This window comes from Toxotes jaculatrix, chromosome 24 (genome assembly GCF_017976425.1).
Source record: "Toxotes jaculatrix isolate fToxJac2 chromosome 24, fToxJac2.pri, whole genome shotgun sequence".
Taxonomy (NCBI): Eukaryota; Metazoa; Chordata; class Actinopteri; family Toxotidae; genus Toxotes; species Toxotes jaculatrix.
Window position 1 is genome coordinate 783,029 of NC_054417.1, and position 140,894 is coordinate 923,922.

Consider the following 140,894-nt stretch of genomic DNA (forward strand, 5'->3'; position numbering starts at 1 on the left):
GCCTCCTCTGCTTCTGCCTTGCCTCCTCTTCTTCTGCCTTGCGTCCTCTTCTTCTGCTTTGCCTCCTCTGCTTTTGCCTTGCCTCCTCTGCTTCTGCCTTGCCTCCTCTTCTTCTGCCTTGCCTCCTCTGCCTTGCGTCCTCTTCTTCTGCCTTGCGTCCTCTTCTTCTGCCTTGCCTCCTCTGCTTCTGCTTTGCCTCCTCTTCTTCTGCCTTGCGTCCTCTTCTTCTGCTTTGCCTCCTCTTCTTCTGCCTTGCCTCCTCTTCTTCTGCCTTGCCTCCTCTGCTTCTGCCTTGCCTCCTCTGCTTCTGCCTTGCCTCCTCTTCTTCTGCCTTGACTCCTCTGCCTTGCCTCCTCTTCTTCTGCCTTGCCTCCTCTTCTTCTGCCTTGACTCCTCTGCCTTGCCTCCTCTTCTTCTGCTTTGCCTCCTCTGCTTCTGCCTTGCCTCCTCTGTTTCTGCCTTGCCTCCTCTTCTTCTGACTTGACTCCTCTTCTTCTGCCTTGCCTCCTCTGCTTCTGCCTTGCCTCCTCTTCTTCTGCCTTGCCTCCTCTTCTTCTGCCTTGCCTCCTCTTCTTCTGCCTTGAATCTTCTGCCTTGCTTCCTCTGCTTCTGCCTTGCCTCAAGCGTTGACGCATTAAACATAATAAGAGCCAGGACCGCGGACAGAGAACATGCAGCTCCGGAGCCAGAGACACCTGCAGAAGGTACAGAGAAAGAGAGACCAGAGAGAGACAAGCACCGGACTACGGGAGAGAGAGGACACAGAGTTAATGGCATGTAATAAAGGTTAATAAATATGAGAGTGGGTCTGAGGAGAGAAAGAGAGAAGAGATAGCAGGATAACTAGTAGAGTCTGAGGTAGCTTTAAACAGACAGCAAGAGGATTATTAAGAGACTTTGCTGTTCTGTATCTCTCTCTGTTTTATATTTTCTTACTTTAAAGTTAAGCATGTGTGTTGAATGTACTGTGTGTGTGTGTGTTACAGGTCATTGTATCCTAAAGGTTGATTGAAGGCAACTGGACTTCTTCCTTGAAGCTTGAAGATGTTTCACCTCTCATCTGAGAAACGTCTTCAGTTCTGGAGACTGGTTAGAGTCCAAACTTTTAAACTCCTCCCTATCTCACCTAGTGGGTGCTACCTCTGGGAGCAATAGAAAGCACTGAGTGGAACGTTCACACCTTGAGTGGCTCCTGCTGGGCTGCCTCAAGTGGAGTCGTTAGCGCCTGAGGATACTCAGGTGAGCGTAGAAACTAAGCATCACGTGAGTCGTTACAGTCACGTGAGCCCAGATGTGAATGTGTTAGTCGCTTGGGGAGGGATCTCAAAACTGCGTCATAGATAGGTGACAGCTGGTGCCGTAGACCACCCCCTGTATTCAGTGACGGATGTTCTATTTTGACACGGATGGCCTCCTTAACTCTTCTCTCAAACCATCTATGTTCCCGGTCCAAAATGCAGACATCACTGTCCTCAAAGGAGTGTCCTTTCTCCTTGAGATGCAAGTGAGCGGCTGAGTTCTGACCGGAGGAGTGAGCTCGTCTATGCTGAGCCATGCGTTTGTGGAGCGGCTGCTTAGTCTCCCCTATATATAGATGGGAGCACTGCAGGCTGACTTTGACCGCACAGACTTTCTCTGACACTCCCTCAACGACCGTACCAGTCTCACACCGGACCAGATCTGCACTCTTTTAGACCTCTGCCTCACCACGACCTACTTCAACAACAACGACGGCTTTTACAGACAGAAACCGCAAACCGACACACACTAACCAGAAACCACAAACACAAACCAGAACCCTACACCACCAACGGGGAGGACACCACAAACCACAACTTGTTGGAGTGTCAGAGAAACTGAGGAGGATTTTCTCCAAACACAACATTCCAGTTCATTTCAGACCCTGTAACACTCTGAGACAGAAACAGCTACACCTCAAAGACAAAACTCCCAAAAACCAACTAAGCCATGTCGTCTGTGCGGTCTAAGTCAGCGAGCGGCGCTCCCACCTGTACACAGGGGAGACTAAACAGCCGCTCCACAAACGCATGACCCAGCACAGACGAGCTCACTCCTCCGGTCAAAACCCGGCCCTTCACCTGCATTTCAAGGAGAGAGGACACTCCTCTGAAGAGAGCGATGTCCCCATTCTGGACCGGGAACATAGATGGTTTGAGAGAAGAGTTAAGGAGGCCATCCATGTCAAACTAGAACATCCATCACTGAATACAGGGGGCGGTCTAAGACACCAGCTGCCACCTATCTATGACGCAGTTTTTGAGATCCCTCCCCAAACGACTAACACATTCACATCTGGGCTCACGTGACTCTAGCGACTCACATGATGCTTAGTTTCTGCGCTCACCTAAGTATCCTCAGGTGCTAACGACTCCACTTGAGGCAGCCCAGCGGGAGCCACTCAAGGTGTGAACGTTCCACTCAGTGCTATCTATTGCTCCCAGAGGTAGCACCCACTAGGTGAGATAGGGAGGAGTTTAAAAGCCTGGACTGTCTAACCAGTCTCCGGAACTAAAGACGTTTCTCAGATGAGAGGTGAAACATCTTCAAGCTTCAAGCAAATAGTCCAGTTGCCTTCAAACAGCCATTAGAATAGGATAAGACATGTTTTACATGCATATTATTAAATATATAAAATGAGATATAATACAGATACATCTTGTATTTGAATAGAAAAGACAATTGTGTTTTGTTTGGCAGAACATTGGGACGGACATCGTGATGGATGTCGGAAGAAGTATGAATTGCTCTATGGACACTGGATGTCAGACATAAAATAAGACACCATAAAAAACACATATTAAGTGATTACTTATTGAATCCACAAACCTACTGGCCATTTGCTTCTGCCTTACCTCCTCTGCCGCTCACCATCCCTCTGATTGCTGGTCCCTGGAAATCTGCATCTGTGTCTGTGTCCGTATCTGAGTCTGCATCTTTGTCTTTACCTGTGTATTGTTCTGCCTTGCCTCCTCTGCTTTGCCTCCTTTTCTTCTGCCTTGCCTCCTTTTCTTCTGCTTTGCCTCCTCAAGTGTTGTTCCTGCTCCACGTGTCCAGTCTCCTGTCTCGCTCACCAGCCCTCTGATTGTTGGTCCCTGGAAACAAGAAAAAAAAAAAACAGCATAAAAACAGATAAAGACATATTAACTGATTATTTGATGAATCCACAAACATACTGGCCATTTGCTTCTGCCTTACTCCTCTTCTTCTGACTTGACTCCTCTTCTTCTGCCTTGCCTCCTCTGCTTCTGCCTTGCCTCCTCTGCTTCTGCCTTGCCTCCTCTTCTTTTGCCTTGCCTCCTCTGCTTCTGCCTTGCCTCCTCTTCTTCTGCCTTGCCTCCTCTTCTTCTGCCTTGACTCCTCTTCTTCTGCCTTGCCTCCTCTGCTTCTGACTTGCCTCCTCTGCTTCTGACTTGACTCCTCTGTCTTGCCTCCTCTTCTTCTGCCTTGCCTCCTCTGCTTCTGCCTTGCTTCCTCTTCTTCTGCTTTGACTCCTCTGTCTTGTCTCCTCTTCCTCTGCCTTGACTCCTCTGTCTTGCCTCCTCTTCTTCTGCCTTGCCTCCTCTGCTTCTGCCTTGCTTCCTCTGCTTCTGCCTTGCGTCCTCTTCTTCTGCCTTGCTTCCTCTGCTTCTGCCTTGCTTCCTCTGCTTCTGCCTTGCCTCCTCTTCTCCTGACTTGACTCCTCTGTCTTGCCTCCTCTTCTTCTGCCTTGCCTCCTCTGCTTCTGCCTTGCTTCCTCTTCTTCTGCTTTGACTCCTCTGTCTTGTCTCCTCTTCCTCTGCCTTGACTCCTCTGTCTTGCCTCCTCTTCTTCTGCCTTGCCTCCTCTGCTTCTGCCTTGCTTCCTCTGCTTCTGCCTTGCGTCCTCTTCTTCTGTCTTGCCTCCTCTTCTTCTGCCTTGCCTCCTCTTCTTCTGCCTTGACTCCTCTGTCTTGCCTCCTCTTCTTCTGCCTTGCCTCCTCTGCTTCTGCCTTGCTTCCTCTGCTTCTGCTTTGCCTCCTCTTCTTTTGCCTTGCCTCCTCTGCTTCTGCCTTGCCTCCTCTTCTTCTGCCTTGCCTCCTCTTCTTCTGCCTTGCCTCCTCTTCTTCTGCCTTGCCTCCTCTTCTTCTGCCTTGACTCCTCTGTCTTGCCTCCTCTTCTTCTGTCTTGCCTCCTCTGCTTCTGCCTTGCCTCCTCTGCTTCTGGCTTGCTTCCTCTTCTTCTGCCTTGCCTCCTCTTCTTCTGCCTTGCGTCCTCTTCTTCTGCCTTGCCTCCTCTTCTTCTGCCTTGCCTCCTCTTCTTCTGCCTTGACTCCTCTGTCTTGCCTCCTCTTCTTCTGTCTTGCCTCCTCTGCTTCTGCCTTGCTTCCTCTGCTTCTGGCTTGCTTCCTCTTCTTCTGCCTTGCCTCCTCTTCTTCTGCCTTGCGTCCTCTTCTTCTGCCTTGCCTCGTCTTCTTCTGCCTTGACTCCTCTGCCTTGCGTCCTCTGCTTCTGCCTTGCGTCCTCTTCTTCTGCCTTGCCTCCTCTTCTTCTGCTTTGCCTCCTCTGCCTTGCCTCCTCTTCTTCTGCTTTGCCTCCTCTTCTTCTGCCTTGCCTCCTCTGCCTTGCCTCCTCTGCTTCTGACTTGCCTCCTCTGTCTTGCCTCCTCTTCTTCTGCTTTGCCTCCTCTTCTTCTGCCTTGCCTCCTCTGTCTTGCCTCCTCTTCTTCTGCCTTGCCTCCTCTGCTTCTGCCTTGCTTCCTCTGCTTCTGCCTTGCCTCCTCTTCTTCTGCCTTGCCTCCTCTGTCTTGCCTCTTCTTCTTCTGCTTTGCCTCCTCTTCTTCTGCCTTGCCTCCTCTGTCTTGCCTCCTCTTCTTCTGACTTGCCTCCTCTTCTTCTGACTTGCCTCCTCTTCTTCTGCCTTGCCTCCTCTTCTTCTGCCTTGAATCTTCTGCCTTGCGTCCTCTTCTTCTGCTTTGCCTCAAGCGTTGACGCATTAAACATAATAAGAGCCAGGACCGCGGACAGAGAACATGCAGCTCCGGAGCCAGAGACACCTGCAGACGGTACAGAGAAAGAGAGACCAGAGAGAGACAAGCACAGGACTACGGGAGAGAGAGGACACAGAGTTAATGGCATGTAATAAAGGTTAATAAATATGAGAGTGGGTCTGAGGAGAGAAAGAGAGAAGAGATAGCAGGATAACTAGTAGAGTCTGAGGTAGCTTTAAACAGACAGCAAGAGGATTATTAAGAGACTTTGCTGTTCTGTATTTCTCTCTGTTTGTTTTATATTTTCTTACTTTAAAGTTAAGCATGTGTGTTGAATGTACTGTGTGTGTGTGTGTTACAGGTCATTGTATCCTAAAGGTTGATTGAAGGCAACTGGACTTCTTGCTTGAAGCTTGAAGACGTTTGACCTCTCATCTGAGAAACGTCTTCAGTTCTGGAGACTGGTTAGAGTCCAAACTTTTAAACTCCTCCCTATCTCACCTAGTGGGTGCTACCTCTGGGAGCAATAGAAAGCACTGAGTGGAACGTTCACACCTTGAGTGGCTCCTGCTGGGCTGCCTCAAGTGGAGTCGTTAGCGCCTGAGGATACTCAGGTGAGCGCAGAAACTAAGCATCATGTGAGTCGTTACAGTCACGTGAGCCCAGATGTGAATGTGTTAGTCGCTTGGGGAGGGATCTCAAAACTGCGTCATAGATAGGTGACAGCTGGTGCCGTAGACCACCCCCTGTATTCAGTGACGGATGTTCTATTTTGACACGGATGGCCTCCTTAACTCTTCTCTCAAACCATCTATGTTCCCGGTCCAGAATGCAGACATCACTGTCCTCAAAGGAGTGTCCTTTCTCCTTGAGATGCAAGTGAGCGGCTGAGTTCTGACCGGAGGAGTGAGCTCGTCTATGCTGAGCCATGCGTTTGTGGAGCGGCTGCTTAGTCTCCCCTATATATAGATGGGAGCACTGCAGGCTGACTTTGACCGCACAGACTTTTTTCTGACACTCCCTCAACGACCGTACCAGTCTCACACCGGACCAGATCTGCACTCTTTTAGACCTCTGCCTCACCACGACCTACTTCAACAACAACGACGGCTTTTACAGACAGAAACCGCAAACCGACACACACTAACCAGAAACCACAAACACAAACCAGAACCCTACACCACCAACGGGGAGGACACCACAAACCACAACTTGTTGGAGTGTCAGAGAAACTGAGGAGGATTTTCTCCAAACACAACATTCCAGTTCATTTCAGACCCTGTAACACTCTGAGACAGAAACAGCTACACCTCAAAGACAAAACTCCCAAAAACCAACTAAGCCATGTCGTCTGTGCGGTCTAAGTCAGCGAGCGGCGCTCCCACCTGTACACAGGGGAGACTAAACAGCCGCTCCACAAACGCATGACTCAGCACAGACGAGCTCACTCCTCCGGTCAAACCCCGGCCCTTCACCTGCATTTCAAGGAGAGAGGACACTCCTCTGAAGAGAGCGATGTCCCCATTCTGGACCGGGAACATAGATGGTTTGAGAGAAGAGTTAAGGAGGCCATCCATGTCAAACTAGAACATCCATCACTGAATACAGGGGGCGGTCTAAGACACCAGCTGCCACCTATCTATGACGCAGTTTTTGAGATCCCTCCCCAAACGACTAACACATTCACATCTGGGCTCACGTGACTCTAGCGACTCACATGATGCTTAGTTTCTACGCTCACCTAAGTATCCTCAGGCGCTAACGACTCCACTTGAGACAGCCCAGCGGGAGCCACTCAAGCCGTTAACGTTCCACTCAGTGGTATCTATTGCTCCCAGAGGTAGCACCCACTAGGTGAGATAGGGAGGAGTTTAAAAGCCTGGACTGTCTAACCAGTCTCCAGAACTGAAGATGTTTCTCAGATGAGAGGTGAAACATCTTCAAGCTTCAAGCAAGAAGTCCAGTTGCCTTCAAACAGCCATTAGAATAGGATAAGACATGTTTTACATGCATATTATTAAATATATAAAATGAGACATAATACAGATACATCTTGTATTTGAATAGCAAAGAGAATTGTGTTTTGTTTTGCAGAACATTGGGACGGACATCGTGATGGTTGTCAGGAGAAGTATCAATTGTGCCTTGGACACTGGATGTCAGACATTTAAAATAAGACACCATAAAAAACACATATTAAGTGATTACTTGTTGAATCCAAAAACCTACTGGCCATTTGCTTCTGCCTTACCTCCTCTGCCGCTCACCAGCCCTCTGATAGCAAAGCGAATCCTGTTTTGTTTTGCAGAACATTAGCACCGACACCGTGATGGATGTCTGCTTTGGACATTGGACAGGTACATGTACAACACCATCAACTCACATTTTTGGTCTAACAGTTTCAGGAGCTTTTGAGTTAAATGTAATTTCTTAACTACTTCGTCAACTACTAATGACATTTCATTTCTGTATAAATCAATGTCAGACATAAAATAACACATCATAAAAAACATAAAAAGACATATTAACTGATTACTTGATTACTGAAATCCTGAATTTGGCTTTCTTTCTCCTTTCCTCTGCCTGGCAAACATCTGATCAGCAGCCTTTCCTGTCGCTCTTGCAGGCTTCATCTCCGACGGATGGGACTGCGACCCCGTGGTGCATCCATGTGTGATCATCTTCAGTCCACAAGAAGACAAATCAGTGTTATTTTTCCAGTTTTTATTATGGCTTATGTCTCTACTGTGACACTTAAAGTCTTTGTACTAAAGATAAAATCACTTGTTATAGAATGTCATTTCTTAATTTCATCTGATTTTTTTTATGTATTCAGTATTCGTCCAATTATTCATTCTGTTGTTGAAAATGATCCTGTAAGACAAATGCATAAGCAAAAACTTTCAAATGTGCTGTAAAATAATGTATTTATTTCACATTTACATGGTACAGAATGAGAACAGATGCTCAATACGGTGTCAGTAAAACGCTTGATTTGTTTGTTAAATTGTTCATAAAGGATTAGAATCTATTTCCTTTTTATTCACGAGTAAATGTGTAATAGAAATGACAATAAACCCCTTGAATCCTTGAATGGTTGAGTAAAATAATAAGTATAATAATAAGTGCACTCCTTTAAACATGTTAAAGAAGGGGGGGGGGGGGGGGGAAGAAAAGGTGTACATGTGTACAAGATGACCTCTGACCTTTGAAGAGTAGATAGCGTACGTAGAGTGTAGAGACCCAAACCCTGCATGAACGCTCCTTCAATCTGAGATGGAAAAAAGGAGGAAACAGAAAGACAGGAAGAAAATCAAGAGGAAATGCATGAAAAGGATTAATACAAAATGTAAGATCTGACTGAAATTCATTTAGAAGCATGTAAGTATTTGTTGCATGTAAATTATTGTTGTTACTTACTGCTTAAATTAATTAACTAAAATTAAAACTACTACTAACCTTTGGAGTAAGAATACAACATAAATATAATCCACCACTGCATGGAAACTATCACTTAAAAAATGTGTAACTATCATTAGTATGTAAGTATCAAGAAAGTACTTGATAGATACAAGTTAATATTATATATTATTACATTAACTAATGAGTATTTTCATTACCGATAATTTCTTTATTGAGTAATTGTTTACTGTGTAAAAAGAAAAAAAAAACGTTCACCTTTAAATTGCTTCTTTTGTCTAACCAATATGCCAAACTACAAAATTATTCAGTGTACTGTAATTAATTTATAAAGAAAGAAAATAAAAGTAGTTGAAAAATTGTGGCAGAGAAAAAAAAGCCTTCTAATATGACTTTAATAAATTCCACTGCTGGCAGATTTTACAAAATGGCCGCTGTCTTCGACTAATAGGACCGATACACTTATTAAAATGATTAAATAAAAGTAATGACTTTACTTGAAGAATGAGCATACAACGTTTTTTGTTTTTTTTTTTTAAATATGTTCTCCAAATCTGCTTCTGCCTTGCCTCCTCTTCTTCTGCCTTGCCTCCTCTTCTTCTGCCTTGCCTCCTCTGCTTCTGCTTTGCGTCAAGTGTTGATGCATTAAACATAATAATGTGTTCAAAATGGATAGCTGTAGACAATAAATGGCGGCAGGTCGGTGGAGCCAGGACCGCGGACAGAGAACATGCAGCTCCGGAGCCAGAGACACCTGCAGACGGTACAGAGAAAGAGAGACCAGAGAGAGACAAGCACAGGACTACGGGAGAGAGAGGACACAGAGTTAATGGCATGTAATAAAGGTTAATAAAGGTTAATAAATATGAGAGTGGGTCTGAGGAGAGAAAGAGAGAAGAGATAGCAGGATAACTAGTAGAGTCTGAGGTAGCTTTAAACAGACAGCAAGAGGGTGATGAAGAGACTTTGCTGTTCTGTATCTCTCTCTGTTTGTTTTATATTTTCTTACTATAAAGTTAAGCATGTGTGTTGAATGTACTGTGTGTGTGTGTGTTACAGGTCATTGTATCCTAAAGGTTGATTGAAGGCAACTGGACTTCTTGCTTGAAGCTTGAAGACGTTTGACCTCTCATCCGAGAAGCTTCTTCAGTTCTGGAGACTGGTTAGAGTCCAAACTTTTAAACTCCTCCCTATCTCACCTAGTGGGTGCTACCTCTGGGAGCAATAGAAAGCACTGAGTGGAACGTTCACACCTTGAGTGGCTCCTGCTGGGCTGCCTCAAGTGGAGTCGTTAGCGCCTGAGGATACTCAGGTGAGCGCAGAAACTAAGCATCATGTGAGTCGTTACAGTCACGTGAGCCCAGATGTGAATGTGTTAGTCGCTTGGGGAGGGATCTCAAAACTGCGTCATAGATAGGTGGCAGCTGGTGCCGTAGACCGCCCCCTGTATTCAGTGACGGATGTTCTATTTTGACACGGATGGCCTCCTTAACTGTTCTCTCAAACCATCTATGTTCCCGGTCCAAAATGCAGACATCACTGTCCTCAAAGGAGTGTCCTTTCTCCTTGAGATGCAAGTGAGCGGCTGAGTTCTGACCGGAGGAGTGAGCTCGTCTGTGCTGAGCCATGCGTTTGTGGAGCGGCTGCTTAGTCTCCCCTATATATAGATGGGAGCACTGCAGGCTGACTTTGACCGCACAGACTTTCTCTGACACTCCCTCAACGACCGTACCAGTCTCACACCGGACCAGATCTGCACTCTTTTAGACCTCTGCCTCACCACGACCTACTTCAACAACAACGACGGCTTTTACAGACAGAAACCGCAAACCGACACACACTAACCAGAAACCACAAACACAAACCAGAACCCTACACCACCAACGGGGAGGACACCACAAACCACAACTTGTTGGAGTGTCAGAGAAACTGAGGAGGATTTTCTCCAAACACAACATTCCAGTTCATTTCAGACCCTGTAACACTCTGAGACAGAAACAGCTACACCTCAAAGACAAAACTCCCAAAAACCAACTAAGCCATGTCGTCTGTGCGGTCTAAGTCAGCGAGCGGCGCTCCCACCTGTACACAGGGGAGACTAAACAGCCGCTCCACAAACGCATGACCCAGCACAGACGAGCTCACTCCTCCGGTCAGAACTCAGCCGTTCACCTGCATTTCAAGGAGAGAGGACACTCCTCTGAAGAGAGCGATGTCCCCATTCTGGACCGGGAACATAGATGGTTTGAGAGAAGAGTTAAGGAGGCCATCCATGTCAAACTAGAACATCCATCACTGAATACAGGGGGCGGTCTAAGACACCAGCTGCCACCTATCTATGACGCAGTTTTTGAGATCCCTCCCCAAACGACTAACACATTCACATCTGGGCTCACGTGACTGTAACGACTCACGTGATGCTTAGTTTCTGCGCTCACCTGAGTATCCTCAGGTGCTAACGACTCCACTTGAGACAGCCCAGCAGGAGCCACTCAAGCCGTGAACGTTCCACTCAGTGGTATCTATTGCTCCCAGAGGTAGCACCCACTAGGTGAGATAGGGAGGAGTTTAAAAGCCTGGACTGTCTAACCAGTCTCCAGAACTGAAGATGTTTCTCAGATGAGAGGTGAAACATCTTCAAGCTTCAAGCAAGAAGTCCAGTTGCCTTCAAACAGCCATTAGAATAGGATAAGACATGTTTTACATGCATATTATTAAATATATAAAATGAGATATAATACAGATACATCTTGTATTTGAATAGAAAAGAGAAAAGAGAATTGTGTTTTGTTTTGCAGAACATTGGGACGGACATCGTGATGGATGTCAGGAGAAGTATCAATTGTGCCTTGGACACTGGATGTCAGACATTTAAAATAAGACACCATAAAAAACACATATTAACTGATTACTTGATTACTGAAATCCTGAATTTGGCTTTCTTTCTCCCATCCTCTGCCTGGCAAACATCTGATCAGCAGCCTTTCCTGTCGCTCTTGCAGGCTTCATCTCCGACGGATGGGACTGCGACCCCGTGGTGCATCCATGTGTGATCATCTTCAGTCCACAAGAAGACAAATCAGTGTTATTTTTCCAGTTTTTATTATGGCTTATGTCTGTACTGTGACACTTAAAGTCTTTGTACTAAAGATAAAATCACTTGTTATAGAATGTCATTTCTTAATTTCATTTGATTTTTTTTATTTATTCAGTTTTTGTCCAATTATTCATTCTGTTGTTGAAAATGATCCTGTAAGACAAATGCATAAGCAAAAACTTTCAAATGTGCTGTAAAATAATGTATTTATTTCACATTTACATGGTACAGAATGAGAACAGATGCTCAATATGGTGTCAGTAAAACGCTTGATTTGTTTGTTAAATTGTTCATAAAGGATTAGAATCTATTTCCTTTTTATTCACGAGTAAATGTGTAATAGAAATGACAATAAACCCCTTGAATCCTTGAATGGTTGAGTAAAATAATAAGTATAATAATAAGTGCACTCCTTTAAACATGTTAAAGAAGGGGGGGGGGGGGGGGGGAAGAAAAGGTGTACATGTGTACAAGATGACCTCTGACCTTTGAAGAGTAGATAGCGTACGTAGAGTGTAGAGACCCAAACCCTGCATGAACGCTCCTTCAATCTGAGATGGAAAAAAGGAGGAAACAGAAAGACAGGAAGAAAATCAAGAAAAGGATTAATACAAAATGTAAGATCTGACTGAAATTCATTTAGAAGCATGTAAGTATTTGTTGCATGTAAATTATTGTTGTTACTTACTGCTTAAATTAATTAACTAAAATTAAAACTACTACTAACCTTTGGAGTAAGAATACAACATAAATATAATCCACCACTGCATGGAAACTATCACTTAAAAAATGTGTAACTATCATTAGTATGTAAGTATCAAGAAAGTACTTGATAGATACAAGTTAATATTATATATTATTACATTAACTAATGAGTATTTTCATTACCGATAATTTCTTTATTGAGTAATTGTTTACTGTGTAAAAAGAAAAAAAAAACGTTCACCTTTAAATTGCTTCTTTTGTCTAACCAATATGCCAAACTGCAAAATTATTCAGTGTACTGTAATTAATTTATAAAGAAAGAAAATAAAAGTAGTTGAAAAATTGTGGCAGAGAAAAAAAAGCCTTCTAATATGACTTTAATAAATTCCACTGCTGCCATATTTTACAAAATGGCCGCTGTCTTCGACTAATAGGACCGATACACTTATTAAAATGATTAAATAAAAGTAATGACTTTACTCGAAGAATGTACATAGAACGTTTTTTTTTTTTTTTTAAATATGTTCTCCAAATCAACAAATTCAGTGGCCTGACTATAAACTGCTGAAAAACTATGGAAAAGAGAAAGAAAAAATCATTCTAATATGTTTTTAATAAATTCCCGCCGCTGCGGCCAGATTCTACAAAATGGCCGCTGTCTTCGACTAATAGGACCGACACACTTATTAAAATGATTAAATAAAATTAATGACTTTACTTGAAGAATGTACATAGAACCCTTTTTTTTAAAAGATATGTTCTCCAAATCAACAAATTCAGTGGCCTGACCATAAACTTTTTAAAAGTTGACCAAACACTGTTTTTTGTTTTTTTTTTTTAAGCTAGCAAAAACGGCGAATTATCATTTTTACAGTTGTGGTCGATGGTGCTTTTGTTTGGTTAGCCCGGCGGCCCTTTCCTTGAAATAAAGTGACAAGTCACAGACTTTAAGTTTATTTTAAACATTTTTATTTATTTTTTTAACCACTTTTTGTTTAACTGACTTAACTGTTTAAACTGTCAACGTCTCTGACACCGTTTTGTTAGCTTAGGGAGAATTTGGTGACAGGCAATTTTTTTTTTTAATCTCGAAAACGTTTGACATTATACATTTGTGACATACATAGGCTTAAACGAACTAATTACTCACAAAAAACAGCTACATGACCACAAATTGTTAAATAATAAGTCACAAAAGCTGAACATACCTTTTTTTCCGTTGATAAAGAAGATTTGATAAAGAAGCATAAAGCGTCTCCTTGCCGGCAGACATCTTTGAAGTGCCGCAACCGGGTTCAACAACACCTGCAACACTTCCGACTCCAGACCCTTTCAAAATAAAAGACGCTGTTGCATTTAAGTCGAGCTCTCAAATACTGCTCTGATACTTTGAAAATAAAACAGATGAAAAGCTAATATAATATCTTTGTTGTTCAAACGACCCAACAATATAACACAGTGGTTCCCGTTGACCTTTTTGGCTTGGGAATTGTTTCATTTGAATACTCTAAAAGTCTTTACAAGATTAAAACACTCAGTACTTCATTCAAAAAAGCCAAAAAATGGATGGTATTGTGTAAAATATGTCTGTTTTTCTTCTTCCAAGACGTATTTGTGTTAAGGATTTCATTTGTCCTTTTCTAAAAAAAAATATGTTTAAAAAAACAGTTTTCAGATGTGTAGACACAGTTCAGTTTGGGTGACTTTTTATGCAGAAAATGATTACAATTATGTGCATGTTTTATCATCTGGGATAACATTGGTTTTTTTTATTTGTACGTGTAACATCGCTCTGTTTCCTGTTCCCTCTGATGTGATCCATCCAGTTTTGTTGTGCAGGACTAGATATGCCCACCTCCAACCTTATGTGACCTGTGAAACGTGAAAAAACGCAACTCACATTTTAAAGAAAGCTTCAGGGACAAAATCATAACTGAACAATCTGATTGCCAGGGGTAGACGCAGCTCATCACATTAACATTATCTCTATGTGTCTTGTTTTATATGTTTTGCTGTGACAGTTACATCAAAGTCTGCAGCTGCTCTGCTTTCCTTTAGCAGCATGTTACACAACAAGTCCGATTTTTTATTAATTAACCTGAAATCTGCTCGTTTGGTGAAGACCAAAGTGAATCTGAGTGAAAGAGCTGAGTCTTTTTTTTACCGTTACAAAATGAAATATTTTCTCCTGTCTTCCTTCTTTGTTCATCTCCAGCTATATTATAGACACGTAGGCAGACAAACACATCACACATAGCAGAAAAAGAACATATAATCTATAGATTTCATGCAGTTTATCATAAAACATGAAAATACAATTTAACTGCTGCAAAAATAAAAAGTGTGGGTTCACACTCCATCTCTCACATTAACCTTCACTTCATCAGCCTGATCGTGGTTTGTACTGTAAATGCGATGCCCTGAAATATGATGCTTGTCTCTCAGAAAAAGCTAATGTGAAAGAGAAAAGAGAGAGAGAGTGGAAGTGGCGAGTAGTGCCACAAGAGGGAGCTAAAAGCTGAAAAAGACTATCCTTTGCTCTGTCTACCTACATCCCATCAAAAGCCTATATTTTTCTATTCTATTGTCATGAAAATCTCTTCTATTAAAAGATAGACAGATTATTACATTTGAAAAATAGTGTCATTACAGCTATTGGTTCTGCTGCAGCATAAATGCACAAGTCTCAGTCGGTCAGCATCTCAGTTGGATTCCTGAGTGTGAGAAAGTCCTTAAAAAACAGCAGTGTGAGCGCTTGGCCACCCCCGTCCCTGTTTGATGTCCTCCCAGATTATTTATTCAGCTTTTGTTCCAGGTTTCAACTTGACCTTTTCCCAGAGGTTTGAGTTTCTTCGACTCATTTCACCAGGTATGATTCCTGATGACAAACAAAAGTTTACAGCTCAGCCTGTATTTTTCCCTCTGTGCTCATTAAAGATCATTTTTGGAAAATTTGGTGTTTCATTTTGGTAATGTTTGAGTTTCCGGTTGTTCACTGCTTTTTCCTCTCATACCAGGTGTCTTGACTTCCCTCTCCTGACAGGGTATATATTTCTACTTTTCTAGTTTCTCCACTTCACTCTGACTTCATGAGCTCCTGTTTCAGTCTGTGTTAGTCTTAGTTTTTCCGGCCTTATCTGCTTTGGAATTGGATTTTCTGAGCTCTGGCCTTAGTCTGTCTAGGTTTAGGTCTCAGTCCTTGTAAGCTCTGGTCCAGTATCTGTTCAAAATGGATAAATAGCACTTTGGAAATGAACTCCTCCTATTCCTATTAAATAAAGCCAATTATTGCATATGTAGCACACACATACACACACACACACAGAAAAATTGGAGGATTCACAATAAGGATATTTAAATGCAGATGCTGAGGGAAATCGGATTGTGACAGACATGATGAATTGTTCTTCAAAATGACGTTTTAAGGAGAAAATTACATTTTCAGTCAGTGAGATTTTCTTCTGGGTCAGCTGTAACACCACATCTCCAGCTTTTCTGTGCTGCTTTCATGTGTTTCTGTCAGGTTCCGCCTTTATTTGGAAAATTTGGTGTTTCCTGTTTTGGTAATGTTTGAGTTTCCGATTGTTCACTGCTTTTGCCTCTCATTCCAGGTGTCTTTACTTCCCTCTCCTGACAGGTTAGGGTATAAACCAAGCTTGAAAAAAAGAGAAGAAGAAAGAATTAAAATAATAAAACGAACATTATATAATATGCCCAATAGAACATGAACAGACAGAGAGAGGGAGAAAAAGTGAACACTGAAGAGTTGATTTAGATGCAGAGCGACATGGCATCAGATTTATAACTTGTGTTTCCTGTTTTATTTTGGTAATGTTTGAGTTTCCGGTTGTTCACTGCTTTGTCCTCTCATTCCAGGTGTCTTTACTTCCCTCCCTCTCTCTCTCCTACCTAATACATGAATCTAAGGGATTCTGTCAAATGTCGCCGTCTGGCGGACATCAATGCTTACTACATGCAGAAACCGCTAGACCCTGACGTCATCACGCTGCGCTTCAGCAGACGCTCCAAATGACATATTGTTTACGTGGAGTTCTCTGCTCCGTTGTCCCATCAAACGTGTGTTTTTTCGCCACCAATTCCACATGGATCGCTTTGAAAATGAGCAGGACAAAGACACGTCTTATTGAAAATTAGATGGCTCCAGTCCTTTTTGAAAAATGATAATGGGATATGGTTTTCACTACCTGCTTTTATTTTTAATAAGGTTGGAGGTATTCAATTTCTGCTCGTATGTGATTTTGAAATCTCCAAGCTTCCCATAAAACTGTCGAAATTTCACCAACAGGTTCTATTACATTGGAAGATGATATTCAAGCATAATTTCAGCCCCCATAATGTACCTTTATGGAATAACAGGGTGATATTGAATCGAAGGAAATCTATGTTTATAGAAGAGTGGTTAACAAAGAAAATTTGGTCTATTTTACATATAATGGATGAAAATGGAAATATACTTGAATTTAATGATTTTAATGCCAAATATAACATGTCCTGTTCATATAACGTATACAAGACAGTTGTACAAAATATTCCAAATGCATTTATCCAATCAATAAGAAATAATATATTGTGCATATCCTGCCCAAATTTACATAAAGTGAAATTAGATGAGTTGGACCTAGTAAATGAAAAATGTAATAATAAATTTATTAGGAAGTATTTAGTAAATATTTTATTTTCAGGTATAACGAAAAGTTCATTGTCTCTCAGAGATTACAATAAATCTGAAATTTCATCAATTCGAACAAAATATTTAAAATTTCCAATTTCTCCAAAATGCAAAGAAGTCCAGTTTAAAACTATAAACAGTATTTATCCTTCGAATGAATTCATGAAAAAAAGATTCAAATTTGAAGTAGAAAATTGCTATATCTGTAAAACAATCCCTGAAACAACAGAACACTTATTCTATGAATGTGAGTCAGTCCAGAATTTATGGAAATCTCTTCATGATTTAATATCTTCCAATTATAGAAATTACAACATTGAATTCTGGTCCTTTCAAAATATTCGAAACGGAGTTGTGCTTAAAGATAAAAGAATTGAATTTTTGATAAATAATTTTATCATTACTACAAAATACTTTATACACAAATGTAGATATGCCAAGTCCACCCCCTCATGGCCTGCTCTTAAAAATGAATTTTCCCTCCTCCAAAAGTGTCTGAGACGCTTAGATATGCCCAATGCAAATAAATTATGCACAATTATAGATGAGCTTCATTTATTCTAGCCCCTTAAAACCCCTTATTTATTTTATTTTTATTATTTTTTATTGGTATTTATTTAATTCCTTTTCCCTTAATTTATTTTTTTTGAAACAAAGAAGGTGTTTTCAAATTTGTACTGTATTTGGATGTTATTTTGAGATTGTCATGTTCAATTGTATGTTCATATTTGTCTGATGTTCAATAAAGTTGGAAAAAAAAAAAAAAAAAAAAAAAAAAAAAAAAAGACACGTCTTATTTCCTCTGTCCCCGAGGACATGGATTCGTCGCAATTGACGTAAGTTCGCTGCCAGCTTACGGCTAACGGCTAGCTTTCAGGCTCTCGCTCGGAGCCACTTATCCCCAAATTCGCCCCCAAATCCCGCTCACTTTAACCTCCTTCCTCCTCGCTCATTAAATTATGCGTGACAGGAAAACGTTTCGCTGCTTTTGCTAAAGATCAAAGCCTTGTAGTGAATTCGGTCCGTGTTTGGCGACTCCTAATCTTAAACGATCCCTCATTTTAGCGTTGTGAATAGAAACTCGGTGTGCTCGTTCTCCAGGATGACTGCTCACTCAACGCCTTTAAAGAGAAGAAATGTAGATCGAGGATTCGGCCTGGAGCTGATCCAAATCAGCGGAGACAACAAGAAGAGCTGCAGACAGCAATGCACGTTACCTATTTCTTTCATAGGTGTACAAAACGTTACTTTCACTGATTTTGTGCCATTGTAAATCATTTTCATCTTTCTTGCCCATTTTGTTTTATTGTGTGGGAGGGTTTTTTTCTACTTTGTATGTTTTCATGAATAAATTTACGCAGTTTCTTGTTGGATTCAGTAGAATGTATTTTTTGAAATTATTTGATTTCGGTGCTTTACTTGAGAGTCGATCGATTATTGTTTTTTTCTTGAATATTCTTTGACATTTTAATACATGAATCTAACGGATTCTGCCAAATGTCGCCGTCTGGCGGACATCAATGTTTACTACATGCAATATGTCTGTGAATGTTCTCATTCATCCAGGTCATAGTTCTCTCTTTGGAAATTGAATCGAGTCTGACTAGTGCGGACTAGATAGACCGATGCATACGAACTGATGAAGCCCCTTGGATAAGAGGCGAAACGTTCTCCCAGACAAACATAAGTCCAGTTGCCTTCGATTCAGTTTCCAAAGAGTTTACTACATGCAGAAACCGCTAGACCCTGACGTCATCACGCTGCGCTTGTGTTGTTCTGTAGTGCCTGAGAGCAAAGGGAAACTGAAGTCAGATTCCTTGCTGCCTAACAAGTGAATTTCCCTGCTGTGGGATCAATAAAGTGCTATCTTATCTTATCTTATCTTATCTTATCTTATCTTATCTTATGTCAGTTACATTCTGTTGGGAAGGTTCACTTTCTGTGTCCGTGGCTTGTTGGCCCTTCTTGTCACCTATGTTTGATGTCTTTTAATGAGCTTTTATTTGTTTTGAACTCTTTATTCTGTGTGTAAAAGTCCAAATAAACTCTGTTGTGTTGCCTCTTTTGATATTTCTTTACTGGGAAGGCCACAGGTGACACACACCTTTGAAAGAAATTCACTGTGGCCCGTTTGAAGCAGGGAACTTTTGGTAAACTTCATATTGTAACATGGTTATAATGACCATGTTGGAAGACAATTGACAGCAGATTCACTGGTTGACTTTCTTTGCTTTTGAACACACCTTATATGACATATATAGTTTGCATGATCCAGATTCAGACTGACCCATTGCACTATTGGTATTTATGGAAACAATAGTTGTTCTGTTGGTTGTGTTGTTGTTCTGTAGTGCCTGAGAGCAAAGGGAAACCGAAGTCAGATTCCTTGTGTGTCTGCATAAATCTGGTCAATAAAACTGATTCTGATTGAAGTCTTTAATGCATAAAACCATGGAGTCAGACTGAAAGTGAACCTCTGGCAATTTGTGATCATTTCAAACACCTGTTCTGTGTTGGACGTTACTGCTGCTTTATGAGGGCAGTCACCGCAGGTCCCTCCTACCATTTAACCCAATAGTCCCGTCCAATCAGAGTCCAGTTTGAGCCGCGCCAAAAATCAGTCGCACCTGTTGCCCATGCGCTAATCAAACCCATGTGACCGGGGAGGAGAGGGCTCAGCCAATAGCAGGGCAGAATTTGATTTTTCGCAGGTGCGGGGAGACGCTGGTTTTCGTCTTCTGTGGAATACGGGATGCCTCTGTAACGTTGTGCTTTGTCTGGTAAGTGGATCGAACTGAACTCGTTACCTGTGGACAGAGGAAGCCTGTGTGTTCATGTTTAACGGGTTATTTGTGATTGTACTCTCTGGTTTACAGTGAGAGCTGTGGCTGAGAGCAGAGAGACGATTCAGGCCGAGTGGAGCTGGAACTTCGGCGTGAGGCCGAGACAGGTGTGTCCGGAGTAATCCAGAGGAAAATGGCCGACGTGGAGGCCAGGTAAGGCCCACACGGAACGTTTAAAATGCAGAGCTTGAGTTGATCTGTGACCACAGGCTAACATGTTTGATTATGTGTCGGGTTTCTGCAGGACGGACGAAGGATCCAGCGGAGCAGCCGAGACCATTTGGGAGAAAGCACCGCGCTTGGCTTCGCTCATCGGCTCTACGTGTGTGTGTGTGTGTGTGATCTGAGTGTTGGAGGTGCAGGCTTGTGTCTTTAGCTCGGTTGAGATGGACTTTGTAACCAGTGTAGCCGCTTTGGAGTTTGGGACTGGCCAAGTGTTGGCAAGGCTTAGTTGTGGATGGATTCAGTGAGTAGAAGGCACTCGGGCCTGCTTAGATTTGGAGCGCGCGTTTGCTATTGCTGGGCCGTTGCGTCGGTGTTGTCGGTCTGTGGAAGCATATATGCAGTTGTGATCCGGACACAGCTGTGCATGTATGTGGAAGCCTGTGGGCAGATGGTGTTGGCAGCATGGGTTGAGTTGCGTGTCGTGTTGTCAGGGTTAGTTGATTGTGGGTAGTTGTCTGTGTGGATGACCCCGGGGTCGGTTTAGGGTGTGTGTTCAGCAGTGTGGATGAGGCCATGGCCAGTGAGGGCCCTGAGCTGCACCTTGAAGTGTTGCTGAATGTGTAAAATTCCAGGTTTAATATCCAAAGCCTGTGTGTGTGTGTGTGTGTGTGTGTGTGTGTGTGTGTCTTCTCTGCAGGAAGGATGAGCTGCTCCAGAGGATCATCAGAGGGTAAGAGAAAGCATGTAAGTCAACATTGCTCAGTGTTTCTACATTTAAACATGTGTTTGTCTGTGTGTGTTTAGCAGGTAGCTGCATCTGGCTGAGTGGGACTCCAGCTTGGATGAGGCCATGGCCAGTGTGGAGCTCAGGTACGCCCCCTGCTGCATGTGGAAGTGTTGGAAGATGTTTTAACTTCCAGTGTTTGACTTGCCTAGCACCTGTGGCTAATGTTGAGTGTGTTTCTTTGTGTGTTGTGCAGGATGGAGGAGCTGCTGATCCAGAGAACCATGAGGATGCATGTTGGCCAATACTGCTCAGTGTTTCTACACTGAAGGATTCAGAGTGGAAGACCTGGGGAGAAGAACCTCAAGCACTCATCAATCACAGTGGCCATGTGACTGTAGACCTGCTGAAGCAGGGATGGAACCACTGTCTCAACGCTTCAGCTTCAAAAGATGGACACTGCGTCCAGCATAACATCAGTAGCCGTGCAGGATGGAGGAGCTGATCAAGAGGACCATGAGAAGATGCATCTTAACCAATAATGCTCAATGTTTCTGCATTGAAGGACTCAGTTGTATCTTGTTGTTGTTTGCTGTGTTTTGTTTTGTTGTTTTTTTGTGTTCCTTTGTGTTCAGCAGGTGCCTGCATCTGGCTGAGTGGGTCTCCAGCTTGGATGAGGCTGTGGCCAATGTGGAGCTCAGGTAGCCCTGTTGCACAATCTTAAAAAAAAAGTTGTTTTTTTTTAATAAATTAGTATCCAAAGTTGTTGAGTTTTTTTTTCCTTAATTCGCTGCAGGAGGATGGAGCTGAGTGAGAGGATCCTTTGAGACCAGGTGAGCAAGAGCCACATTGTAGTCTTTCTACACTTATACATGCACTAATTTTATACTGTGTGTGTGTGTGTGTGTGTGTGTGTGTGTGTGTGTGTGTGTGTGTGTGTATGTATGTGTATGTATGTGTGAGTGTGAGAGAGAGTCAGAGTCAGAGAGTCTTGTAGGTGTATGTGGGGTGGAGCCAGTGAAGATGCTGATGGTGAGGATAGAGCGCCATCCTGTGGGAGTGAGGGACACACTGCAACTGTTGGTGTGTTGTCAGAGCTCTTTGTGGTAAGTGGATTAAAAAAAATATCAAGGGCTGTTTCAAAGGTGCTTTGTGTGTTGATGCTTCCTGTTTGTGTTTCTCTTGCAGGATGGCAGAGCTTATTTGGAGAGACCATGAGAGACCAGGTGAGACGTTGCCTGTTGGTTAACATTTAGTGTTTCTACACATATGCATGCATTCATTTGTGTGTGTGTGCGTGTGCTTTCTCTGCAGGAAGGATGAGCTGCTCCAGAGGATCATCAGTGTGTGTACTGCATCAGAGTGGAAGACCTGGGGAGAAGAACCTTGAGGACTCATCAATCACAGTGGTCACTTGACTGTAGGCCTGCTGAAGCAGGGATGGAACCACTGTCTCAACGCTTCAGCTTCAAAAGATGGACACTGCGTCCAGCATAACATCAGTAGCCGTGCAGGATGGAGGAGCTGATCAAGAGGACCATGAGAAGATGCATCTTAACCAATAATGCTCAATGTTTCTGCATTGAAGGACTCAGTTGTATCTTGCTGTTGTTTGCTGTGTTTTTTTTTTTTTTTTTTGTGTTCCTTTGTGTTCAGCAGGTGCCTGCATCTGGCTGAGTGGGTCTCCAGCTTGGATGAGGCTGTGGCCAATGTGGAGCTCAGGTAGCCCTGTTGCACAATCTTAAAAAACAAAAAGTTTTTTTAAATAAATTAGTATCCAAAGTTGTTGTTTTTTTCCCCTTTAATTAGCTGCAGGAGGATGGAGCTGATCCAGAGGATCCTTTGAGACCAGGTGTGTGAATACCACATTGTGCAGTGTTTCTACCCATATGCATGCATCCATGTCTGAGTGTGAGAATGTGTCTATTAAAATCAGAAGGCAGTGCCTGCTTTTGTCTTTAATACACTTTAGATGGGGCTTAGTTCAGTTCTGGGGGGTGGGGGGGCTCAGGTTAGGCCCCTGCTGCAGCTGGAAGTGAAGCAAAATATTACAAGTTCAAGGACTGAATTGATTAGTATCCAAAACCAATGTGTTTGTTTTTCAGCAGGAGGGAGGAGCTGAGTGAGAGGACGGTTTGAGACCAGGTGAGCAAGAGCCACATTGTAGTCTTTCTACACTTATACATGCACTAATTGTATACTGTGTGTGTGTGTGTGTGTGTGTGTGTGTGTGTGTGTGTGTGTGTGTGTGTGAGAGTGTGTGAGAGTGTGTGAGAGTGTGAGAGAGAGAGAGTCAGAGAGTGTTGTAGGTATATGTGGGGTGGAGCCAGTGAAGATGCTGATGGTGAGGATAGAGCGCCATCCTGTGGGAGTGAGGGACACACTGCAACTGTTGGTGTGTTGTCAGAGCTCTTTGTGGTAAGTGGATTTAAAAAAAATATCAAGGGCTGTTTCAAAGGTGCTTTGTGTGCTGATGCTTCCTGTTTGTGTTTCTCTTGCAGGATGGCAGAGCTTATTTGGAGAGACCGTGAGAGACCAGGTGAGACGTTGCCTGTTGGTTAACATTTAGTGTTTCTACACATATGCATGCATTCATTTGTGCGTGTGCATGTGCTTTCTCTGCAGGAAGGATGAGCTGCTCCAGAGGATCATCAGTGTGTGTACTGCATCAGAGTGGAAGACCTGGGGAGAAGAACCTCAAGCACTCATCAATCACAGTGGTCACGTGACTGTAGGCCTGCTGAAGCAGGGATGGAACCACTGTCTCAACGCTTCAGCTTCAAAAGATGGACGCTGCGTCCAGCATAACATCAGTAGCCGTGCAGGATGGAGGAGCTGATCAAGAGGACCATGAGAAGATGCATCTTAACCAATAATTCTCAATGTTTCTGCATTGAAGGACTCAGTTGTATCTTGTTGTTGTTTGCTGTGTTTGTTGTTTTTTTTGTTTTTTTTTGTGTTCCTTTGTGTTCAGCAGGTGCCTGCATCTGGCTGAGTGGGTCTCCAGCTTGGATGAGGCTGTGGCCAATGTGGAGCTCAGGTAGCCCTGTTGCACAATCTTAAAAAACAAAAAGTTTTTTTAAATAAATTAGTATCCAAAGTTGTTGAGTTTTTCCCCTTTAATTCGCTGCAGGAGGATGGAGCTGATCCAGAGGATCCTTTGAGACCAGGTGTGTGAATACCACATTGTGCAGTGTTTCTACCCATATGCATGCATCCATGTCTGAGTGTGAGAATGTGTCTATTAAAATCAGAAGACAGTGCCTGCTTTTGTCTTTAATACACTTTAGATGGGGCTTAGTTCAGTTCTGGGGGGTGGGGGGGCTCAGGTTAGGCCCCTGCTGCAGCTGGAAGTGAAGCAAAATATTACAAGTTCAAGGACTGAATTGATTAGTATCCAAAACCAATGTGTTTGTTTTTCAGCAGGAGGGAGGAGCTGAGTGAGAGGACGGTTTGAGACCAGGTGAGCAAGAGCCACATTGTAGTCTTTCTACACTTATCCATGCACTAATTTTATACTGTGTGTGTGTGTGTGTGTGTGTGTGTGTGTGTATGTGTGAGTGTGAGAGAGAGAGTCAGTGTGTGTTGTAGGTGTATGTGGGGTGGAGCCAGTGAAGATGCTGATGGTGAGGATAGAGCGCCATCCTGTGGGAGTGAGGGACACACTGCAACTGTTGGTGTGTTGTCAGAGATCTTTGTGGTAAGTGGATTAAAAAAAATATCAAGGGCTGTTTCAAAGGTGCTTTGTGTGTTGATGCTTCCTGTTTGTGTTTCTCTTGCAGGATGGCAGAGCTTATTTGGAGAGACCATGAGAGACCAGGTGACCAGGTTGCCTGTTGGTTAACATTTAGTGTTTCTACACATATGCATGCATTCATTTCTTTCTGTGTGTGTGTGTGTGTCTGTGTCTGTGTGTGTCTGAGTGTGTCTGAGTGTGTCTGTGTCTGTGTCTGTGTCTGTGTCTGAGTGTCTGAGTGTTGGTACTGCAGGCTCATCTACAGCTCAGTTTAAATGGGCTTTGTTCTGTATCCAGGTGCATTGGAGTTTGGGTCTGGCTGAGTATGGTCAGGGTTTAGTTGTGGATGGATTCAGTGTGTGTGAAAAGCATTGAGGTCGGTGTAGGTTTACAGTGTTTGTGTCAGTGTCGTCTGTAGGTGGAAGCATATATGCAGTTGTGATCCGGACACAACTGTGTATATGTGGAAGCCTATGGGCAGATAGTGTTGGAAGTGTGTAGCTGAGTGTTGTCAGGCTTAGTTGTGGTTATTTGTCAGTGTAGGTTTAGTGTGTGTGTTAGATGTAGTTGGCTCTTGATGTAGAGGCTGTCAGTAGTTGTGTATTGTTGATGGAGCTGTGTGGCTCGGTGGTTAGGTGCTGTACTTGGGCCTGTAGGTGTTGTACTTGGGCCTGTAGGTGTGAGTCTGTGTGTGGCTGTGTTTAACAGGTTGATGAAGATTGGCATGAAGGTGGTGGAGGAGGTCACAGTCAAAGTGGAGCTCAGGTACGCCCCCTGCTGTATGTGTTTAAAAATTCAAGGTCAGACTTTCTTTCTTCCTGTGGCTCATGTTTAGTTTCTTTGTGCATTGTGCAGGATGGAGCAGCTGATCCAGAGGACTGTGAGAGACAAGGTGAGAGCAAACATGTTGGTCAACATCGCTCAGTCTTTTGTTTTGTTTTTAAACATTTCAGGGTTCATGTGTGTCTCACTGTCTCCATTTCTGTGTTCAATTCAGGAAGTGTTGGATCAGAGGCAGTTGGTGTGTGTCCTGGGCCATGAAGAGGAAGAATTGTAAAGAGCTTTGTCTCCTGTTGGGGTTGTGGAGGGTGTGTTTGCAAATAAATGCTTGATTTATACCCAGTGGCACATGTCTGTTTGTTGTCTGTGCTTATTTTGTGATGTACAAACTAATTTCAAGGCTGCATGGAGTTTGGAGAATGTTCCATGTTTAAACTTAGTGACTGGCTCCACACTTTAACATTTCAACCTTAGGTTTAGGACTTTTAGTTAATTCTTTAAGTGGTTAGAGTCATCTGTGAGGACTGTCAGAGTGTAAATGTAGTTGAAAATGTTTAAACAACTAGTTAATATGTAATTGAAACAGCACAGGCTGTGCTCTGTGGATGACAGAGTCTTAGGCTTTAAACTGGGAGGTGTTAGATGCACCACTTAGACTTGATAGTTTTAAAAACACTGTTCTTTTTCTATTGGTTTAAACAGACCAAACCTATGTTAGAGAGCTGAATGCTTTGGCTGCTGACCTGTGGTGTCTGGGTGCCATAGTGTAAGAGTTTAAACTGTGAGCTGTTGGATGCAATAGTAAGATTTCTGGGTAACTGTTCGGCTGTACCTCTCTGACTTTAGACATGAATCAGTAGATGTGTGTGTAATAGTTGGCTTTATATGTCAGACTTGTTTGGTATGAGCACATGTATGATAGAGTTTGGCACTGTGACTTTTAGACTGTGGTGTGTGGACGCCAGGCTGAGTTTAAACCCAGATGTGACAAATGTTCAGTGTTTTGACACATATGCATTAATGTCTCTTTCTTTCCAGCTGCATGTGGATGAGGCCATATCCAGGGTGGAGCTCAGGTACGCCCCCTGCTGTATGTGGAAGTGTAGCAGAATGTTTAAAATAGGTCTGACTGTTTGTACCTGTATCTGATGTAGAGTGTGTTTGTCCTGTACAGGATGGAGGAGCTGATCCAGAGGACCACAAGAAATAAGGTGAGAGCAAACATGTTGGTTAGTGTTTCTACACATATGCATGAATTCATTTCTTTCTCTGTGTGTGTGTGTGTGTGTGTGTGTGTGTGTGTGTGTCTGAGTGTGTGTGTCTGAGTGTGCGTGTGTGTGTGTCTGAGTGTGAGAGTGTTGGTACTGCAGGCTCATCTTCAGCTCAGTTTAAATGGGCTTTGTTCTGTATCCAGGTGCATTGGAGTTTGGGTCTGGCTGAGTATGGTCAGGGTTTAGTTGTGGATGGATTCAGTGTGTGTGAAAAGCATTGAGGTCGGTGTAGGTTTACAGTGTTTGTGTCAGTGTCGTCTGTAGGTGGAAGCATATATGCAGTTGTGATCCGGACACAACTGTGTATATGTGGAAGCCTATGGGCAGATAGTGTTGGAAGTGTGTAGCTGAGTGTTGTCAGGCTTAGTTGTGGTTATTTGTCAGTGTAGGTTTAGTGTGTGTGTTAGATGTAGTTGGCTCTTGATGTAGAGGCTGTCAGTAGTTGTGTATTGTTGATGGAGCTGTGTGGCTCGGTGGTTAGGTGCTGTACTTGGGCCTGTAGGTGTGAGTCTGTGTGTGGCTGTGTTTAACAGGTTGATGAAGATTGGCATGAAGGTCGTGGAGGAGGTCACAGTCAAAGTGGAGCTCAGGTACGCCCCCTGCTGTATGTGTTTAAAAATGCAAGGTTAAACTTTCTTTCTTCCTGTGGCTCATGTTTAGTTTCTTTGTGCATTGTGCAGGATGGAGCAGCTGATCCAGAGGACTGTGAGAGACAAGGTGAGAGCAAACATGTTGGTCAACATCACTCAGTCTTGTGGGGTTTTTTTTTTTGTTTGTTTTTAAACATTTCAGGGTTCATTTGTGTCTCACTGTCTCTGTTTCTGTGTTCAATTCAGGAAGCGTTGGGTCAGAGGCAGTTGGTGTGTTTCCTGGGCCATGAAGAGGAAGAGTTGCATCCTGGGTTGTGGAGGGTGTTTGCAAATTAAAAGCTTGACTTGTACCCAGTGGCATCTGTCTGATTTCAAGGCTGCATGTAATGTCAATTTATCATATAACCATATATTCTTTTATCAAGCATATTATATTCTCATGAACTCGTATATTCAATTCTGGGTGAAGTACATATAACATGACCTGTAGTGGCCTAATGTACTTTGTTTACTGAACTTTGTGAAGACACCTATTATGTCTCCGGTGCCTCCGAGCACAACTTATCTCTATTTTTTGACCTTCAGATTATTTTGTCTCCCTGCCCTCCTTGCCATCCTGGTATGTGAGAAACAGGCATAAGTACTCTTGTAACTTGTAACCTGGGGTCAGACCTCTGTAGCATGACATGCTGCGTGAGCTCTGTCCTTTCTGCAGAAATTGATTACTCTGTCTAAAGAATTCTATTTCACTTCTCATCAGGAGGAAAGTATTTTTCCACCACAAACTTGGCGACGAGGATGGGATTGGACGTGTGATCTGGACTCCGTTGGAAAGACAGAAAGCCGGCTGCAAAGAAAGATTCCTCCCTGTGGGTGAGAAGCTGTCCTCAGACGGAGCCCGGTCATCGCTCCAATCCCGAAGGATTTAAAGGGAAAGAATCACACACGGTGACAAGTGTTGATGTTGCTTGTGAGAGTTTGCAGAGTTAATCAGGGAATTAAACCGGTATATCTCGCATAAGCACTTGCAGACAGACGTGTCTTGGTTATTATTGTAGTGTTTGAGGATTTCTGGTGTATCTGCTTGAAAAAGTGGACCAGTTTATTCTGTAAATACAAGAGACAAAATAATCAGAGATAAAGGATGGGTAAAAGTCAGAGTAAGGAGAAGTTCAAAGTGGAGCCAACTCCCAAAATCCTCCCACCAATAATAAAACTGATGAAGGAGAAAAATCCTGGAAGCATGAATCAGTTCAAACAGTGGGTTGATTTGGGGTTTCCAGAAAATGGCAGCTTTAGTCTGAGACAATTGGATCAACTGAAGACATGTTTAGAGGCAAAAGAAAAAAAAAGTGCAGAGCGGCATGCAGCGTTGTCCAAACGTAAACGAGAGAAGCATGAACAGTTTGGAAGGCATATAGCATGTGGAGAAAAGAGGCAGAGAAGAGGGAAAGAAGGAGAAGATTAGGAGCACAGACACAAAAAGAGGACAAAAAACCTGAACACACTAACACATTGTATCCTTCTTTGTCCGAGGTACGAAAATCACAAAACCCATTCCGGCTGGATCCCGACCTGGACTCCACCCCCCCTCCTTACGCCCCTGTCCCAGGAGACGGCATCGGAGAGGCAGCTGGGGAAGATGGTCCCGACAGCGGCCCCACGGCACCAGAGCCTGAATCAACCTTCAAAAAGGAGGATTCAGTTAAACCAAAGACATCGATTCCATCTCTGCCTTCACCCATACGACAATCAGACAGGCTGAAGGGAAAAGCATTGAAGGCCCAACAAGGAGGAGTGGGGGCTTTTCCAATGCTGGAGGCAGCTGGAGCCTCAGGTCCAATACTGGTATTCAGACCCTGGACTGATGAAGACATTGCAGAAGCCATGGCCCATGTCTGCAGCCCAGTTGACAATTTGACTCAGTTCGAGAGACAGTTGTTGCAGTTTGTTAAAGAATACAGACCCACAATGACAGAACTGAGACGGCTGATGAGCAAAATGTTGAAACATGACTTTCATAAGATCTCCGACTTCTTCACAGATGCCAGAATGGCTCTACGACTGACCGAACCTGACTGGCAAGCTGAGAGCAATGTGCACTTCAAAACGGCAGTGACTGAGCTGATCAATGCATGTAAAACAGCTTTTCCTATGAGAATGAATCTGTCAAACATCACCTCCCTGTCACAGGGATCCACTGAGTCATGCAGCGCTTTCCTGGCACGTCTCACTGCTGCTTTCGACATACACAGTGGGCTGACGAGGGGGGAGATGGGAGTAAACCCGCTTCAACCTTATGAGGTCCACCTGAAAGAACATTTTCTGGGACGTATGAAACCAGAAATAGCAGCTGGAGTAAAGAAGACCTGCATCTCGTGGAAAACAGCATGTCTACAGGACATACTGCAATATGCTGAACATGCAGAAGATCAACTACATGAAAAAGAGCAGAAGAACAAAGGAGCTCGTCAGAAGAAACTGGAAGAAGCTCAGCTGACTATGTATCAAGCCATGACAGGGCTGACTGACAGAGGCAGGAGCAGAGGACATGGCAGAAGACGTGGACGAGGACGAGGCAGAGGTGCTCCAGGCAGCCAAAGACAACCATATGATCCAGATGTTTGTTATTTGTGTGGCCAGCAAGGACACTGGCGTAAAGACTGTCCCAAAGCCCAAAAGGGGAACGACATGCCGTCTTTTCCTCCATCAGACTGAGGGCGGGAGGCGGGGGGGCGGACGCCAGTGACGGACCAGTCAACACACACACAACACAACACAAAATGGGGTGAGTCTCAATTTTTAAATGATCATGAAAAAGTACTATTTGCTATCCAGTACATTGAAGCTAAGGTTAATGCATGCAAAGCTGACTGTCTCTCTTTTACTATGTATTGTGAGAATAAACCAGGATACAAAAAGTTACCTCAATTAACACTGATAATAGCTGGACAATCAGTTACATTCCTGGTGGATTCAGGTGCAACGTTGTCTGTTTTGAAATCAACAGCGTTACTAAAATCTCCAAAGAAAAGTGGTAGAATGTGCATGACTGTGGGAGCAGGGGGAATTCCCATGATGGAGCCCTACACCAAGCCATTATCATGTACGTTAGATGATTCCACTGTTAAACATTCATTTTTGCTGTCAGATCACTGTCCAGTTAATTTAATGGGCAGGGATCTTATGTGTCATTTTGGCATAATCCTAACTTCAAATCCCGATGGCATAAAGGTCACAAAAGCGCCTCAAATTACACAAATGGTTAAATACAGCCCAGACTCTCTGCTGTATGTTTATGAGTGGTTTCTGCTGTCGGGTGTAGGTTCAGTCTCATCACAACTCACTTCATTTGCACACACACATTGCACAGACGCAACTGATTACATGTCACCTGATTCACTACACTGCACAGCACATGTTTCAGAAGGGTCAGATGAAAGGTTTGAGAAAGTTTGGAACAGAAAGCCACTTGAAGTGGAGAAATTGAATATGACATGTATTTATTGGACAAAGAAGGCTGCTGCTGTCTCTGTATCTCTCTCTCATTCACAAGATGAACTGTTTGATGGTGTGTCTCCACACGTGTCACTGGCAAAACCTGCCCACTGGACATGGCAGGAAATGGGACCATGGCTTCACAGACAACAGACCCTCTCTGATTTCAGGCCCACGAAAGGGGATCCCAGAACACTGTACAGCGAAAGGGGTGATGTATATAAAACAAAACTTACATCTACTGCCTTTGTCGACAGAACGATTTGCTTGATTCCTAATACACACACCACACCTTGCATGCTTTTACACGACACATCAGTTGAGATGGCTGAGCTATCTGAGGTGCCACCCTGTTTGCGGGCGCGTCACAAATATGACGTGGGGCTTATTGAGGGAGCCACACCTCTTGTAGTTCACCCAAAATCAGATTACAGACCATGCATGAGACAATATCCATTGAAACCAGAAGCGCTAAATGGTATCAGGCCTGTTTTTGATTCACTTTTGAAGGCTGGAGTTATAGTTCCATGCGATGACTCCCCTGTCAGAACACCAATTTTTTCGGTTAAGAAAATCAGAGACGCAGATCAACCCACTGAGTGGCGATTTGTACAAGATTTGCAAGCAGTAAATGCTGCAATACATCCGCGGGCGCCCCAAGTTTCAAATCCACATACAATTTTGTCATTAATTCCACCTAATGCCACTCATTTTTCTGTCATTGATCTTACAAATGCTTTTTCTCTGTTCCTGTTCATCCAGACAGTCAATTCTGGTTTGCGTTTTCTTTTGATGGTAAGGGCTACACTTGGACTCGCTGTCCACAGGGATATTCAGAAAGTCCTGGAGTATTCCACAGTGCACTGCGTGACAACTTACAGAGCCTCCATTTGCCTCTAGGTTCTGTCTTGTTACAGTATGTTGATGATTTGATGATTTGTAGTCCATCACAGGAAGCATGTAAAACAGATACAATAGCATTGCTAAAACATCTAGCAAACAATGGCCATAAAGCTAGCTTGTCAAAACTGCAGTTTGTTCAGACTTGTGTTACATATTTGGGACATGTGATCACAGCAGAGGGCAAATCTCTCTCTCCCAAACGTATTGAAGCAGTTCAATCTGTACCAAAACCAATCACCAAAAAGCAAATGATGAGTTTCTTAGGCATGACGTCATATTGCAGACAGTGGATACCAAATTATTCAGAGAGAGAGGCACCTCTCTTCCATGATTCATGGTAACAATCTTTGTGCACATGACAAACTGACTTGGACTGACCAAACTGACAAAGCCTTCACTGACTTAAAGGCTTCTTTGCAGGCTGCTCCCACACTGGGACTGCCAAACCCTGACCTTCCTTTTACTCAGTTTGTTGACCAGAAGGACGGATACATGACCTCTGTTTTGACACAGGAACATGGGGGTAGACTGAGACCTGTAGCTTATTTTTCCACCAAGCTTGATGCTGTTGCTGCTGGTCTCCCTCTTTGTCTGCGTGCTGTAGCTGCAGCAGAGAAGGCTGTGGTTGCATCACGTGATATTGTAGGCTATGGAGGTTTGACACTCATGGTTCCTCATGCTGTTGCTCACATTCTGCACACACAGAAGACCTCTCATCTCTCTGCACAGCGCTGGTTAAGATATCACACTACTTTGCTTGATATGCCTAACATTACTGTTAAAAGATGCAGTGTACTTAATCCAGCAACTCTTCTCCCAACTGCAGCAGATGGAGAAGCACAGGACTGTCTTCAGATTCTTGATGAAGTTTGCACACCCAGACCAGATCTTTCCACTCAGCCCATACCAAATGCAGACATGGAGCTGTTTGTGGATGGTTCGGCGTCCCGCAACGTGGACACAGGTGCGGCTCGAGTGGGTTTTGCAATAGTGACACCACATGACATTTTGCTCAGTGGCAAACTGCCATCACACTTTTCAGCACAAGCTGCAGAACTTGTAGCTCTGACTGAAGCCTGTAAACTGGCTTCAGGTAAAACTGTGAATATTTACACAGACTCGCGTTATGCGTTTGGAGTGGTGCATGATTTTGGGGCCCTCTGGCGACACAGAGGATTTCTTACATCTTCTGGCAAGCCCATCTCACACCATAAACTTGTGTCTGCATTGCTAGATGCAATCCTCCTTCCAGCATCCATCTCTGTGATCAAATGTGAAGCTCACACTAACAGTTCTGACTCTATTTCTACAGGAAATGCTGCAGCAGACGCAGCGGCTAAAGCGGCTGCATTGTCTGGTTCACCTTTCACGGTTAACTGTTTGATGTTGTCTAACACTCCTGACACTTGTTCACCTGCTGATGTTTCTGTTCTGCAGTCTCTTTCCACTCCTCAAGAGCGCACCATGTGGTCAAAATCAGGTGCCTCATTTAAAGACTCAGTGTGGATGGGTCCAGATAACAAACCTTGTTTGCCACGTGCTCTTTTCCACTGTTATGCAAAACTGTCCCATGGGAGAGACCACGTGGGCAAAGGGGGAATGTGTGCTGCTGTTAATTCATCATGGTACACACGTGGTTTTTCAACTTTTGCACAGGACTTTTGCAGGAAATGCATAATTTGTGCAGCCAACAATGCATCAGGGGCTATTCATATGCCACCTGCTGGTCATCCACCTCCTGACAAACCTTTCGAACATTTAATGATGGATTTCATTGAACTAACACCAAGTGAAGGGAAAAGATACTGTCTTGTAATTGTTGACATGTTCAGCAAATGGGTTGAAGTTTTCCCCTCTTCCAAACAGGATGCTGGAGCTGTGGCTAAAGCACTGCTAACTGAAATCATTCCTAGGTGGGGAATTCCTTCAGTCATCAGCAGTGACAATGGACCAGGTTTTGTCAACCAAGCCCTGAAAGAAGTGTCAGACTATCTTGGGTTTGACATACGTCATCATTGTTCATATCATCCACAGAGTGCAGGTGCTGTTGAAAGAGAAAATGGCACCATTAAAGCAAAACTTGCTAAATGTTGTGATGAAACTGGTCTTTCGTGGGTTAAAGCCCTTCCACTGGTGCTTTTCCACATGCGCACGCAAATAAGAAACAAATATGGCTTGAGTCCATTTGAAATCTTGTTTGGTAGACCCCCTCAGACAGGTGTAGGTCCAGTTAGGCATCCTCCCCTTACCACAGGTGCATGTGATGATGCTATGTTGAGATACTGTGCCAATTTGTCTACAACTTTATCAGCATTACATTCAAAGGTGAAATGTGCCCTGCCATCTGCAGCCACAGCAGTCCTCCACAACTTACAGCCTGGAGATTGGGTTCTCATCAAAGATCACAGTCGCCGTCACTGGAAACAAAGGCGATTCCAGGGCCCGTTCCAGGTTCTGCTGACCACGGAAACAGCTGTAAAGGTTGCGGAGAAGGCCACATGGGTACATGCCAGCCACTGCAAACGGGTTCCTGAACCAAAGGCCGACAACCAGCCACCAGAGAATCAAAGCAAAGGAGACGACATAAATTTTCTAGACCCAGAATAATGGTCTAGGGAAAAAAAGATTCATCTAGACGTTGAGGAAGACAACTGGGGTGCACGCTGTGCGCTGCCCCTAACCTTCAGCTGCGTTGGAACCGTCTGCAATATAAGAGTGAGGGGTGAAAGAGCGCCCTCCTCCAACAGTAGCGTGCCAAGCTCCAACCAAGTGACTACAGAGTAAAGCTCTGTGTCACCAACAAGAGCAACAGTGTAAGGTCTATTGATAGGTCAGTCACACACCAGATGGCCTCTGAGACTCATGATGATGATGATGATGATGATGATGATGATGATGATGATGATGATGATGATGATGATGATGATGATGATGGTGATGATGATGATGATGATGATGATGATGATGATGATGATGATGATATTGATATTGATGTTGATGTTTTGAGTGTTTGTACTTTTTTCCTAGCTTGCTATCAACCTAAGGACATCTGTGTCCTACAAAAACAGCTAAATGCATATTTTAACATTTATCAGCTAATCATGTGTCTACTTAAACCTAAAGGAATGTAGTCACTGATGATATGATAAATTTGTATATACTTTAGTGTGGCCATTTTATGGCCAAAGGGGGAATTGTAATGTCAATTTATCATATAACCATATATTCTTTTATCAAGCATATTATATTCTCATGAACTCGTATATTCAATTCTGGGTGAAGTACATATAACATGACCTGTAGTGGCCTAATGTACTTTGTTTACTGTACTTTGTGAAGACACCTATTATGTCTCCGGTGCCTCCGAGCACAACTTATCTCTATTTTTTGACCTTCAGATTATTTTGTCTCCCTGCCCTCCTTGCCATCCTGGTATGTGAGAAACAGGCATAAGTACTCTTGTAACTTGTAACCTGGGGTCAGACCTCTGTAGCATGACATGCTGCGTGAGCTCTGTCCTTTTTGCAGAAATTGATTACTCTGTCTAAAGAATTCTATTTCACTTCTCATCAGGAGGAAAGTATTTTTCCACCACACTGCACAGAGACTGTGCCGCGTTTAATCTTGGTGACTGGCTCCACACTTTAGGTTAACATTTCAACCTTAGGTATAGGACTTTCCTTTGTTTACAGCCATCTGTGAGGACTGCCAGAGAGTAAATGTAGTTGTAATGGTTTGAGTTTTGGCTCAATTTTGAGACAAATAGTTTTAAACTGGGAGGTGTTTGATGCACCACTTAGACTTGATAGAATTATAGGAACTCTGTTTTTTTTTTGTTGTTGTTGATTTAAACAGACCAAACCTATGTTAGAGAGTTTTATTCTTCCTGTCGACTTGATAGTCAAAGTGCGATGATTTTTGTTGTTGTTGCTGCAATAAAGTGGATTTGTGTCTGTTGTCTTTTTTGTCTTAAGTTTGACATGTAGCAAATAGGGGAAATAGAAAAAAAAATGACTTGGGTAGCCATGATACAGGTCTACATGTTCAAAGTGTGTCACACTTTACAGGTTTTTGTTGTTGTTGCAATAAAGTGGATTTGTGTCTGTTGTCTTTTTTGTCTTAAGCTTAACATGTAGCAAATAGGGGAAACAGGTCTACATGTGCAAAGTGTGTCACACTTTACAACTCAAACTCTTACAAAGTGCCACTCTGCGTAACACTCATTTGGTATTGTGTGGCACTGAGTGGGCCCATGTATGCAACTGCACATCAACAGTGTAGTGGACTTTCATGATGGAAGCTTTCCTCTGTTTGAATGAGTCATATGGTGTTTTGAATTGATTCATCTTGTTGCAGAGCCTGTGGTTAAAACATTCTGCCAAACTCACAGATGCAGGGAAGCGCCTACCGTGCTCCACTTTGACCGTGACCACCTCCATGACTCAGTTCTACCGGCCCGTTATCAATGAATGAATGAGAAGAACAAAGTCATTGATTATTGAAGTAATCACATACCTAAAGAATTGAGTAAACAAACCAATCAAGTAGTAAAATATCTGAATACTATGGTAATGGAGTAGTTAAGCCAAATGCGATCAAAGAACAAGTAATGGGCTAATTGAAGTGTTTGAGTGAGTAAAGTAATGGAGAAGTAAAAAAAAAATATATTAAGTATTGAAGCAGTCATGAGGTGAAATAAATGATTTAAGTAATGCAATGGAGAAGTAAAAAATATATATATTAAGTATTGAAGCAGTCATGAGGTGAAATAAATGATTATTTAAGTAATGCAATGGAGAAGTAAAAAAATATATATTAAGTATTGAAGCAGTCATGAGGTTAAATATGATTAAGTAATGCAATGGAGAAGTAAAAATATATATTAAGTATTAAAGCAGTCATGAGGTTAAATAAATGAATAAGTAATGCAATGGAGAAGTAAAAAAATATATATTAAGTATTGAAGCAGTCATGAGGTTAAATAAATGAATATGTAAGTAATGCAATGGAGAAGTAAAAAAAAATATATTAAGTATTGAAGCAGTCAGGAAATTAAATAAAGTAAACGATTAGTAAAGTAATGGAGAAGTAAATTAAATATATTAAGTATTGAAGCAGTCATGAGGTTAAGTAAACAATTAATTAATGGAGAAGAAAATTAAATATAAGTATTGAAGCAGTCATGAGATTTAATAAAGTAAACGATTAGTAATGTAGAAGTAAATCAAATATATTAAGTATTGAAGCAGTCATGAGGTTAAATAAACGATTAGTTAAGTATTATAATCGACTAAATATGCAAAATATAATTTTAAAGAAAACTTTTTTGGCGTTATTTGTAACTCGCGTTCGACCACTGGAAATCCCCCCCACAGACACACACACACACACACGTATTACATACATTGGACAAGCATTACATACATTTGACAAGCATTACATTTTATACACGTTTCATGTTGGGATCGAACTCCCGACCTTGTGGTTGGGAAACAACGCGCTCTACCAACTGAGCTATCCAACCACGCTTCCGTCTTCGCGCTGAACGTTATATGAGCGACAGTTAAAAACTGAACAGAGTAATCTGTTACATAAGTAACTGACTAAATTCGCAAAATGGCGTCGAAAAAAGTAGTTTTTGGGAAAAAAAACACTTTTTTTTTATTTTTTTTTTTTTCCCCGCTCCTTTTTCTTCTGTATACCCCCCCCACAGACACGCACACACACACACACACAATTCACAGGCATTCACAGACATACAAATCACATACATTTAGCAAGCATTACATACATTTGACAAGCATTGCATTTCATACACGTTTCACATGGGGATCGAACCCCCGACCCTGTGATTGGGAGACAAGGCGCTCTACCAGCTGAGCTAGCCAACCACGATTTCGGCCCCGCTCTCACCGTCTTATGAGTCTCTCCTGAGTGAATCTAACAACGTAGTAATCGTGTTTTGGTACGCTAACGTTAAAAGCTCGTAAACGACGGGCAGCGGCGTGAGCTCGGATAGCTCAGGCGTTAAGGCTGCGGGTTGGAGACCATGAGTCTGCGGGTTCGATTCTTGCTGGAAACCACCTCTATTTTTAAAACCACACGTCCAGGTTGCAGATTGAAGAAGGTTCCGAATGCAGCGGCCAGTGCGACGGCCAGCGGTGGCGTACGTGGATCGCTCGCGGTTTGAAAGCCGCACCACCCCTGTGGAAGCGGGTTCGAGACCAGGTCGTCCACTGTGTATAAACTCTTTAACAACCAAACATTTCTATTTACTAAAAGCAAGCGTAATCAAAGCATATATTTTGGTAAAATTTTTTTTGCTTTTTTAATCACAATATAAAAGAAAAAAAAAAATTTTTTTTTAAATTTAAAAAAATAAAATAAAATAAAATAAATAAATAAAAAAAAGGAGAAAAAAAAGAGAAAAAAAAATAAAATAAAAATAAAATTTAAAAAAAAGAGAAAAAAAAATAAAAATAAAAAAAGAGAAAAAAAATAAAAATAAAAATAAAAATAAAAAAAAGAGAAAAAAAAATTAAAAAAAGGGAAAAAAAGAAGAAAAAAAGAATAAAAAAAGAATAAAAAACAGAAGAAAGAAAGAAAGAAAGAAAGAAAGAAAGAAAAAGAAAAGATAAAAAGAAAGAAGAAAAGGAACAAAAGACAAAAAAACAAAAAAAAGAAGAAAAAAAAGATTTCTTTCTGCATAGTAATATAGATGCATAGCTACAGCGTTGCGAGCTCCAATCGACCCAGGGAGCCAAAAATACCGAGCAGTGGTCCGAGCGAAGCTCGGACCAGTGCGAGGTATTTTGGCTCCCTGGGTCGATTGGAGCGAGCTGCGTATAGTTTTGCGTACATTCTTAATGACTCCGTAAAAAAAAAAAAACTCCAAAAAAAAAAAAGAAAAAAGAAAAAAAAAACGTTGACTTTTTCGTTTTGCATGACAATATAGCGAAAGACGGCATCGCTTGCGATGCCGTCTTTTGCTATATTGTCATTATCTTTAAAAAAGTCATTAAAAAAGTCATTAAAAAAGCAAAAAAAAATTGCCAAAATATTTGCTTCGTTTGCACTTGCTTTTAGTAAATATTAAAGTTTGATTGTTAAAGAGTTTATACGCAGTGGACGACCTGGTCTCGAACCCGCTTCCACAGGGGCGGTGCGGCTTTCAAACCGCGAGCGATCCACGTACGCCACCGCTGGCCGTCGCACTGGCCGCTGCATTCGGAACCTTCTTCAATCTGCAACCTGGATGTGTGGTTTTAAAAATAGAGGTGGTTTCCAGCAAGAATCGAACCCGCAGACTCATGGTCTCCAACCCGCAGCCTTAACGCCTGAGCTATCCGAGCTCACGCCGCTGCCCGTCGTTTATGAGCTTTTCACGTTAGCGTACCAAAACACGATTAATACGTTGTTAGATTCACTCATGAGAGACTCATAAGACGGTGAGAGCGGGGCCGAAATCGTGGTTGGCTAGCTCAGCTGGTAGAGCGCCTTGTCTCCCAATCACAGGGTCGGGGGTTCGATCCCCATATGAAATGTGTATGAAATGTAATGCTTGTAAATGTATGTAATGCTTGTTAAATGTATGTGATGTCTGTGATGTCTATGACGTGTGTGTGTGTGTGTGTGTGGTGAGGGTGGTGAGGGTTATAGAGAAGGAGAGGGGAAAAAAAAAAATAATAAAAAAAAATAAAATAAATAAGAAGTTTTTAAAAAAATTACTTTTTTTCGATGCCATTTTGCAAATTTAGTCAATTACTTATGTAACAGATTACTCGATTATTAACTGTCGCAAAAATACATGGCAAAATGAAGCAATTAAGAACAAAAACTGTAAAACTAATTTAACCATAGACGAAACGGTCTCAAACCAGCCACAGCCCGACATGCGTGGCTTTAAAGCCGTGATCCAGCAACCCTGAGCCGATCCCCACATGAAATGTATGCTGTATGTAATGCTTGTACGATGTATGTAATGCATGTTAAATGTATGCAATACCTGTGTGTGTGTGGGCCGCAGTGGGTGAATGCGACAGCAGTAACAAACACCAGCAAAAAAAAAATTCTTTAAAATTATATTTTGCATATCTACTCCATTACATTACTTTACTAATCGTTTGTTTAACCTCATAACTAATTAAATACTCTAAGCAGTATTTAAGTATATATGATTACTCATCACATTTGGCTTAACTACTCCATTAACTCAGTATTCAGATATTTTACTACTTAATTGGTTTGTTTACTCAATTCTTTAAGTATGTGATTTTGTTTGCTTTTTAATTTTAAGTGCTGCATTTTCCATCTTTAGCAGAAAAGCAGCAGTTCCATTTGCAGAGAAAGCAGCACACAAGATTATTTGATTTCTTCTCTATTGTCCCTGCATAAGTTCCTACATATCTTCATTGCTTATAAATAGAAAATGAAAATAGTTCATTGATAACGGGCCGGTAGGACTGAGTCATGGAGGAGGTCACGGTCAAAGTGGAGCACGGTAGGCGCTTCCCTGGATCTGTGAGTTTGGCAGAATGTTTTAACCACAGGCTCTGCTACAAGATGAATTCATTCAAAACAGCTTATCACTCATTCAAACAGAGGAAAGCTTCCATCATGAAAGTCCACTACACTGTTGATGTGCAGTTGCATACATGGGCCCACTCAGTGCCACACAATACCAAATGAGTGTTACGTAGAGTGGCACTTTGTAAGAGTTTGAGTTGTAAAGTGTGACACACTTTGCACATGTAGACCTGTTTCCCCTATTTGCTACATGTCAAGTTTAAGACAAAAAAGACAACGCAGACACAAATCCACTTTATTGCAACAACAAATAAAACTTGTAAAGTGTGACACACTTTGTACATGTAGACCTGTATCATGGTTACCCAAGTCATTTTTTTTTCTATTTCACCTATTTGCTACATGTCAAACTTAAGACAAAAAAAAAGACAACGCAGACACAAATCCACTTTATTGCAACAACAACAAAAACCTGTAAAGTGTGACACACTTTGTACATGTAGACCTGTATCATGGCTACCCAAGTCATCTTTTTTCCATTTCCCACATGTCAAAAAAGACAACACAGACACAAATCCACTTTATTGCAGCAACAACAACAAAAATCATCGCACTTTGACTATCAAGTCGACAGGAAGAATAAAACTCTCTAACATAGGTTTGTTAGGATCTGTTGAAAAAAAAAAACCAAAAAAAAAAAACAGAGTTCTTAAAATTCTATCAAGTCTAAGTGGTGCATCAAACACCTCCCAGTTTAAAACTATTTGTCTCAAAATTGAGCCAAAACTCAAACCATTACAACTACATTTACTCTCTGGCAGTCCTCACAGATGGCTGTAAACAAAGGAAAGTCCTATACCTAAGGTTGAAATGTTAACCTAAAGTGTGGGGCCAGTCACCAAGATTAAACGCGGCACAGTCTCTGTGCAGCCTTGAAATCAGTTGGTGCATTGCAAAATAAGCACAGCCAACAAGCAGACAGCTGCCACTAGGTACAAACCAAGCCTTTAATTTGCAAACACCCTTCTGCTTCAACTCTTCCTCTTCATGGCCCAGGACACACACCAACTGCCTCTGACCCAACGCTTCCTGAATTGAACACAGAAATGGAGACAGGGAGACACAAATGAACCCTGAAATGTTAAATAAAAAAAAGAAAAAAAAAAGAAAAAAAAAAAGAAGAACAAAACAACAAAAGACTGAGCCATGTTGACCAACATGTTTGCTCTCACCTTATTTCTTGTGGTCCTCTGGATCAGCTCCTCCATCCTGTACAGGACAAACACACTCTACATCAGATACAGGTACAAACAGTCAGACCTATTTTAAACATTCTGCTACACTTCCACATACAGCAGGGGGCGTACCTGAGCTCCACCCTGGATATGGCCTCATCCACATGCAGCTGGAAAGAAAGAGACATTAATGCATATGTGTCAAAACACTGAACATTTGTCACATCTGGGTTTAAACTCAGCCTGGCGTCCACACACCACAGTCTAAAAGTCACAGTGCCAAACTCTATCATACATGTGCTCATACCAAACAAGTCTGACATATAAAGCCAACTATTACACACACATCTACTGATTCATGTCTAAAGTCAGAGAGGTACAGCCGAACAGTTACCCAGAAATCTTACTATTGCATCCAACAGCTCACAGTTTAAACTCTTACACTATGGCACCCAGACACCACAGGTCAGCAGCCAAAGCATTCAGCTCTCTAACATAGGTTTGGTCTGTTTAAACCAATAGAAAAAGAACAGTGTTTTTAAAACTATCAAGTCTAAGTGGTGCATCTAACACCTCCCAGTTTAAAGCCTAAGACTCTGTCATCCACAGAGCACAGCCTGTGCTGTTTCAATTACATATTAACTAGTTGTCTAAAAATTTTCAACTACATTTACACTCTGACAGTCCTCACAGATGACTCTAACCACTTAAAGAATTAACTAAAAGTCCTAAACCTAAGGTTGAAATGTTAAAGTGTGGAGCCAGTCACTAAGTTTAAACATGGAACATTCTCCAAACTCCATGCAGCCTAGAAATCAGTTTGTACAGCACAAAATAAGCACAGACAACAAACAGACATGTGCCACTGGGTATAAATCAAGCATTTATTTGCAAACACACCCTCCACAACCCCAACAGGAGACAAAGCTCTTTACAATTCTTCCTCTTCATGGCCCAGGACACACACCAACTGCCTCTGATCCAACACTTCCTGAATTGAACACAGAAACAGAGACAGTGAGACAAAAATGAACCCTGAAATGTTTAAAAACAAACAAAAAAAAAAAACCCCACAAGACTGAGTGATGTTGACCAACATGTTTGCTCTCACCTTGTCTCTCACAGTCCTCTGGATCAGCTGCTCCATCCTGCACAATGCACAAAAAAACTAAACATGAGCCACAGGAAGAAAGAAAGTTTAACCTTGAATTTTTAAACACATGCAGCAGGGGGCGTACCTGAGCTCCACTTTGACTGTGACCTCCTCCACGACCTTCATGCCAATCTTCATCAACCTGTTAAACACAGCCACACACAGACTCACACCCACAGGCCCAAGTACAGCACCTAACCACCGAGCCACACAGCTCCATCAACAATACACAACTACTGACAGCCTCTACATCAAGAGCCAACTACATCTAACACACACACTAAACCTACACTGACAAATAACCACAACTAAGCCTGACAACACTCAGCTACACACTTCCAACACTATCTGCCCATAGGCTTCCACATATACACAGTTGTGTCCGGATCACAACTGCATATATGCTTCCACCTACAGACGACACTGACACAAACACTGTAAACCTACACCGACCTCAATGCTCTTCACACACACTGAATCCATCCACAACTAAACCCTGACCATACTCAGCCAGACCCAAACTCCAATGCACCTGGATACAGAACAAAGCCCATTTAAACTGAGCTGTAGATGAGCCTGCAGTACCAACACTCAGACACTCAGACACAGACACAGACACAGACACACTCAGACACACTCAGACACACACAGACACAGACACACACACACACACAGAAAGAAATGAATGCATGCATATGTGTAGAAACACTAAATGTTAACCAACAGGCAACCTGGTCACCTGGTCTCTCATGGTCTCTCCAAATAAGCTCTGCCATCCTGCAAGAGAAACACAAACAGGAAGCATCAACACACAAAGCACCTTTGAAACAGCCCTTGATATTTTTTTTAATCCACTTACCACAAAGATCTCTGACAACACACCAACAGTTGCAGTGTGTCCCTCACTCCCACAGGATGGCGCTCTATCCTCACCATCAGCATCTTCACTGGCTCCACCCCACATACACCTAAAACTCTCTCTCTCTCTCTCTCTCTCTCTCTCTCTCTCTCTCTCTCTCTCTCTCTCTCTCTCTCTCTCTCTCTCTCTCACACACACACACACAGTATAAAATTAGTGCATGTATAAGTGTAGAAAGACTACAATGTGGCTCTTGCTCACCTGGTCTCAAACCGTCCTCTCACTCAGCTCCTCCCTCCTGCTGAAAAACAAACACATTGGTTTTGGATACTAATCAATTCAGTCCTTGAACTTGTAATATTTTGCTTCACTTCCAGCTGCAGCAGGGGCCTAACCTGAGCCCCCCCACCCCCCAGAACTGAACTAAGCCCCATCTAAAGTGCATTAAAGACAAAAGCAGACACTGCCTTCTGATTTTAATAGACACATTCTCACACTCAGACATGGATGCATGCATATGGGTAGAAACACTGCACAATGTGGTATTCACACACCTGGTCTCAAAGGATCCTCTGGATCAGCTCCACCCTCCTGCAGCTAATTAAAGGGGAAAAAAACAAAACAACTTTGGATACTAATTTATTTTAAAAAACTTTTTGTTTTTTAAGATTGTACAACAGGGCTACCTGAGCTCCACATTAGCCACAGCCTCATCCAAGCTGGAGACCCACTCAGCCAGATGCAGGCACCTGCTGAACACAAAGGAACACACAAAAAAAACAAAAAAAAAACAAACACAGCAAACAACAGCAAGATACAACTGAGTCCTTCAATGCAGAAACATTGAGCATTATTGGTTAAGATGCATCTTCTCATGGTCCTCTTGATCAGCTCCTCCATCCTGCACGGCTACTGATGTTATGCTGGACGCAGTGTCCATCTTTTGAAGCTGAAGCGTTGAGACAGTGGTTCCATCCCTGCTTCAGCAGGCCTACAGTCACGTGACCACTGTGATTAATGAGTGCTTGAGGTTCTTCTCCCCAGGTCTTCCACTCTGAATCCTTCAGTGTAGAAACACTGAGCAGTATTGGCCAACATGCATCCTCATGGTTCTCTGGATCAGCAGCTCCTCCATCCTGCACAACACACAAAGAAACACACTCAACATTAGCCATAGGTGCTAGGCAAGTCAAACACTGGAAGTTAAAACATCTTCCAACACTTCCACATGCAGCAGGGGGCGTACCTGAGCTCCACACTGGCCATGGCCTCATCCAAGCTGGAGTCCCACTCAGCCAGATGCAGCTACCTGCTAAACACACACAGACAAACACATGTTTAAATGTAGAAACACTGAGCAATGTTGACTTACATGCTTTCTCTTACCCTCTGATGTTTCTCTGGAGCAGCTCATCCTTCCTGCAGAGAAGACACACACACACACACACAGGCTTTGGATATTAAACCTGGAATTTTACACATTCAGCAACACTTCAAGGTGCAGCTCAGGGTCCTCACTGGCCATGGCCTCATCCACACTGCTGAACACACACCCTAAACCGACCCCGGGGTCATCCACACCGACAACTACCCACAATCAAGCCTGACAACACGACACGCAACTCAACCCATGCTGCCAACACCATCTGCCCACAGGCTTCCACATACATGCACAGCTGTGTCCGGATCACAACTGCATATATGCTTCCACAGACCGACAACACCGACGCAACGGCCCAGCAATAGCAAACGCGCGCTCCAAATCTAAGCAGGCCCGAGTGCCTTCTACTCACTGAATCCATCCACAACTAAGCCCTGCCAACACTTGGCCAGTCCCAAACTCCAAAGCGGCTACACTGGTTACAAAGTCCATCTCAACCGAGCTAAAGACACAAGCCTGCACCTCCAACACTCAGATCTCACACACACACACACACACACGTAGAGCCGATGAGCGAAGCCAAGCGCGGTGCTTTCTCCCAAATGGTCTCGGCTGCTCCGCTGGATCCTTCGTCCGTCCTGCAGAAACCCGACACATAATCAAACATGTTAGCCTGTGGTCACAGATCAACTCAAGCTCTGCATTTTAAACGTTCCGCGTGGGCCTTACCTGGCCTCCACGTCGGCCATTTTCCTCTGGATTACTCCGGACACACCTGTCTCGGCCTCACGCCGAAGTTCCAGCTCCACTCGGCCTGAATCGTCTCTCTGCTCTCAGCCACAGCTCTCACTGTAAACCAGAGAGTACAATCACAAATAACCCGTTAAACATGAACACACAGGCTTCCTCTGTCCACAGGTAACGAGTTCAGTTCGATCCACTTACCAGACAAAGCACAACGTTACAGAGGCATCCCGTATTCCACAGAAGACTAAAACCAGCGTCTCCCCGCACCTGCGAAAAATCAAATTCTGCCCTGCTATTGGCTGAGCCCTCTCCTCCCCGGTCACATGGGTTTGATTAGCGCATGGGCAACAGGTGCGACTGATTTTTGGCGCGGCTCAAACTGGACTCTGATTGGACGGGACTAGTGGGTTAAATGGTAGGAGGGACCTGCGGTGACTGCCCTCATAAAGCAGCAGTAACGTCCAACACAGAACAGGTGTTTGAAATGATCACAAATTGCCAGAGGTTCACTTTCAGTCTGACTCCATGGTTTTATGCATTAAAGACTTCAATCAGAATCAGTTTTACTGACCAGATTTATGCAGACACACAAGGAGTCTGACTTCGGTTTCCCTTTGCTCTCAGGCACTACAGAACAACAACACAACCAACAGAACAACTATTGTTTCCATAAATACCAATAGTGCAATGGGTCAGTCTGAATCTGGATCATGCAAACTATATATGTCATATAAGGTGTGTTCAAAAGCAAAGAAAGTCAACCAGTGAATCTGCTGTCAATTGTCTTCCAACATGGTCATTATAACCATGTTACAATATGAAGTTTACCAAAAGTTCCCTGCTTCAAACGGGCCACAGTGAATTTCTTTCAAAGGTGTGTGTCACCTGTGGCCTTCCCAGTAAAGAAATATCAAAAGAGGCAACACAACAGAGTTTATTTGGACTTTTACACACAGAATAAAGAGTTCAAAACAAATAAAAGCTCATTAAAAGACATCAAACATAGGTGACAAGAAGGGCCAACAAGCCACGGACACAGAAAGTGAACCTTCCCAACAGAATGTAACTGACATAAGATAAGATAAGATAAGATAAGATAAGATAGCACTTTATTGATCCCACAGCAGGGAAATTCACTTGTTAGGCAGCAAGGAATCTGACTTCAGTTTCCCTTTGCTCTCAGGCACTACAGAACAACACAAGCGCAGCGTGATGACGTCAGGGTCTAGCGGTTTCTGCATGTAGTAAACTCTTTGGAAACTGAATCGAAGGCAACTGGACTTATGTTTGTCTGGGAGAACGTTTCGCCTCTTATCCAAGGGGCTTCATCAGTTCGTATGCATCGGTCTATCTAGTCCGCACTAGTCAGACTCGTTTCAATTTCCAAAGAGAGAACTATGACCTGGATGAATGAGAACATTCACAGACATATTGCATGTAGTAAACATTGATGTCCGCCAGACGGCGACATTTGGCAGAATCCGTTAGATTCATGTATTAAAATGTCAAAGAATATTCAAGAAAAAAACAATAATCGATCGACTCTCAAGTAAAGCACCGAAATCAAATAATTTCAAAAAATACATTCTACTGAATCCAACAAGAAACTGCGTAAATTTATTCATGAAAACATACAAAGTAGAAAAAAACCCTCCCACACAATAAAACAAAATGGGCAAGAAAGATGAAAATGATTTACAATGGCACAAAATCAGTGAAAGTAACGTTTTGTACACCTATGAAAGAAATAGGTAACGTGCATTGCTGTCTGCAGCTCTTCTTGTTGTCTCCGCTGATTTGGATCAGCTCCAGGCCGAATCCTCGATCTACATTTCTTCTCTTTAAAGGCGTTGAGTGAGCAGTCATCCTGGAGAACGAGCACACCGAGTTTCTATTCACAACGCTAAAATGAGGGATCGTTTAAGATTAGGAGTCGCCAAACACGGACCGAATTCACTACAAGGCTTTGATCTTTAGCAAAAGCAGCGAAACGTTTTCCTGTCACGCATAATTTAATGAGCGAGGAGGAAAGAGGTTAAAGTGAGCGGGATTTGGGGGCGAATTTGGGGATAAGTGGCTCCGAGCGAGAGCCTGAAAGCTAGCCGTTAGCCGTAAGCTGGCAGCGAACTTACGTCAATTGCGACGAATCCATGTCCTCGGGGACAGAGGAAATAAGACGTGTCTTTGTCCTGCTCATTTTCAAAGCGATCCATGTGGAATTGGTGGCGAAAAAACACACGTTTGATGGGACAACGGAGCAGAGAACTCCACGTAAACAATATGTCATTTGGAGCGTGTGCTGAAGCGCAGCGTGATGACGTCAGGGTCTAGCGGTTTCTGCATGTAGTAAGCATTGATGTCCGCCAGACGGCGACATTTGACAGAATCCCTTAGATTCATGTATTAGGAGAGAGAGGGAAGTAAAGACACCTGGAATGAGAGGACAAAGCAGTGAACAACCGGAAACTCAAACATTACCAAAATAAAACAGTAAACACAAGTTATAACTCTGATGCCATGTCGCTCTGCATCTAAATCAACTCTTCAGTGTTCACTTTTTCTCTCTCTCTCTGTCTGTTCATGTTCTGTTGGGCATATTATATAATGTTCGTTTTATAATTTTAATTCTTTTTCTTAAAGCTTAGTTTATACCCTAACCTGTCCATCCTGTAAAGCAGTGCCAGAGTCGATATATCCGTAAAAATAAACCCAAACTGTCAGGAGGTGGTAGTGTAGTGGGCACAGGAGCAGAGTCAGAGTTAGAGGTGGCAAAAATACAGTTTAATCAGTCCAAGTTCGGTACAGCTAGCTAGAAGAGAAAAATCCGTATATTTGACTGCGTTTCGGTAAATGTATTCATGAAAACATACAAAGTAGAAAAAAACCCTCCCACACAATAAAACAAAATGGGCAAGAAAGATGAAAATGATTTACAATGGCACAAAATCAGTGAAAGTAACGTTTTGTACACCTATGAAAGAAATAGGTAACGTGCATTGCTGTCTGCAGTTCTTCTTGTTGTCTCCGCTGGTTTGGATCAGCTCCAGGCCGAATCCTCGATCTACATTTCTTCTCTTTAAAGGCGTTGAGTGAGCAGTCATCCTGGAGAACGAGCACACCGAGTTTCTATTCACAACGCTAAACTGAGGGATCGTTTAAGATTAGGAGTCGCCAAACACGGACCGAATTCACTACAAGGCTTTGATCTTTAGCAAAAGCAGCGAAACGTTTTCCTGTCACGCATAATTTAATGAGCGAGGAGGAAGGAGGTTAAAGTGAGCGGGATTTGGGGGCGAATTTGGGGATAAGTGGCTCCGAGCGAGAGCCTGAAAGCTAGCCGTTAGCCGTAAGCTGGCAGCGAACTTACGTCAATTGCGACGAATCCATGTCCTCGGGGACAGAGGAAATAAGACGTGTCTTTGTCCTGCTCATTTTCAAAGCGATCCATGTGGAATTGGTGGCGAAAAAACACACGTTTGATGGGACAACGGAGCAGAGAACTCAACGTAAACAATATGTCATTTGGAGCGTGTGCTGAAGCGCAGCGTGATGACGTCAGGGTCTAGCGGTTTCTGCATGTAGTAAGCATTGATGTCCGCCAGACGGCGACATTTGACAGTATCCGTTAGATTCATGTATTAGGTAGGAGAGAGAGGGAAGTAAAGACACCTGGAATGAGAGGACAAAGCAGTGAACAACCGGAAACTCAAACATTACCAAAAATAAAACAGGAAACACAAGTTATAAATCTGATTCCATATCTGCCAACAATAATCGATCGACTCTCAAGAAAATAATTTCAAAAAATACATTCTAGTGAATCCAACAAGAAAAATCCGTATATTTGACTGCGTTTCGGTAAATTTATTCATGAAAACATACAAAGTAGAAAAAAACCCTCCCACACAATAAAACAAAATGGGCAAGAAAGATGAAAATGATTTACAATGGCACAAAATCAGTGAAAGTAACGTTTTGTACACCTATGAAAGAAATAGGTAACGTGCATTGCTGTCTGCAGCTCTTCTTGTTGTCTCCGCTGGTTTGGATCAGCTCCAGGCCGAATCCTCGATCTACATTTCTTCTCTTTAAAGGCGTTGAGTGAGCAGTCATCCTGGGGAACGAGCACACCGAGTTTCTATTCACAACGCTAAAATGAGGGATCGTTTAAGATTAGGAGTCGCCAAACACGGACCGAATTCACTACAAGGCTTTGATCTTTAGCAAAAGCAGCGAGACGTTTTCCTGTTACGCATAATTTAATGAGCGAGGAGGAAAGAGGTTAAAGTGAGCGGGATTTGGGGGCGAATTTGGGGATAAGTGGCTCCGAGCGAGAGCCTGAAAGCTAGCCGTTAGCCGTAAGCTGGCAGCGAACTTACGTCAATTGCGACGAATCCATGTCCTCGGGGACAGAGGAAATAAGACGTGTCTTTGTCCTGCTCATTTTCAAAGCGATCCATGTGGAATTGGTAGCGAAAAAACACACGTTTGATGGGACAACGGAGCAGAGAAATCAACGTAAACAATATGTCATTTGGAGCGTGTGCTGAAGCGCAGCGTGATGACGTCAGGGTCTAGCGGTTTCTGCATGTAGTAAGCATTGATGTCCGCCAGACGGCGACATTTGACAGAATCCCTTAGATTCATGTATTAGGTAGGAGAGAGAGAGGGAAGTAAAGACACCTGGAATGAGAGGACAAAGCAGTGAACAACCGGAAACTCAAACATTACCAAAATAAAACAGGAAACACAAGTTATAACTCTGATTCCATATCTGCCAACAATAATCGATCGACTCTCAAGTAAATAATTTCAAAAAATACATTCTAGTGAATCCAACAAGAAAAATCCGTATATTTGACTGCGTTTCGGTAAATTTATTCATGACAACATACAAAGAAAAAAAAACCCTCCCACACAATAAAACAAAATGGGCAAGAAAGATGAAAATGATTTACAATGGCACAAAATCAGTGAAAGTAACGTTTTGTACACCTATGAAAGAAATAGGTAACGTGCATTGCTGTCTGCAGTTCTTCTTGTTGTCTCCGCTGATTTGGATCAGCTCCAGGCCGAATCCTCGATCTACATTTCTTCTCTTTAAAGGCGTTGAGTGAGCAGTCATCCTGGAGAACGAGCACACCGAGTTTCTATTCACAACGCTAAAATGAGGGATCGTTTAAGATTAGGAGTCGCCAAACACGGACCGAATTCACTACAAGGCTTTGATCTTTAGCAAAAGCAGCGAAACGTTTTCCTGTCACGCATAATTTAATGAGCGAGGAGGAAGGAGGTTAAAGTGAGCGGGATTTGGGGGCGAATTTGGGGATAAGTGGCTCCGAGCGAGAGCCTGAAAGCTAGCCGTTAGCCGTAAGCTGGCAGCGAACCTACGTCAATTGCGACGAATCCATGTCCTCGGGGACAGAGGAAATAAGACGTGTCTTTGTCCTGCTCATTTTCAAAGCGATCCATGTGGAATTGGTGGCGAAAAAACACACGTTTGATGGGACAACGGAGCAGAGAAATCAACGTAAACAATATGTCATTTGGAGCGTGTGCTGAAGCGCAGCGTGATGACGTCAGGGTCTAGCGGTTTCTGCATGTAGTAAGCATTGATGTCCGCCAGACGGCGACATTTGACAGAATCCCTTAGATTCATGTATTAGGAGAGAGAGGGAAGTAAAGACACCTGGAATGAGAGGACAAAGCAGTGAACAACCGGAAACTCAAACATTACCAAAATAAAACAGGAAACACAAGTTATAACTCTGATGCCATGTCGCTCTGCATCTAAATCAACTCTTCAGTGTTCACTTTGTCTCCCTCTCTCTGTCTGTTCATGTTCTGTTGGGCATATTATATAATGTTCGTTTTATAATTTTAATTCTTTCTTCTTCTTTTTTTTCAAGCTTGGTTTATACCCTAACCTGTCAGGAGAGGGAAGTAAAGACACCTGGAATGAGAGGCAAAAGCAGTGAACAATCGGAAACTCAAACATTACCAAAACAGGAAACACCAAATTTTCCAAATAAAGGCGGAACCTGACAGAAACACATGAAAGCAGCACAGAAAAGCTGGAGATGTGGTGTTACAGCTGACCCAGAAAAAAATCTCACTGAATAAAAATGTAATTTTCTCCTTAAAACGTCATTTTGAAGAACAATTCATCATGTCTGTCACAATCCGATTTCCTTCAGCATCTGCATTTAAATATCCTTATTGTGAATCCTCCAATTTTTCTGTGTGTGTGTATGTGTGTGCTACATATGCAATAATTGGCTTTATTTAATAGGAATAGGAGGAGTTCATTTCCAAAGTGCTATTTATCCATTTTGAACAGATACTGGACCAGAGCTTACAAGGACTGAGACCTAAACCTAGACAGACTAAGGCCAGAGCTCAGAAAATCCAATTCCAAAGCAGATAAGGCCGGAAAAACTAAGACTAACACAGACTGAAACAGGAGCTCATGAAGTCAGAGTGAAGTGGAGAAACTAGAAAAGTAGAAATACGTAATCAGGGCGACTTTTTTGACTCAACAGCTTTTCTTCTGATCCTCATCAGTCAGAGTGGTTTTAAATCTTAAAGCCTCTATTGAGTCATCACAAGCTGACCTTACCAACGATTACCAACGACACGACGGCGACTCTCCTCTTCTGATTCTGTGCTGCAGACATGAGTTATACAAACCACAATAATAAGACAGGTAAGCTGTAAACAACGACTGCACGGAGGTAAATTTGGCACCAGAAAGAAAGTGAATAAACAACAAGGAGGAAAATATGTACTTTGCATGTGCTTGGGTCTCTAGAAATAGTTTTTTGGCCTCCTAAAATTTATAGCACTACTACGACTACAGTCTCATTTTCCTTCCATAAGTTTAAATCTGAAAAGTGGTCAGATGATGGAGGAAGTGAATACAACAAATTTGTATTGTTTTAAACATAAAGATATTGGCTTTATTTTAAAGAGAGAGAAGTTTCCTTAAGTCAGCCAACAAGTCAAAGTTGCACCAAGTTTCAGCAGATTGATTATCCTGGACTTAAATGACTTATAGTTCTTTATATTCTGAAAGACAAAGTACATCATCTTAATAGTAACTTACAACAAGATTTGCTGTGCAACAGGCAATAATATAAGAGAACTGCTGGGAAATTAAAATACAAACCAGAAAACAAACAAGTTCAATGACAAAGAGTTTAATCCCAAAAATACAGAGTACATTAGGCCACGACAGGTCATGTTGTATGTACTTCACCCAGAACTGAATATACGAGTTTATGACAATATAGGAATGCTTGATAAAAGAGTATAGGGTTATATGATAAATTGACATTACAATTAAAATATAATAAATAAACAATATCAAAATAAATAAAAATAAAAAATAAATAAAAATATACAATATAGATATTGATCGTATCACCAGTGACTACATTCCTTTGGGTTTAAGTAGACACATGATTAGCTGATAAATGTTAAAATATGCATTTAGCTGTTTTTGTAGGACACAGACGTCCTTAGGTTGATAGCAAGCTAGGGAAAAATACAAAAACTCAAAACGCCAACATCAATATCATCATCATCATCATCATCATCACGAGCCTCAGCCAGAGAGGCCATCTGGTGTGTGACTGACCTATCAATAGACCTTACACTGTTGCTCTTGTTGGTGACACAGAGCTTTACTCTGTAGTCACTTGGTTGGAGCTTGGCACGCTACTGGTGGAGGAGGGCGCTCTTTCACCCCTCACTCTTAAATTGCAGAGGGTTCCAACGCAGCTGAAGGTTAGGGGCAGCGCACGGCGTGCACCCCAGTTGTCTTCCTCAACGTCTGGATGAGTCAGTTTTCCCGAGACCATTATTCTGGGTCTAGAGAATTGATGTGACCTCCTTTGCTTTGATTCTCTGGTGGCTGGTTGTCGGCCTTCGGTTCAGGAACCCGTTTGCAGTGGCTGGCGTGTACCCATGTGGCCTTTTCTGACAATAAATGGCGGCAGGTCGGTGGAGCCAGGACCACGGACAGACAACATGCAGCTCTGGAGCCAGAGACACCTGCAGAAGGCGCAGAGAAAAAGAGACCAGAGAGAGACAAGCACAGGACTACAGGAGAAAGAGGACAATAACAGCATAACTAGTAGAGACTGAGGTAGTTTTAAACAGACAGCAAGAGGATTATTAAGAGACTTTGCTGTTCTGTATCTCTCTCTGTTTGTTTTATATTTTCTTACTTTAAAGTTAAGCATGTGTGTTGAATGTACTGTGTGTGTGTGTGTTACAGGTCATTGTATCCTAAAGGTTGATTGAAGGCAACTGGACTTCTTGCTTGAAGCTTGAAGACGTTTGACCTCTCATCTGAGAAGCTTCTTCAGTTCTGGAGACTGGTTAGAGTCCAAACTTTTAAACTCCTCCCTATCTCACCTAGTGGGTGCTACCTCTGGGAGCAATAGAAAGCACTGAGTGGAACGTTCACACCTTGAGTGGCTCCTGCTGGGCTGCCTCAAGTGGAGTCGTTAGCGCCTGAGGATACTCAGGTGAGCGCAGAAACTAAGCATCACGTGAGTCGTTACAGTCACGTGAGCCCAGATGTGAATGTGTTAGTCGCTTGGGGAGGGATCTCAAAACTGCGTCATAGATAGGTGACAGCTGGTGCCGTAGACCGACCCCTGTATTCAGTGACGGATGTTCTATTTTGACACGGATGGCCTCCTTAACTCTTCTCTCAAACCATCTATGTTCCCGGTCCAAAATGCAGACATCACTGTCCTCAAAGGAGTGTCCTTTCTCCTTGAGATGCAAGTGAGCGGCTGAGTTCTGACCGGAGGAGTGAGCTCGTCTATGCTGAGCCATGCGTTTGTGGAGCGGCTGCTTAGTCTCCCCTATATATAGATGGGAGCACTGCAGGCTGACTTTAACCGCACAGACTTTCTCTGACACTCCCTCAACGACCGTACCAGTCTCACACCGGACCAGATCTGCACTCTTTTAGACCTCTGCCTCACCACGACCTACTTCAACAACAACGACGGCTTTTACAGACAGAAACCGCAAACCGACACACACTAACCAGAAACCACAAACACAAACCAGAACCCTACACCACCAACGGGGAGGACACCACAAACCACAACTTGTTGGAGTGTCAGAGAAACTGAGGAGGATTTTCTCCAAACACAACATTCCAGTTCATTTCAGACCCTGTAACACTCTGAGACAGAAACAGCTACACCTCAAAGACAAAACTCCCAAAAACCAACTAAGCCATGTCGTCTGTGCGGTCTAAGTCAGCGAGCGGCGCTCCCACCTGTACACAGGGGAGACTAAACAGCCGCTCCACAAATGCATGACCCAGCACAGACGAGCTCACTCCTCCGGTCAAAACCCGGCCCTTCACCTGCATTTCAAGGAGAGAGGACACTCCTCTGAAGAGAGCGATGTCCCCATTCTGGACTGGGAACATAGATGGTTTGAGAGAAGAGTTAAGGAGGCCATCCATGTCAAACTAGAACATCCATCACTGAATACAGGGGGCGGTCTAAGACACCAGCTGCCACCTATCTATGACGCAGTTTTTGAGATCCCTCCCCAAACGACTAACACATTCACATCTGGGCTCACGTGACTCTAGCGACTCACATGATGCTTAGTTTCTACGCTCACCTAAGTATCCTCAGGTGCTAACGACTCCACTTGAGACAGCCCAGCGGGAGCCACTCAAGCCGTTAACGTTCCACTCAGTGGTATCTATTGCTCCCAGAGGTAGCACCCACTAGGTGAGATAGGGAGGAGTTTAAAAACCTGGACTGTCTAACCAGTCTCCAGAACTGAAGACGTTTCTCAGATGAGAGGTGAAACATCTTCAAGCTTCAAGCAAGAAGTCCAGTTGCCTTCAAACAGCCATTAGAATAGGATAAGACATGTTTTACATGCATATTATTAAATATATAAAATGAGACATAATACAGATGTATCTTGTATTTGAATAGCAAAGAGAATTGTGTTTTGTTTTGCAGAACATTGGGACGGACATCGTGATGGATGTCGGAAGAAGTATGAATTGATCTATGGACACTGGATGTCAGACATAAAATAAGACACCATAAAAAACACATATTAAGTGATTACTTATTGAATCCACAAACCTACTGGCCATTTGCTTCTGCCTTACCTCCTCTGCCGCTCACCATCCCTCTGATTGCTGGTCCCTGGAAATCTGCATCTGTGTCTGTGTCCGTATCTGAGTCTGCATCTTTGTCTTTACCTGTGTATTGTTCTGCCTTGCCTCCTCTGCTTTGCCTCCTTTTCTTCTGCCTTGCCTCCTTTTCTTCTGCTTTGCCTCCTCAAGTGTTGTTCCTGCTCCACGTGTCCAGTCTCCTGTCTCGCTCACCAGCCCTCTGATTGTTGGTCCCTGGAAACAAGAAAAAAAAAACAGCATAAAAACAGATAAAGACATATTAACTGATTATTTGATGAATCCAAAAACATACTGGCCATTTGCTTCTGCCTTACTCCTCTTCTTCTGCCTTGCTTCCTCTGCTTCTGCCTTGCTTCCTCTGCTTCTGCCTTGCCTCCTCTTCTTTTGCCTTGCCTCCTCTGCTTCTGCCTTGCCACCTCTGCTTCTGCCTTGCCTCCTCTTCTTTTGCCTTGCCTCCTCTGCTTCTGCCTTGCCTCCTCTTCTTCTGCCTTGACTCCTCTGTCTTGCCTCCTCTTCTTCTGCATTGACTCCTCTGCCTTGCCTCCTCTTCTTCTGCCTTGACTCCTCTGCCTTGCCTCCTCTTCTTCTGCCTTGCCTCTTCTTCTTCTGCCTTGCCTCCTCTTCTTTTGTGTTGCCTCCTCTGCTTCTGACTTGCCTCCTCTTCTTCTGCCTTGCCTCCTCTTCTTCTGCCTTGACTCCTGTCTTGCCTCCTCTTCTTCTGCCTTGACTCCTCTGCCTTGCCTCCTCTTCTTCTGCCTTGCCTCCTCTGCTTCTGCCTTGCCTCCTCTTCTTCTGCCTTGACTCCTCTGTCTTGCCTCCTCTTCTTCTGCCTTGCCTCCTCTGCTTCTGCCTTGCTTCCTCTGCTTCTGCTTTGACTCCTCTGTCTTGTCTCCTCTTCTTCTGCCTTGACTCCTCTGTCTTGCCTCCTCTTCTTCTGCCTTGCCTCCTCTGCTTCTGCCTTGCTTCCTCTGCTTCTGCCTTGCCTCCTCTTCTTTTGCCTTGCCTCCTCTGCTTCTGCCTTGCCTCCTCTGCCTTGCCTCCTCTGTCTTGCGTCCTCTTCTTCTGCCTTGCCTCCTCTTCTTCTGCCTTGACTCCTCTGTCTTGCCTCCTCTTCTTCTGCCTTGCCTCCTCTTCTTCTGCCTTAACTCCTCTGTCTTGCCTCCTCTTCTTCTGTCTTGCCTCCTCTGCTTCTGCCTTGCTTCCTCTGCTTCTGCCTTGCTTCCTCTGCTTCTGCCTTGCTTCCTCTTCTTCTGCCTTGCCTCCTCTTCTTTTGTGTTGCCTCCTCTGCTTCTGACTTGCCTCCTCTTCTTCTGCCTTGCCTCCTCTTCTTCTGCCTTGACTCCTCTGCCTTGCGTCCTCTTCTTCTGCCTTGACTCCTCTGCCTTGCCTCCTCTTCTTCTGCTTTGCCTCCTCTGCTTTGCCTCCTCTTCTTCTGCTTTGCCTCCTCTTCTTCTGCCTTGACTCCTCTGTCTTGCCTCCTCTTCTTCTGCCTTGCCTCCTCTTCTTCTGCCTTGACTCCTCTGTCTTGCCTCCTCTTCTTTTGCCTTGCCTCCTCTGCTTCTGCCTTGACTCCTCTGTCTTGCCTCCTCTTCTTCTGCCTTGCCTCCTCTTCTTCTACCTTGACTCCTCTGTCTTGCCTCCTCTTCTTCTGTCTTGCCTCCTCTGCTTCTGCCTTGCTTCCTCTGCTTCTGCCTTGCTTCCTCTTCTTCTGCCTTGCCTCCTCTTCTTATGCCTTGCGTCCTCTTCTTCTGCCTTGCCTCGTCTTCTTCTGCCTTGACTCCTCTGCCTTGCGTCCTCTTCTTCTGCCTTGACTCCTCTGCCTTGCCTCCTCTTCTTCTGCTTTGCCTCCTCTGCCTTGCCTCCTCTTCTTCTGCTTTGCCTCCTCTTCTTCTGCCTTGCCTCCTCTGCTTCTGCCTTGCTTCCTCTGCTTCTGCTTTGACTCCTCTGTCTTGTCTCCTCTTCTTCTGCCTTGACTCCTCTGTCTTGCCTCCTCTTCTTCTGCCTTGCCTCCTCTGCTTCTGCCTTGCTTCCTCTGCTTCTGCCTTGCCTCCTCTTCTTTTGCCTTGCCTCCTCTGCTTCTGCCTTGCCTCCTCTGCCTTGCCTCCTCTGTCTTGCGTCCTCTTCTTCTGCCTTGCCTCGTGTTCTTCTGCCTTGACTCCTCTGCCTTGCCTCCTCTTCTTCTGCCTTGACTCCTCTGTCTTGCCTCCTCTTCTTCTGCTTTGCCTCCTCTGCCTTGCCTCCTCTTCTTCTGCTTTGCCTCCTCTTCTTCTGCCTTGCCTCCTCTGCCTTGCCTCCTCTGTTTCTGACTTGCTTCCTCTGCTTCTGCCTTGCCTCCTCTTCTTCTGCCTTGACTCCTCTGTCTTGCCTCCTCTTCTTCTGCCTTGCCTCCTCTTCTTCTGCCTTGACTCCTCTGTCTTGCCTCCTCTTCTTCTGCCTTGCCTCCTCTGCTTCTGCCTTGCTTCCTCTGCTTCTGCCTTGCCTCCTCTTCTTCTGCCTTGACTCCTCTGTCTTGCCTCCTCTTCTTCTGCCTTGCCTCCTCTTCTTCTGCCTTGACTCCTCTGTCTTGCCTCCTCTTCTTCTGCCTTGCCTCCTCTGCTTCTGCCTTGCCTCCTCTGCTTCTGCCTTGCTTCCTCTGCTTCTGCCTTGATTCCTCTGTCTTACCTCCTCTTCTTCTGCCTTGCCTCCTCTTCTTCTGCCTTGACTCCTCTGTCTTGCCTCCTCTTCTTCTGCCTTGACTCCTCTTCTTCTGCCTTGCCTCCTCTTCTTCTGCCTTGCCTCCTCTTCTTCTGCCTTGCTTCCTCTGCTTCTGCCTTGCTTCCTCTGCTTCTGCCTTGCCTCCTCTTCTTCTGCCTTGACTCCTCTTCTTCTGCCTTGACTCCTCTGCCTTGCCTCCTCTTCTTCTGCCTTGCCTCCTCTTCTTCTGCCTTGACTCCTCTGCCTTGCCTCCTCTTCTTCTGCTTTGCCTCCTCTGCTTCTGCCTTGCCTCCTCTGTTTCTGCCTTGCCTCCTCTTCTTCTGACTTGCCTCCTCTTCTTCTGCCTTGCGTCCTCTGCTTCTGCCTTGCCTCCTCTGCTTCTGCCTTGCCTCCTCTTCTTCTGCCTTGACTCCTCTTCTTCTGCCTTGACTCCTCTGCCTTGCCTCCTCTTCTTCTGCTTTGCCTCCTCTGTTTCTGCCTTGCCTCCTCTTCTTCTGACTTGCCTCCTCTGCTTCTGCCTTGCCTCCTCTGCTTCTGCCTTGCCTCCTCTTCTTCTGACTTGCCTCCTCTTCTTCTGCCTTGCCTCCTCTGCTTCTGCCTTGCCTCCTCTTCTTCTGCTTTGCCTCCTCTTCTTCTGCCTTGAATCTTCTGCCTTGCGTCCTCTTCTTCTGCCTTGCGTCCTCTGCTTCTGCTTTGCGTCAAGCGTTGACGCATTAAACATAATAAGAGCCAGGACCGCGGACAGAGAACATGCAGCTCCGGAGCCAGAGACACCTAAAGAAGGTACAGAGAAAGAGAGACCAGAGAGAGACAAGCACAGGACTACGGGAGAGAGAGGACACAGAGTTAATGGCATGTAATAAAGGTTAATAAATATGAGAGTGGGTCTGAGGAGAGAAAGAGAGAAGAGATAGCAGGATAACTAGTAGAGACTGAGGTAGCTTTAAACAGACAGCAAGAGGATTATTAAGAGACTTTGCTGTTCTGTATCTCTCTCTGTTTGTTTTATATTTTCTTACTTTAAAGTTAAGCATGTGTGTTGAATGTACTGTGTGTGTGTGTGTTACAGGTCATTGTATCCTAAAGGTTGATTGAAGGCAACTGGACTTCTTGCTTGAAGCTTGAAGATGTTTCACCTCTCATCTGAGAAACGTCTTCAGTTCTGGAGACTGGTTAGAGTCCAAACTTTTAAACTCCTCCCTATCTCACCTAGTGGGTGCTACCTCTGGGAGCAATAGAAAGCACTGAGTGGAACGTTCACACCTTGAGTGGCTCCTGCTGGGCTGCCTCAAGTGGAGTCGTTAGCGCCTGAGGATACTCAGGTGAGCGCAGAAACTAAGCATCATGTGAGTCGTTACAGTCACGTGAGCCCAGATGTGAATGTGTTAGTCGCTTGGGGAGGGATCTCAAAACTGCGTCATAGATAGGTGACAGCTGGTGCCGTAGACCGCCCCCTGTATTCAGTGACGGATGTTCTATTTTGACACGGATGGCCTCCTTAACTCTTCTCTCAAACCATCTATGTTCCCGGTCCAAAATGCAGACATCACTGTCCTCAAAGGAATGTCCTTTCTCCTTGAGATGCAAGTGAGCGGCTGAGTTCTGACCGGAGGAGTGAGCTCGTCTATGCTGAGCCATGCGTTTGTGGAGCGGCTGCTTAGTCTCCCCTATATATAGATGGGAGCACTGCAGGCTGACTTTGACCGCACAGACTTTCTCTGACACTCCCTCAACGACCGTACCAGTCTCACACCGGACCAGATCTGCACTCTTTTAGACCTCTGCCTCACCACGACCTACTTCAACAACAACGACGGCTTTTACAGACAGAGACCGCAAACCGACACACACTAACCAGAAACCACAAACACAAACCAGAACCCTACACCACCAACGGGGAGGACACCACAAACCACAACTTGTTGGAGTGTCAGAGAAACTGAGGAGGATTTTCTCCAAACACAACATTCCAGTTCATTTCAGACCCTGTAACACTCTGAGACAGAAACAGCTACACCTCAAAGACAAAACTCCCAAAAACCAACTAAGCCATGTCGTCTGTGCGGTCTAAGTCAGCGAGCGGCGCTCCCACCTGTACACAGGGGAGACTAAACAGCCGCTCCACAAACGCATGACCCAGCACAGACGAGCTCACTCCTCTGGTCAGAACCCGGCCCTTCACCTGCATTTCAAGGAGAGAGGACACTCCTCTGAAGAGAGCGATGTCCCCATTCTGGACCGGGAACATAGATGGTTTGAGAGAAGAGTTAAGGAGGCCATCCATGTCAAACTAGAACATCCATCACTGAATACAGGGGGCGGTCTAAGACACCAGCTGCCACCTATCTATGACGCAGTTTTGAGATCCCTCCCCAAACGACTAACACATTCACATCTGGGCTCACGTGACTCTAGCGACTCACATGATGCTTAGTTTCTACGCTCACCTGAGTATCCTCAGGTGCTAACGACTCCACTTGAGACAGCCCAGCGGGAGCCACTCAAGCCGTGAACGTTCCACTCAGTGGTATCTATTGCTCCCAGAGGTAGCACCCACTAGGTGAGATAGGGAGGAGTTTAAAAACCTGGACTGTCTAACCAGTCTCCAGAACTGAAGACGTTTCTCAGATGAGAGGTGAAACATCTTCAAGCTTCAAGCAAGAAGTCCAGTTGCCTTCAAACAGCCATTAGAATAGGATAAGACATGTTTTACATGCATATTATTAAATATATAAAATGAGACATAATACAGATACATCTTGTATTTGAATAGCAAAGAGAATTGTGTTTTGTTTGGCAGAACATTGGGACGGACATCGTGATGGATGTCAGGAGAAGTATGAGTTGTGCTTTGGACACTGGATGTCAGACATAAAATAAGACACCATAAAAAACACATATTAAGTGATTACTTGTTGAATCCACAAACCTACTGGCCATTTGCTTCTGCCTTACCTCCTCTGCCGCTCACCATCCCTCTGATAGCAAAGCGAATCCTGTTTTGTTTTGCAGAACATTAGCACCGACACCGTGATGGATGTCTGCTTTGGACATTGGACAGGTACATGTACAACACCATCAACTCACATTTTTGGTCTAACAGTTTCAGGAGCTTTTGAGTTAAATGTAATTTCTTAACTACTTCGTCAACTACTAATGACATTTCATTTCTGTATAAATCAATGTCAGACATAAAATAACACATCATAAAAAAACATAAAAAGACATATTAACTGATTACTTGATTACTGAAATCCTGAATTTGGCTTTCTTTCTCCTATCCTCTGCCTGGCAAACATCTGATCAGCAGCCTTTCCTGTCGCTCTTGCAGGCTTCATCTCCGACGGATGGGACTGCGACCCCGTGGTGCATCCATGTGTGATCATCTTCAGTCCACAAGAAGACAAATCAGTTATTTTTCCAGTTTTTATTATGGCTTATGTCTCTACTGTGACACTTAAAGTCTTTGTACTAAAGATAAAATCACTTGTTATAGAATGTCATTTCTTAATTTCATCTGATTTTTTTTATGTATTCAGTATTCGTCCAATTATTCATTCTGTTGTTGAAAATGATCCTGTAAGACAAATGCATAAGCAAAAACTTTCAAATGTGCTGTAAAATAATGTATTTATTTCACATTTACATGGTACAGAATGAGAACAGATGCTCAATATGGTGTCAGTAAAACGCTTGATTTGTTTGTTAAATTGTTCATAAAGGATTAGAATCTATTTCCTTTTTATTCACGAGTAAATGTGTAATAGAAATGACAATAAACCCCTTGAATCCTTGAATGGTTGAGTAAAATAATACGTATAATAATAAGTGCACTCCTTTAAACATGTTAAAGAAGGGGGGAAAAAAAGAAAAGGTGTACATGTGTACAAGATGACCTCTGACCTTTGAAGAGTAGATAGCGTACCTAGAGTGTAGAGACCCAAACCCTGCATGAACGCTCCTTCAATCTGAGATGGAAAAAAGGAGGAAACAGAAAGACAGGAAGAAAATCAAGAGGAAATGCATGAAAAGGATTAATACAAAATGTAAGATCTGACTGAAATTCATTTAGAAGCATGTAAGTATTTGTTGCATGTAAATTATTGTTGTTACTTACTGCTTAAATTAATTAACTAAAATTAAAACTACTACTAACCTTTGGAGTAAGAATACAACATAAATATAATCCACCACTGCATGGAAACTATCACTTAAAAAATGTGTAACCATCATTAGTATGTAAGTATCAAGAAAGTACTTGATAGATACAAGTTAATATTATATATTATTACATTAACTAATGAGTATTTTCATTACCGATAATTTCTTTATTGAGTAATTGTTTACTGTGTAAAAAGAAAAACGTTCACCTTTAAATTGCTTCTTTTGTCTAACCAATATGCCAAACTACAAAATTATTCAGTGTACTGTAATTAATTTATAAAGAAAGAAAATAAAAGTAGTTGAAAAATTGTGGCAGAGAAAAAAAAGCCTTCTAATATGACTTTAATAAATTCCACTGCTGCCATATTTTACAAAATGGCCGCTGTCTTCGACTAATAGGACCGATACACTTATTAAAATGATTAAATAAAAGTAATGACTTTACTTGAAGAATGAGCATACAACGTTTTTTTTTTTTTTTTTTTTTTTAAATATGTTCTCCAAATCTGCTTCTGCCTTGCCTCCTCTTCTTCTGCCTTGCCTCCTCTGCTTCTGCTTTGCGTCAAGTGTTGATGCATTAAACATAATAATGTGTTCAAAATGGATAGCTGTAGACAATAAATGGCGGCAGGTCGGTGGAGCCAGGACCGCGGACAGAGAACATGCAGCTCCGGAGCCAGAGACACCTGCAGACGGTACAGAGAAAGAGAGACCAGAGAGAGACAAGCACAGGACTACGGGAGAGAGAGGACACAGAGTTAATGGCATGTAATAAAGGTTAATAAATATGAGAGTGGGTCTGAGGAGAGAAAGAGAGAAGAGATAGCAGGATAACTAGTAGAGTCTGAGGTAGCTTTAAACAGACAGCAAGAGGGTGATGAAGAGACTTTGCTGTTCTGTATCTCTCTCTGTTTGTTTTATATTTTCTTACTATAAAGTTAAGCGTGTGTGTTGAATGTACTGTGTGTGTGTGTGTTACAGGTCATTGTATCCTAAAGGTTGATTGAAGGCAACTGGACTTCTTGCTTGAAGCTTGAAGACGTTTGACCTCTCATCCGAGAAGCTTCTTCAGTTCTGGAGACTGGTTAGAGTCCAAACTTTTAAACTCCTCCCTATCTCACCTAGTGGGTGCTACCTCTGGGAGCAATAGAAAGCACTGAGTGGAACGTTCACACCTTGAGTGGCTCCTGCTGGGCTGCCTCAAGTGGAGTCGTTAGCACCTGAGGATACTCAGGTGAGCGCAGAAACTAAGCATCATGTGAGTCGTTACAGTCACGTGAGCCCAGATGTGAATGTGTTAGTCGCTTGGGGAGGGATCTCAAAACTGCGTCATAGATAGGTGACAGCTGGTGCCGTAGACCACCCCCTGTATTCAGTGACGGATGTTCTATTTTGACACGGATGGCCTCCTTAACTCTTCTCTCAAACCATCTATGTTCCCGGTCCAAAATGCAGACATCACTGTCCTCAAAGGAGTGTCCTTTCTCCTTGAGATGCAAGTGAGCGGCTGAGTTCTAACCGGAGGAGTGAGCTCGTCTATGCTGAGCCATGCGTTTGTGGAGCGGCTGCTTAGTCTCCCCTATATATAGATGGGAGCACTGCAGGCTGACTTTGACCGCACAGACTTTCTCTGACACTCCCTCAACGACCGTACCAGTCTCACACCGGACCAGATCTGCACTCTTTTAGACCTCTGCCTCACCACGACCTACTTCAACAACAACGACGGCTTTTACAGACAGAAACCGCAAACCGACACACACTAACCAGAAACCACAAACACAAACCAGAACCCTACACCACCAACGGGGAGGACACCACAAACCACAACTTGTTGGAGTGTCAGAGAAACTGAGGAGGATTTTCTCCAAACACAACATTCCAGTTCATTTCAGACCCTGTAACACTCTGAGACAGAAACAGCTACACCTCAAAGACAAAACTCCCAAAAACCAACTAAGCCATGTCGTCTGTGCGGTCTAAGTCAGCGAGCGGCGCTCCCACCTGTACACAGGGGAGACTAAACAGCCGCTCCACAAACGCATGACCCAGCACAGACGAGCTCACTCCTCCGGTCAAACCCCGGCCCTTCACCTGCATTTCAAGGAGAGAGGACACTCCTCTGAAGAGAGCGATGTCCCCATTCTGGACCGGGAACATAGATGGTTTGAGAGAAGAGTTAAGGAGGCCATCCATGTCAAACTAGAACATCCATCACTGGATAGAGGGGGCGGTCTAAGACACCAGCTGCCACCTATCTATGACGCAATTTTTGAGATCCCTCCCCAAACGACTAACACATTCACATCTGGGCTCACGTGACTCTAGCGACTCACGTGATGCTTAGTTTCTGCGCTCACCTAAGTATCCTCAGGTGCTAACGACTCCACTTGAGACAGCCCAGCGGGAGCCACTCAAGCCGTGAACGTTCCACTCAGTGGTATCTATTGCTCCCAGAGGTAGCACCCACTAGGTGAGATAGGGAGGAGTTTAAAAGCCTGGACTGTCTAACCAGTCTCCAGAACTGAAGATGTTTCTCAGATGAGAGGTGAAACATCTTCAAGCTTCAAGCAAGAAGTCCAGTTGCCTTCAAACAGCCATTAGAATAGGATAAGACATGTTTTACATGCATATTATTAAATATATAAAATGAGATATAATACAGATACATCTTGTATTTGAATAGAAAAGACAATTGTGTTTTGTTTGGCAGAACATTGGGACGGACATCGTGATGGATGTCGGAAGAAGTATGAATTGCTCTATGGACACTGGATGTCAGACATAAAATAAGACACCATAAAAAACACATATTAAGTGATTACTTGTTGAATCCACAAACCTACTGGCCATTTGCTTCTGCCTTACCTCCTCTGCCGCTCACCAGCCCTCTGATAGCAAAGCGAATCCTGTTTTGTTTTGCAGAACATTAGCACCGACACCGTGATGGATGTCTGCTTTGGACATTGGACAGGTACATGTACAACACCACCATCAACTCACATTTTTGGTCTAACAGTTTCAGGAGCTTTTGAGTTAAATGTAATTTCTTAACTACTTCGTCAACTACTAATGACATTTCATTTCTGTATAAATCAATGTCAGACATAAAATAACACATCATAAAAAAACATAAAAAGACATATTAACTGATTACTTGATTACTGAAATCCTGAATTTGGCTTTCTTTCTCCTATCCTCTGCCTGGCAAACATCTGATCAGCAGCCTTTCCTGTCGCTCTTGCAGGCTTCATCTCCGACGGATGGGACTGCGACCCCGTGGTGCATCCATGTGTGATCATCTTCAGTCCACAAGAAGACAAATCAGTGTTATTTTTCCAGTTTTTATTATGGCTTATGTCTCTACTGTGACACTTAAAGTCTTTGTACTAAAGATAAAATCACTTGTTATAGAATGTCATTTCTTAATTTCATCTGATTTTTTTTATGTATTCAGTATTCGTCCAATTATTCATTCTGTTGTTGAAAATGATCCTGTAAGACAAATGCATAAGCAAAAACTTTCAAATGTGCTGTAAAATAATGTATTTATTTCACATTTACATGGTACAGAATGAGAACAGATGTTCAATATGGTGTCAGTAAAATGTTTTATTTAAATTAACCTTTAAAAATAGTTCATAAAGGATTAGTATCTATTTCCTTTTTATTCACATGTAAATGTGTAATAGAAATGACAATAAACCCCTTGAATCCTTGAATGGTTGAGTAAAATAACTGTATTAGTTAATTATTGTTAGTTCAAATTAGTTCACAGTCAGATTAGATTTAATTTGAACACTGAAGAAAGGAAAACACACAGAATTTCAATTTGTACACAGTTTAAAAGATCCTGGTTTGCTGCCTGGAATCTGGAAATAAAACAAACATCAACCTACATATTAACAGCAAAGGCACGCTGGTCATTTTTAGAACTTCCTATCAGTAGTGGAGAGTGTTTTCTAAAGGTCTAGATGCTGCCTCAGGAGTTTTCTTCCACGTGATTTTTCTGTTAACAAAAATGTCAACTACTGGCAAAATCCACGTTGGGCAAATCATAGCATGGTGCTGATAAAACACAAACACTTGTACAATATTTACCACCGAACTTACTGAGTCAGAACATCAGCCACAGCATCTTTGATGGCGAAGAACACTGAACTGCCCAGGAAGAGGACGGGTTCTCCAATACCCTGCAGAGCCAAAGGATTATGGGGAATGTCACCTGTGGAGTTTGATGCAATCGCAGCAGGAATCTACTGTTCAATTCTATGCCACATGTTATGTCTGTTTTTAAATATCTTGGGAATAAGTGCACTCCTTTAAACATGTTAAAGAAGGGGGGAAAAAAAGAAAAGGTGTACATGTGTACAAGATGACCTCTGACCTTTGAAGAGTAGACAGCATGGGGGTTGTGGAAATCTGACAGCAGATAGACGATGAATCCGAGTGGCACGTCGCACACCGCAGGGATCTTATACTGAGATGGACCTCGAGTGTACAAGAGCCCCGAGGGGGAAAACTTCAACTCTTCCACAGTGTAGAGACCCAAACCCTGCATGAACGCTCCTTCAATCTGAGATGGAAAAAAGGAGGAAACAGAAAGACAGGAAGAAAATCAAGAGGAAATGCATGAAAAGGATTAATACAAAATGTAAGATCTGACTGAAATTCATTTAGAAGCATGTAAGTATTTGTTGCATGTAAATTATTGTTGTTACTTACTGCTTAAATTAATTAACTGAAATCAAACTACTAACCTCTGGAGTAAGAAATTAAAATTGCTTCTTTTGTCTAACCAATATGCCAAACTGCAAAATTATTCAGTGTACTGTAATTAATTTATAAAGAAAGAAAATAAAAGTTGTTGAAAAATTGTGGCAGAGAGAAAAAAGCCTTCTAATATGACTTCAATAAATTCCACTGCTGCCATATTTTACAAAATGGCCGCTGTCTTCGACTAATAGGACCGATACACTTATTAAAATGATTAAATAAAATGACTTTACTTGAAGAATGAACATACAACGTTTTTTTAAACAAAATATGTTATGCAAATCAACAAATTCAGCGGCCTGACTATAAACTGCTGAAAAACTATGGCAAAGAGAAAGAAAAAATCATTCTAATATGTTTTTAATAAATTCCCGCTGCTGCGGCCAGATTCTACAAAATGGCCGCTGTCTTCGACTAATAGGACCTACACACTCATTAAAATGATTAAATAAAATGACTTTACTTGAAGAATGAACATACAACGTTTTTTTAAACAAAATATGTTCTCCAAATCAACAAATTCAGTGGCCTGACTATAAACTGCTGAAAAACTATGGAAAAGAGAAAGAAAAAATCATTCTAATATGCTTTTAATAAATTCCCGCCGCTGCGGCCAGATTCTACAAAATGGCCGCTGTCTTCGACTAATAGGACCGACACACTTATTAAAATTATTAAATAAAATTAATGACTTTACTTGAAGAATGTACAACCTTTTTTTTAAAGATATGTTCTCCAAATTAACCAATTCAGTGGCCTGACCATAAACTTTTTAAAAGTTGACCACATACTGTTTTTGAGGGGGGGGGGGTTTAAGCTAGCAAAAACGGCGAATTATCATTTTTACAATTGTGTTCGATGGTGCTTTTGTTTGGTTAGCCCGGCGGCCCTTTCCTTCAAACAAACTGACAAGTCACAGACTTTCAGTTTATTTTAAACATTTTTTTTACCAGTTTTTGTTTAATTGACTTTACTGTTTAAACTGTCAAAGTCTCTGATACCGTTTTGTTAGCTTAGGGAGAATTTGGTGACAGGGAAATTTTTGTTTTAATCTCGAAAACGTTTGACATTATACATTTGTGGCATACATAGGCTTAAACGAACTAATTACTCACAAAAAACAGCTACATGACCACAAATTGTTAAATAATAAGTCACAAAAGCTGAACATACCTTTTTTTCCGTTGATAAAGAAGATTTGATAAAGAAGCATAAAGCGTCTCCTTGCCGGCAGACATCTTTGAAGTGCCGCAACCGGGTTCAACAACACCTGCAACACTTCCGACTCCAGACCCTTTCAAAATAAAAGACGCTGTTGCATTTAAGTCGAGCTCTCAAATACTGCTCTGATACTTTGAAAATAAAACAGATGAAAAGCTAATATAATATCTTTGTTGTTCAAACGACCCAACAATATAACACAGTGGTTCACGTTGACCTTTTTGGCTTGGGAATTGTTTCATTTGAATACTCTAAAAGTCTTTACAAGATTAAAACACCCAGTACTTCATTCAAAAAAGCCAAAAAATGGATGGTATTGTGTAAAATATGTCTGTTTTTCTTCTTCCAAGACGTATTTGTGTTAAGGATTTCATTTGTCCTTTTCTAAAAAAAAATATGTTTAAAAAAACAGTTTTCAGATGTGTATACACAGTTCAGGCATTTGGGTGACTTTTTATGCAGAAAATGATTACAATTATGTGCATGTTTTATCATCTGGGATAACATTGGTTTTTTTTATTTGTACGTGTAACATCGCTCTGTTTCCTGTTCCCTCTGATGTGATCCATCCAGTTTTGTTGTGCAGGACTAGATATGCCCACCTCCAACCTTATGTGACCTGTGAAACGTGAAAAAACACAACTCACATTTTAAAGAAAGCTTCAGGGACAAAATCATAACTGAACAATCTGATTGCCAGGGGTAGACGCAGCTCATCACATTAACATTATCTCTGTGTGTTTTGTTTTATATGTTTTGCTGTGACAGTTACATCTAAAGTCTGCAGCTGCTCTGCTTTCCTTTAGCAGCATGTTACACAACAAGTCCGATTTTTTATTAATTAACCTGAAATCTGCTCGTTTGGTGAAGACCAAAGTGAATCTGGGTGAAAGAGCTGAGTCTTTTTTTTATCATTACAAAATGAAATATTTTCTCCTGTCTTCCTTCTTTGTTCATCTCCAGCTATATTATAGACACGTAGGCAGACAAACACATCACACATAGCAGAAAAAGAACATATAATCTATAGGTTTCATGCAGTTTATCATAAAACATGAAAATACAATTTAATTGCTGCAAAAATAAAAAGTGTGGGTTCACACTCACATTAATCTTCACTTCATCAGCCTGATCTTGGTTTGTACTGTAGATGCGATGCCATGAAATATGATGCTTGTCTCTCAGAAAAAGCTAATGTGAAAGAGAAAAGAGAGAGAGAGTGGAAGTGGAGAGTAGTGCCACAAGAGGGATCTACAGGCAAATAATATATAGAAAATATCCAATTAAATCTGAAACAACCAGGTTAAAAATTGCTGAAAAAAACTGTCCTTTGCTCTGTCTACCTACATCCCATCAAAAGCCTATATTTTTCTATTCTATTGTCATGAAAATCTCTTCTATTAAAAGATAGACAGATTATTACATTTGAAAAATTGTGTCATTACAACTATTGGTTCTGCTGCAGCATAAATGCACAAGTCTCAGCCGGTCAGCATCTCAGTTGGATTCCTGAGCGTGAGAAAGTCCTTGCTGCAGGTTGTTGTTGTTGTTGTTAGCAGCAGCAGCCGTTAGCCTGCTCCGTCCGGCAGCTTCTGAACGTCAGTTTTGTAAAAACAGAGTAAAATGTGTGCGTCTGAGTCTCCGGGTTCTGGTGTCGGATACTTACTGGAACAGGTCCCTGAAGCTCAGGTAGGACAGAACGTGCAGCAGCGGGTCTGAAGGCAGGTGATCCACCCGTTACTCTGAGATAGCTGCCATCGTTAGCGACTCTTCTTCTTCGTCTCTGAGGTTTAAGCGCAGCTCATCGCCTCAGCGCCGCGTTACCGCCACCTACAGGAAGGTCACCGAAGTTCTGCGCTGAGATATTAACAAGTGAGAGAAGATGCAGGAGACGGCAAAGACTCTGCATCCTTAGCTAGCATGTTGAAGCATGTACAGAAAAGTCCTCATCTTCCTACTGACGTCATCAATACTGATTGGTACGTATTGATCCTAATAATCAGAGTCCTTCACAGTTCATGCAGAATTTAGTTCCCTTAGAGCTCAAATGATTCAACTGATCATGTTTCAACACTTCAGTATGTGAACTTCAGCCTGACTGAAACACACACACTCATTCACTCACTCACACACACACACACACACACACACACACACACACACACACACACACACACACACACACACACACACACACACACACACACACACTCACTCACTCACTCACATACACACCTCTCTCTGCACATTTCCTTGGAGTTTAGTTTCACATTGACCAAACTGTGGCGCAGAGCATTTTCTCTCTGAAGGTAAATGTCTTTTAATGTTTTACTAGTTAACACTCTCTGTTGTTACCTGAGGTTTCGGAAGTTATATAGAGTTACTGTGGTGTTGTTGTATTGTTTTATGGTGTTTCAGTTAAAGTGTACACACACACACACACACACACACACACACACACACACACACACAATGAGCTCCTTTCCTGCACTGACAGGAGAGAGCTGAAGAGGGATGAAGCTCATGGGAAAAGTTGAATAAGTGGAGCTTCTGATTGGTTTGATTTGTCTTCTTTGTGGAAAACGTTGACAGCGACAACTCTAGTTACTCCAGTGATTTTAGCTGGAGAAACTGGTTCATCACGAGTGTTCTACAGCATATTTCACATACTTCTGTTTTTTTCTGTGTGTGTGTGAGCAGGAAAAGAAAAAAAAAGGGAAATGAAATCCAACATTTAGTATAAAAAACACCCGGGGTCAAACAGCATTACCCAATTTACAAAAATATATAAAACACTAATTTACCAAAACTAAACATGCTACAGAAGCAAATAATAAAACTAAACAAATGACAAACAAGATAAAATATTATAAAAATCTGGTCTAAATAAAACATATCTAAAGTAATCCAAACTCAGAACATCAACATTTCAGAGAACAGAGTTTTCTGCTTTGCTCAGCAGTCTGCTGCTGAGCTTCTCATTTTCCTTCTCATCCTAAACAGCGGCAGCTTCACAGTTGACTGTGTGACTACAGTCAGCTGACATGAAAGAGGAACCGATCGGTGGAGGAGCAGCTGATATTTCTACACAACACATGATGGAGAGGATGGTTTCATTTGATATGCAGAAGAACGATCTGTTTCCTCTCCAGGTGAAGTGTGTGTGAGCTGATGTGGATGTGAGTTCAGCAGCATGGATCAGTGTGAGGACAGAGACAAGGGAGTCCGTCCCCGTAAAACCAGTCAGTGGTGGGACCATGAGACCCAGACCGAAGCTCAGAGGTGAGATGAGGATCTCTAACTGTCCGTGACTCTTCTCCATGTCAGAGCTCAGCACTCACATCACTGCACCATCATTATTCACACTCACAGACCAGACTCTGCTGGACCTGGACCTGGACCCCGCTGTGTGTCCTTGAAGAGTGAGAGGTCATTGTCTCATCCTCCTGATTTCAGCCAATCTGATGATGGAAGGTGAGAGTTTCAACGGACAGAAGAAATACTGTATAGAAATAATTTGACATATTGTTTTAAAGTCTTCTGTGTCAGTGAGATGTTTGAACTGTGTTAAATCTCTCTCCTGGTTTGAGTGTGGAGCAGATTATTCTGAACATGAAAAGGTTTGTTGAACATTTCACACTTTAGTTCATTAAATCTGATCAAATCTTTTCATATAGAACTAATTTGCGTTGCATCAGGAAACATAAGTATTTAATATTCAGACAAAGACACTGACCTGAGGTACGTGACAGGACTCGTTTACTTGTTCAGTCTTTAACTCAAACCACCCTCTTTCCTGAACCTGAACCTAACAACACAGGACACACAGGATGTGAACTTGCCTTCAGTTTCTGTGCAATATAGCAGTAAAACTTTGATGGTGAATGGAACCTGGGCAGTAACCAGGTCTGTCAGATCTGTTAGGTGCTAATACTGATTGTCTTTGGGTTTCCAGGATCCACCAGAGACCAGATGCTCCTGAACCTGAACCCAGCGCTGTGTCTATGAAGAGTGACTGGTCCCTAAGTCGCATCATTAATTTTAGAGGACAACCTCACTCTGCGGCAAAGAAGTGAGCTGCCACTGATTTCATGTTTTCATCATTACCATGGAAACACTGTGTGAATAATAGATTTGTTTGATGGAAAGTAAAAAGTCTTACTACTGCTACAAGGAGACTGAGCTGTTGATTCTCAGTGGGATCAGCAGTACTAGTAAACCTTTACTGGTAAAGGAAGTCGTCTGATTCGCTGTTCACATCCACATATGACTTCATGGACCTCGACCTTGTGAGTGTCTCAGTGTGGACAGACATAATGTGAGCTAATTCTTCCTGATTCCTCCACAGAGTGGACAAGGAGAGCTCAGAGGTTCCCAGTGCTCAGTCTGTCCAGCAGCATCCAACACAGCTGGACTCCATATTTATGGTCTGTACATGGACAAGAACCACTTTGACATCTGTTGTGTTCACAATAATGTCCATGCTGCACTTTTTAGACCAGTGGATTGTCAGAGTGTCCAACATGGATGTGATGTTTGGCTCCATGGTTTTACTTTGGTTGTGTCATTCATATCGTTTTGTGTTCCAGCTGCTGGAGAAGAACATTGTGACTTTTGTGAAGAAGGAGCTGAAGGAGATCCAGAAGGTTCTGGGTCCAGATGAGAGTCAGAGGGAGGATGAGGAGGTGTTGGACGGTGAGGATGAAGAGCAGAGGTGGAGCAGCAGAGAGGCTTTGGTGAAGATCACAGTGAACTTCCTGAGGAGAATGAAGCAGGAGGAGCTGGCTGACTGTCTGCACAGCAGTAAGAGGATTTCTCTAAAGATTCAACATGATGGACAAATGGGACATTTACTAACGTCTCAACACATGGAGGGACATATGTTCATGTGTGTCCTTTAGGGGGATGAACATGTCATGTTTTCTTTATGAATCAGTCATTGATGTTGTTTCTTGTTTGTTCACTCAGGACACGTTGCTCCAATTTGTCAACATAAACTCAAATCTACTCTGAAGAAGAAGTTCCAGTGTGTGTTTGAGGGGATCTCTAAAGCAGGACAGCCAACCCTCCTGAATCAGATCTACACAGAGCTCTACATCACAGAGGGAGGGACTGGAGAGGTCAACGATCAACATGAGGTCAGACAGATTCAAACAGCATCCAGGAAACCAGCCAGACCAGAAACTACCATCAGACAAGAAGACATCTTTAAAGCCTCACCTGGACGAGACGGACCAGTCAGAAGAGTGATGACAAAGGGAGTGGCTGGCATTGGGAAAACAGTCTTAACACAGAAGTTGACTCTGGACTGGGCTGAAGACAAAGCCAACCAGGACATACACTTCACATTTCCATTCACGTTCAGAGAGCTGAATGTGCTGAAAGAGAAAAAGTTCAGCTTGGTGGAACTTGTTCATCACTTCTTTCCTGAAACCAAAGAAGCAGGGCTCTGCAGGTTTGAAGACGTCCAGGTTCTGTTCATCTTTGACGGTCTGGATGAGTGTCGACCTCCTCTGGACTTCCACAACACTGAGGTCCTGACTGATGCTACAGAGTCCACCTCAGTGGATGTGCTGCTGACAAACCTCATCAGAGGGAAACTGCTTCCCTCCGCTCGCCTCTGGATAACCACACGACCTACAGCAGCCAATCAGATCCCTCCGGAGTGTGTTGACATGGTGACAGAGGTCAGAGGGTTCACTGACCCACAGAAGGAGGACTACTTCAGGAAGAGGTTCAGAGATGAGGAGCAGGCCAGAAGGATCATCTCCCACATCAAGACTTCACAAAGCCTCCACATCATGTGCCACATCCCGGTCTTCTGCTGGATCACTGCTACAGTTCTGGAGGATGTGTTGGAAAGCAGAGAGGTAGGAGGGCTGCCCCAGACCCTGACTGAGATGTACATCCACTTCCTGGTAGTTCAGTCCAAACTGAAGACAGTCAAGTATGATGGAGGAGCTGAGACAGATCCACACTGGAGTCCAGAGACCAGGAAGATGATGGAGTCTCTGGGAAAACTGGCTTTTGAGCAGCTGCAGAAAGGAAACCTGATCTTCTATGAATCAGACCTGACAGAGTGTGGCATCGATATCAGAGCAGCCTCAGTTTACTCAGGAGTGTTCACACAGGTCTTTAAGGAGGAGAGAGGACTGTACCAGGACAGGGTGTTCTGCTTCGTCCATCTGAGTGTTCAGGAGTTTCTGGCTGCTCTTCATGTCCATCTGACCTTCATCAGCTCTGGAGTCAATCTGCTGTCAAAAAAGAAAACAACCTCCCAAAGATTCGCAATGATAACAGGTAAATCTGCAGCCTTCTACCAGAGGGCTGTGGACAAGGCCTTACAGAGTCCAAATGGACACCTGGACCTGTTCCTCCGCTTCCTCCTGGGTCTTTCACTGCAGACCAATCAGAGTCTCCTACGAGGTCTGCTGACACAGACAGGAAGTGTCTCACAGTCCAATCAGGAAACAGTCCAGTACATCAAGAAGAAGATTGAAGAGACTCCCTCTGCAGAGCAAAGCATCAACCTGTTCCACTGTCTGAATGAACTGAATGATCGTTCTCTGGTGGAGCAGATCCAACAGTCCCTGAGTTCAGGACGTCTGTCCACAGATGAACTGTCTCCTGCTCAGTGGTCCGCTCTGGTCTTCATCTTACTGTCATCAGAAAAAGATCTGGACGTGTTTGAGCTGAAGAAATACTCTGCTTCAGAGGAGGCTCTTCTGAGGCTGCTGCCAGTGGTCAAAGCCTCTAACAAAGCTCTGTAAGTGTGTCCATAGTTGGATTTATTCATCACTGTATAAAGACTCTGCTGTTTTTCAACAGGAGGGAAAATAAATTCCTCTCTCCTTTAATTCCTTCTCATCATCTCTTCAGACTGAGCAGCTGTAACCTCTCAGAGAGAAGCTGTGAGGCTCTGTCCTCAGTTCTCAGCTCCCAGTCCTGTAGTCTGAGACACCTGGACCTGAGTGACAACGACCTGCAGGATTCAGGGGTGAAGCTTCTGTCTGCTGGACTGAAGAGTCCACACTGTACCCTGGAGACTCTCAGGTCAGGATTTAGCACACTTATGGTAACACTTCAACACAAAATGTTTTTGGTTTACTCTGCTTTATGAATGTCAAACAGACAAACTGTCCCCTGTGTAATTTAATCAGTCACTGAATTGTATTCGATCTATTATTCAGCCCTCTAATCTCAGTCCAGGATATGAGGATCAGTCTCATGTGTGTCTGCAGGCTGTCAGGCTGTCTGATCACAGAGGAAGGCTGTGCTTCTCTGGGCTCAGCTCTGAGCTCCAACCCCTCCCATCTGAGAGAGCTGGACCTGAGCTACAATCATCCAGGAGACTCAGGAGGGAAGCTACTGGCTGCTGGACTGGAGGATCCACACTGGAGCCTGGACACCCTCAGGTATGGAGAGGCCTGCTGCGGCCACAGACAGTGTGTGATAGAGGAGGAAGAGCTGGAGACATTTTGTCCTCCAGGTCCTTTGTGTCGTTGCTGAATGAGCAGAATAATCAAAGTGTGTGTGAGAGAGCCATGTAATGTCCATGTTTGCTGAGAGGGAGCGTGCTGGTCTGACCCCCCTCCTCCTTTCAGGGTGGAGCCTGGTGGAGTCCGATGGTTGAGACCAGGTCTGAGGAAGTGTAAGTGTGGTTTTCATTTGACTCCTGAAAACAAAGCAGCTCACATCCAACCATCTTCACAGTGTCGATCAATGATCAGGTGATAGATCAATAACTGCAGCTGTGTTGTGTCTTCTTCTCTCCATCAGATTTCTGTGAACTCACCATCGACAAAAACACTGTAAACACAAAGATCAAACTGTCTGACAACAACAGGAAGGCGACACACGTGGAGGAGGATCAGTCATATCCTGATCATGCAGATCAATTTGACCACTGGCCTCAGCTGCTGTGTAGTAATGGTCTGACTGGTCGCTGTTACTGGGAGGTCGAGTGGAGAGGAGAGGTTTATTTATCAGTGAGTTACAGAGGAATCAGTAGAAAAGGAAACACAAACGACTTTTTGTTTGGAAGGAACGATCAGTCCTGGAGTCTGTTCTGCTCTGATGTTTATGGTTACTCTGTTTGGCACAATAACAGAGTGACATCTGTGTCCTCGTCGTCCTCTGTCTCTCACAGAGTATCAGTGTATGTGGACTGTCCTGCTGGCTCTCTGTCTTTCTACAGAGTCTCCTCTGACTCACTGATCCACCTCTACACCTTCAGCACCACTTTCACTGAACCTCTGTATCCTGGGTTTGGGTTTAGTTTCTGGTCGTCTGGTTCCTCAGTGTCTCTGTGTTGAGAGTAGCAGAGATAAGTGGAGCACATCAGTAAGAAAGAAGCGTTTCACACATCAACTACTGAGAAACAAGACTTTTCTCTCACAGGCCCAAACTGAGATAAATTGTGCTATAATCCTGATGTACATCTGTTATCTAAGTACATTGCACATGACTGAGAGGACGAATAAGACTTCAATGTTCAGGGCTTATCAAGGAGGTGGAGTGAGTGAATGAAGCTGTGTTCTGTTATCAGAGACTCACAGAAAAACTATTTTATTATTATTTATTATTATTTTATTAATAGTTATTGTTTCAAGAGAAAGACACAGATGAAAGACCATATGCTGACACTGGTAATGACAAGAATTTCGATGTGTATAAAAACCTGTCTAATATAGAATATCATAAAATTCCCAAATCCTTGCCCAGATGGCAAGGAATGTGGCTTTTCCATACCACTCAATTGATCAGACTCTGCTCTTACTAGCCTATACGAGACATTTAGCACCTGCAGTCACAGCATGAATTCGTATTTTAACAGAAGCTAAATGTCACAGTTGCTACCAACTAGACCAGGGGTTTTTCACACAAGGAAAAAATAACCTTTAAAAGTTTAGGAAATGTATTTTATTTTTTACAAACCAGATGCCACAAAATAATGAACATAAGTGAACGCTACTTTTGTTTTTTTATTCCAAATCTAATATTCCTCCCCCTCTTCCTCTCCTTCGTCCCCGATGCTGTCGGTTCCCACCTCTTCATAATCCTTCTCCAGAGCGGCCATGTCCTCTCTGGCCTCTGAGAACTCTCCCTCCTCCATTCCCTCTCCGACGTACCAGTGGACGAAGGCCCTCTTGGCGTACATGAGGTCAAACTTGTGGTCCAGTCGAGCCCAGGCCTCGGCGATGGCGGTGGTGTTGCTCAGCATGCACACGGCCCTCTGCACCTTGGCCAGGTCTCCTCCAGGAACCACAGTGGGAGGCTGGTAGTTGATGCCCACCTTGAAGCCTGTGGGACACCAGTCCACAAACTGGATGGTGCGCTTTGTCTTGATGGTGGCGATGGCAGAGTTGACATCTTTGGGAACCACGTCTCCACGGTACAGGAGGCAGCAGGCCATGTACTTGCCGTGACGAGGGTCGCACTTCACCATCTGATTGGCTGGCTCGAAGCAGGCGTTGGTGATCTCTGCTACTGATAACTGCTCATGATAGGCTTTCTCTGCTGAGATCACCGGGGCGTAGGTGGCCAGAGGGAAGTGGATACGAGGGTAGGGCACCAGGTTGGTCTGGAACTCCGTCAGGTCCACGTTCAAAGCACCATCGAAGCGCAGGGAGGCGGTGATGGAGGAGACGATCTGTCCGATCAGCCTGTTGAGGTTGGTGTAGGTGGGACGCTCGATGTCCAGGTTCCTGCGGCAGATGTCATAGATGGCCTCGTTGTCCACCATGAAGGCGCAGTCAGAGTGCTCCAGGGTGGTGTGGGTGGTCAGGATGGAGTTGTAGGGCTCCACCACGGCTGTGGACACCTGGGGGGCTGGATAGATGGCAAACTCCAGCTTGGACTTTTTGCCGTAGTCCACAGAGAGACGCTCCATCAGCAGAGAGGTGAAGCCAGAGCCGGTTCCTCCTCCAAAGGAGTGGAAGATGAGGAAGCCTTGGAGCCCGGTGCACTGGTCAGCCTGCAGGAAAACAAAACATCAGAATTCCTCCCATACCTGATTTCACTCTCAACTCTAATCTGAAAGTTTTGCAGCAAACTCACCAGTTTTCGAATCCTGTCCAGAACCAGGTCGATGATCTCCTTGCCGATGGTGTAGTGACCACGAGCATAGTTGTTTGCTGCATCTTCCTTTCCAGTGATCAGCTGCTCGGGATGGAAGAGCTGGCGGTAGGTGCCTGTACGGACCTCATCTGTAAATGGAAAGGACACAATAAACTTCCAAAATCCATTTCAACCTACAGAACAAACTGCCATTAAAAAAATAATAATCTCACCTATGACTGTCGGCTCCAAGTCCACAAACACAGCTCTGGGAACATGTTTGCCAGCTCCAGTCTCACTGAAGAAGGTGTTGAAGGAGTCATCTCCTCCTCCGATGGTCTTGTCGCTGGGCATCTGACCGTCCGGCTGGATGCCGTGCTCCAGACAGTACAGCTCCCAGCATGCATTGCCTATCTGTGCTCCAGCTTGGCCAACATGGACAGAGATACACTCACGCTGCAAGAGCCAGTGGTTCAGATGTCAACAACTACATGTAAACCTTTTTTTTAAATAAAAAATTATCCCAGTCCACTCCACAAAGTTTACAGATTTTTTTATATTTATATATTTTTATCATGTGTTAAACCTTGTGTTAGGATGTATTTCCCTAAGAGAGGACTGTTACTTGATGACATGTGACTGAGCCAAACTAGAGTGATCCCACAATTTGGAGTACAGTATGTTCACTTTTGGTTGCATGAACATTTTAAAAAGACATCAAAGAGTTTGTCTCACTTTAGGTAATTAGAAGAAACATTTAAAATCCCTCACCATCCACTTATGCCATGGAGGGACCTTACTGTATTACAGAAGGCCATGGTGAGATCATGTTTGCAGCTTTAAAATCAAACGTGTCCAACTAGCTTCTTACAGCAAACAGAAAGAGCAGTGCTGTCGCAAAATCCCAAACATTAATATTCACTGCAGGTGTTTTATTTTCTCTGTCACACACTGTCTCTTTAGCTATAATGACTGAACACAATTTATTGATAAACGAGGCTGCGGTGTCTATCTCTCTGAGGTGTTTTGTCCCATAATTCATATACTGTAACTCGTGTGTGTAACTAAAACATAAAATTAAAGAAGTCCTCACCATGTTTTCGTCTCTTGAAGCAGTCCCGTGTTCACCTGAGATGAGTGGCTGGGGATGTTGTGTCAGGTATGAGTGCAAGAAGCTGCTTTATAGAGCAGCATCACTAGGCAACAGCCTGGCATGTTGTGGTAACTGGAGGAGCTGGAGAAGCAAACACCATCTCCTTCGATGAAAGATGAGGAGTTAGAGCACAAAAAAGAAAAGCTACTGCTATGCTCCCCTGCACAGATCTGAGGAACAACAGCTGTTGTTACACAGATGAGTAACTACCAACAAAATCTGACCCATAACTGTTTGCCCTCTCCTCAAATTTCACATTTCAGATTTAAGACTTGTTAGTCGTTACAGGGCACTGAACAGGCAGGGGCTCAAACTTGCTAAAGGATATTTAAACAAGCTGTTTGAAACTCATGACTCTTCAGTTACCAGGCAAAAAAACTTGTGTATCTGAAAAAAAAAATGTCTCTAATGGAGAAATCTTCAAGTTAAAACTCAGTCCTGTAACTACAACACATTTGTAGCTGCTGTGTTCTAATCTCACTGAGGAGGGAAAACAAATACCTCCCCACAGGGACCAGAACAGGCTTTTGTTACAGATCACTGTTGCGTCACCACTTTGTTTGAGATTCATTTGCAATGCAAAGGCGGCTGTCTACCTGGGGAAAACACTGGAGCACGCTTCTCTCAGGCAGGTGACATTTGAGATTACTGTGTTTTACAGCAGGTTGCAGAGCATTGATGAACATGATAAATATTTCCACTGAGTTTTATTACACCAAAGAAAGATAACAGGTGCATGGTGGTATTATTAAGTTGGCTGGATGCATGCAACATTTAAAGCCAGTGGTTTATGATTTCTCCAGAGGCATTTCATGTTGCTGTTGGCAGATCCTCCCCAGCTGCTGAAAGGGTATGAGTTGATTAAAGTGATTTAGAAAGCTACTAGCCCTGAAAGAACTCCACTGTATAAGAATAAGAATAAACATCATTTTAAGGTAAAGACCTGGTCACAGTACACTTTACTTCCTAACAAGAGTGAGAACCTTTCAGGAAATTCTGGTCTGTGGCAAAAATGACAGCGCTTCTATCAGTGCACTCTACTGTATGAGCTGAAACAGGCTCCTACATGTTACCTCTGCATCTGAAGGTAACCTTAGGGACATAATGACAAACTGCTTGCATCTGCCAAGAAAGGAGTGTTGCCAGAACATGCTCCTATTTAGTTTCCCCAGTTACTCCTTTCTCAGGTCTTCTTTGTTCTCAGATGTCAGCTGATCCTAACAGGCGAGGCAGTGGTTCAAAGCATACAGTCTCATTGCTGGAGTACGCACAGAGCTCGAGGGAGGAACACACAATAGGGAGGAGGAGGTTGCTGTGTTCCTGCGAGGCCTCTCATTGTTGCAGAATTTATTATATTTTCTATCAACTAACAAATAAAACAAAGTTTTGCTTTAAATTCACTTTAGTGTTCATGGTTTGAAGTGTTAAGTCAATGTGATATTTTTGCAATTCTGTGACAACTGAAACATAATTGTGGCTTAAACGCATGAATACACTGAACACTTTGTGTTAAGCTCTTAATATTCCTCCCCCTCTTCCTCTCCTTCGTCCCCGATGCTGTCGGTTCCCACCTCTTCATAATCCTTCTCCAGAGCGGCCATGTCCTCTCTGGCCTCTGAGAACTCTCCCTCCTCCATTCCCTCTCCGACGTACCAGTGGACAAAGGCCCTCTTGGCGTACATGAGGTCGAACTTGTGGTCCAGTCGAGCCCAGGCCTCGGCGATGGCGGTGGTGTTGCTCAGCATGCACACGGCCCTCTGCACCTTGGCCAGGTCTCCTCCAGGAACCACAGTGGGAGGCTGGTAGTTGATGCCAACCTTGAAGCCTGTGGGACACCAGTCCACAAACTGGATGGTGCGCTTTGTCTTGATGGTGGCGATGGCAGCGTTCACTTCTTTGGGAACCACGTCTCCACGGTACAGGAGGCAGCAGGCCATGTACTTGCCGTGACGAGGGTCGCATTTCACCATCTGATTGGCTGGCTCGAAGCAGGCGTTGGTGATCTCTGCTACTGATAACTGCTCATGATAGGCTTTCTCTGCTGAGATCACCGGGGCGTAGGTGGCCAGAGGGAAGTGGATACGAGGGTAGGGCACCAGGTTGGTCTGGAACTCCGTCAGGTCCACGTTCAAAGCACCGTCGAAGCGCAGGGAGGCGGTGATGGAGGAGACGATCTGTCCGATCAGCCTGTTGAGGTTGGTGTAGGTGGGACGCTCGATGTCCAGGTTCCTGCGGCAGATGTCATAGATGGCCTCGTTGTCCACCATGAAGGCGCAGTCAGAGTGCTCCAGGGTGGTGTGGGTGGTCAGGATGGAGTTGTAGGGCTCCACCACGGCTGTGGACACCTGGGGGGCTGGATAGATGGCAAACTCCAGCTTGGACTTTTTGCCGTAGTCCACAGAGAGACGCTCCATCAGCAGAGAGGTGAAGCCAGAGCCGGTTCCTCCTCCAAAGGAGTGGAAGATGAGGAAACCTTGGAGCCCGGTGCACTGGTCAGCCTGCAGGAAAACAAAACATCAGAATTCCTCCCATACCTGATTTCACTCTCAGCTCTAATCTGAAAGTTTTGCAGCAAACTCACCAGTTTTCGAATCCTGTCCAGAACCAGGTTGATGATCTCCTTGCCGATGGTGTAGTGACCACGAGCATAGTTGTTTGCTGCATCTTCCTTTCCAGTGATTAGCTGCTCGGGATGGAAGAGCTGGCGGTAGGTGCCTGTACGGACCTCATCTGTAAATAGAAAGGACAGAATAAACTTCCAAAATCCATTTCAACCTACAGAACAAACTGCCATTAAAAAAATAATCTCACCTATGACTGTCGGCTCCAAGTCCACAAACACAGCTCTGGGAACATGTTTGCCAGCTCCAGTCTCACTGAAGAAGGTGTCGAAGGAGTCGTCTCCTCCTCCGATGGTCTTGTCGCTGGGCATCTGACCGTCCGGCTGGATGCCGTGCTCCAGACAGTACAGCTCCCAGCATGCATTGCCCATTTGGACACCGGCCTGACCAACATGGACAGAGAGGCATTCCCGCTGGAGGGGCAAAGAAAATAGGTAAAGTTAGTGGTAGCCATTTCAGCAACACATCTTTAAAATTGCACATTGCAGTTTGTGAATGTTCTTTACAGGTAATAAAGCAAAAAGCCTTACCATGGTTTTAAACTCCGGCTGCTGATGTTGAGGATCTGTAGGGGAAATCTGCTGTCGGTGTGTCTGCTAAGATTTGTCTAGCACTTATAGTTCCTCCAAACTCTATGGTAACGAACTTTGTTGTCGATAAATGGGGGGTTAACTGGGTTTAGCAGAGGGGAAAAGCCAATAGTTCAGCTGTGGAACACAATGTGCAAACCACATTAGTCCTGCACCAAGATAATGTATAACCCTGACCCCCACGTATGTCAGGCACACTGAACTCACTGAAGCCACAGGCAACAAAGCAAACAGTGCATTGTTTCAGTGTTTGTGGAGTGCACCAGGATTAATGAACCCAAGGCTCTGTGGGGGCCTGAGATCTCGATGGAGATCTTCATGGGGTCAGTCAAGGATACTCAGTAATATCCCCACATATTTACATCCAGAAAAACCTGGATTTCTTCTCATAGTGTATGAACAGAGTAATAATAATCCTATTCAGAATGAAACTCTTAAAGCCAGGTGCAAACTCCAAGCATCTCTCAAACCCCAAAGGAAATCACCAAAGGAGACAGAACACAAATACAAAAAAATACAAATTGATCTGATGTCCTATTCCCTCCCTCGTTTGATCCATTGTTGCAGTAGAGGAAGCCCCCCTCCTCCACCACCAAGAGGCCTGGCTGGGCTGCTCTGTTGTGTTTTCCACATGACTGCGTGTCCTGTTGTTACAGAAGCATGGAAGGTCACACTGCTGTTGCCGGTGTGAAGCTCAAATGTCAGCAACAGTGTAGAGTTATAGAACAACACAGCCATGGCCTGATATGCAGTATAGATAACAGATACTAAAACAGAAACAGATACTAAATATTGTACATAAATACACAAACCAAGTTCAGAATAAGTAGCTTACATAATATGAAGCCTTTTAAAATTTGATTATACTAAAATGTTTTCTTTGCAGATTTCTAAGCATCACTTGTATTTAAAACCAAAAACTCTGAGAGAAAAGGTTTTGTTCTCATGTTACTTGTGTTTTCAGAAAAAGAGCTCACACAAAAAGTGGCTGTTGTTGATGAATGGACTGAACTGAATGCTGACCACAGCACCACCTGCTGTTGTAGAAAGGAAAAACAGTTTTTCAGCAGAGAACCCAGAACGAGCTCAGCTGAAAAAAAACTTCACAAGAAAACAAGGTCTCATCCTACAGAATCAGAATCAAGTGAAAGTGAAACTCAGTGGTAACATGTTCTTTCATTCATCTTTAATGACTGATTTGATCCAACAGATGATGCATTAGTTACCACGTTCATTAATTCCACACAGTATAAAAATACCTTTTGCATGGGTTCGACTTTGCTCTTTGCAGGATGTTTGGTCAGAACTACTTTGGATGACAGGCTCCTCATTTTGAACCAAACAAAGGTTCGTGTTTTAATGTTTTAACCTCATTTAGCTGTTGCACTGGAGCACTGGAGCAATGGACTCAAAGTATGCAGTATATATGTCTTCCAATACTGGGAAACAAGGTTTGCATCTAAACTGGTGGTAAATAGTCATCAACACTGGTAACTAAAGAAAATGAAGGACAAAATCAGCAGCTGAGTTTGATGATGAGGTTTTGCATTTCAAGCACCTCATGCTTCAATGAAAATATCATTGAAAAGTCAAAATAAAACCATATGCGCATTAGAAAATTTAAGCCACACGTCAAATCATGTCCTCAAAATGTCCAGTAAAATAAATGAAAAGCTGCTGTTCCCTCTGAAAATCCTACAAGCCCAAAAAACTGTAATAGATTTTACTAATGCAAGGCAAAGCCCTGCAAACGTACTGTTTATATCTGCAGTGTTTTCCAGGGCTCTAGTCTAGGACACCTGCACAGCCATATTTCATAGAGCAATCTTACCTGGTGTCACAGTGTTTGTGTTACAAAATAAATGACATAAATAAATGACAATCAAATGCTTCATGCAAAGGAACTGTCAGAGCGTACACGTTTCAAAAACTGCTGACAGTGAACAACATAAATACGTTGACATTCATACAGTACATCCATGACTTATTTCTCCTTTTAAAATATTCATAACACGCTGTTTTGTGTTTCACTTGAGTTCAGCAAAATATTAATAATTTAGGATTAGGAAAATGTTATTTTTGTTTTTAATTTGAGATCTAAAGATTTGAGATATTTGTGCATCCTTTAGGCTCCCACTTTATCATCGTTTAACTTTGACATTTGTTTAATTTGTTTTGTATAAATCAGTGATGAGTACAAACTGACACGTTCGGTGTCATAGCCACTGAGATGTTCTCGTATTTTGATGCACATTTCTAATTCAGATGCAACAGTTTATTTTGATGTGTGGACATTTAATGACATTTTGACTTTGTCTGTCTCAGGTAACACGTGAGGAGTTGGGGACAGAATCTTTAGGTGGCATAAGTTTCAAACTTTCTGGGTAAAGTTTTCAGGGAAAACACCTTTGGCTGAAATATCTTTGTTCTGCACCCAGTGAGACTCCTTCAGGCCCATGAGCCAGCCATCGTCCTGCAGAACGACAGAACACAAACCACTGCAAAAATATCTAATGACAAATGAGTAACTAACAAGTGTACAAGGCTGGCTTACATTCTCAAAGTGGTGGCCAGGATAAAATAAAAAAATAAAAGCTTCTAAAGACAGACTACAGAGAGGAGGGGACTTTTCTCATTTGGGACCAGGTCTAACATCAATGTCTTTACAAAATAATTTAAGTTAATGACAAAAGGAAGCAAATATACATGGAGATGTCAGGCAGACTCACTGACCTGCTCCTCTGGGTTGTCAAAGGCCAAAACCAGCACAACATCTCCGGTATTCAGTTCCAGCTCATCGCCGTCGGTGGCGGCGTATTCGTGTATCGCTTTTACCTGGAGCAAAACAAAATCGAGCCAGAGGCCAAAATAAAGGCTTTGATTGAATATGGACCCTGTTTACTGTATGAACCCAATAATAAAGACTCTCATTAGAAAGTGCACAGTAGAATCTCACCTTGTAGAGGAATCCTGGAGGGAGTTCACCATCAGAGCCATTGGTCACCGCGCTCTATACCAAAACACAAGAAGAATCCAGGGAGATTATTATAGGTCAAAGACATAATGAAGAAAATCTGAAGGATTAAAGAAGAGAATTCAATGTGGAAAAAAAGAAGAGAAAACCTCAGAGAGGAGGAGGTTTGTGTGACTTTCACCAGACTGAGTGATCCTGGACTTTCAGGCTTTAGCCTGTGATCGTTTTAAGACCCCACTGAGGCACCACCTGCCTCCCTATACACCCAACTCTACCTGGGCCTCTTCATCATCGCCCCAGTCACCCTGTCCCACATTGGCACCATCATCATCATCATCCCAGCTGGGCTCTGTGTATGACTGGGCAGCATAGCCTCCGTCGTTGCTCCAGCTTTCCTGACCCTGAGCCGTGTCTTCATTGTCCCAACCGGGCTGAGTGTAGCTCTGGGTGGTGCGTTCGTCATAATCCCAGTCACCCTGGGCCTCTTCTGGGTACTGGACTTCCTCATGCTGGGGCTCCTGCTCTGCGGCAGTATGTTCTTGCTGCAGGGTCAGGGGTTGTGGAGCATTGCGGTGGGTTTAGAAGCAAGAGGGAGGGCAGATAGAGGGGTGGGAGGAGGTCGTTTTGTAGAAAGTGGGGTTGGCAAAGGTTGAAGGTGCACAATAAAGGTCACGACCCAGGGAAGTGAAGGGTAGAAGGTTTGATAAAAAAAAAGATGCAGTTGCAGAGTTTATCTCACAGTCCATGAATACGCAAAAATATAGAAAGAAGAGTAGTTGTGGTTTTCTGCTTTATACGATCATCATGAGAAAAGAGAAGAGAAGAAGAAAGAGTCGACTTTGTCTGTTAAACCAGATGAACCCATGCTTACCCATGAGTCCCACGATGGCACCTTCCATGGGGCAGTACAAGAGACAAGACAACTTGTGAGGTGAAAGTGTGAAATTTTGAACTTCAGTATCAGGGATGCTGTAATATCTAATACCAATACTAATAATAATAAGACCATCTGAGGGGGTTCACGCTTCACACCAAAGAAAAAGACTTCAGTTCATGAACTTTTTTGGGCGTCCCTCCTCTGTCCCTTTAAATACAAACCTTATCAATCACTATCATCAATAAATCTGATCAGCTACTGAGCATCAAGCAAAACAAACATGCAAAGTGAGGCTGAATGGGCGTGAACGTGCAAAGCCATGCAGTGGATCTGTTCCAATTAGAATACACACACAACACAACACACACACACACACACACACACACCCACACACACAGCCCCAGACTGTGTTTACATGCAGAATAAAATGAGATTAGTTGATTTTTACAGTGTGAGCGATACTCAGAAACTGTTTCATCATGAATAGTTCAGGTGGCACAGAAAAGATAAGTTTGATAAAGGGAGTAAAACTGGTTTGTAATAAACTGGTTTGTAATAAACTGGTTTATTAACCTGGATGTGAACACAGTCTCTGACTTTGTCCTCGACAGATCACACCCACCTCAGGAGCAGGACATGTGACGGGCTGTAATACCTCCACATCCCAGTCCAGCAGGTTCACCCCTGACCAGGGCTCACACTGCTTCACACACACACACACACACACACACACACACACACACACACACACACACACACACACACACACACACACACACACACACACACACACACACACACACACATATGTACACACACAGGAAGTCAGGAGGATTTACTATGTGGGAAAAGGTTTTCAGATGTGTAAACACTGGACGGAGCTGGGTTCTGCTTTAACTCTCAGACGTTCTTAGATTCTTCATTTTTAAATTCTGCATCACTTTGGAGGAAGTTTATCAACGTCAGGCGAGATGAAAATAACAAAATGGAAATTAACTGTGAGAGTCATTGAAAGACTGAATAGACTAAATCTTTGACTAGAGAAACTCTGTCCCTCTGCAGATGATCACAGTCACGCAGGAAGATCTTTCCATTACAGACTAAGACATGGAGGTGGTCGGTCGGTCTGACCTGCTCTGTCGTTGCGGTAGTGGCGCCTGTGTTTGCGTCATGCTGCTGTCTCTGGTCCGGAGACGCCGTCGGTCTGGGGGGAGGCCGGCTGGGAGGGGGGCCGGGTCTCAGCACCACCAGGAGGATTAAATCAAAACCACACAGCGCACACGTGTGCACATGCAGAGCAGTGAGGGAGACAGACACATTAGTACACACAACATGACAGGCGAGGAGATTTTCAGTGTTGCGTGGCTTTAAAGTTTGGAAAATTTAAGGAAATTAGCAAACCAACTAATTTATATTCACACCTGAAAGTTTAAGAAGCTCTGACAGTTTGTGCTGCTCCTGAAACTTTTCCTGCAAAACTTCCCCTCATCAAAAACTGCCACGTTTTATTAGTATCATCAGCTTTCAGGCAGGTCAGAAGCAGGTGGTCAGTGTGTTATTACTTCTCTTACCTTTGGTGCTGAGCTGGCTGATTCACTGTGGTTTGCTTCATCACTGGCAGACAGAAAAAGGAAAGAGGAAGAAAAACGAGGGCGGACACGAGAAGAGAGAAAGAAAAAAGAGACAAAAGAAAGCGAGTGAGTGGAAAACGAACGGATGACGGTGAAGGAGAGGAACGATCTCAGCTCCACATGAGGGTGACAAAAAACCTGAAACATGTCGAACACGGCATCACCCTCACACACCCAGAGCAAAACATGCAGATGCCAGCATGCACAGAGTGTTACTGTCAGCTGTGATGTTACAGAAATAAGGTTATAGCAACTTATAGCAACAAAGTTTACTCACATAGTGGCTATAACCTTATTTCTGTCATATCACAGCTTTCACAGCATAAAGACAGGATTTTATTCTTGAATGTTTATGACTTTATTCTTGTCCAATTAGATTTTTTCAGTTGAGATAAAAGTGAAGCAAAGTGCTGAGTGAAAAGCAAACATGCTCTGTCAACGTGGACGTTAGGACGATCAGAGTGCAGAACATTTTACCTCTTCCCACCATCTCCTGTCTTGGCTGATGCAGTACCACCTTTTCTGCAGTAGGGGGGGGTGTGAGGGACATTACTCACATTTGCTTTACATGAATCTTTGAAATCTCAAGTGTTTTAACTATGGAAGGATTATTGAACAGGACTGGGACAGACGTGTCTGTGCCTGCTGTCTCAGAGACCGTCCATGGTTTTAACTACAAACTCACTTGAGCTGTCGCTGCTCCTCCAGTTTGGTCATGATGTCGTTCAGGTTTTGGCTGAGCTGAGGAGACACACGGCGCAGATGAATATTACTCACTGATCAAATAATCAATAATCAGCTCTATCAGCTTGACTGATCACAGAGACGCAGAGTTTGACTCACCTTGCTCATTTCTCTGTGGAACTTCTCCTGATGACCTGCCAGGCTCTGGAATGTGTTAACATAGACGCCAACACGACTGCACACACACACGCACACACACACACACGTTTTAAAATTGCAGTAGTACTTCACTTTGAAATGAATGTGGAAGAAGCGTCTCACCTGTCCCACAGTGATGGAAGCTCGTCTTGTAACTCCACGTTCAGCTCCTCGAAAATCTTCTGGGCTCGACCCAGGTCTTCCTCCGCCTGCACACACGCGCACACACACACACGCACGCACACACACGCACACACACACACACACACACACACACAGTGGATATTAAGTTATTCATCTGCCGTGTGTGTGTGATCCAAATGCTTTCAGAGGGGCAGTTTTCCATGAGCACACGTTCATGCAGACAAACACATACAGGGTTTAATAACGACAGACATGTGAATGCTGTGAGGCATTCAAATGACAGCGATGAACAGCAAATAAAGGGTGATTCTGTCAAATACACATGGGTAGCTATGACACAAAAACAATGTAAGCAATAGTTTGGACTGGGGATCAAATTATAGCGAGGCCCTCTACACATGAGCAGCAGCAGCAGAACCGGTTTAGAGCCAGAGAGGAGCGAGTGAATCCCTGAAGTAAATAAGGCTTCACTTGTTACCACCGCTCATAGCGCTGATCATGTGTAGGGAGCCTGTGGGGGACCGGGAGGAGTCAGTGATGAACCAGAGTTTCACCTGGTTGTAGGAGAGGTTAGTCTGAGCCACCTGGTGGGCTGATATCAAACCCTGAGCCCAGCTGGGAGCCGCCATCTCCAACAGGGCTGCTGGCTAACCACACACACCCATGCAAGAGGGAGAGAGAGAGGAAAGAGAGGAGGAAGAGGAGGAGGAGGAGGAAGAAGAGGTGGAGACCAGAAAAAAGTGGGGAAAAAAGGAAGATGTGATAGAACAGAGAAGAGAGAGAGAAAAAAAACAAAGAGCAAACAACAACAATTCAAGACAAACGCAAAAATGTTAATGAGCATTTAGTCAGTGTGAGGAAACACTTTCAGCTACCAGCTTAACCACTACAGACATGAACCAGCAAACAGAACGAAATGTTTAAGGTGGTATGAATTGTTCCTGCACCAATAATAAGCAATACCACCTTAAGTCCAAAAATCTCAGAACTATTCCTTTAAAATTTAGTATCTACAGCACACACACAATTAATTAGAATTACACAAATGGGGACACACACACACACGCTGGTGGTTACCTTGGCGATCTTGGCCTCGTCCTTCTTCTTTCCTTTCTGTAAGGAGGCGAAGTGATGCCTGGCGCTGTCAAAGTCCACCATCTTCCTGTCGCGCTTCGCTATGCGAGCCTGCAGGTGAGCTCAGGTTAGAAGAGCCGCACTCACCTCAAAACAATCCCAAACAATAAAGCTTTATTTAAACTGCTCTGACTGAAGAACTGTGCATAGACTTCACGTTTCATACATTCTAATATTTCAATCCTCCTGAGCTCTGTAAAAAAAACAAAGGTCTGACTAAAGAAGCGCACAGCTGTGGGGTTCACTGGGAAATGTAGTTTTATCATCACTCATAATGCTGTGGCTGCCAGTTTCTGGATTGAGTCTTTACCGAACAGATTTGTCATTTAGAAATTTAGATGATAAACATAAGATTATTTTATAAAACATATCTGTGGATTTTCATACACACAGACAGAAAACAGAAGTGTACACACCTTAATTTCAGGAAAGTGAGTCAGGTACGTGTCCATGCAGTTCAAAGATTTGTCCGTGATGTTCTGGTGGTAGTCTAACCACAGAGTGTCTGTGTCCTGAAAAACACACACATACAAACTCAACAACACAATTTATAAAACCATCGTTTTACCAATAAAATCACACATTTCTTTAAACTGTATTTTCAAAGCATAATGTTTATGTTTATCCACAGATCTGATCAAATTTTTATTTAATGATTTGAAAGCAGCTAACATTATTTTCCCATGATCTCTTACATTTAATATAACATTATAAACCAGTTTTCAAAGATTCATTCATCGAATCTCCTGCTGAAGAGAAACAGCCTGAACCTGTCGCTGCCTGAAGCGTTGCTGGACTCCAGCTCACACTTCTGTTTTCTCTGTAAACAAACTGATGTCCATCAGTGTGAAAACCACCTGATGTCTGTCAGCTGCACCTTTCAACATCTACTACACAGCTCCACAGTGAAGACAAAACGTCTGCTCTAAAACCAGACTAACACGTCTACGTCCTCTACTGCACAGCTGAACCAGTGTTTCCCACATGAGGCCGACATGCAAACAGTAACCAGCAGAAAAACTCTGCTGTCTGTCCATGTGCTTGGTCGCCCCCTCGGCGACAGCTGCACAGTCTGAGTTCAAATCAATGTTCTACATTTCTTTGTGTCTTTAATCAGTGGGATGCACTGGAAGCTTTCTCCATTTTACCTCCAAGTTATTGTCCATCTCCTTCTCTATCATCTCCTTCAGGGCGGAAGGAGAGACGCATGCAGTCAACACAAAGAAAGTGTTAGCAGGTGGAAAAGAAGGAAAAGACACTGGAGAACGAGCCTCTTCACACATTACAGACAGAGTTACAGTGAGCAGCTTCATGTTCAGAGGAAAGAAGAAAAAGCAAACGGTCACTTGTGTTTCCTGGTCTCACCTCTGCCAGCGCGTCCATCTCCTCTTTGCCAAACCAGTCGGGCTCGTACATGTCGGCCAGACAGTCCTGCAGCCGCCGCGACGCATCGTGCAGAGCTGACATGCGGACAAACACACAATGACTCACAAAAAGATGTTTGCCACAGCACATCACATCTGCTTCCATGTAGAGCAGCATCTCTTTATGCCACAGTTACAGAGGAACTGACAGACAGTGACACCTTCCCATTGTTTATTAACTGCTGCTGGTGGAACGAGCAGAAAGATGATGGACCCAGACGAAACGTTTGTTGTGCTGTGACACACTGGGAGCAGACTGTCCTCATACAGAAAGGATCACAGACACACTTACTTTTCACTGCTGTCACGTAGGCTTTCAGGTCTTTCTGCAGTTTGGTGCCTTCGGCCTGAACGAGAGAAGAAAATGAGAGTTTGAGGGAGAGAATGAAGGACTGGCATTAGCATAACATTTGAATATTGTAATTTCACGTGGTCTTAAAAGATACTTTGAGATAATTTCTTCACCTGCTTTGATAAGAAAATGATTTTCAAAACTCAAATAAAGATTAAAGAGACCAGTGAAGATGGAAAACGACTCCTCACCATCTGCTTGTTGAAGTTGGCCACCATCTCCTCAAAGACAGCGTCTCGGGTCTCGTCCGCTTTGCCGAGCTTCTGCAAGACCTGCAGAGGAGACAGAAGTCCCGGGTCCATAACTGGAGGCATGTATTCATCTGTTTTCATGTCAAAACCATGAGTCTCCGCTGAGCAGGTCAAAGGTCAAAGCCTCAGTGACATGTGAAGCAGCACAGACAGTGTGACAGTGAAATCCATCGGTCATGCTCCAACGCTACAACACAACTGTGACACAGAATCCTGAGACTGTGAAGCAGCACTTTGATCAGACTCTAACACAAACTGAGAACATGGGTGTGAACACCTCTGCACTGCTGCACTGGCCTTTAGCAACACAATAAGTGAGTCTGAGTGTTTCCATCTGACAACTAACAACAACACAACGTCATCAAGTCATTTCAGGACGTACAACTGACAAACGTCGTCTCTGAGCTACAGGTATTTACCTTCTCCAGCTGATTTTACTGTGACGTCAGTGACATCAGCTGTTTTTCCAGCACTTTCCAGTTCAGTTTCACGTGATACTGAACCAGTTTTAATCATCGCGTCTGTTTCCACTGCATCTGTGCGTCTGAACGTCCGTCACAGAAACAGGACAAATCACGACGCGGGTTTAGTTGTTGTTGGTGGACAAGGTCACGGTGGCTAATCTGATCAGATGACTGACTGTGAGCACATGGACGAGCCTCCAACACCACCACCTGCCACCCTAATCCTGTGACGGATACACAAACCACCATCAACACGACGGAGGGGACTTCCCCAATGCTGCAACACACACACACACACACACACACACACACGCACACACACTCTCTGCCAGCTTTTATCTGTTTATAGCTCTCACAGGAAACACATCAACCTCCCCCCGAGTATCCTCAGTTTAAAGTACGACCCTGTGACTGATGTTTTATCATATATCACTTCATACCTAACACCTGTGCACACAGGCTCAGGTGTGTGTATGTTTCTGTGAGATCAATAACAACTGATCTGAGCTCTGTTTCTGCTTCAGCTGTGAATCCCTTTGTAAAGAAATAAAAGTTATTGTTGTTATTGATCAGCTTTGGTGATCATCCAATCATCAAAGGTTATTTTTGGACGACACTGGTGCCTTCAGCGTCCGTCTGTTCAGCGTGTCCCAGTCTGATGTTTCGTGGTGCGTTCAGGTGATCCTCCTATAGTCGGGAAAGATCACGTGTGCTGTGTGTTTCCTGTGTGGAGGGAATATGTTATTTATACTGTAAATTCAGGTGTAGTGGAACATACTGGAGTGTGCCACTGTAACTGTGTGTGAGTGTGTTCACAAGAGGCCGTAACCATGGGTGTTCAGTTTCAACCCCCCAAAAATACCCCCACAGCACACACTCAGGCAGTTTGTGGGGTATTAAGAGCGATGGAGGCTGGGGTGGCTATAGATAGATACAGCCCCCCTTCCTACACACACACACACACACACACACATATCTGAGCCCTGCCCACAGCAGTGAGGCATGCTGGGAGTCCTGGGAGGGAGGGACAGGTGTTCAGGCCAAGCAGGGCAACTTCGAGGTTTGATAACTTTGGATTCGAGTTGCTAATCTGAGCGAGCTGTAAACAGATCTTATGTTTGAGTGTTGATTCTAACAACTTTCAAACAGACATTTTGACAAAGTGTTTGTTTATCATAAAATCTGATTCATTATGCTGATGAGCTTTTTTATTCATACACTTGTGTAATTTATTTTATTAATTGTCTTTCTGTACTTTTGGTCTGCAGGTCTCAGACTGTCACATCTAGGAGGAGCTCAGGTGGGGATTTTAGGGGATCGAGGTGGGGTGAGACTGTGGGTGCTGGGGGGGCTTAGTGTCATGGGATCCTGCCTCTTTGACCCTCTTTGCCCCACCACCTCCTTGTTGTCCACTCATCTCCATTCCTCTGAGGGAAATTTTCACCCAGCAGAGGCTGGGGATCATTCCAGCTGCTCTGAATCAAACTATAACTTACAGTGAAATTACCACCAACACAAATATCATTAATTACTCATCCTGTCATTCAGTGTAATCTGTTACAGCTTCACTACTGCAAAAAGTAATCACATTACTGGAGCACGCTGCTGCTCCAGGTCGTGACAACACAAGTGACATTAAGCTTTAAGAAAATATGAAACATGCCAGTAAGTTTTCAGAGAGTCATGAAGCCTGCGGCTCACAGGTCAGTAAACATGGTCGTGCTGCTTTCTGGTGTCATGTTCCAAAAAAGCGTTTCATCTCATTTTACCATTCTGAACCTCGTCCTGCTCAGTCACAGACGCGGAACGACGTACAGACAGTGAGTGTAGAGTTGGTTGAGGTGAGGGGTGGAGGGCAGCGTGCCAGCAGACAGGCAGCTGAAGCCGGCCCTCCCCTCCTCCACCTCCACCTCCACCGGCCCTCAGAGGGAAGATGATACTCTGACCTTCCTCCACTCTGCCAGCGCTCGACTGAAAGCCTCAGTATAACAGGAAGGTTCGTCAGGCTGGCTTCAAAATCAAAAACCCTGAATTCTTTGTTTATGATTCCTGAATTTCAGGGTTTTGTGATACATGTCAGTGCCTGTTAAAATGGGAAACATCCCACAGACTTTCAAACACTGAGGTCATGAATCTAAATTCCAGCAGAAGGAGATTTTCTGCTAGAATTTCACATTCTAGTTATTTATTTTGCTAATGAGTTGTATTTTCTGTGAATCTCTTCTTCTACCTACACTTCAAAATCATTGCAGGGACTATTTTCCTTGACCTCTGGCTAATCCTGAGAATTTGAATCTGAGTAACGACCTCTGACCTCTGCAACCAGGGTTGCTGTGGCTTTTTTCGTTGTTCTTTATGACATCGGCACATTCCTCTTTCCTGATTGGGTATTATTCTTCCCTGAAGCACAAAGAATTCCATAACTCTGGAAAACGTCCTGCAGGAATCCTACATGCACTCTCACATGCAGACATGAGGGACGTGGGACATGGATGCTATTTCATTCAGCAGTGAGCCACAGTGGCAGCAGCTGCTATTTAAAGTTCATTCAAGTGCTCCTGAAATGATCAATGGGCTCGACAGACTGAAACAGCAGGAAGTTCTTCACTGCAAACATCATATTAAACCACTTCTGTCTGTAAAACACTGAACTGTTGGAAATCTGATGGATGTCACACAGCCTGCCTCTGGCCAAACACAGAGTTAGCACTGCACTCCTGTGACAGTGTCGTGCGATGGACAGATTAAAGAGGTTGATATTGACGCAGCTGAACCAGACACATTCCTCTTACACATCAAAACCCAGCACCGACTCCTCTCAATTCACTGGACTGTGCAGATTCAGGTGTGTTATGGTGGTGCTGGACCCGGGAGACGAGGAGCAGGCTACATACAGTCTGCAGTCCTACACCCCAACACCTGGACCCTTACAACACCTGGACTTAGCTAAGCTGAAGCTAAGCTAAAGCTAAAGCTTTAGAGAGCAGCCACAGGTCATGTCTGTGGTTTAAACTGGAAACACAGGAACAAACATACACCTCTCTGACTGACTGACAGCACTCCTGCTGTTGTACTGAGGTGATTAGAGGGTAAAACCTCAGCAGGCTTAAGCAGCAGGAGTGATTAGGACAATAATAACTCAGAGAGAGACAGAGAGCTGGACTCGGGCCGGTGATCAGGTTTCACTTTGACGCTTCCACAGCTCCTCCTGCAGCCTCACGTCTGAGCCATAACTCAGCTTTCACTCTGCGGTTACTGGTTCGTTTGCAGATGAGCATCTTGCTTTAAATGTGTCGTAACAGCGGCTGTTGTCATGTAATAAATCCTGTGTCTCTGCCCACGTTAAACACAATCTAAGGAGTTATAGGGAACCTTTCTTTCCTTTCTTTGCTTCTGCATCTGATCTCATCCCCCAGCAGCTACAATGAACTCTGCTCTTCACAGCTTAGGAAGCAGGACTGATGGTGACAGTGCTGCAGCAGTGCATGAATGCATGATCATTCTGGATTTTAATTCTATGATAATGCAAACTATTTTCATTGCCCCCTCTAGTGGAAAGCCTGAACCCTGCAGCTGGTTGCAGGTTCAGTGTCTTGCTCAGGGGCACTTCAGCAGTGAGCTGAGCCAAAGTTCCCTTAATTTGAAAGGACAAAAACAGTTAATCACCACCTCCTCACTTTAATCTGAAAAACCCTCCACATCACTGTAAGCTCAAGGCAGTTTGACCCACAACAACGTGCTGAATCGTTAACCAGTGATTATCACATTAAAATACTTGAATCATCATTAAAGGGTCAATGAAAGGGTTTTTAACGCGACTCTTCAGGGATCTGGACACAGTGAAATGATCGTAATACAAACAGAATTTCATCATGACTGAAAAACAAAGGACTTTACATTCATGAATTATTATTAGCTTCTATTATTCAGCTGTTTTACCCACTAAAACACCTTCAATCCTTCCAGTTCGGTTCATTACAAACCATCAAAGGAAATGTTTAAGGTAAATTGAGGGATTTGTGTTGGGACATTTAATTGCATCAGTTTAAGGTGTTAATGGGTTTTAAGCTTTAAAGCTTTTAAAGCTGTAAAATTCAGGTGTAAATTCAGGCGGGTTTGTTGCTTGTTAAATGACACTGACCCCTCATGGGTTCAGACAATGGTGCGTTTAAGTTTTAGGGAGACTTTTCCTCTAAATTCATTCAGAAACGCCATGAAAACGCGCTGAAGTACCGTCTGGGACTGGTCTCATCATTACACGGTGGATGAAGGAGTTTGTGAAGGTAAAATCTTGAGGGATCCAGTTTCACAGAGGCAGTAGGACACTGTGTCCTGCTGCCATGCGAGCCTCTGCTGGTCGGCTGAATGAAAAGTTCCCCACTCTCACCTTCTCCTGCGCTCTGGTGAGTCTCTTCTGGACGTTGATGGCCAGTTTCCCGGCGGTGACCCCTTTTCCTATTTCGGCCATGTCGTGCGGTGTGGAGGGCTCCCCTGTTAGTGTCAGGACCAGCTGGGAAGAAGAGGGGCAGAGGGAGAAATGTCGCTGAAGGAGAGCCTCCCCTGGATGCCGACGGTGCGTAAAACCCCTCCGGAGAGACTTGGCTTGCTGCGCGTAACTCTAATCCCGGTGACAGCTTCTTAAAGGTGCAATGCGAAATTTAATCCGGGTTATGTGTGAAAAAACGAAAAAAACAACAACAACAAAAAGCAGGTGGAGTCTGGTGAAAAGCGCACAGGGACAGATTCAGAAATCGTCCTGTTCTCGGCTCTTACTGTTAATTGATGGAGACTTGAGCTCGATATGGAGAGATATTAGGTTTCCTCCTCAGTCATCCTCTTAAAGGCGCAGCAGGTTGTTATTATTAGCAGACAACTGTTGCATTCGTGCAACTGGTGCGCTGCGGTCTTTACGCACGGCTTTATTTATGCGCACAGAGCGACTTCCAGTCAGACGTGAGGGCTAAATCAGTCCTACCCCGCCTCGCCCCCCAGCATTCATCTGCTGCAGATATATAATGACAGACACAAAGCACAGGGCTCGCGCTTCGTCAGTAAAAACCAGCAGATGTCAGTAAAGGTGCGCTCACGTGCCAACAGGTCACCAACACCTTCATCAGACGGTAATTATCCGCTCAGACGGAAGAATGAAGCGGCACACAGCTCGCTTCCATATAATTTAATTTCAAAAATAAATCTTTTTAATATAACACTTAAATACACTCTATCACTTATTCTAAAATCTCTGTATTAAAGCAGTAATGTTACATACAAAGAGCACAACATCTCTGTGGACACTGTTAAACTAAACCCCTTCATGTGTTTGCCTTAAACTGCCATTCATTTACTCATTAATATTAAGAATTATAATATTATAAAAAGTTTTTAATAAAGGATTTTAATGAATATCATACAATTCCTAATGGATTATCTGTGGTTGAAGGGCTTTAAGAGGTAAACCTGCCAATAACTTCCTGATAACTTGCTTATGAATTTTTAAATATGAGAAAAATTTAAGGTGTTTTTCATGTTGGGATTTTGGTTCATGTTCAGGTGCAAATGAATGAGATTTGAAGGGATTCTCACTCTGTATTCAGGTATTTCAAACTGACCAAACAACACCTGAAAACACCTGAGAGCTACATAAACCAAAATCCCTGAGAAAGTCACCCGCCCCTTCAAAGGTAAAGAACTTGTGAACAACATATCAGATTAATGGATAAATGAGAGGACCTCAGGCTCCTGTACCAAACCGCTGAGTTTTCTGAGGTGAAATCACTGTTTCATAGTGTTTCAGGACACAAAGTTGTCGTAGAAACGTTTGTGGGTCGCTCGGACTCGCAGTGCTCTTATATATTCGCTGCCTTTGTTTATTTTGGGAGAATCCATCTGTGTCGGTTCACAGTTTCTTCTTTCCTCTTTTTTCCCCAGTAGAAAAATTCCCATCAGGCCTCAGCAGGAACCCAAACGTCTCACATCCTGTCAGGTGCTTCATAATGGTCCTGCCCAGCTCAGGCTTGTGTTTGGGGTCCGTGCCCGTTACAAGGCGACGGGTTCAGGTTCTGTTTGTTTTCCTTCCCTCACCTGTCGTCCTTGGCCACGCCCAGCGGGTGGAGGCGTCCTGAGTCCAGCAGCATCCTCCCCAGCCAGTGTAAAAGCTGAGAGTACCAGTGGATCCCATCACCATGGCAACCAGTGGTGCCAGTCCAGCTGTATATCAGCCTCAGCGGGGAGAAGGCCCAGTGGGCCAGGGAGTGCTGGTCCACCACGGCATAGCAGGATGCCACCACCCCGTCCACCACCACTGTCCCCTGCTGGGTCAGCGGTGCGAACACGCCCCTCCTCTCCCTCAGTCTGACACGCGTGATGCGGGACAGACGTCCCTCTCCGTGCCTCTGTGCTGGGTTACCCTCTGACACCAGCACACACTGTCCCGGCCGAGCATCGCTGGCGTACACAGTCCTGAGAGCGCCACTGGCCGGCACCGCCCCCTCTGAGCAGTTCCCCTGGGACACAAATACCAGGTGGGCGGCGGTGAGAGAGAGTTGTGCCCCGGATTCTGTCTGCAGGGTATAGAAGAGTTTCCAGGTCATGGGGTCACGGTCCAGGAAAGTCAAGACTTCGCTGTAAACCAGCTGACCGCTGCCCGAAGAGGCCAGGACTTGTTCACCGGGCAGCAGGTCACTGATGGACTTCTGACCGCCGCTCTCCAGCGTGACCAAAGCCTCGCCGGGGAAACAACCTCCAGACTTGGCTGCCACAGAGTGGTCTGAAGGACAGAGAGACAGGAAGGTTAAAGGTGAACTCATGAAAATAAAAACACCTCAGTCAGAAATGATGAGGAATTTTGGAAATTAAAACTTTCTACTACGACCAGGTCAGCTTCTGCCTTAGTGTCCCATAACTTTAAATTTATCATCATCATTATTATTACTGAACAGAATGAACCTCTGTAGAAAACATGCTCACATAAAAAATCTTTCCAACCCCCTTTAGCTAAATATTGACTTTATTCTTTCCTCTGCTGGACATAAAAGAACAATAACTGAGCCAGATAAAGGCTCCTGTTTGCAGCTCCGGATAATGACTGTGTGTGTGTGTGTATACATGTGTGTCCAGGCAGGATTGTGTTGGTGACAATGTGTCCAGGCGCTTGAAAATGACACTTGAAGACGGTCTTAAGTCTATCTGGGGATAAATATTTGGGGAAGGCGGGAAAGCCAAGGCCAGGTGATAAGATAAGTCAGGTGAAGGAGGAAGGAGCAGAGGAAACTCAGGAAGCAGGTTAATGATCTGACAGGCCGACACAGTCACATGACTCCAGGTCACACGTTCAATACATGCGTCTTCCATCTTTCTTTTTTTTTTTTACTTTTCATGCTCATTTGGAAATGTGAAAGTGTGATCGGTCAGAATATTACCTTCCTATCTCTGGTCCTGCTGTGACCACTGTAATGTTTCTCAGCTTGTTGATGTGAAGCAGCAGAAGTCTGAGGTGAAATGTGCTGATTATTAATCCCTGTGTTTCCTCCTTTTCTCACGCTCCCCCTCAGTCTCCCCCTTTTTTCAGTCCAGTCCATCTACAGGGTCCTGGTGCTCTTCTGCCCCCTAGTGGTTGTTTCCTCGTGCTGACTACAGTCCAGCTGCCCCCTCTGTATTTCAGGGGCTTTGTTGTTGGAGAGCTAGTCAGTCACTTTTCCTCAGATGGGTGGATTTATCTTCCCAAGAACGATTTCTTTACTTTGTCTTGTTTGAGGAATTTTGAAGAAAAACAGGAGAATATAAAAAAGGAGAAATCAAAAACAAAAAAAATACCAACTTGATTGGTTGCCCTTCTGATCAAGTCAAGGACTGGGCCCTCGCAACCCGATCTGGAAGGGAAGGAGAGAGGAGGAGGAGGAGGAGGAGCAGGAAGGGAAAAGAGAGATAAAGCAGGAAAAAGGAAAATCTCATTACCACTCAGTGTAAAATGTGTCAGGGGGTGTTTAAGTGGGTGTTTAAATTCTGATGCATTTTTTACAAGTGTGTGTGATTTTCAGCACGTGTGTGTGTGTGTGTGTGTGTGTGTGTGTGTGTGTGTGTGTGTGTGTGTGTATGTGTCCACTTCTGAATCACACTTTTGTGTTACTTTTCATGCTAACTGCACATTTTCCTAACACGCTGTGTGTTGGTTTTCCAGCATCGACAAACCTCAGCAGCTGCTCTGTCCCCAGCGAGTCACAACACGCAATCCTGATTGGTAAATCTTATCCGGATCAGGGCAAACTGATGTGAATGCAGGTTTAAATAACCAGCGGGGCTGGATGAGCTAAAGCACTGGGAAAACGTTTGGGAGTCTCATCGATCAGGAATCTGACCGGAGCCAAAATATTCAAACCTGGAAAAAATACAAACAGCAAACTACAGAAAGCCTCCGTCTACACACTTAAACCTAAACAAGATCCAATATTAACTCGAATTCAGTCAGTTTGCTGCTCAGTTTGAATCTGGTTTAACTTGTTAAAGTAAACAGCCAATCCAAGCCATGTATGTGTGACTACCAGGCTGAAGCTGGGGGGAGCCATGTTGGAATACTGCACTAACACGACCGAGGAGGTCTTCTCGTTTCTCCTCCCTCTCCACCTGTATCACAGGAACGCTGGGGTAGCTCCACCCAGTCTGAACAAATGCTTTTCCTTCCCCAGTAACAGAGAAAAACCTCCTGGTGAAGTCACACAGCCAAGTTTTCCAGGCACACGCCGACACGTGAAGTACACGAGACAGGGCGCAGGTCTGCTAAGTGCTGGGTCTACAGGCTAATCTTCTGTGCAGAGTTTTTGTATTCTGATCCTTTGGCTGTATGCAGTATAGATGAGCCTGCTTCTGTGTGAGGAAAGCGAGAAAGCCACAGACCTGTGAGGTAGATGTGATGCAGAACATGGCCTAACCTGAGGAAACATGGGCGGCCAAGGAGAGAGGGGAAGGAGAGGGGAAACATAAGAGTTGGCCAGAGCCCACTTAGTTCAGATGCAAGCAGGAGGAGAGTTAGTGATCAGAGGTGGAAGAGGGAAACAAAAACAGGCAGCAGAAGCCGTTCCCGTTAAAAGCTGCTGCACCTGAACACTGAAATCAGTTCAGTGCTTCTCTGACTGTTGGACATTTAAAGTTTTACGACCTCAAAGCAGAACTAAATTCAGCACTGAGGAAAATCTGTGTAATGTGATTAGTTTTTTGGATTTTTTTTTTTTGTCCAACTCCGATCACGAGGCTGTGGTTTTCTCCTGGAGGCAGGAGGCACCGGTGCTGACCTGGTTCGACGTGTATCAGCAGAAAAGGTGCCTTTGTTCATTTTTTGCCAGCACCACTGAAGAAAGGTCAAAGCCACGTGTTGAACTTAAATATAAGACACTTTGAAACATCCTGCTTTCGTTTGTACTGTCCATGTAAAGACTTCTTTAGTGTGAATGCAATGAAAGCTGGAAGGCCTCGGCGTGCTTCAGCAGAAGTGTTTGCCAGGTTGTGTAATGTTTCAAACTCTTTTTCTGACAACAAAATCAAGAGGGAACCAGATTTGATTTGATTTGATTTTTTTGTCACTTTCCAAAATACACAATTCAACAAGAGTCCGACTGTGGTTGTGTGAGAGTAGGCAGGGCTGAGACTAAACCTGGAAAACCTTTCCCTTATAAAAAAAAAAACAGCGAGCTCATCATGTGACCTGAAAAGGACAGTGGGTCATATATAAGTGCACTTTAAGAACCTGTGGTCTCTCACCTGACTTCACGCTGCAGTGGATGTGGGCTTTGGACTCATAGTAGACCCAGTCGAACCCGGCCTCCACTGCCAGTCGTGCCAGCATGGCGTACTTATTCCTGTCCCGGTCCGAGGTGGTGATGTCCACCGCCCGTCCCTCGTAGTGCAGCGACTCCTCTGAGTGGTGGCCGTCCTCGTCCCAGCCCTCAGTGACCCGCAACCGGACCCCGGGCCACAGGTTCATCACCGATATGGCCAGAGAGTTCAGCTTGTCTTTGCAACGCTGTGGTGGAGGAGACACAGCTGATTATTCTTCCTGTCTTATATGTCCAAATAAATGTTATTCTATATTTACATAGAGACAGACATAGACACTAATACTGCATCCAGATATAATACATGTCCATTATTAATTATTAAGGATTAATAACAGCTGTTTTTGGAGTAGACGGGTCAAACTAACTAATAATGGACCTCTGAGTGACGGCTGTGTGGGAACCTCTCTGTTTACATTCATGCTTCATGTTGCAGATGCTCGTCCAGACTCAAAGTTCATCTTCTCTGGATTTCACGTTAACAGCTACAGTTAATTTATACTGTTTTTAAAGTTGCTCTGGATCAAAGCACCAAATCATGTCATGTATTGTTTTGTGATCACTTCATCTAAAAATAAAAAATAAAAAATAAAAAACCAAATTCTGAGCCGTCAGCTCTTCTTCCTCTGGTCTCTCAGGCTCTACTCCTGCCACATTATCTGTCTGTACGCTCAGAGCAGTGTCGTCACGGACTGCAGACCTGACCCTTGACCTTTCTTCTGTTTGAAATTGATGCTGATTTAGAAGTCAAAGCCCCGCCCTCTACTGCTGCACTCAGAGCCTGAACTTTAAAACCAACTCAGAAACAACTCTTTACAAAGATCCATTCTGCCTGCATCCATCCACTTCATCAAACCCCTGTCACCCCTCTCCCCTCTCCCCTCTCCCCTCTCGTCTGTGGCTTCAGCCTCCCACACTGCACCCCTGCTGTCCCAGCTCAGCCTGATGTTTGCTCTCTGTGGCGAGCAAAGGGAGCCAGGAGGCTATGTTAGGGATGGGGGGGGGGGCTGTGGGGTTGAAGGGGGGACTGTGAGGTTATAGGGTGGTGGTGGTGGTGGGGGGTGACGCGAGTGGCAGCTACATGAACAAGAGATCCTCAGCGTCCCTCTAAACCTGGAGTCTGGTCAGGGTGAGCAAACAGAAGGTGAGAGAGCCCATTGAAGGACTTGTTCAACTCCCTCATGCTCCGTCTGACGCAAATAAATCCTCTGCTCTGCCCCGTTTATCTGGTCCACGCCCAGGCTGCATTGTCAGGGCGGCTGGGAGGGGTTGGGGGTTGGGTGGGGGAGTCAATCTTAACATCTCAGGTGACCTTTGAGATACACCTGGTATGATTTTGAAATGATTTATAAGAAATCGTGAGGTAAGAATTCATTAACGGATGCTGTGTTTAAAAATGTTAAAGTATATTTCAGGACATAATGAGTCTGGTTTCAGATGGAACATAACCAAACTGTTTACCCACATGGAGCCTGAACAGATAAAGTTTGACGTGTTTTCTCGCCCAGCTGTATGAATAAAGGCTGCAACTGCAGGTCAAATCTTATTATTGATTTTGATATATCATGCATGCATTACATGCACTGCCCCTGGGCTCAGGCATCTTTATTCCATTTGTAAAATGTTCATTAAAACACTGAACACTACAGTAAAAGGTCAAAAAGGCAAACTTGAAAAAGTCTAAACTAAGTTTGTTCACTTCCTCACAGATAAAGGCTGAAACTGTTTTACAGTTTTCTCTGTTGGTTTTATTCCAAATGACTCACAAATCAGAATGAAAGAAATCTAAATTGCAGTTAGCCTGTTAAAGTCTTATTAAACCCAGGCAGCGTGACTGCAGGTAGTTCTGCAGCAGCCTCTGAATGCATGTCTCAGTGATGCAACGTTTCCTGAATCTCTCTCGTTTAAGGCTGAAAACTGGGATTAAACCCTATAAATGTCTTTTTCCATGTTGGCTGTGATAAGAATAGCTCGTGGCTCAGTGGCCACAGATGCCTTTTCACAGTGTTCACTGTGGATTTTAACGTCTTATGTTTTCTCTCTGCGGTCAGAGCAACGAGCTGGACTTCATAAATCAGACGATATATTTTGTTGGTTTTCCTTTCAAGGTATACGGATCGACGGGGGTTTCTGTAGGAGCGGTTTTAGCACTAAACCGCTGGCTGCACAAACATTGGACGCACAGGCTGACAACACGCGCCTGTGCGCACCTCTGCGCTGCAAGAAGTGTCCCTCTGAGCGGATCGTTCAGTTCAATGTGGCGACTACAGGCTCGTTTTCTCTGAATGCTGGGACCAAATCAGCAAAAACCCGAGGTCTTTGAGCGTTTTCCGAATTTAAAAGCTATGGTTCGCTGAAAGTGGAGCTATCTGCCTTTTCTCTGGAGCGATCTTTGTGCACCGCGTCCAGAAACGCACGAAATTAGTGAACGTGTGTTGCACACGAGTAAATAAATCTTGCACTTGTTGCTTTCCTTTGCGCGAGCTTTGAAAAAGAAAAGCCAATTCATTAAAAGTCCAGGTTAAATGTGAAGAATGACACTTTTTGCAGTGTTTTCGCGCCTGAACAGGCGCGTCTGTATGAGGCGCGGGGCGCCCAGGAAAAAGCGAATAAAAACTAAAGAGGCGAAAAAAAATCCGTATAATTAAGACTCCAGCACAAGTGAAGCGGGCTATTTTTACACATGCGCGCTGCGAAAACAAACAAAAAGTAACACGGAATAGCAAAAGACAAACAGGAGGCTGTCTCCTGCGGCTTGGAGCCCATAAATTGTACGCAGGTCACCGCCGTTGACGCAGCTCAGGGCGCGCTGCAAAAAATATCCTGTTTGGAGGAGACGTCTCTCATCTGAGCTGTCTGAGGTTTTTCTCTTTAATAAACAAAGTTCAGGTGAGCTGCTGGGATGTTTCTTGCTTTTCCTGAGCAAAGAGCAGATAATACAGCGAATAAGGATGGTGGAAGGTAAAACTCTTCAATCACTTTTATTTTCTCTAAAGACATTCTGAAGAGACTCGTTCCCACTGTCAGATTTTGTCCCTTGCACGTAAAGTCACTTAAACCGAGCAGCAGTGTCTCGCTCCGGCGGACATTTCTTGCAGTGCGCGCTGAGAGGTGACAGCTCCAGACTGGAGTGCGCGCTTTCATTCCCCACGTGGGTCTGTGGACATAAACGCTGCCGCTCGGGGAGGAAGCCCGCGGTCACAAGAGCCAGATATAAATACTTTATTCCTGGGGAAATTGGGAGTCAAATAAATTCCACCCGGGGCCACATCAATGACGGTGTCGTAAAAATTTTTGACAGTCCAAAAGGCGACTGTTAACTCTGGCCAGTCGGGCTAAAAACGAAAACGGTAAACATCAGAACACGCTTGACCCGGGCTCTAACCAAATACGACTTTTGGCTGTTTTTCCACCAAAAAACATGATGCAAAACAGAGGACATAGTGTTTTAATTAAGAGCGACCGCTTTTCCATACATTTTTAGACGCGGGGTCGCCCTCTTTTACGCATGACCGGCCCACAGTGAACCTCTGAAACTTCATGTGGCGCAGGAGGAGAGCTCTGATTCAGACCGGTCACCTCCACAATTCACAAGCTGTGTCAGTAACTGCGTTTTTTTTAAAGAACTGAGAATGAGCTGTGCAAACAGAGAGGTTTTGTAATCAGTGTTTCCAAAGAGCAGCACTGGAAGAAACATCTCTGAATCAATTCAGGGAACATTACTTCAACATTAAAGCGACACATGTTTGAGTAGATTTTTAAAGAACAGCCTGTTAAACTTGACTTTAGTGTCTTTTTGCAGTGAGGAGCCTTGAGTCAACAAGAACTGCGTTTAAAGATAACAACGTCCACGCGTTTAAAGACTGGGCAAAGTGCACCAGGTAATACTCTGAAAACCACCTTAATAAACATGCCCTAGCTGAGAGACCCTGGCTAAAAGGCACTACGGCAGGAGGGAGAGTTACCTGAGTCATCATGCGGTCTGCACCTGTGTTCTCCTCATCCTTGAAGATGATGTCGGGGTTGTAGTTCGGGGTGAGCTCCTTGAAGCGCTCAGAGTTCCGGGTTATTTTCCCTTCGTATCTCCCGCTGGCCCCTAAAGTCTTCTCGGCCACGTTGGGGCTGAACTGTTTGTAGGCGAGCGGCACGAGCTTCCGCGGTGACCGCCTCTTGCCATAGCCTCTACCCGGTCCACAGCCCTCGCTGACCGGCGAGAGGAGAAACGCGCATCCGGCGAGGCACGTTACCAGCGTCGGGAGAAGCATTCCGCCCCGGGGCCGGTGTGTCAACCCACCCCCCAGCGGGTGGCCAAAATGTCACCGCTGTATTTCTTTTGAAGTGTCCCCTCCCGTGAGTTCCTCCTTGATAATTTTAGAGTGGAGGTAACGGAGCAGGACTCATCCCCGAGTCCCCAAAAGTGGCCATTCCCGGCGCGTAAAAGTGGCCAGTGCGCCGGTGGAGACGAGCTGCTGAACCTGTCCTCTGCGCTGCTGACACTCCCCTGTCCCGATTGCACGCAGAGGCAGGGGCATAAATAGGCGAGGTGAGTTTATCTTGGCAGGCAGGTTCAAAGCGGTCTCTCTGTGTCGGAGCTGTGAGAAACGGGCTACAGACAGACACGGAGGCGCGCGGTGCGTAGGCTGTTGGGCACGGCGGTCAAAGGGTGTCCCCGCAGCGGTTTCTGCCTCTCGGGTTTGTTCTCAATGCGTCCCTGTGGCACAGGGCTGTTGGCAGAAATGGAAATGGAAGAGATCCTACTACAGTACAGATGAGGTGCCGCGGGAGAAGAAGAAGACCGCGCCCTGCTGGACCTGCCCTCTGCTCCGTCCTCTCCTCCCATCGGGGTGGCACAGGCCCCGCGGCCGCCTTCATCTGTTTATTGTCAGCTAGGGCTTTAGCCAAGAGGACAGACAAACACCGAGCCACGAGACTGTCCGGGCTGGCGCGCGCTCACTCTGTCCTTTGAACCCTTGTCTTCGAGTCTAGACGCATGAGCCGGTGCGCAGGTGCGCACGCTAACACATGAAAAAAACGTTCTCACCCCCCCTTGTAAAATTTTAGACCATTTCCAGAGTGACATAACAGTCTGTGCTGTAGGTGAGGAAGTAACAAGCCTCTGACCATAAACCAGACCTGTTCTGTCATCCTGCAGAGGCCTTACACGGACGTTCAGCCTGCCCTCACCTGCTGGGGAACACCTGCAACAACCCTCAGGGACCGCCGAGAGGCCCCAGGACCCCAGTTTGGAAAAACAACAACCTCAAGAGAAAAATCTCTCACTCGGTATTATTTTGTAGTGAAGTATTGAAATAAGCTACATTCCTTGAACCTGCTTTTCGGTCTCAGTTGGTGGCTCTTAGTGACTTTCCTACATTTCCCAGAATCCCTTTCATTCGTACTGATGTTATTGTTTACAGTGTTTACAGGAAACGTAGATCAGGTATTTAATTCATAATCCCATCGGGTTCATTTGCCCTTCAAAGGTCTGTTAATTGAATTTTCGTAAAGTTTACTACATCACAATATAGAAAAGGCAAGAAATCCTAAATAAATCAGATTAGAAACTGTCTGCATGTCTGAGTTGGTCCCTCAGCATGGCTGTAAACCCATTACACCCTGTTTGTCTGAGCTCAGGCAGAAAGAAATTTATATCTATATTTTTAATATTGTGACCAAAACGCAGCAAGTGTGATAGCAATCACATAAGTGGAAAATTTTAATACAGAGCTAAAACCAAGCCTCACGTCGCAGATCACAAAATGATTTAAAATCGAAAAAATATTTATTTCATTTAAATGTCTAATCTAAAAGCAGTTCATATGATCAAATCTAAACTAAATTAAAACCTAAAGTTTCTCAAACTACTAAAGCGTCCTTTGTCAGAGTAGAAGTTTGAAGTTAAATAGTTTTAAAGGCAGACACTCGCTTTCTGTTTTTCTCCGAGTTAATAAAAAGAGTACTTTTTCTAATGAAGTTCTCAATTGTGTGTGTGTCCTGCTGCTTGGGCTTATCTGAACAGTCCAACGACTTTCTTCTTCTTTGGTTTGGAGGACGGTCGCTCCGCAGGGTCAGACGTGACACACAGAGACTGTGGAGGACAGAAAGGAGAGGAGGGATATTTGGTTTTAATACTTCATACATTCTTTAATTCTCTTTTTTATATACTGGCTCTTCTGAGATTGTAAAGACCATTACAAGAGATTAATGTGAACAAAGACGATGTCTTCTTCCCACAGTACCTGTGGTGCCGCGGCTCTGTCGGCCATCGTGGATCCAGCTGCATCTGTCTGACCGCTGTGGCTCTGTCCTCTGTCCCTCTCAGCTGTTTGACGACTCACAGATCCATCACCTGAAGGACGAGGACAAAGACAATCAAACACACTACAGAGGACACAAACACGAAATGTTTGTTCTGTTTGGTTGAAGTCCTGCAGGTTTGTTTGTTGTGCAGTTTTAAATATTGTGTCAGAATGGGAGGCTGTGATAAGAAACAACTTTTCCTCTAATTAAAAACTACACCATCTGAAAAGTTTGATTTCTAACTGTGAAGCTCTCAGTAGTCAGCACCGAGCTTCTTAGACTTCAAACCAAACGCACCTAAAGATGGAGTGAGGTCAGGGTCCTCGGTGGCAGGCTGGGACTCCTCCACAGGGCCCTCCTGTGACAGTTTGCGTTTCTGTGCGTGTGTGTTTCCGTGAGCGGCGATGGAGGCGTACAGGTGCTGCAGGTCGGTGTCAAAGCCCAGAGTTTCCTGCTGCTCAGAGCATACCAGGGGAAGAGCCTGATGGGAGGAGAGACAGGAGGCAGAGAGGTGGAAAAGGTGAGCGACGAAGGATGAAGAACAGAATCTCTCAAACAGGAAACACAGAGCGATGGCGCACGAGCTGTCAGCTGATCAGACAGGCTGGAAACAAACCGTTTGAACCTACTGACAATCTGCAGAAACTTGTTTACATCATGTTCCCTGACCTGTCAAATATTTTTCTACGTCTAAACCTGCACTATTTTCTCATTGGTCTGCTCAGTTCTGCAGCCTTAAAGCCAATAAATCCATGAAAAATAAAAAATCATCCGATGCATGAACCACAAACATGATTTGAACATGCGGTGCCTTTGGGTTTGCTTGTTTTATGGCCCTGCAGTGGGAGTCACATGTCTGAGGTGTGATAAAGGGCGGGGCTGTGATAAGCCTCTAATCAAAGCTGCATTATTGGCACAGCTGAGCACAGGTAGACCTGTGAGCAGGAACAACTGAAACACACACAGCAGCTTTGTAAACCCCATGTCTGACAGATAAGGGTGCATGTAAACTCATGCGACATTATGTGAACACGCAGCCAACGCATAGAAAAACACACACTATTCACTAAATCCTTCTTTTTTCCTGATGGAGAGGACAAACTCTCCAAATTAGCTCCTCAAATATTGACCAGGAGAAATTGGTGGTCTCCCGCTCGCTGTCAGGGCAGAGGGGCTCCTAAACACACTTTGGTCAGGGTTCGAGGTTTGGCATTGATTTATTTTTGTTATTTGTTTGTTTAAATATCGTAAAAATAAATGTATGTATGCTCTGGTGAGGCTTAGTTCTGCTTTGGGCACAGAGAAACCAATGTGCTGAGGGGAGAGAAAGCAACAGAAAGCCAATCCTTATTCTCTCTTCTCACCCCCCCACCCACCTCACTCACTCACTCACTCACTCATACAAATCTGTATCCCATCAGGTCTGTGTTAAATTACTGCTAATGCTGACACTGCTCTTCCTGCTGCTGCTGCTTCACATTAAAAGCATTCAGCTGATGAAACATGTGGTGGCTTTTATTGCAAAGCAGTCACAGGAAGTGATCATTTTGGGCTTTTTCTGACAGAGGATCAGGGTGTAACGGAGGATGAGGAGCAGCCACAGCAGATCTCAGATGAAGAGCCGCACACGTCCGATAACTTTCCTGTGTCCAGCTGTTGTGTGGAAAACCACTGGATCTGTGAGCAGCATGAAATCACAAGAGTTAGTAGCTCATGATTTTTTTTTACTGTCGTAAATCTTTTTTTAAAGACGTTGATCAAGACTGAGTGTATTTTTACTCTTTTCTGGGCAGAACTCAGCTTCCACACGTCTCTGTATTTTAGGAAAGGTACGAAAGCGTCCAGAGGGCGTGAACACAGCCGCAGCAGATAACACAGGATTGTTATCTGCTGCCGCTGACCAGAAATGAAATGCCGGACGAGGAATAAAAAGGTGATTACAGCAGGTCAATAACCTTGCGCCCGTTTTGTCGAGCTGAGTAATGTTCTGGAAAGTTCCTCCCTGCTCTTGTGACAGAACAAAGTCCTCTAACCACAGAGGAAGCAAGCAGGGAGGAGGAGGAGGAGGAGGAGGAGGAGGAGCGCTCACCTGGCGGCCACACCTCCAAACCTCCTGCCCCACAGTAAAGCATCGTGTGTGGGGAAGGTGATGAGAGCAAAAGGGGAGAGTTGGCAGCGTGTTGCTGTTTCTCTATTATTAGCAGGTAAACAGCTCTGATTTTAGACTCTGCTGCTGCTGCTGCTGCTGCTGCTGCTGCTGCTGTTGTTGTTGTTGTTGTTGTTTTTTAAGCGGGGGTCTGGTGCCGGCGAGTCTCACACTCACTTTCCCTCATCCTCGTCTCTGTTGTTGACCTCATGTTTACTCCCCCTCACTCCTCTCCACCTCGTTTTCTCTCCATGTGACCTCAGCTTCCCGTCCCCAACCCGAGACCAGTGTGTTTCCATCTGAACCCTGAGGTCTCCGGGTCACGTCCTCTCAAAATAAATACATAAATAAATAACTGGAGGACGAAGGAGGAGGCCGAGGTGCACAGCTGGAGCAGGAGAACGACGGGGCTGACAGGATGTGGAGCGATGACGTCTGGAGAACATTAGAATTACAGCTTTACGTCTGATTCCCTGATCCTGATTGGTCGGTTGACTTTTAAGGATTAAAACCAGCACACACACAAAGTATGATCTGGACCTGAGAAACCAAAGCCAAGAGAGTGAACGATAAATGTTTCAATGCTCAGTGCAACTACTAATCAATAAATAAAACATAATAAACAGCTGAACATCAGTGTTGTAAAAACACAGTGTAACGGGCAGTGTGACAGATAAAATACACTGCTCCAGGAGGCGGTTCTTTCAAACTGCGCCCGGCGTGTTCACGTGCCGACAATCGCCGCTGCCGTGTTTTGTGTTGCTGCTCTCATGTTGCTCACAGTCTCATGATGTCTTTGCGGGACGCCGCACTCGGCCAGTCCAGGATGGGGCTCGGCCCAGAGACCAGCAGCTGAAGAGGGGGGAGCAGCCAGGCCGCAGAGGGCCTAATTACAGACCCAGACCGGGGACAACCCTGTGGAAACTGTGTGCAACTGACAGAAGGCACAGGAGGAGGCGGAGGAAGAGCTACTGTACGAAGATGTTTTTGTTTTGCCATCGTTTACTCCTTAGAGAGCAGAAACTACAACTAATGATCACTTTCATTATTATTTTATGAAGAATTTAATCTATAAAATATGTAAATTCCTGTGATTCCTGTAAAAAAAAAAGCAGCCACAACAGCCCTAATACGTGTCCCTGCATTTAGCTGAATCAGCATGTCAGAGCAATGCAACATAAATATATAACTAACTTTGTTTTTTTGTTTTTTTTTTTACATGTATCTGCAAATGCAGTTTCTTGATGGCTGAGAACACCAGGCTGAATGTCCTGCCCAGGAAGCTGAATATTCCGAGTTCAACATCACGTTCGTGCTGATGTGTGCAGCCCTCGCTCGTATCAGCCTCGCCTACTTAGCACCCAGGCCCTGAATTCCTTAGCTACGTGAGATAAAGAGCTGCTCTCTCTGTCTGAGAGTCAATGATTTACTGCGCAGAGGGGGAACAAAGAAGAAGAAGAAGAGGCTGCCACCTTTCCCACCTTCCTCTCCTCTCTGGTATCCTTGTTCTTTCCCTTTCCTCCCACTCCCTCATTTATCCTCTGCCTTAAAACGGGACGTATCCTCGCACATGACACCATGTGACCCACTGATCCTTGGAAAGAGAGGACATTTGTGAGCAGCAGACCGGGTGTCACTAAGAAAACAGCGACCACAGCATCTTTATGTTGTTTTTGTTTAAATTTTCTTCTTCATCAGACATGAAATCGATCAATATCTGCTGCTTCTTTATTCTTTAGGTCACGTTTGGCTGCGCAGAGTCAAAGTGTGTATTCTGGACTCCATCAGCTGCTGTGGTCACAGCTTCCTGCTCTGCTCCTAACTTAGAGCCTCTGGTTGAAGCAGACAGATATTAGGATTTGACTCCTCCTGTTGTGCCAGCGCAGGCCTTCACGTGGAGAGCTACGTAGCATTTAAGGATAATTTCTTCACCCAGCACATAATCATTACAGCCGCTTTTACTGGAGACGGAAAACTGCACATCTCTAGACTGTAAAGAAGAACAAAATAGCTTCTTATTGATTCCCATTTTGTTTTTAAGCAGTTTCAAGCTCACTCAACACAAAACCTGACCAGGAAAACCTTCAATTTAAGCAAGAAAACCAGTGAATCTGGTGTAAGGAACGCCAAATTTGGAAGCCACAACATTTTGACTCAATTATGTGATTTTGTGCAGCTCAAGTGAGGTGAGGTGTTTTTGGTCAGAATGGCCACTAATTGTCAGACGTCGTTACGCTGCAGCGCGGTCGCTGTGGGGCTGTGAAGCTGCCGTCTCCTGAGACAGGAAGTGGGCGACGTTCCCAAACAGTGACAATTCAATTCAGAGCTGACAGCTGTGACGCTGCGTAGAAAACTGCGAAGCATGCATCACTACGGCACGCACACGCACACGCACACACACACACACACACGCACACACACAAAAACAGCCTCAGTGACACACACACCAACACTCAGCTCTAAAAAACCAACAGCATGCGTCACAGCCTGCTCTGTGTGGATAAGCAGACACTCCCCTCTGCCAGGTCATGAGCTGCTGCTGCCACCACACACACCACACACACACACACACACACATTTAAATTGGGTACAGGCTAAAACTGAGCTGAAGGATGAAAAAAAAATTTCGAATCCTTTTAGGATCACATCAGCTTCCCTTTGGACAATCTGGAGTGTGTGTGTGTGTGTGTATCAGTGGGAAGCACAGGCTAATTCCACCCATGTAAATGTTGACCTGAGCTGGGTGGGGTGTTTGTGTGGTGACCGGGTGGGGAGGGGCTTCCATGGAAAGCTGCAGGAGAAAATAAAAGCTCCTGCTGCTGTCATCATCGTCTTCCTTCCACCGTCCCTCTGCCCTTCATTCCCCTCGGTGTGGGACACAAAGGCCGCAAATGGCACAGGGACAAACACAAGCCTGTGTACCGGTCAAAGAGGGGGTGATGAGGCAGATATTTGTCTGCTCTGTCATTTGGCACTTAACACGTAAACGTCAAATGTCAAAGAAGTTCAAGTTCAGGGAGAAGCTGAAGTAGAAACTGAAGCTGGGCGGGTTTTACAGGAACAGGAGACACATGCAGACTCTGTGTTGTACCTGTGGCTCTGATCTGATTGTTAGTCATTTACTTATTTGACTTTAAAGCAACAGTTTCTGGGAAATAAGCTTATTCATTTTCTGGATTTCTTTTTGGAAAAGGTGGCGAGCAGAGCTTAGAATAAAGCCTGGAAATGGGGAAACAGCACCTCTAATGCTCACTGAACTGCTCACAGCACACCTTCACCATTAAATCTGCACAAAAGCAAAAGTGTGAAAATGACAATATGCTGGACTAAAGACGTTCAAAGACATAAAGCGACCTACATGTGTGTTTTCCTGACAATATCACCATAAAACAAACACCGGAGGACGTTGTTTGCATCCCGCCTCCCACCGACAGTCAACTCTGGTGTCCTGTGAGCATGAACATGACCTTTCCTTCGTCTTAACCAAGTACTTTTTGGTGCCTAAACGTAACCAAACCTTTGCCATAACTGCAGCAGATCAGCAAAAGAACCCAAGAATAATTTTTACAACAGTTTTAGAAAGCACCGACAAACACTAACTGGGTTTTTCCAACCAGAGGAGCACAAAAGGCCCACTTGAACTGCTGAAAACAATCTGAGATGTGGACTGTGATTCAGAGGTTTGGCACCACACTAGAAAACATAAAGACCACATTCACACTTAGTCACTTCATGTGTCTCGGGCTGCTCTGAAACAGTTATGTGTCAACAGCTGCTGCAGTGAAATGCCAACCTTAAACTGCTTTGCACAGATCAAATCAGAAGACAAAGCTTGTCCAGTGATTTTATCTGGACACAAGAGACCACAAGCTAACCGGGCGTTCACACGAGGGCTGTAACCACTGATGGTTTCATTATTGGTAAAAGTGGTGATTCTCCCTGCAGCTACCTGATCAGTCATTTAATCTATCAGAAAACAGTGAAAAGAGTCGGACTCCATGGCAACATTCGCCATGGACACAGGTGATGCAAACAGAAGTCACAGCACACACACACACACACACACAAGCATGCAAAGGCCCTACCCTGATAGATAAATATTACACACACATGCCAAACGCCTTTAGCCTTTCTCTGATGTACACACACACCCACACACGCGCACACACACACACACACACACACGCACACACACACACACACACACACACGCACACACACACACGCACACACAGTGGTCCATCCGGTGTGTGCGATTCTCTGTTTGACGCATTCCGGTGACATTTTTCCCAGAAACCTTTTATTTCAGGTTGGACTTTGGTCTGAAGGCGGCCTCCTCGCAGCCCGGTGGAATTTGCCAGGAGAGAGAAGACTTTGATCCACTGCAGCGTTTCTCTTCTTCTTCTTCTGTGGTCTCTGACTGTCTGCTCACCCTCCTCAACCATCGTATGATCACCAAAGAGCTGAAAACAGAGCTGCCACTGTGACCCTGATGTAACTTTCCATGACTCCTTGTGCCTGAGCTGGAGCCTTTCCACCACCTAAAAATGTGATTCTTTCCTGGTTTGTCCTTTTAGACAAACAGCATCAACAAACAGGCTGGTTTCCTCCCTGAAAACCACCCCATGATGCAACTGATGAGTCAAACTAACTGTGAATTATCTTACAGTGTGTTCCTGCTAAGTCACCTGCGAGGGGAAATTTCCCAACAATCAGCTTCTCTGATGTTCACCTTTCAAACATTCCACAACATGCGTGGCCTTCACATGAAATCAGATTTAGTTTTTAGAACAATGTCTCTTTTCTGAGGGAAACTCAAAGAGCAAAGGGGAACAGAAGTTCAGCTAATTTTAGTTTTTATATTTATAAAGAAATCACAATCTCACAATATAACGTCCAACAATGAAGTAAAGTCTGAACCTGCTCTCTGCTGTACACCAGCTGTGACGAGTTCGTCAGGATGATCACATAAAGCTAAAGCTCCATTTGGACAGGATTAAAATCATGACGTAAGGTGGTGGATAAAATAGTCCCTGTGGTCCCTGCTAATTTAACTCATCGTCCAGGACGGGTTTTCAAAATTACAGAAATCCAGCAGGACAAACCAAGAAGAAACAGCCACCTAACATGAAGTGACTCCATGAATCTGTTGGGAAATCACAGAAAAACAGATGCTGTACATCCATTAGCAGCCTGCAACCAGGAGCTGCTAACAGCTGAGGAGCGCACGGGCTGAGGCTCAGATGACTTTTTTTCTGTCGTCACAGTTTTTCCCAAAAAGGAACGTTAACATGTCTCAGTCTGTCTGATGGACAAAAAACATTTTTCACTCCCTCCATTTCCACAAAAAAGTGGAATATGTGCTTCTGTAAAAATAAAAAAAGATTCTGACTGGCTGATCTGTCATTATCTGAATATCAAAGATCAAAGATCGGCCTCAGGAATCAGCCATAACCTGAACTGATGTCATTCAATGCAGAGCTGAATAAAAAGAGTAAAAGACTGAACAGGAATAAAAAGACGCTTAAAAAAAATTAAAACTTCCAAAACCTCAGTGAAGTCTACGTATAACTTCCAAATTCCACAGGTAGATCTGAAATGCCTCGTCAGTCAATCAGTCTCTCTCTCACTCACTCACACACACACACAGAGTAGGAGTCAGGGGTCAGGGGTCAGCACAGTCAGGGATGAGAAATTCCACACCTTAAACACACAGTAAACATACACACACGCGCACAGATGGAGAAAAATGAAAAACCTCAGCTTGTCTCGTCCTGATTGGCTGACAGAAATGTGCAGCAACTTTAAAGCGTGCCACGGAGGCTCGTGTTTCAGTCAGACGGAGCGCTGCTCGTTCCAGCGCCCGCAGTGTTTTATCATGTGGTTCTCGCCGCGCTCGCCACAGCTGGTTAACGGTCGGGAACGGAGCAGAGCGAACGGTAAAAACAGACCCAAACAACAGGCTGCAAGGGCTGTGGTGTGTGTGTGTGTGTGTTGCTGACCTCTCACCTTTGCCATGAAGTCCTCTCTGTAGGTCTGCTCCTCAAACACGTCCGTCTGCAGCCGCTCTGGGTTCAAACACGCACAAACAGGACGATTAAACATGAAAAAGAGAAACGTGTTCACACATGTTACAGAAATTCCTCTGAACTGTGAATAACATCACATCAAGGCCATAACCTGTGATAAGGACCCACATAAAGAATTTTACTGTTAAAGACAGAGCTGTGGACACCTGAACACCTGTGGACAGGTGAGTCAGCAGGACCTGTGCACTCTCTCACTCACTGAAAGTTATTTCAGTCTAAATGATCCAGATTTCTAAACATTCTTTTTGGAAGATAAACTTCAGTTGTTGCAGTAGCTCTGCCTCTGTGAACTATGTTTTAGGCGTGTTAAAAGTGTGTGTGCACCTCTGCTGAGCGTGGCTCCGTTCTCCCTGTAGTCCTGGATCTCTGCGTCCTTCTTCACCAGCAGACCTCCCAGCTGCTCCACCTGCCGCTGCAAGAGGCGGCTCATTGCCAGCAGGGGGCGCACCAGCTGAACACACACCTGAAAAAAAAAACGTGGTATGGTCACACAGAGGACTGTGGGGTTTTAACTGCACATCCTCAGTTTCATCCCATCCCTTTTAACAACCAACCTCTGGGGTCAAAATGCTCCCCCAGAGGTTGGTTGATTGTGGCCAATCACAAAACTTCAAATCATCTGAAATGTGGACTGTACCAGTGTGACGGGGGCAGGGGTGCAGTGAAACTCCCAGTAGAAGGGCAGCCCTGCTAGCTCACTCTTCAGCTTCATGCTGATGCTGCCGTCCTCCTGATGCGTCAGGGAGATCTGAGCCTCACTACCAGCTCGCTCCCCGCTTCCTGACAGACAGGGCTGAACCACCTCACACAGGTGGGAAAAGAAAGCTCTGACTTTGGCTCGTAAACGCCTGTTCAGCTCCTGGTGGGAGAAAAGAGATCTCATTTGTAATTTCATAACCACGAGCCCAAATAAAACTCGAGCCTCTGCTCTGCCTTCTGCGTACCTGTGCTCGGCTCTGTATGGCAGCTGAGTCCATCCTCTCCTCCCACACACAGGCCATGTCAGTCAGCAGGATGTGATATGCTGAGTCTCCAAACCAGACCTTCGCGAGGAACTGGCAGCCGCTGATGGTCACAGGAAGCCAGGGACACTGGAGGAGGACGTCACCGGGGGCTCCGCTGACCTCCATCGTAGCAGGAAGTATGGAACGGACACACTAAGCAGAAAAGAGATCCGGATCACATTGTTAGAAGACAAGAACAAACAAAATAGACAAAACAACCAATCGATTAATCAATCTATTTTACAGTAGGTACAGAGAACAGATACACTGATATTTACAACACGGAGAGACTGGTTCTGGATGTGGGTTTGGTGTAACGGTGGGTCTGGTGTCATTTTCTTTTTTATCAAACATGTTTTGTTTTTTTTCCCCTAATCATTCACCTCCAAGGAATGCACCACCAAAGCCTGGACTGAGATCTGTTAAAGCCGCGTTACAGACGCCGTCCTGGCCGCATAATCACCACCTTGCCCCGGGGAGACCACAGTGCGGGTTACCGGCTCCTGTCTGCTGATCTGTAATGGGGCTGTTTTCTGGGAAGGAAAAGAGGTATTTCTCGTCAGTGGCCATTTGAAACACAGTGAACGTTTCAGGAGTGACTCATGCCAATTTAGAAATCACAAAAATACCAAATCAGTAACTTTATAACTGCAATATACAGCCAGACAAAGCTGAACACGGATGCCAGCGGTCAGAGGGTATCAGGGCAGGATGTAGTCCTGACACGCTCCGAGAGCGTCACGCCAAACTCCATTCATAAATTTCTGAATTTAAAGTTCACTATGAACCGCTTCTTTTATACCTAGAAGCAAAAACAAAGACAAACAAAGACAAACAAACAAACAAAACAAACAAACACAAACAAACAAAGACAAAGACAAAGACAAACACAAACAAACAGTAGCAGTACAGACATGAGTACAAACTTATATATCTTCTGTATTTAAAAAGAAATTCTGGTTTTGGAACGCAGCTGGCAATAATCTCGCTAATTCAAGACAGAAGAAGGGTGACGGCAAATCATACCAAACTCAATTTACAAATCTCTGAATTTTAACGTTTCCTTGCTTAAAAACAAATATAGTTATGAAATAGCTTAAGATGGCAAATCGTGACTACATTTGAAGGAGCTATTCTTCAACTCGGTGACCATCTCACTAACACAAGAAGCCGTTTTTATTCAAGAAATACCAACTTTTCCTCACAATTCTTCAATTCTATGCGGAAGAAATTGACAAGGGACGTGAGCTTTGCTTTGCTTTCTGCCGCTGTGACTTTGACCGCCACATCTAAAAGCTGTTCGGTCATTATTCTGCCGCAGCATCTTATAACACATCCACAGACATGATGAAATATAAAATGTACCAACGATTGCTACGGGAGATGCAGCTCCGCCGCCCGGTGCTGCTGAGAGCCACCGATTGTGACGCCGACGTGAAACAACAGCGCGTGGTCAAAGGTTCCACTAATAATAAATAAAGAAAGAACAAAGAAAGAAAGAAATATTAAATTGAATTCAATTGAATTGAATTATTTTTTAAAACATTCTAAGTGTCTGTGTTTCAGAATTAAAGCTGGTTTTTATCCTTCAGTAACCGTGCAGGCAGTGAATCTGCCTTATCCAGTTACACTGGATAAAATGCCTATGACTTGTGTAATGTGTATGAAAAATGAATACTACTACTTGGACCTCTTACTGCTCATAGTAGCGTGGGGTATGATATGGGGATGGGGTGCTGGTCAAGAAAACCACCAAAGCGTCAACATTTATTAAATACAGTTCATCAAAGCAGCCACCAGAGGACGCTCTGCCTCTGCAGTCTGACTCATTCACACTCACTGCTGTGGTGCAAGAGCTGCAAAAACCAGCACAGTCAACAGCTTCATTAATGAGACAAGGTGAAGACGAGTTACCTGGATATAACGAAAGGAGCTGAAGCATTGTTCTAACCTGGGGAAGATGATTAAATTCATGTAGTGCTGAGCTGGTAAAACTCGCTGCAGTTGGCTGTCTTAAACTAACCTTAATGATGAAAACACACACTCAGACACACACCTAGATTCCTGCCTGTGCCAAGGAACTGCTAATTAGCCTGCGTGTAATTTGCATTGTCGCCGGTTACAGCCAGAAGGGCTGAGGTGTGTGTGTGTGTGTTTACACTCCATACTAACAAGTAAGCCTGCCCTGCCAAGCGATTGACCCACTTCCCAAAGGAGGTCCCCAGGGACTAACCTACTGTGTACTACACCATGACATTTTTTATGTCATATTATAAAATCACATTTTTAGGTCTATGTTCTAACATTTCTGATCACTTACTATATGTTGTGGCTGCAGCCAGCGCCTCTCCCTCCATGTGTCTGATCCTCCTACAGTTTTTGTGTGTATGCTAAGCAGGACATGTGGTCTCTGATACAAGACTGCTGGAAGCGTGACCCCTGGTTAAAACAAAGAGACAAATATAACCAAAACAGGACTGAAACAAAACAGAAATTCAGCAAATTCCATTCATAAGGATGGGAAATAATTCTTTGCAGTTCAGAGTTCAGTTAACATCAGCTGGATGTGAATGTGAGCAGATATCACACTATGTCGACCTCTCACATTCACAGCTCTGCCTCGCGGTGCAGAGGTGGTAAACTTGACTCATTCAGAATTATGACTAACTCTCAATTATGTGATTGCTTATTTTATTTTCAGATCGAAAGAGGGAAAAGCCTGAGGCTGCTGGACAACAGGAGGAACCACCCAAACCTCTTCCAGCAGGTCTTTCTGTTTGTAAGCGATCAGATCTGATCAGCCTCTCCACACCACAGCTGTCTGAGGAGGAGACCAACAGCTACAGTCAGAGAAAGATTACGGTTATGAAAGAGAAATGCTGCCTAAATATTTGATTACACTTATGGAAAGGTTGTGGTTTTGGTTGCTAAAAGCAAACGTTGATGGCAGGTCTGAGCCAAATTACTGTAAATCCATATTATAACTGGAACACAGTCTTTCCTCTGTCTGTTTCAGCCCAGGTGGGTTCACAGAGCGGAATAAACTCTGTCACCTTTTCTGCTTCTCGCTGTTAATCCAATTATTCACAAAGTGTCCGGACCGCCGCCTTATTCGCCCAAGAAAAAGGCCCCCGAGCACGAAGACGCCGCGCTGTGTTTGCTCCAGTTGTGGTCCCACAGGGGCCGGATGAACACACACACACACACACACACACACACAGATATCCAAATGAAGTGATAATTAGTGGATGCAGACACACTCATCACTTCACAGCCCTCTGAGCTCTTTGTTTTCTCCTGTTCATCTGCCTCCTGCTCTAATGTCATGTCTACACGTTTATGTATTTAATTGTATGTATGTGATATTCATGTAGAACATTATTGATCCCTGAAGGAAAAAGTCTCTGTCTTCCATTAAGAGGTTAGTACAAATATTTAACTGCTACAGATTCAGCGTTTTGCTGAAGGACATTTTTAAAATTCTAATATTTTTCTTGAGCGTCCCTGAGCCCTGAATCCTCTCTGCTCACATACATAACACATTCAACAGAAAAACACAGTGGACATAAAAGGACAGAAGCTTTTATGGGTCTTAAAAGATTTAATTTGGGGGGGAAAATTATTTATTCTATGATTCTTTGGAAAAGAACATAAACTAAACATTTATTAATTTCTTTTTATTATTGGAAGCGTAGCTCTACATAAACAATAAGTTGAATTGTACAGGGTGCTAACAATCTTGCAGTTTTAAATGTTGAACCTGCAGAATCTGTGGGTGACGTGTAACTGGAATTAATTATCGAACTAACAACGTCTATTTTCCCTTCTTTCTACTGAAACATCATTAGTTCAGCTGGTTCTTTAAACCGGGGCTGAAGACAGTTTTGTTTGCCACTATATTTTATCAAAACTATTTATTCACATCTTGCTCTGATCTGATCTCTACTCCTCTGTATGATCTGTTTTATTATATAAGCATTCTTTTAAATCGTCCTCAAGAAATATGAGTGTACAGCCGTGCATTAATATTTAGATTATACATTCACAGTGTCTCTCTCAGAGACTTCAGTCCCAGATGATCAGCCTGTGGGTCGTCCCTCTCCTTCTACAGCCTCTGGACTTTTGGTTTTCTCTGCCCTGTGGGGTTTGTTGGAGTTGAGTTGTGTGTTTATGTTGTTGTGTCACCCCCCTCAGCTTTGTCTCTAACAACCTCATTTACAGAGCAAGTGTAGCTGGGGGCTGGGTGGGGGGGTGGACTGACATCAAGTCCACGGGTTGAATCCTCAGAGGGATCTCCCACTCTGTGACCGTCACATCGAACACAACACGGCTCTCTGAAGGACCTGTTAAATATTTCCTGCTCTCAGAAACATGCAGCTACATGTAAAACTACACAAGTAAAAACAATCATGACCTGAAGTGGTGCTCAGAGTATTCAGAGCCTTCAGGTGTGTCCTGTTTGCTCTGACTCTCCTGAGTGGAGTCCACCTGTGGTGAACAGCCCGACAGAGCTTCAGACCCTCCTGTACTGTGGGTTTCAGAGGAGGCAGATAGATTGGCTGGGTGTGTAGTTACCGTGACACACAGCGGCCTTCAGTTCAGGGACGTTTCATCGCACTGCATTATAAACAGCAGAGAGATGCGGTTCAGTCCCAGTGGTGACAGCTGTGAGAGATGTTACAGCGAGTCGCTCTGATTTTTACTGTTACTCTGGATCAGTGACTGTACCTCACATTGCTTTGTTCTGTATGAGCGGTGCTAAAACCCAGGCTGAAAATGCTGGAATTTCCCTTTAAATACGAGCTCTGTTTGGCCTGTGCTTTTACAGCTTGCTTCTGATTTTCTCCAGCGTAGACGAAGTTATGAATGAAGAGGCTGACTCTTCTAGCTGTGTGGAGCTATATGTGTGGGAGGAGTGAAGGCAGCTATGTGACTAATGACCTGGGCTTCTGTTTTCGGAGGAGCCCATAAACTCGCTCGCTGTCAACTTAAAACCTCCGACCCTCCCCTGCCCAGCAGGGTCTGTGATTAGCCATCAGCTCTGACCTTCGCTGGCCGGGGACGCCAATTAGCTGCAGCTCGGCGAGCTGCAATTGAGGGGGACAACAGCTGCCTTTTAATGGCACCTTCACCTGTTTTCAGCTGGACTTGCTCAGCAGCCCAGTGGGGAACTTCAGGTGTTTAAGAGGGTCTAACTGCTCTGCTGGATACTCCCGCTCCAGACCAGTTGACCAATGAGGTACAAACAGATGTTTTTAATATGCTGAAGGACAAAAAAGAAATCTCTAATAGTGTAATCCACCATCTAACCTCAGTTTGGGCATCTCAGCACTGAGTTTCTGTGCTTTTTAACCTGTTCATGGTTTTAATGTTTGTTCTGTCAGACTTTAGACCAAGAACCTGAAGGCTCTGACATCTGAATGGAATCTGAAGTTTAAAGCCTTGCTGAGATGAAGCTTAGTTCTGTGAGGGGGGAGGAAGAGGAGGATCGGACCCGGCAGAAGCTTCACCTGTCAGATCAGGCTGTTTGGGTGAGGATGAGGGAGGGTGGGGGAGACTCATCTGAATTTCAACACCGACCTCAGTTGACCCCCAGAGGGAGGCAGCATTAGCACATTTACTGGGACAATAAACCGAGCTGACAATAATAAGGACACAGTGTTTTACATTAAGGAGACGAATGACCTGATTTATCAACCTGTTTTAATTTAGTCTTGTTTCATGTTTATCTGCTGCTGCTGATGACCAATCATTTCATCTATAAAATTTTAGTTGAGCGATGTCTTCAAATCTCTGATCTGACCAACAGTCCACAGAGTTTTTCAGCAGAGTTTAAGCAGAGAATGTTGTTCATCACTGCAGCTCTTCATAATGTTTATCATCTTTGACTGCTGATATTATTGAATATGAAGTGTTTATTGCTTGAACATTCACTTATGACATTAGAGCCAAAGAACTCTGATGTGTAATCATCACCCAGCTCATATTTACACTAAATCAGGAGCTCGACTACGATAAAAACCAAAAAAACAATCATCTCTGCGATCTGTGAAATCTATGACATCCTGCAAACGGCCTGCGACGTGGTCCAGATGTTGATGTTGCAGCAGCAGCTCAGAGCAGTTTGTTAAATATCCAGATTCGTCCGATGAATCACTCGTAATTTGATGCACTAAAGAGTCGTCAAAGTAATTAGCGAATGATTAGCAAATGATCTGGAATTGCTCAAAATCTGACTTATTAGCATAACATTAATTGCTTTGTTTCATAAAAGCCAGCTGGCTAATTGTTCTCTATTCCCCCGAACAGTAATTGATCCAGAATGGAGGTGTTTCAGCGTGTGTGTGTGTGTGTGTGTGTGTGTGTGTGTGTTATTGTGTATGTGCCTCTGTATGAGAGTTGTGACCTGCTCTTAAACAACCATACCACAAGAATTACCCCAAAATGAGAAGCTTCCTGTTCCTGAAAATCAAACGAAAAGAAGAAATATTCTCAAAATGTTTTCTTTTGCGAAATCCTAATTTCTCTAAGCTCTTCAAAAATAAGAGCCCTGCATATTTCTTGGTTAATTATATGAATTGTTTTTATTTTTATTGTTGGGAAAAATAGAATAAATGATTTTAGACTGTTCTAATTCTGAAACATACACTCAGTAAATGACAGCATCTGCCAGTTATTTTTCTGATTAATCAATGAGTCTATGAAAACTCAGAAATCAGTCACAAACATCGGCTGCAGCTTCTCTCAGATTAATCATTTCATTTTTTGCTGGTTAATTTTCAATCAATCAACTAATAAACTAAGAGCTTCAGCATTAAAACGGCAGCAGGCTTCTGTCAGTGTTTTACATTTATACAAACACGCGTGTGGTGAAGCCACAGCATGAATCGCCTCCTGTCATCATCACAGCCGTCATCAGCTCCAACCTTGACCCCGCCCTCCCTTGCCCCGTTATGATCAGGCGACCAATCACCTCCCTGACCTTGCAAACCACAGCCATCACATGTCCCCACCTCCATGTCACTCATCACATACAGGTTACACCCATGAACAAATCAAACACACCCTCGTGACCGCTCACAAATGCTCCTCTTATTGCCTTTCCCAGAATTCCTCCGTCAATTCAAACGCTCGCTATCGAGGTGATTTGGCTTTGACCTTCGACCTTTGCACATGTGCTCCTCTGCTGCTCTCATCTGGCTCAGACCATCAGCCAAAGGATCAAGAAACGTCCCATACAGCAGCTTCAGACCGGTTTGGGTCAGGCAGGGGGTTCAGTGTCTTGCTCAAAGACACTTCGGCTCTGTCTCTGTCCATCAGTCTACACTCAGCACAGCCTGGAACCACCAGGACTCAGGAGTCACTGAGTAACCAGGCAAGAAGGGCCGTGGTCAGGGGGGAGACCAAGAACCCAACGGTCCCTGTAGCAGAGCTTCAGAAGTCCTCTGCAGAGACGGAGAAGCTGCCAGAAGGACAATTAACGGTCTAAATACTCTTGTAAATGAGAGATTTCAGATTTTCATTTTTCATTATTAATTATTGAAAATAGATTTATGGGTAAAAATGGCGATTTTATCCATTTACAGTTAGATAGTTAGAGAATACAACAGTTACATCCAACACATAAGCAGAGCTTTCACCCTGTTCCTCTCTAACTGATGAGAATACACTGAAATGACTGAAATCCAACAAACAGCTGCACAGACAGCCACATGATTCCACCATGGTTCTTCTACATGTGGATTAAAGAGACTCGGATTTGAAGTCTCCCACCTGGAGACGGAGACAGGAAGCCGGGACACGATCTGGTCATGGTTCTTCCAATCCATCCTGCTTTGATTGGGGACAGAGACGAGGCAGCGATCCGGAGGAGGCCGGAGTTGGAGCGCTGAATGATGAAGACGATTATGTTTCAAGGGTTTCACGTGGCGAGCTGGAATTCATGTCTAGCCTTAATAGTGCTCGTTTTCTGCCTTGTTCACTCCATTAGCAGCGAGCAGGAGGCCCGAGTGCCGGGCCCGCCGCTAATTACGGCATGAGGGATGATCGGCGAGGGCTCATTACCGGCAGTGCGGGCCGAAACATACTGTCTCTCTCCTGGATAATGATGTTGGATCCATGGAGAGGGGAGGCCGGCGCTCGCCGCTTCATCAAACGTCTGAATGTCCAGGGGTTAACGTGGCTGTTGACTTCTCTGTCTGTCTCTCTAACATTTTCTCTCTGAATCAAAACCACCACGGCCTCATTAACATGAAGCACAAGTGAGAGCAGGTTTGCACATTCAGGCCATCATTCATCTGAATTTACCAGAGTCTGTGTTCAAACAGAATCTGCTTCACTGCTACAACACGAACACAATCTGCTTTATCACAACACAACAACAATAATCAAAGACTGAAACAATCCAGCAACGATTTAATTCAATGGTGTATAAAAAAGTCCTTTAAAAGCTGTTTTAATCTGTGCACACGGCTCAGTGTGTCTTCAGCTCACAACATTTAGGGCTTAACTTTAACTACTAAGGATCAAATTAAAGTTATGTATTGAAGTTGTGTATTTCATGCTCCTGTTTTGTTAAAGGACAACAACAGTTAACACAGAGCTGAGCGGAAATTGTGAGGGATTAGTCTGAGACTTTAATTTCAGAAATGTGAAATTACGGAGATTCCCTAAAAATCTGAACTGATTAGAGGTCTGAAATCTGAAAACCAGTCTCTGTGCTAAGCTAAACACAGCCTGGATTCATCTGTGCACTGAACACAAAGAACTAAAAGAGCGATTTTCCAAAATGTGGGACTGCTCCTTTAATTCCTGATCACACCAAATTTGTCTCTTTTTTCCAAACGGTCGGTCTCGGCTTCTCTCTCTACCTTCTGTCTTTCTGCCTTGAAAACCCCTTGACTGTCGGCCTCATTACAGCCTCTTACCTGACACAATGAAGCAGAACTAAATGCTGCCTGATGTTCAGCCAGCTATCTGTCACAGCTCTTTCAACCCAGCGTCTGAGAGAATAAAACCAGACAGCGACACAGACCAGAGAGAGAGAGAGACCAGCTCAGCCTGAAATCTTTCTAACGTTAAACTCTGACGTGACTTTTCTGCACAAACACAAAATTGAATTGTTTTCTTTATCAGTAAAGTGCCAGAAAACTGGGCTGTAATTTGAATTTTGGCCATTTAGCTGATGATATAACAGTATAATGAGCTTAGTCTTCATTCCCACAGAGGCTGTTTCAGATGTGCATCACAGTCTGGGTGGGAAACCACCACAGTCTGTCCTACAGGTAGCTCCCATCAGAAGGACACAAGGAAAAAATAAGGAAGCAAAAAAGGAAGTGACTACATAAAGAATGAGTCATTATTTCAGGTAATAAAGAAAGAAAGAAAAAAATTAAATTAAGAACAAAGACATTAAATGTAAACAGAATCAAACAACTCAGTCACACTGAAGCAGAAACAGAATACACAGTTCATCTGACCTCTCACCCCTCAACTGATTCACTAAATCAGGTTTTACCCCCTGACAAAGAAAGAAGAGCAACACGTTAGATCTCTAAACAACCATGAAAACCAACAACCGATGAAGGTGATAAAGACAGGTGAAGCTGGAGGGAGACGTTTCTTGTGAGAAAAGCAGAATCGGAGGCAGAGAGGGGTTTTTAAAAGACAAGGCGTTCATTCATGTGAAGCCTCTCAGACTCGCTCTCGTCTTCCCTCACAGCCGAGCAGACAGGCAGATTTGCACGGACCCTTCATGTCGCTAATGGAAGCCGACGCAGTTAACCCAGAGGAAACCAGCAGAACGAGGCGGCTCTAAACCAATTTTAGCCGCCGTCTCCTCGCATCCTATTTCGGTGATTGTACCAGCAGTAATTAAGGCTGTAATAATTAAATAAGTCTCTTTTAGCCTGCGTGTGGGAGAGGAGGTGAACATCTCGCCAGATCTAATTAGCTCGTCTGAAGCTCGCCGTCTGATTCTTCTTCTTTGACCGTCTGGACCGCTGAACCCGTGTCTGTCTCAGCCGTGGATGTCTCTAATTCCCTGGGTTTGTCACAGCAGGGAGCATATATTTACCTGCATGTTTTTGTGGACAGAGGTCAAAGGTCAAGCTGTGTGCCTTCACATGTATTGGCCTAAAGAGGGAGGAAGGCTGGTTTCTGTGTGTAATAACAGTCATTACGTGCTGCGGGCACACCTGCTCGGAGCTGTGAGCAGGGTTGGAAAGTTGATGGCGTTGATGGACGCGCTCAGATTTTGCAGCAGACTCCTCTGCACTGTGACCTGGTGTTCAGAGCCCACATCTCTGACGACCAGCTGTCAGCACAAGTTCAGCTGTTTCTGTGTTTCACCGTGTTTCTGAAAGCATGCGAGGAGCTCCACGTCACCACTGAAGCAAAACCCTCTGCATCACTTCACTGTCCTTTCAGTGTCCTTTCACATTTATGTAACCATGAAAACTTAGCCACCAAAACGGACAATGTTCTAATTCAAACACTGACGAACCCTCAGAGCTGTGTACTGAAGGGCGATGAACCAGCCCATGTCCCTTTGGTAACAACTACACAAAGAAAATACAACCAAGCAACAATCAAGCGACAGGAAGGAAAGACTAAAGATAAATACGTAAGGTGCATCCCGGCTGAAGCACCAGCCCCGTTCAGGCTCTAATTTCTCTCAGCTCCCTGAAGAATTTGTTTAATTCATATTTTTGCATGTCAAACAGTGCGTTGTGTATTATTAGCTTTAAATGAGGCTTTTAGTTGCTGCCTGAGGAGGAGCACTGAGGTTGAAACACGTTGCCTGCCTGCTGATCTGAAGATGATTTTACACCCATATTAACGCTGCTGTCTGCTCTGCAGTCACTTTAACTCACACTTCTTTCCTGTCTGAATTAAAAATTGACATTATTTGTACCTGGTTTTACATGTAATTAAAGAGCAGAAATCTACTATTGTCTACTAAAGGTTATAGTGAAGGTATTGTCTCCACAGAGTTCTAGTCTACACCCAAATAAAACAAATAATCAGGTTAGGTTCAAAATGGCAGCGTTCTCCTTTAACAGCCCGACTCCCAGAACTGTATTTAACCGGCTGCGACCCTCCTGCTCGACTCCTCAGTGCTGTTCCTCGCCTCAGGGCTTCATCTATTTAATCTGTCTGAATTTTCAGGTCCAGCTCACAGCGGCAGACTCTCCTCTCCTCCCTCTGCTCTGTAAAACTGCCCCGAACCCCTGAAGCGACGACGGGACGTTCCCCAAACTCCCACAGCAATTATTAAACTCTAACTGTCCTCAGACTGTGACAGAGGATGCTGCTCTGTTCAGCATATTTGTTTTGATACTACTTCTTCTTCAGGCGCCTTCTCAGAGCACTTTCACTGGCCTACAGGGGGCACTGTTGATTGAATCAGGAGCCTCAACTTTAACTGAGCTTTTCTTTTGGTGGAAACTGGATTTTGTCTCGTTTTTTGCTGATTAGGTGCAATAATTTACAACTTCATGAGAACAAACATAAAAATGAAGAGTTTCTGTAAAAAATGTGATATTTAAATGAAACTCACACTCCTGAGCTGAGGACTTGAAATAAATGTCCGCTCTCCTCATGTTGTCTGTGTTTTTATCACGTGAGCAATAAAGTTGGTTTACAGTTTTGTCAGGTTACAGTAAGTTTAACGAGCCTGTAACTCTCACACCAACGTTCTGGTCACGTTCACATTTTAATTTACTAGGTTTTTTCTTTTTTAGTGCACTGACTGCATGTCCTATGTGTCCCAGTGTTATAATGTCCCAACAAAGCTGTCCAAATGTCCCAGTATGATGAGTCCCAGTGAACCACTGTCTGCTAACAATCGACAAACAGGAACAATCAGCGCACAACATTAAAGCTGCACACACAACGTATGTGTTAGGAAATGCCCTGGCTATCACTGCTGCGGCTGTTTTCATTGATCCACATGACAACAGATGAAGTGGGACGTTAAAGAGCCCGGAGAGGACGAGCCTACACTGTAAAAACACAGATGCATGAAGAGCATTGTCTTCTGTCTCTAATTTACCAAATAACGAGGAAAACTGACAGTTCTTATCCTTCTACATCCTCCATCATCAAACGAACCGCTTTATTTATACAGATAAATGATGAAGTAAATAACACGACCAGCAGCATTTCAACATTTTCTGTATTATTTCTGTGCATTTTCCTGAAAAATCAGACGTGAAACAAACCGGACAAATCTGGAGCTCACCAGAGATTTTTCCACTCGTGTTAAAAATCTGATTTTAGGACACGATACAGAGATTAAATGACTTGTTTGGACAGAGGTTTTCTGCAGTGCCACAATCAATACTAACCCTGCTCGCTGCCAGAACATACTTAAGAAACTCAATCGCCATCAGGCCCCCTCCTCACTGGATCAGCCATCATCAGGGGCAGGGGCAACCTCAGCGGCCAATCAATCGAGTCCCTTTCAGCTCTGATAATCAGAAATCCAATCGGTGCTCTAAACTTTAATTGTTCTGAGCTTTGGGACAAAAGCAGAACGGCTCAGCCTCGTGTTGGCAGCAGCTGCATCTTTAAAGTCAGCTCTGTGTTTCTTTTGGTGCAACAGAGAAGAGACGTTTTTCTGACTCTGGCCATTTTTTAAATATCCCATCATCCAGCTGGTGGCGCCCCCTTCTGATATGGATGTTCCTCTGAGACCACAAATAGGTTCCACTCACCGAAGGCTGTGATCTGGAGTTTCAGAGTTTCTGAAGAACGGATCGTCGGTGCCTCTCTCTGCATCAAAGACCTGAAAAACAAATAAGAAAACAAAATTCACCTCTTGAACCACAGATTTCCATTTATATTATTATCAGAGACTTTGACACTTATCTGTTTTACACACACACAAAATTCAAGTACTGATATTTTGGTGACGTGAGAGGGAACCTCATTGGGAACACCTGTACACCTGTACACCTGTTTGTTAGTGTAATTATCCAATCAGCCAATCACGTGGCAGCAGTTCAGGTCAGGAGCTTCAGTCAATGTTCACATCAAACATGTGACTGAGGAAACGTGATCTCCGTGACTTTCTCCTGGGGTTTCCCCACACAGTCTCCAGAGTTTAGCTCAGAAAGGAGGCAAAAACAAAAACCACGCAGCGAAGCAGCAGCTCTGAGGAGGGAAACACCTTGTTGAGGTCAGAGGTCAGAGGTCAGACTGGTTGGAGCTGACAGAAAAGCTGCAGTAACTCACAAAACCACTCTGTACAACTGTGCTGAGCTGAAAAGCTTCTCGGAATAAACAACACATCCGTGCTGAGACATCACGTGATCAGATATGCTGCTTAGTTTCTGGTCCTGAGACTTTTCCAAAACTTCTTTTGAAGCGTCGTGAAGAAGACGCAGGCTGCAGCAGGACTCCCACACCTCGCTCTCATCCTGTTTCTCCCAGTTTTTATTCACAGAGAATTGATTTGCTTTTCAAAATATCAAGTGTGTTTGGTTAAATGTGTTGAAAAACACTCACGGAGGGTTTTCTGTGAGCCGTTCACCTCTGGCTCAGGCCTCGCTCAGTGTGACAGCGCTGTGTGTTTTCATGAGTGTGTGTTTGTGTGACTAAATGTGGCCTGGCATTTAGAGGCTGATGAAAAGGTTGATACCGCCACGCTGCTCTGCTCTGACTGAATTGTGTCGGGCGGCCTCGGTGCTCGGGGCGACGTCCCCTGCACCCTCCACCCTCCACGCATCTGTTTCTGCCCCTGCTGCTTCTCGGCTGTGGTGAACGCTTCATAATTGCTTTTCCCGCCACATCCCCTCCACTTTACAACATGCAATGGTAATATCAGCAAACTCTCAGAGACTGTGCCATTTAGCTGCAGATGTAAACGCGAGGGGAGGGAAGTGAGGCCCTTTTTTTTTTTTTTAAACATCAAACTGTGTCTTGGTTTATTTCCGTAAACGCTCCTCAGCCATTCACAGGCCGATTATTGCCGCTTGTTGCAGAGACTGATGATCTTACCAGGTAAGCAGCTCTTATTAGAGGAAGCTTCATTTAGTGCAGTGTTACACTCCAGCTGCCCCCCCCCACCCCACCTCCACCACACCTTCACCCCCGCTTCCTCCCCCTCCCCCTTCGCCTTTCCCCCGGCCCATAATGGATGATCGCAGTGCTCGGCTTGCATGCAGGAAAGGTTTAATTAAATCATAGTCCAATCATAATCCATGTTGTTAATTAAACTGGATAATTTATAAGTACAAAAGAGGGTATTTATTAGCTGCTCTGCGGTGGTGGCAGCGCTGTAACGTGTACGCTCCCCGTGCACGGACACATACACTCACACACCCCTCTGCCCCCTCCTCTGCCTTACAACCTTTTACTATTGATGCCCCTGCATGATTGATAATGAGACAGAGACTGCTGTACTATTTGTCTAATGGCCGTGCAATTAAATTCCCTTGTAAATGACCCATGCCTCATTTCATCCTAATCTATGGAATTTTGATTGAATTTGTCAGCCCTAATTGAAAAATACTGCTATTTAATGTCTGCATTGCAGTTGCAGATCAGGCTGCCTTTAATGAGATCGTGTCCCAGTGACCCTGAGGAGGAGGGAGGGAGGGAGGGTTGGTCGGGGGGGTATCCATGCGTGCCCTTGACTCAGCCCAGGAGAGCGGGGGTGGGAGGGTCCACTGGGAGATCCACTCAGGGTCAGAGGTCACCCGCGTCCTCCCTGTCTACACATGATGTGCTGCGACGCCAGTGGCATCGACGAGGTTTGTATTAATAGATGAGGAAGCCATTACAGGATTCATTAAAATGGAGTTTGATGCCGGCGCAGGAGCAAATATTGTGATTTAAAGCTCTGCTGTGCAGTTTTGGAGGAGATGAATTGTGGGATAATCACCAGCAAATGCCGTCGACTTCGAACCTCATCATGAGTCACAGAAACGCAACGCGAGGTTTGTTTCAGCTGCAGATGAAGACTCCGGGATCAGAGAAGCTTCTAAAATTTGTCCCAGAATTAAGGGATTTCTTCACAGATGCATTTATTTACTTGAGAATTAAAGCTGAAGTCTGTTCATTTGTAAGGTCAGCTGCAAGTGGAGCTCTGATGGATGGATCACGGATTAAACAGCATCTGTGTTCGTTTAGTTAAACACAAATTCAGAATACGCTGCGTTTAAATGCCGACATGCTTCCTTCTAATAAACACTACACAGTTTCAGGTGATACTGCACGAACAAAAACACAATAACTGAAATTACAAGACACCAACAGACACGCAACAAGTATCTGAGCCAGTCTGTTCAGACTCTCACAGCACACAGAAGGATCCTGCTCTGGATTAATACAGAAACAACCTGAACCACCATCTTTCCTGAAGCTTAACTCAGGTGTTTCTGCCTAAACCACAGATGGGACTCTGGATGTGAACCTGGTCCCTGAACTCACAGCAGCCTCTGTCCACCCTGACCACCTCCACCTCCACCTCCACCTCCTCCTCCTCCTCCTCCTCCGCCTCCAACTCTGATGCATAAACCAATATTTTGAGTTTACTGTCACAGAAAATTCACAGATATTCAGATTTCGGAAGCTGGTGCCAGCATTTCTTCTTCTGTTTCTTTTTTTGTGAATGATTAACTGATTATAAAAACTGTTGCCATTCTATTTTATATCAATCAGCAATGGAACCTCTAGAGTACTAGTTAGTTTCTGTGGTGAGGTAAACAGGGGCCCCACAGGACCTTAGACCAGCCATGGTCTCTGTACTTAGCTACAAAACAACCACAATATAAACAGAGAAGGCAGAGAATCCAATGAATATGAGCATTATTCTTGCGGATCATAAGACTTTACTGGACCTGATGATAACTGGTTTACTTCCGGTTTGTAAAATAACTTTTCTCAGACGGAAATCTGGGTTTTGTTGTGGATTTTTTGGTTTTTTTTTTTGAATGATATCACTTCACTGAAAAATATGTAGGGGTATAAACAGAAAAACAGCGCGCGCACAGACACACAGACACACACACACACAGAGGAGCTGAGAGGTTCATACACCGATTATTCACTGAATATATACAGCTTATTATTTACAATGATGTGTTTTCACATTCTTAAATGGCCTGTGGTCCCAATTTGTGTAATTGGCATTCATCCAGGAGACCAAAGGCGACCTGTCACGTCATCTCTGTCAACCAATGAGAAACCAGAGCGCAGACAGGGGGGTGGCGCTCTCGAGGAGAACACAGCGCAATTAAACAGAGGGGAGCGCAATTTAAATCCAAAACGTCTCTGGACGCGCGCTGAGCGGGCCGGAAACACTTCTCTCACACACACACACATATTCACACACGCACACACGTTGTCTCAGCGAGTGAGTGAAGGAGAAGTGTCCGCTGCTGTGATATCCGTGTCCGGTCAAGTTGAAGTGGAGTCGCCCAGGACGCTCGGCTCTCCAAAGAGCGCACGGTGCGTCACCGGAGCGGCGGACAGACGCAGACCGGAGCCGTGTGGCGTTAATGGTTAAATATTTTGGGGAAAACCGAAGGGAGGAAGAATAAATGTTGATTTTTCTTAACATTGCCTGTTTGTGACATTCTTCCCTCCGCTGCACCAATGGAATGATTTTGTTTAATCGGATTATCGCTCCTTTGAACTCCGGTTTCCTCACAGAGGCGGTGACACCCGCGGCTCCACCGGGGGTCTGTCGTCTCTTTGCAGCCGCCCACAGCGCTTCTTCTCCGGTCTCCTCGAAGCTCCAGCGGTCGTTCATATGAGCGCAGCGTTCAGTCCGTCCTTCATGGTGATGCAGCGGCCACTCGGAAGCACCACCGCCTTCAGCATCGACTCCCTGATCGGGGGGCCCCCGCAGCCCAGCCCGGGACACTTCGTCTATACCGGCTACCCCATGTTCATGCCGTACCGGTCGGTGGTGCTCCAGCCACCTCCTCCGCCTCCTCCAGCCCTGCAACAGGCTCTCCCCGCCGGGCACCACCCGCACCCGCAGATCCCCAGCCTGCAGAGCGGCTTCTGCTCCAGTCTGGCGCAGGGCCTGACGCAGGGCATGGCGCTCACCTCCACGCTCATGGCGTCGCTGCCCGGCGGATTCTCCTCGTCCCAGCAGCACCAGGAGGCGGCCAGGAAGTTCGGCTCCCAGGCGCTGCACGCGGTCTTCGACAAAACTCAGGAGCTGCGGCTGGACACCGAGGACGGGAAGAGTTTCCTGCAGGGGAAGGAGTCCGCGGCGCTGCAGGCGTTCCACGACACGGACACGTCGGTGCAGACATCCACAGGTAGGCGGCTTGCTTCTCCTGATGACCAACGGGAAAAACGAGTGGAGGGGAACAACAGGGGCCACAACAATGTTTGAATTAAAATCCAGTCTGAAATGAATCAAACGCTGAAGCTTCATTTGTACCTGAGGGTCAGGGCATGGGTTTGTCATTTTGGCTGAACTGAAATAAATATTTAGATTTTACAGTCGTTATTTTAGTTATTTTAATTATTTTTTCTTCTTTTTTCTTTTAACAAATAAACAGAAATGATTAGTAACGATTCGATTCAAGAGAAAAGAAAGTGAAGCGCGTTGATCTGAACAGAAACAGGTGGATGATGCTCAGTTTTATATATATTTACATTAATATTTACACAACATTTTATTCATGTTCTTGGCAGTGAAATGTCCAGTGTGTGTCTCTGTGTCTGAGCTGTGGATTCAAAACAGTAAAATATTCAAATGTGATGATTTGATTATTTTCATTTCCGGTTCTTATTCAAACTAACGCACTGAAATATCTGTGAGAAATATTTTCCTGCTTCGCTCTGTCTTCGACTTTTCGTCTGTAAAAACTTGGGCCTGAATTCTTCCACAGCTCTGACACAGAGTGCTGTTTTCTGGCTCGAGGCCTCAGCGGCTCGATTCGTTTTAATCTTCTGTAAATCAACGTTTCATTAGACGAAACATTAAGAGAAAAACCTGCATTTTGTTTCACATATTTTTGGAAAAAAAAAGATTTTAGTTTCGAATTTCAGCCTTAGAATTTAGATTTAATCCTCAATATTTTATTTACTGAAGAAAAATGTTTATTCCTGAAACAAACACACTGACAGTTTGTTGACCTGCGAGCGATAAATCATCATCAGATGACATGTCGTCGCTTCTCGGGCGCCTGTTTCGGGTTTTATTGGTTCGTGATGTAAAACAGACACGTTTCCTTTTGAGCGTGTTATTTGTGATTGAGTCTGACAGATCTGAGTCTCCGGCAGCTCCGTTTCACAAACAAACTGAAGCGCAGGAAAAGGCCGCGCGGAGACGCGCCGTGCGTAATTACGCGTGAAAAATAAAAATCCCTGCAGAGCGCGTGTTTTCCGCGGTGATCCGCTCTGATCCAAACACTGAGCTGATGATGGACATTGACACGGGACAGGACGACGACCCCCCACACCCCACTGCACCCCTCCAACTCCCCCTTCCCTTCAGTTCGCTCCCACAGATGATACAAACACATTTGCTGTCAGAATAAAACTGATTCCGTTCGGTATCGATTTAATATCATGATTTTAAAACGTGACTCAGCCTTTATTTAATTCTCTTACTATAACAAATACAATTTTAAATGTTTTTGGTCTTTTGGGGAACAATCAGATTTTAAAGGATGAATTCTTCGCTGCAGTTTAATTCGCCTCTCATTTCATTTTCACAGGCAAAGAAGAAAAACACGAGTTTTTTAATTCCGGATCAAATCTCTTGAATCGAAATGTTAAAATCAGTTTGGAAAAAAAAATGATTCTCGTTTAGATTTTTGGAAGACTTTATGAGAACGGCTTTTTGTGTTTCTGTACTTTTATTTTTCCTTAAAAATGAAACCGTGACATTAAAGCGTCTCTCCGCTTCCTCCCAGTCAGAGCACACAGTAAAGAAGACTCCAAGGAGGACGAGTGCGGCCGGAAAGACGAGAGCTTCTCCATGGACAGTGACCTGGACTACAGCTCTGATGACAACATCACCTCCATGTGCCACAAGGAGGACGGGGACGGCGGCGGCGGAGGTCTGGATGACGGCCCACACTTGCACGGCTCCACCGGCGGTGGAACCGGGGCGGGTGGCGGCGCGGGGAGCGGCGGAGGCGGCAAGAACCGGCGGCGGCGGACGGCGTTCACCAGCGAGCAGCTGCTGGAGCTGGAGAAGGAGTTCCACTGCAAAAAGTACCTGTCCTTAACCGAGCGCTCCCAGATCGCGCATGCGCTGAAGCTGAGCGAGGTGCAGGTGAAGATCTGGTTCCAGAACCGGCGCGCGAAGTGGAAACGGGTCAAAGCCGGGAACGTCAACAACAAGTCCGGGGAGCCGTCCCGGAACCCCAAAATAGTCGTCCCCATCCCGGTGCACGTGAGCCGCTTCGCAATAAGGAGTCAGCACCAGCAGATGGAGCAGGCCAGACCGTAGAAGAAGAAGAGTCCAGACTGAGCCGCTTTTCAAGTGACCGAATCCCGTGTTGATGGTTTTATTTTATTTTTATTTTTTTTAACAGCACAAACACCAGAGTCTTCGGTTTCCAGCAGAACTCAGATGAAATAAATTCCTTCACTTCGCTCTGAACGAATCATTCAGCTTTTACTTTGCTTTTTATTTTCACTTTTATTCCGACATGAATCAGACTTTTCAGGTTTAACCTTTATCATCAAACTAAGAGTTTAATCTGAAATCTGTGAGGTTCAGTTCCGGTTCAAAACCACGAGGTAAAATGTTTAATTCAAATAAAAAATATCACGAACCAAGAAAAAAAACTCGGAGAAAGTGATTTGTGAAAAACGGATTAGTGCCATTTGTTTTAGGGATTTTCCAGAATTTTAATCAGTTTATTAGGATCAAAAATCATCTCGTGAATCTAAAAACAAAAATCAACAACTTGTTTGTTAAAGACAAACTTTAAAATATTTGGATCTATTTTTGAGTCTGACAGTGATGACGTTTGGCAGTCGGTTCACTAACTCGAGCTGGACGTTTCTTTGAATAGAATCATGGCTTAAGTGTCGCAGTGAATTTTCCTTTTAATCACTGAAAATGTCGCTTGGATGTGAAATTAAACCGTTTTTTCTTTTAAATTTCTAAGATGGTTTCAGGTTCCTCCCTTGTCTTCCTCTTCACAGGAAATTAAAAAACACAGATTCTCTGAGTGACTGGTTCAGCTGCACATTTCTCTGCAGGAGGAACCGCAGAGTTAAAAACCTCATCTTTCTGGAGCGGCACCAAAAACTGTGCGTAAAGACGCGGGCGGTGACGCGCCCTGAGGAGGAGGAGGATGATGAAGAGACAAAGTGACATCTTGCTTCGGCAACACGTTGACCAACTCCTCCTCCCCCCACATGTAAATACACACGGGACCAAACTGAGGACATCGCGTGTAGATTTCACCACGAACGGACGGTGCTTTACTTTAAAACATTGTTCAAACAGTTTGGGTTTTTACGAAGCTCGTGTCTGTGCTACTGAAGCGTTTCACAACTCTTCCTCTCTCTGCTCTTTGGATCAAACTGTTTCTGCTTCTTTTTGGTTTTATTTCCCTTCTTTTGGACAAAGTGACGCTGCTAATTTATTTATATAAAAATTGTGCAAAAGTAACTAACATTTCCTGAAGATATACAAGTGTGAATTAAAAGATGAACCGTGACCAGATGTTAACAGCTGCACAGTCTCCATTCATGCTCTGGATCTACGACCTGTCACTTTATTCTTTATCCACAATCTGTTCCGGTTTGGAAACGTTTCCACCTTAAATCCACCGGAAATAAAACATTTCAATCTGACAAATCACACTTTTCAGTTTGGACTCACGTCTCAAATTAAACACAGGAAACACTAAAATTACAATGAATATTAGTGATGACAGTTTAACAACACGCCTGTGTCCAGACATTGTTAAAAAAAAATAAGAGTCCATTTATTTGATTTTATTTTGGAGGCCTGATTCTTTAAAGGCCACAAATCGTCTGATTTGAGAAATGAAAAACGAACATTAACCGAATGTATCCTGTTAATGTTCAAAATGTCAAACAGCCGTTAATGTGTGAAGAAGAGGTTCAGCCTAAATTATCAGAGATGTGATGTTTTTGGTTCAACTCGGGTTAAATTTGGTAGAAAAACTATAATTACTGGAGACAAACCAGCTGCAACACATTCAACTAACCGCCCACATTCTACTTTTAATCAGATAAACTCATCATTTTACTCACCGGTGGGGAAACAGAGTAAACTCGCTGGCTGCTGCAGGTGCAGGCAGGTGGAGCGCTGCTCCCTCTGACCGTCGAGCTGAAACAAACCCACAGCGAATCTTCATCCACTCACAGGTTTTAACGTTTGCGTCTTTTTGTTTAAACGCTGAGAAAAAGCGAAAAAGAATAAACACAAAAAACAAACCTTCACCTGGAAGTTCATCTGCAGCGGACTCCCGCCATTCCATGACATCAGCTAATCAGCAATACCTGCCGGTCCTCCGGCGCCAGGTGGTGGACGCACCTGCAGAGGCACGCGCATCAAACTTGTTCTTCCGGGTTCAGAGAAGCGTTTCCTTTAAATCTCATTTTTACACTGAACGTTTTCATTTAAAACGCTGCATTTGGTAAAGTTAATGAGTTAATGAGTCGATGAGCAGAATAATTTTCATTTGTTTCAACTGTTTTGGGAATAAATTGATCTTTAAAGTAAAATTTGAAGCAAAAACTGTCCGAAATTCGCAGCTTGTTCAGTTTAATATAAAAGTTAAATGAACATTTTTAATTTTGGACTCAGTCTGTTAATCAATAAAATAACACACACTTTAATCAGTGATGAAAAAAAAGTGGGAAATGTAGGATCCAGTGCCTCAGCTGTTGATGCTCCTGTATAATAAACGTGATTCTTCCTTTACCTTTGGCTCTACGTGGACGCTGGCTATGAAATTCTGATAGAACAGTTCAGCACAAATCAGTCCTGTGTTACAGTATTCAGAGTGTGTGCCAACATTTTCATATATAATGTGACTTGAGTCACATGTGAGGTGACACAAATCTAAATTTGGAGACTTTAACCTGCAGAGTGAACAGAGACGTGAGGGTGTCTCTGCAGCTCTAAATGAATTTTTTTTTTTTGCAAATTGTAATCAGCCTGCGCCGTCACAGTCGGCTGATAAATGAGACCCAGGGGGATCAGCTGAGGCAGAGGCTCCTCTCTGCAGCTTGGAGTCTCCCTCCTCACTGCATTAACAGCAACCTGCCTGAGCGTCAGATGAACTCTGATCATTAATCCTGACAAAGCCAAAAACCCCAAAACAAAACCTGCAAGGTAAGTTAGGCTCAGCTGGGTGGAATAATCTGGCTCTGTGCACCGAAACACAACATCATGAATTTCATTTTAATTTAGAAAACCAAAGAGCACACGGGAAAGACAGGAGTGAAACCGCTGCAGTCCAGGTAAAGATCAGGAGAAATTTTCCTGAGTGAAAAGTGCTTCTGTAGATATTAAAGCAAAACTCGTCAGTGTGTCAGAGCTGATCTCAGACTGAACAGAAGAAATGAACGCTGTGAGCAGACAGATAAAACCTGGCCTCAGATGTGTGTGATGAGTTCATGTGTCTGTGGACAGAAACGTTTCCATGTCAGGAAACTTACAAACTT

General features: G+C 44.1%; 9 protein-coding genes across 20 annotated transcripts; 2 read left to right on the plus strand and 7 right to left on the minus strand.

Annotated features, from left to right (window-relative positions):
- Window positions 1–9,208: 9,208 nt before the first annotated feature.
- Window positions 9,209–50,160, minus strand: LOC121177933. 4 transcript variants are annotated; one of them, XM_041032375.1, is made up of 7 exons: window positions 48,655–48,896; window positions 47,420–48,389; window positions 47,048–47,190; window positions 13,966–14,058; window positions 13,395–13,515; window positions 11,968–12,032; window positions 9,209–11,441 (listed from the first exon to the last, which is right to left on the minus strand). In XM_041032375.1, exons 2-7 carry the CDS (start codon window positions 47,572–47,574, stop codon window positions 11,359–11,361), a joined length of 660 nt encoding a protein of 219 aa, XP_040888309.1. In that variant the 5' UTR covers window positions 47,575–48,389; window positions 48,655–48,896; the 3' UTR covers window positions 9,209–11,358. The 4 variants fall into 4 exon arrangements, with proteins under 4 accessions (XP_040888309.1, XP_040888310.1, XP_040888312.1 ...); XM_041032376.1 differs by having other exon boundaries at window positions 47,420–48,425; XM_041032377.1 differs by having other exon boundaries at window positions 9,210–11,441; window positions 47,048–47,154.
- Window positions 50,161–60,863: 10,703 nt separating this feature from the next.
- LOC121177956 (aldehyde oxidase 3-like) lies at window positions 60,864–70,113 on the minus strand. 4 transcript variants are annotated; one of them, XR_005893416.1, is made up of 8 exons: window positions 70,004–70,113; window positions 69,445–69,528; window positions 68,864–68,956; window positions 68,290–68,410; window positions 66,728–66,916; window positions 66,454–66,533; window positions 62,102–65,642; window positions 60,864–61,562 (listed from the first exon to the last, which is right to left on the minus strand). XR_005893416.1 is itself a non-coding variant. In XM_041032404.1 (3 exons), the coding sequence occupies exons 1-3, from the start codon at window positions 66,899–66,901 to the stop codon at window positions 66,119–66,121; spliced, it is 348 nt and encodes a 115-aa protein (XP_040888338.1). In that variant the 5' UTR covers window positions 66,902–68,236; the 3' UTR covers window positions 65,884–66,118. The 4 variants fall into 4 exon arrangements, 1 of the variants encoding a protein (XP_040888338.1); XR_005893415.1 differs by having other exon boundaries at window positions 62,102–65,294; window positions 65,498–65,642; window positions 68,290–68,956; XR_005893414.1 differs by having other exon boundaries at window positions 68,290–68,956.
- A 5,005-nt stretch (window positions 70,114–75,118) lies between these two features.
- LOC121177954 (neoverrucotoxin subunit alpha-like) lies at window positions 75,119–79,493 on the plus strand (the record flags this gene model as incomplete). The annotated part of the gene is made up of 4 exons (XM_041032403.1): window positions 75,119–75,390; window positions 75,579–75,752; window positions 75,942–75,988; window positions 76,117–79,493. Coding segments are annotated over 4 exons (1,029 nt in total), but the record flags the coding sequence as incomplete, so codon positions are not given.
- On the minus strand, window positions 77,333–79,507 carry LOC121177904 (tubulin alpha-1A chain-like). The gene is made up of 4 exons (XM_041032336.1): window positions 79,490–79,507; window positions 78,630–78,852; window positions 78,397–78,545; window positions 77,333–78,313 (listed from the first exon to the last, which is right to left on the minus strand). The coding sequence occupies exons 1-4, from the start codon at window positions 79,490–79,492 to the stop codon at window positions 77,333–77,335; spliced, it is 1,356 nt and encodes a 451-aa protein (XP_040888270.1). The 5' UTR covers window positions 79,493–79,507.
- A 1,544-nt stretch (window positions 79,508–81,051) lies between these two features.
- On the minus strand, window positions 81,052–87,889 carry LOC121177905 (tubulin alpha-1A chain-like). The gene is made up of 4 exons (XM_041032337.1): window positions 87,885–87,889; window positions 82,361–82,553; window positions 82,131–82,279; window positions 81,052–82,047 (listed from the first exon to the last, which is right to left on the minus strand). The coding sequence occupies exons 2-4, from the start codon at window positions 82,539–82,541 to the stop codon at window positions 81,067–81,069; spliced, it is 1,311 nt and encodes a 436-aa protein (XP_040888271.1). The 5' UTR covers window positions 82,542–82,553; window positions 87,885–87,889; the 3' UTR covers window positions 81,052–81,066.
- Window positions 83,930–97,782, minus strand: bin1b (bridging integrator 1b). 3 transcript variants are annotated; one of them, XM_041032342.1, is made up of 15 exons: window positions 97,281–97,782; window positions 92,370–92,450; window positions 92,119–92,173; window positions 91,768–91,862; window positions 90,819–90,914; window positions 90,346–90,453; window positions 89,248–89,333; window positions 89,086–89,161; window positions 88,928–88,983; window positions 88,720–88,764; window positions 88,183–88,225; window positions 87,743–87,859; window positions 85,717–85,770; window positions 85,494–85,595; window positions 83,930–85,233 (listed from the first exon to the last, which is right to left on the minus strand). In XM_041032342.1, exons 1-15 carry the CDS (start codon window positions 97,359–97,361, stop codon window positions 85,132–85,134), a joined length of 1,197 nt encoding a protein of 398 aa, XP_040888276.1. In that variant the 5' UTR covers window positions 97,362–97,782; the 3' UTR covers window positions 83,930–85,131. The 3 variants fall into 3 exon arrangements, with proteins under 3 accessions (XP_040888276.1, XP_040888278.1, XP_040888277.1); XM_041032343.1 differs by lacking the exon at window positions 87,743–87,859 and having other exon boundaries at window positions 83,933–85,233; window positions 97,281–97,775; XM_041032344.1 differs by lacking the exons at window positions 87,743–87,859; window positions 88,720–88,764 and having other exon boundaries at window positions 83,932–85,233; window positions 97,281–97,778.
- A 720-nt stretch (window positions 97,783–98,502) lies between these two features.
- On the minus strand, window positions 98,503–106,985 carry LOC121177910 (indian hedgehog B protein-like). The gene is made up of 3 exons (XM_041032341.1): window positions 106,683–106,985; window positions 102,644–102,905; window positions 98,503–99,659 (listed from the first exon to the last, which is right to left on the minus strand). Exons 1-3 carry the CDS (start codon window positions 106,980–106,982, stop codon window positions 98,971–98,973), a joined length of 1,251 nt encoding a protein of 416 aa, XP_040888275.1. The 5' UTR covers window positions 106,983–106,985; the 3' UTR covers window positions 98,503–98,970.
- A 15-nt stretch (window positions 106,986–107,000) lies between these two features.
- Window positions 107,001–119,675, minus strand: nhej1 (nonhomologous end-joining factor 1). 4 transcript variants are annotated; one of them, XM_041032365.1, is made up of 9 exons: window positions 119,626–119,675; window positions 118,640–118,789; window positions 118,197–118,409; window positions 117,890–118,111; window positions 117,577–117,715; window positions 117,173–117,231; window positions 109,315–109,498; window positions 108,957–109,066; window positions 107,001–108,805 (listed from the first exon to the last, which is right to left on the minus strand). In XM_041032365.1, the coding sequence occupies exons 3-9, from the start codon at window positions 118,380–118,382 to the stop codon at window positions 108,725–108,727; spliced, it is 981 nt and encodes a 326-aa protein (XP_040888299.1). In that variant the 5' UTR covers window positions 118,383–118,409; window positions 118,640–118,789; window positions 119,626–119,675; the 3' UTR covers window positions 107,001–108,724. The 4 variants fall into 4 exon arrangements, with proteins under 4 accessions (XP_040888299.1, XP_040888300.1, XP_040888301.1 ...); XM_041032366.1 differs by having other exon boundaries at window positions 119,622–119,671; XM_041032367.1 differs by lacking the exon at window positions 119,626–119,675 and adding an exon at window positions 119,462–119,575.
- Window positions 119,676–135,018: 15,343 nt separating this feature from the next.
- gbx2 (gastrulation brain homeobox 2) lies at window positions 135,019–137,688 on the plus strand. Its single transcript, XM_041032361.1, has 2 exons — window positions 135,019–135,538; window positions 137,147–137,688. Exons 1-2 carry the CDS (start codon window positions 135,019–135,021, stop codon window positions 137,686–137,688), a joined length of 1,062 nt encoding a protein of 353 aa, XP_040888295.1.
- The last annotated feature ends 3,206 nt before the right edge of the window (window positions 137,689–140,894 follow it).

Bases quoted from the DNA above. Each gene is read 5' to 3' on its own strand.
- gbx2 (XM_041032361.1), top strand. From the start codon at position 135,019: ATGAGCGCAGCGTTCAGTCCGTCCTTCATGGTGATGCAGCGGCCACTC. The intron at 135,539-137,146 runs GTAGGCGGCTTG...GCTTCCTCCCAG, and splicing joins GTCGGTGCAGACATCCACAG to TCAGAGCACACAGTAAAGAA.
- LOC121177904 (XM_041032336.1), bottom strand. The intron at 78,546-78,629 runs GTGAGATTATTA...TTCCATTTACAG, and splicing joins CTTGGAGCCGACAGTCATAG to ATGAGGTCCGTACAGGCACC. The intron at 78,314-78,396 runs GTGAGTTTGCTG...GTTTTCCTGCAG, and splicing joins TGGACAGGATTCGAAAACTG to GCTGACCAGTGCACCGGGCT.
- nhej1 (XM_041032365.1), bottom strand. From the start codon at position 118,382: ATGGAGGTCAGCGGAGCCCCCGGTGACGTCCTCCTCCAGTGTCCCTGG. The intron at 118,112-118,196 runs GTACGCAGAAGG...TTCTCCCACCAG, and splicing joins CCATACAGAGCCGAGCACAG to GAGCTGAACAGGCGTTTACG. The intron at 109,067-109,314 runs GTGCGTTTGGTT...CTCGTCCTTCAG, and splicing joins TGACCTCACTCCATCTTTAG to GTGATGGATCTGTGAGTCGT.
- bin1b (XM_041032342.1), bottom strand. From the start codon at position 97,361: ATGGCCGAAATAGGAAAAGGGGTCACCGCCGGGAAACTGGCCATCAAC. The intron at 89,162-89,247 runs GTGAGACGCTTC...GTGTGTGTGCAG, and splicing joins CTTCCATCACTGTGGGACAG to TCGTGTTGGCGTCTATGTTA. The intron at 85,596-85,716 runs GTGAGATTCTAC...GTTTTGCTCCAG, and splicing joins CTCCAGGATTCCTCTACAAG to GTAAAAGCGATACACGAATA.
- LOC121177933 (XM_041032375.1), bottom strand. From the start codon at position 47,574: ATGACATATTGTTTACGTGGAGTTCTCTGCTCCGTTGTCCCATCAAAC. The intron at 13,516-13,965 runs GTACAAATAAAA...TTATTTTGAAAG, and splicing joins GAAACAGAGCGATGTTACAC to GGTCTGGAGTCGGAAGTGTT. The intron at 11,442-11,967 runs GTCAGAGGTCAT...TGTGGACTGAAG, and splicing joins ACGCTATCTACTCTTCAAAG to ATGATCACACATGGATGCAC.
- LOC121177956 (XM_041032404.1), bottom strand. From the start codon at position 66,901: ATGCAGGGTTTGGGTCTCTACACTGTGGAAGAGTTGAAGTTTTCCCCC. The intron at 66,534-66,727 runs GTCAGAGGTCAT...TTGGCTCTGCAG, and splicing joins ATGCTGTCTACTCTTCAAAG to GGTATTGGAGAACCCGTCCT. The intron at 66,213-66,453 runs GTAAGTTCGGTG...TTTTATTTCCAG, and splicing joins GTGGCTGATGTTCTGACTCA to ATTCCAGGCAGCAAACCAGG.
- LOC121177905 (XM_041032337.1), bottom strand. From the start codon at position 82,541: ATGGGCAATGCATGCTGGGAGCTGTACTGTCTGGAGCACGGCATCCAG. The intron at 82,280-82,360 runs GTGAGATTATTT...TTCTATTTACAG, and splicing joins CTTGGAGCCGACAGTCATAG to ATGAGGTCCGTACAGGCACC. The intron at 82,048-82,130 runs GTGAGTTTGCTG...GTTTTCCTGCAG, and splicing joins TGGACAGGATTCGAAAACTG to GCTGACCAGTGCACCGGGCT.
- LOC121177910 (XM_041032341.1), bottom strand. From the start codon at position 106,982: ATGCTTCTCCCGACGCTGGTAACGTGCCTCGCCGGATGCGCGTTTCTC. The intron at 102,906-106,682 runs GTAACTCTCCCT...CCTCCACCACAG, and splicing joins CAGACCGCATGATGACTCAG to CGTTGCAAAGACAAGCTGAA. The intron at 99,660-102,643 runs GTGAGAGACCAC...TCTGTCCTTCAG, and splicing joins CCACTGCAGCGTGAAGTCAG to ACCACTCTGTGGCAGCCAAG.